We start from the raw sequence: 144,179 nt of genomic DNA, 5'->3' as shown, positions 1-144,179 counted from the left end.
AACAATAAATAAATAAATAAATAAGGAATGGAAGGATTAAATTAATATTCTACTTTTAAGCTTCAGATCTGTTCAGAGTCAACAATAGCAACATTGACAAAATCACCATCTGTCAATTATAAAAGACAGTTTTACTTGGAACAGTTTACGTTCTGTGATGATACATTTAACACCATAACAACATTTGCCTATCCCAGGTCCTTGGGAAGAACTTGATAGGTGGGTAAAAATGCCAAATCCAGTCACAACATCTGATTATGTGATCAACCACAATAATAATAATAGCATCCTATCTATATCTTGTATAATTCACGGTGGCAGACATATCATTCTTCCCTAGAAGCAATAAAACTGTGAAGTGAGTTGGGCTGAGAGTGACTGGCCCAAGTTACCAGCTTACAAATCTATGTGCCTGTTTGCATCTCTCTCTTCCCCCCCCTTTCCCTCCCTCCCTCTCTTCTATTACTGTAGCCGTTTTATTTTATAATAATTTTATTACTTAAATTATAATTAAAAATGAAACTAAAATACCAAAACTTGTGAATGCAATTCAAAACAAGATATTAAAATCTAACTAAGCCAAGCTATGACATATTGTACTTTTCTATAATATAGCTAAAATAAACTAACATCATAACATGTCAAATGTTTAAACTGAAGGTGCTATTTTGTCCAAGAAATTCTCACCAACTCTCACTTTCCTGTGTAGGAAGTTAGCACCCACCCCTCTCCTAGAAGAATGAAATATTTTAGGAAATATTTAAAAAGGCGGAATATTATATTTCCTCTAAAAGAGAAATGGAAATCTTAAGGGAGACAGAAACTCCCTGCCCCCAGCAGATATTTGGTACCCATTAAGAAAGACTGGGCCAGCCTATCTACAAAACAAAAGACCTTCAGTTCCAGGATGATGGGATTATCCTTCAGGGAAAAGCCATCCAGCCACAATAGGAACTGCACAACAAGCCCCTTCATTGCATCAGTCCAAGCTTCAACCAAGCTTGACTCAGAAAACCTACAAGGTTAGCTATGACCCCTAGAGCAGCCAATAGCTTGTACAGGAACAGGAAGCTCAATGGCAAGGCCCAAGAGAGAGTATAAATAACTTTCACTCTCCACTCCATGTGTTCAGGTACTCAGAATCACCCTTGCTTGGTGGTTCTGCTTCACCATTAAACCATCTTTCCAATCAGCCTCCATGTTTCCAGTGTCCTTCTCCCCAGTAGGAACTGAACCAGATGGATATTTCTTCCAATACTTGGAAACTGCCAAATATAATTATCCATGCAGTAATAAACATGATAGGATTAATTTACCTGCCATAGGCATCAACCTTCTCTTTCATTTGAATCACGTGCAATATAAGAATCATTCCATCCTGACCACCTGTACAGCTCTGGGATTTTGTCCAATGGTGGGGACTAGATCCCCCAAATTCTATTCAGGCAGCAAAGCTATTCCCACAGCCAACCATTGCAACATGCATGGCTGAGCTCCTTCCCTGCATTTCAATATTCTTTCATAGGAAAAGGGTTTGGTTGGGTCAAATAATTTGGGTTTTTGTTCCAAATTGCCTGCTGTTACTTTCTAAGGTATCATTTTATGGGGCAGAGTATACAACTCTTTTAAAAAAATAATACTAACTTTATTATTCAAACTGGCATCATCCAAGAAAAGTAAAGTTTTTGCATGAACTGATAGTGGAATGCTGTTGAGCTGTGTTTTCTGAAAATCAGTTGTCTTCAAAGTCAGATAACTGATCCTTCCCTGATTGGAACAATGTCCCATTTGCAGGAAAATAGATAGAAGCAAGCTCCTATTCTGCTAATAAGTAGAGTTGTGTGTGTGTGTGTGGGGGGGGTATTATCCTTTTTTTATAGCTACCCTCAGGGACTCCAAAGGCCAGATGAGGTAGCCACATTCAGCTTCAAGTCCTCTGTCAGCCATGCCTGGCCTAGACAAGGTTCTGCCTGAAATAATGATGAACAAATCTCTATTGTTTGGCCACCCCACACAACATGAAAATGAGTATGATCCAGGCATGTTGGGGCCTCCACAGCAGCTACAAGCCATGATTATGGGACATGCGGTTAGCACAGTCTGCAACATCAAACAGCTTGTTTACAATAGGTCTAATCCATAATGATATAACAGGTGTATAACAGTCAATACCAGCATTGTAGTGATCAAATAACTTTGTAGCACATTTGCATTGATCCTGTATTAATCCAACCACCTGAGGCTTCTTGGGCTATGATTTATGTGACTAACTGGGAGGCTGAGGCGCTTTTTGACAAGAAGCCAAATTTTAGGCAAAGATCAGGGTATAATTTATCTTTGCAGTTAAGAGCTTTTAAAATCCAGGCTCAGATTGTCAGTGGCACTGTTCAAAAGGGAAACTTGTTGGAGCATGTAAAGAGAGAGCTGAATTCATCAGCCACTGTAAGTCTCCTTAAGTGCTTAAAAATGATGAATTACATTTATGTGAAATCTCTGTGTGTGTGTGTGTGTGTGTGTGTGTGCGCGCGTGTGCGCGCATATACCTATCTATATTCCTTCACAATCATTCCAACTCTTCACTATACTGAAAGCTATGTCATCGCCATTAATTGATATATTATTTGCCCATCAAGCGTTTCTGAAAGCCTGTCTGAGAAGCCGCAAAATCAATAATAAAATGATAATCCTTATTTTGGACAAGATCATTTCATCAAGAATCTTTACTTTGATCCAAGACCAGCATAAAATGAAACAATTCTAGAGGTGTAAGTAAAGTTTAGTGTTAGTATTATTTTATCTAACTAATAAAACACAATCCATAAAATATAATGATATAAAGGGCTTAGTAATAATAGGAATAAAACTTAATAACTATCTCTAAGAGTTGTTAAACTCTATATTTAAAATTAATAAAAATTCTATATTAGTTGGAATCTAATTTATTATTTAATCATGCTTGAGGTGAATCCTAATTTCCAGAATGTACGGGTTCTCAGCTAGTGGAATAGGATGCGACAGGAACCAGGTACATCTCCTTCACTGGAAATCTTCAAGAAAGCTAGATGATCATCTGCTTGGCGGTTCCTATGCTGGGCAAGTAGTTGGACTGTTTCTTCAACTGTTTGATTCTGCACTTATATAAAAGATATGTCTATATCACTGTACTGTAGTTTCAGTTGGAAATACAGAAACTGTTAAACATCTTACTATATTTGGAAACTGTTGGAATTCTGAAAATATAATTAGAAGCTGTGAACATCCAATACTGCGCATAACATGTATAACATATAACCGTACCTGTTGTAACTTCTTCTGAGTGTTCCTCAGGGTAGTCTTATATAAAACACATTGCAGTACTCTAAATAGGAAATGAGTAAGGAGTGACGGTGAGAAAGACCTCCCAACCCAGACAACTGTGCAATTGGTGTAAAAGGACCCCCCACCCAGCCACAGCTGCCACCTGCTTATTAAACAGAAGCAGTAAGTCCAGGTAGACCTCCAAACTGCACACCAGCTCTTTTCTGGGAGACTACAGTCCCAAAGATAAAAAGTCACCAAAATTGGTGGTCAGAAATCCAGAGTCACTCCCTCTTGTCAGGGTTGAGCTGAAGCCAGTTAATCATCATCCAGAACTTTACAGCCATTTGACCCTTGGACAGTGCCACAACAGCATCTTTTGTCCAGTATATACAGGTGGCTATCAGCATACTGATGATATCCTATCTCATACCATCAGATGACTTCATCCAGCAGTTTCATGTAGATGAAGAGGAAGAGAGGAGAAACCCAAGCCCTGAGATATTCAAGTCTGCAGGGGACTAGGGCTAGATATCTTGTCCACCAGCACCAACTGGAACCGGCCATAGAGAAACGAGAGCTGCCATAAAATTTGCCTCACATTCCCAATTCCTGGAGCTGGTTCAGAAGCATATCATGGTTAGTAGCATTAAGACATTTGCACCACCCCTGTCCTGAGCCCTCCAAAGGTCAACCATCTACACCACAACTTGAACCCAGACTGAAAAGGACAATAGACAACAGCCCAATCAAGGAACACCAAGACCATTTCACCAACACTAGTATACAAAATGAGCACATCATCAGTGCTAATGATTAGCACTGATGATGTATCTAGTTGGTAATGAAATACTTGCAAAAAACCAGTCAAATTCAGAGAGCACCAAGGATCCCAAAGTTGAACCCTGAGCTACAAATATTATAATAGATTAACAGAGTTGGAAGGCATCTTGGAGTCTTCTAATCCAGGAGACTGTATACCATTTCAGACAAATGACTATCCAGTCTCTTCTTAAAAGCCTCCAGTGATGGAAAGCCACAACTTCTGAAGGCAAGCTGTTCCACTGGTTAATTGTTCTTCCTGTTAGGAAATTTCTTCTTAGTTCTAGGTTCATTATTTAGTTTTCATCCATTGTTTTTTGTCTTGCCTTATGATGATTTGGAAAATAAGTTGACCTTCTCTTTTTTGTGGCAGATATTGGAACACTGCTATCATGTCACCCCTAGTTCTGCAACCATTCTTCATATATTTTAACTTCTAGCCCCCTAATCATCTTTGTTGCTCTTCTCTGCACTCTTTCAGAGACACAACATCTTTTTTATATCATGGTGACCAAAACTGGATGCAGTATTCCAAGCATGATCTAACTAAGGCTTTATAAAGTGGTACTAATATTTCACATGATCTTGATTCTATCCCTCTAATAATGCCGTCTAGGATTGTATGGCTTTTTTGGCTGCTGCCACATACTGTTGATTCATATTTAAGTGATTGTCTGTTAGGATTCTGAGATCCCCCTCATAGTTCCTGCTATTGAACCAAGTTTCCCCCAATTTGTACCTGTAATTTTGGTGGGTTTTGCCTAAATTTTCTTTCCATTACATTTAATTTTATTAGATAGGGCCCTGTAATCCATCTGGATCTTGAGCCTATCTTCTGGGGTGTTGGCTATCTCTGCCATCTTAGTGTCATCTGCAAATTTGATGAGTTCCTCTTCTATTCCCTCATTTACATTGTTTATAAAGATGTTGAAGAGTACTGGTCCTAAAACAGAACCTTGGGGTACTCCACTACTTATTTCCCTCCATGTGGATGTAGTTCCATTAAGGATTACATGTTGAGTGCAGTGTGTCAGCCAGTTAGGTTGCATGACAACCACCCTCTGAATGACATTCCCCCAAAAAAGAAGGTTCAAGACTAGACAAAAGTTGTTTAATACAACTGAATCCAAGACTAGCCATTTGACAAAGGTGGGTGCCCTCCTCTCCTTCAAAATAGGCAATAAAACCCATTCCCACAAAGAGAGATTAGCCACCACTTAGAAGCCAACCAGGAGGGGCCAGAACTCAGGTGGCCAAGCTCACAGCCACAAGTACCCTATCTACTTCCTCAGGTCAACCAGTTGGCTCAAACTCCTCCCAGATAACAGGACTCAATTTTGTCTCAGACACCTTCAAAGGATCTGATCAGCCAGAGAACAACTCCAAGTGAACTTGAGTGATTTTATTTGACAGATGCTGAGAATACTACTCACAACAGCCCTTCAAGAACTTCCCTGGCTAAGTGTAGAACCTTACTCAAGAGGGATCCAGTCACCCAGAACAGGGCTGCTTGGATGGCAGCAAGGATGGAGATGTAAGTACACTTTGCTGCCCTTATCACTGCAAGTCCTAATATAAGCTGTCACTTGTGCTTGATTGGCTTCTCTCTTTTTGCTTTCCTCTAGTAATACTTTAGCTGTCTCTTGTGTTACTTCATGTCTCAAAGCTGTTCAGCAACCTCGGTGCTATATGAGATTTGTGTACATAAATAGCAACTTGGATCAATAATCCCAGCACTTTCTCATTCCAAGCAGTAAGGTGGGCTACAGCTTCAGGAAAATCCTGAAACCACATTAGGTCCATCAAGCGTCTGGGACAGGCCAATCTAAATGGCCAACCTCTCTATAGCCCAGTGAATCATCTGCACTTAACTTGGCAGGATTAAGCGCATGCTCAGTCCATCACTGATTCAGCAACTCTGTGTTGCCATCCAGTTCAGTTCTTAGGGTGAAAGAAAGCTATATCTGTTTAATGGCTTTATAGAGTTTTATAGAAATAATGAATTGGTCACAGAATTCTCCAGTTCTCTTAACCCAAAATAATACATTCGGCAATGGTCTTCCATGGTACCTTCTTGACTGATCCTGCCATTGCTCAGTGAAATGTTAATGTCACCTTGGTCTTAACTCACTGTTCATCTAGTTAACCGAGGGACACATCATAGCTAATACCAACAAAGACAATGAAACTTCAAGGAGCAGTATCATCTCTCTCTTCCAGCAGACATCATTCCTAAGGTGATCAAGTTGATGTCTGTATTAAATCCAGGTTTGTATTTCCATCGTGAAAGACTTCTATAATTTGAAAAATAATTATAGAAAAGTAGCTATGTAGAGGGTACTTAGGTGGCTACATTGTGATGTCGTCAACATCTCACACCACCAACTCCTAAATAGTTGTACAGCTTAAAAATGCTTTCAAATTGTTTTAAGGGAATGAACACAACCAATAATAATAGTAATAACTTTATTTTTAAAAATCTATATAGAAAAATGGAAGGCGGAACTCACATTGTAAATCAAGAACTTTCTGTGTATACTCTGTAAATTCTGTAGCTCTTTCCATAAGTCAGGTTGCCTGGATCTCTATAATTCTAGATAAGATGTACATAGGTAGATGAGCAACTAATGGGCTTCTTAATTTCCCTTGAATTCTGCTATCATTTAGTTCTCAGAAATCTGAGCTAAAACTGCTAAACCTCAATGAATACAGTAATTGCAACTGAAGTTCATTTGATCAGAAACTGCTTGGTGGACTGTTGGAAGGAAGAACTAGTCTGCACAGTTTGGGGTCTAACTGGGAGAAACACAAATGTGGCCTCCTCTGAATTCAGATATAATGTTCCTATAAGAGACAGCAGGCAAACTCATATTATTGGCCACTTTGTTTACCACATTAGCTGTATTTCCACAGAACATAGGAAACTGCAAGGGAGCTCCAATGTACTTGCTGGTGTTTTCTGAAACTATGGAAGTTATTAAGCAAATTGGATGGATGAAATAACATTCCAAAGCTATGACATCAGTGAAATGTGCCTGTATCATTTGATGGTGGGAGACATCAGATCTCTTGTGGTTTTCCATTTTTGATCATATAATCCTAGCTTAAAAGGGAAATGCTATGTGTATGGAATTTCCCTGTACTCTTCTCCAAATTTTAACTAGATTAGGTTAATTAATATGGGGGGAGGGAGGCTTACCATTGCCTGTCTTTACAATAAATTGCATTCTGCTTGCCTCAGGCAAATAAAAGCAAAAGAAATGAAGATACATTGATGTAGGTGCATCATAAATGGGCTGCAACAATCTGCACGGCCACTAGAAGGCAGCAAAGAGTACAGAAAAACCTGCTTTGCTACCTTCAAGTGGGCATATAGATTATGAAGTCCAGGTATGGTGATTATTGCAATTAATTAAGTAATTCATTAATTCCAAGACTAGCTCTAAATTTATATGGTGGTAGGAGTTACTCTCAGTCTCAGATTTTAGTCTTTATTTCTTCATAAGTGTGCATGTTTTATTTTAGAATTTAAGATAGAAAAGAGTGGACAATGTTTAGGCTTGCTAGTTATACCTTATTTTTTTCATCAAAACTCCCAAAATCATCAACCAGAGCCTTTTGTTAAAAAGCACACTAGGTAGTATATTGGATTCTTGAAAATAAGATACCAGGTTCATATTACAGTAGAATAGTAGAGGTCAGTGTCTGGTATTCTTTATATGCAGGCATAGACAAGCTGGCCATTGCCTTGTCTACCCCTTATAGATATTGAATCTGACTTTCTGAAGCCTTGCTCTTGTTGAGTAACAGATTGGCTACAAACTTTCCTCCTCAGAATTGTGTTCCAACTCATAATTATTTTGCACTACAGTCTGCAGAATCTCTATATTAAAACCCATTTAATGTAATTTTGGATATGTGTATTGGGCTACATGTTATTGTCTGCTTTTGTTAGCTGGGAATCAGCCAACTTTCCTGATCCTTCAAATTAAATATTAGATCTTTGTACAACACCATTAATCATGACAACCATAATTTACTCGATCTAATTTTCTAGTTTTGCACAACAGAGAAAAAATACCTCCACTCAACCACCTCTAAACCATCACAAATTAGTTCATAACTTCTATGATTCTCTTCAATGTTGTTGCTTTTTCAATATTATGGACTGCGCATGTGCTGACATAGATATCAGAGGCAGCGTAAGGGGACATGTGAGATGACACTGGTATGGTCACCACTATTCCTCCATCTGACCAAAAGAAGAAAGAACACCACAGTGCTATAAACATCGCGTGAGCACCCACAAAATAGACTGGACAACCATTTATATAGGATGATATAAGGATTCCTGCCTTGAATAAGGGGTTGTAGTAGAAGATCCCCAAGGCCCTTCCAGTTCTATGATGCTATGAATATCTCCCAGATTGAAGGTTCTGTTCCCACCAGCTCCAGTTTCAGTAAATGAAAAACAATTGTGGAAGTTATGGCCAAGAACTTCTGGAAGACATGAAGTTGCCTGTCCCTATTCAATGGCCTTGAAATATTGAATGATTTGGGAAAGGGTGGAATGGAACAGGGGAGTTGGAATCCCAAAGCATCACATGCCATTTGTACTTCATGGGAGGCCTTTATTGAATTAATTCAAAACTCTAACACTTTGCAGTGTGAGATTACCACCAGGCACAAGACTGCATGCCAGGGTCTCTGCAGTCACCTGTAAAATAAATGATAGATCCTGGATTGTGGCTTGAAAACAATAGAAGATGAATTCAAAAGGTTTGAGAAACAATTGGAGCCTGAGTAGAATAGCTGCCCCATATCGCTATGATCTTTGAATTGGGCTAATGGATGAAACTAGGTAACTAACTAGGGTACAACTACAGGAAGTAAGCCACCCTGAATTTAGAGGAATATATATTTTTAAGGAAATATACACTGGGTTATGTAAGAGGATGAAAATTGAAGGCCATAAAATTCATAATTCAGGAAGGAATCTGACAGTTTCTTTTTTCTAGATCTTGATTTCCTCTAAATATTATTCTAAAACCAAGTTGAATTGTTATAATTTCTCTTTGATATACATTAATTTTTAAAAAACCAGACCAGTCGGCCAATGATAACTGGTGTTAAATAAGGTTCTAATACTCACAAAGCTGCAAGCAGTAACAGTATGATGGAGAAAAAAGCTCCATTCACCAAAGAACAGTGAGCTATATTTACTAATAAACATAGCCACATTGCCTGCTTGGATTTATGTCAATTGCAACAGAAAGAGGGAGAAAACTAAGTATGTTTTGAGATCAGCACCAACATGCCAGCTCCATGACAGCTGAAGAAGCCAGGGGTCATGTTTACTGCAAGCAAAGACACACGTTACAGCCATATTATATGTGTAGTACGCAGATTGTATTTGTTTTTATTTCAGTTTGGAATAATTGGACATATGCTGCTTCATTTTCTATGATAATAGGCATATTCTACCGGAAAGACATGCAAGTTCCACTGGAATCCTTGTATTACACCGTTTGTACACTGTGAAATATCATACAGAAATATGTTATCCCACCATTTTATAATAAAAAAACAATTTCTTTATTTGCATGAATATGGAAGCTTTTTTGATACGCTTTTTTTCTGGCATGCATTATCAATGATTCAACTCAGAGCAAACTGAATCAGTCCTAAAAATTTCTTTTTCCCTTTCTTCTTTCTTTTCTTTTCTTTTCTTCTCTTCTCTCTTTTTTTTTGAACAAGTTTTATTTAAAAAAATTCTTTCACATACATATTTTATGAACAGAGTATTGACCAGGTCACATCTTATACAACTTATAACATAGTTATATATTGATTTTTATAATCTATTCCAATCTTCTTTTTTGTTTTTTCCAAATACAATTTACATATTTCAATTTCTGCCATAATATTCTTTTCCCCTACTTTTTTTTATCTTATCTTAATCTCTTCTTAATACATAATATATGAACAATATCACCACCCGCTCTTCAAATCCTAATTTCTTAGCATCACTTTAATTAATTATTTTATTCCTCCATTTGTAAAGCATGCTGCTCAAAATCCCCATCACGCTTTTTGACTATAAACAATGTACTTCATCTTATTCAATTCTTACTTAACTTAATTGAACTTCCACATCTTATCTTAATCTCTTCTTAGTACATAATAAGCAATATCACTATCTGCCCTTAATTCCTGATTTCTTATTATAGCATCAATTAATTATTTTATCTCATCATTTACAACATATTATTCTTCTCTTTTCTTTCCCTTTCTTTCCCTTTCTTTTCCTCTCCTCTCCTCTCCTCTCTTTCTTTTTTGTACCCCGTCAAGTCAGTCTTGACTCCTGGCAACTGCCTGGACAAGTCCCTGCAGTTTTCTTGGCAAGGTTTTTTGGAAGGGATTTGCCCTTGCCTTTTTCTAGGGCTGAGAGTGAGTGAGTGAGTGACCAAAGGTAGCTTTATGCTTAAGGTAGCACTAGAACTCACTGTCTCCTGGTTTCTAGCCTAGTGCCTTGACCAGTACACCAAAGTGGCTCTTTTAAAAGTCTTATATTCCCTAATTTCCAGGCTCTTTGTATGTAATGGCAGCACTAATAATACAAATTTCTATGGCTTGTGTGTTTTCCTATTTATTTGACAGGGTGGCAAAGACAAAACCTATTTATCTTCCCTACCTTACAGCACATGTTCTGGCATTAAGAACATTGGAAAATTTAATCTGCCTCAGTTTTTTCCCCCCTACAGGTATTGAATCTCTTTACCCACTACTCCAGAGAGAAAAGCTACTTGAGGCTAAGTTACTCTGCTGTTCTTGCTTATGAATGTTCCTGCTGTTCTTTAGGAGATTTGGACCAATAGGAAGAAGACAGATTACCAATGTAAAGCATAAATGCCAACCATTGCATTCATATTCTGACTCCTGACAACGTGGACAGGATTCTGGGTAGACTGAACGTGACTACATGTTTGTTGGACCCGTGTCCCTCCTGGTTAGTGCTGGCTTCTCGGGAGGTGATGTGAGGCTGGCTCCAGGGGATTATAAATGCTTCATTGAGTGAGGGTGACTTCCCCGCCACCTTGAAAGAGGTGGTGGTGAGGTCTCTCCTCAAGAAGCCTTCCCTGGACCTGGCAGTGTTGTCTAATTATCGTCCGGTCTCCAACCTTTGCTTTGTGGCGAAGGTTGTTGAGAGTGTGGTTGCACGACAGCTCCCCCAGCACCTGGATGAAACAGTGTATCTGGATCCATTCCAGTCGGGCTTCAGGCCTGGGTACAGCATGGAAACGGCATTGGTCGCATTGGTGGATGATCTCTGGAGGGCTCGGGACAGAGGTTGTTCCTCTGTCCTGGTCCTATTAGATCTCTCAGCGGCTTTTGATACCATCGACCATGGTATCATGCTGCACTGGTTGGAAGAGTTAGGGGTGGGGGGCACTGTGTTGCAGTGGTTCTCCTCCTTTCTCTCCGACCAGATGCAGTCTGTGTTGGCAGGGGAGCAGAGGTCGAACCCGAGGTGCCTCATATGTGGGGTGCCACAAAGGCCGGTCCTCTTACCCCTTCTGTTCAACATTTATGTAAAGCCGCTGGGTGAGATCATCCATGGTTTTGGGGTGAAGTACCATCAGTACGCTGATGATACTCAGCTGTACATCTCCACCCTGGACCACCCCAACAATGCCCTTGAAGTGATGTCCTGGTGCCTGGAGGCCGTGCGGATCTGGATGGGGAGAAACAGGCTCAGGCTCAACCCATCCAAGACCGAGTGGCTGTGGTTTCTGACATCCCGATATAGTCAGTTGGTGCCATCACTAACTATTGGGGGCGAATCGCTGGCCCCCACAGAGAGGGCTTGCAACTTGGGCGTCCTCCTGGATTCACGGCTGTCTTTAGAAGAGCATTTGACAGCCGTGACTGGGAGGATTTTTCATCAGGTTTGCCTGATTCGCCAGTTGTGTCCCTTTCTGGATCGGGACTCCTTACGCATGATCACTCATGTCCTCATCACTTCCCACCTGGATTACTGCAATGCTCTCTACATGGGGCTCCCCTTGAGGAGAACCCGGAGGCTCCAACTGGCGCAGAGTGCGGCCGTGCCGGTGGTTATGGGAGCGACATGGCGTTCCCATGTAACACCTCTCCTGCGTGAGCTGCACTGGCTCCCAGTGGTCTTCCGTGTGCGCTTCAAGGTCTTGGTTACCACCTTAGAGCGCTCCATGGCTTAGGACCTGGTTATCTACGGGACCGCCTGCTGCCACCAGTAGCCTCCCACCGGACAGTACGCTCTCATAGAGAGGGGCTCCTCCGGGTGCCGTCGGCCAAACAATGTCGACTGGTGGCCCCCAGGGGGAGAGCCTTCTCTGTAGGGGCACCTACTATCTGGAATGAGCTCCCCCCGGAGATATGGAGGATCCCGGATCTATGCCCTTTCCACCGCGCTCTCAAGACCTTTTTATTCCATCAGGCTGGCCTGGCCTAATTTTTTTCCCTTTTCCCTTTTTAAAATGCAAATTTTAATTCGTTCTTAATTTATTGGGGTGTTTTAAATCTGTCTTCGGCCAAATTGTTAAATTCGGTTTTATTCAGTTTTAAATTTTGTATTTATGTGTTTTTATCCTGTGGCTGTTCACCGCCCTGAGTCCTTTGGGAGGAGGGCAATATACAAATCAAATAAACTAAACTAAACTAAACTTATGAGTTCCAGACAAGTTTGAGTTACCACCAGAGAAATAGAAGATAAGATTTTGGGCTGATCAACAGTTGCTCTTCTCTTCTAATTTTCTTATTTTTTTACACAATTGACCAGTAATCAAATTTGCCAAGATTAGTAGTTTAATCCTCCCTGAGCTTTAATGGTGGACAGATCATTACAAATTTTACAAATCATTACAAATCATTACATCTTGACCAGCGTAAAGCAATTGACACAATTTACATAGATTTTTGTAAAGCCTTTGATTCAGTGGTGCACCACAAACTACTGTTGAAATTAAGTTCTTATGGCATCTCCAGGTCCCTGCACAAATGGATAGCCGTGTTCCTGTCAAAGAGGCAACAAATAGTCAAAATAGGGAAGGCCCTATCAAATCTGGCACCAGTTAATAGCGGAGTCCCCCAAGGCAGTGTTTTAGGACCCACACTAGGGGTGAAATCCAGCAGGTTCTGACAGGTTCTGAAGAACCGGTAATGGAAATTTTGAGCACTTCAGAGAACCAATAGCAGAAATTTTGAGTTCGGAGAACCTGCAAATACCACCTCTGGCTGGCCCCAGAGTGGGGTGAGAATGGATATTTTGCAGTATCCTTCCCTTGGAATGGGGTGGGAATGGAGATTTTAGTGTATCCTTCCCCTGTCATGCCCACCAAGCCATGCCCACTAAGCCACGCCCACAGAACCAGTAGCAAAAAAAATTGGATTTCACCACTCACCCACACTCTTTCTGCTTTACATCAACGACCTATGCGATCATGTTATAAGCAGCTGCGTCCTTTTCGCTGATGATGTAAAATTATTTAACACCACTTTGTAGGTGCTGCTGCCCTACAAAGAGACCTTGACTATGTGTCAGAATGGTCATGTAATTGGCAACTCCAAATTTCAACTAATAAATCTTCTGTCCTACACATTGGCAATAAAAATCAGAACACCAAATACAAATTGGGCAGAAACAATCTCGTAGACGACCCTCACTTTGTCAACGATTTAGGAGTAATCATCTCAAACTATCTAAGCCCCAGAGCTCACTGTAACCGCATTGCCAAAAAGTTTTGCAAAGTTTCTTCTCTGGTAATATTGTATGTAATAACTAAGGCATACAAAACCTTTGCCAGACCAATTCTGGAATACAGCTTGTCCACCTGGAACCCACACTGTATTTCGGACATTAACATGATTGAGCAGGTTCAGAGGTATTTCACGAGAAGAATACTCCACTCCTCTGCTCACAATAGAATCCCTTATGCCACCAGGCTCGAAATCTTGGACTTGGACAACCTGGAATTGCTCAGCCTGCAGTCTGATTTAAGCATAGTATACAAAATTGTCTGCTACATTGTCTTGCCTGGCAACAACTTCTTCAGTTTTAACCACAATAGTACGTGGGCAAACAATTGATACAAACTCAAGGTAAACTGCTTCAAACTCAATTGCAGGAAATACAATTTCAGCAACAGAGTGGTCGATGCCTGGAATGCTCAACCCATCTCCGTTGTTACAGCCTCAAACCCACACAGTTTCAACTTCAAACTGTTTACCGTGGATCTCACTCCCTTCTTAAGAGGTCCGTAAAGGGGGCATGCATAAATGCACTAGCGTGCCTACCGTCCCTGTCTTACTGTCCCCATTTATGTTTATGTTTATGTTCATACCTATACTTGTTATCTTGTACATGTTTGACAAACAAACAAATAAAATAAATAAATAAATAATGCATAATATTGCTTCCTGGTTTTTACTTCAAAATACGTAGCAATGTGGTGAAAATTCAGATGAGTGGACTCAGAAGAATCTCAGAGATAAGAGACTGGACAAAGATGACTATTTTATAAAAATATAAAAATGTTCACAAGCGGGACCTGTATTATGAACAATCATGCATAAATATGCCCTATTTGCAACCCTTTAGACAATTATATATAGAAGTTTTCTTGGCATTATTGTAAAATGCAAGCTTTAATTTTCTGGTCCTAGCTTCCTTCTTGATTTTTTTGACACCTCCCTAAGGACAGGTATGACTTCTGAGTGCTGTGCCAGACACTATAGTACAGTTTAAAAAAACTGTACACTTTAGATTAACTGTGACATTCAAGATCACCTTTGCCAGGACTATTTTATAGAGGTAAAACTTCCTCTGTCCTAAAACTTCTTTTTGATTTCTGTTTGTTTGTTTGTTTAAACAAATCATTACATTAAGATTATTGGGAAGCATGAGATACCCATTTTGCTTGATATTTTATTTTTAAATTTTAAAATGTCAGTGTCTGCTATTGAATTTCTATGGCCATCTTGGGAGCTCCGAGTCGTACAAAAAAAGTGGGTGTGGAAGTAAATGTATCCTTGAAAATATGGAGCATGTAGTTTAAAAAGCAACATAATTGACACCTCAGCTAGTGCATCAAAATCAACACTGTAGCTGAGATCCCAACTTTCCCAATCCTGCAAAAAGAAAAGAAAAAGCACATTAAATACTTTTAATATAAGCCAAACTGTAGGATTCGTTTTGTGCCCTAGAACTTCCTTTTCTCACCATTTGAATGAATCTGAGTGAACAATCTGCCAGCCTGGATTTCTGCCCAATAAAATTAATTTGATGTCAGGACAAGCATTCCACTCTATAGGAGGAGCTACTCTGTGTGCATTGGGATAGGTGTGTGTGTGTGTGTGTGTGTGTGTGTGTGTGTGTGTGTGTGAATAAGGGACTGTATTTTTTTTTAAATGAACAGTTCCCAGTGGAACAGCACTTTAGTGTTTGGGACAATCCACAGATTGATGTTGGCACTTCTCAAGGCTTAGCTGGCAAGAAGATCTTACCCGAGACAGATTCCCTGCTGGGATGATGTTTAGGGAATGTAAATGGAATAATGAAGTCTTTCCAGCTTGGGGGATATCAGGTCAGGGTTTGGAATTTGGTTTCTGTGGAAAATTTATTTTCTCTACCTTTCTTTTTCAGTTCAACCTAGCACTTATTTGGCTTATTTCCATGCAATGTGTTTACACTATTTGAAACTCTATGAGCAGTTTCCTATTACTGTATAATGTCCAAGGAAAAAGTTTGTGACTGTTTGCAATGTTCAGTTAATGATAACAATACACATTATCTGCTGGTCTGAACTTGAACTTATCCATGCAGTCATAGTTACCATCTTAATTGTTAGCATTCAGTTTTGATGTTCAATGTTTTATATCAGTGTAACATCAATGTGGAGGAGTGCAAACTTCTAAGGTAACCTTCCCCAGTATGCTGCCGTTGCCTAGAAGTAGAACTTCCCAAATTTCTAATGAATATAATAACAAATTTTAAAAGTGCCAATTCGGGGAAAGCTACTTCAGACTTCCAATACAACCCTATGTTTTATATACAGTATATTATATTGTTTATTTTTGTCCTATTTATTACTTGCTAAAAAGCCTTGCCTTTTGTGGAGTGAGGCTCATAACCTTTACAGTCTGAGTGAATAACTATAGCCATTGTCAGCTCCTGAATGCATATATGCTTTACTCTGTTCTGAATTATCCCAGATTTCTGGATTCACAAAATAATTTGACGCATATGTTAACTAAATGAATGGATCTGCATCTGTAGCTACAGATGCATAAAAAGAAATTAAGGTTTAAATAGTGAAACTGTTTGAGTTGTACAAATGCTATCCTTATCTGTAACTGACCTACTTAAATGTGTTGTGTTAAAACAATGTAATTCTGCAGTAATTTACACATAGTTTAGATCAATAATTTTCAATTTATGATCTTAAGACAACTGTAGGAAATTTGGACAGCTTGCAGTGCAAGATCCACATGTAAAAATCACACAGAAAGACCTAAAATCTTACTGTGTTACTGTAACTCTCAAAATCTCATGCATCTTTATCTTTTTATACTGCTTATTTATTTATGTTGTTATGAATTGAATACAAAAAAAATGAACAAAAATACACGAAGTTAGAAAAGAAAACTGAAACGTACAAGACATATATTCTTCCATACATATACAAGCTTCTATATCAGCACTTTAATAGCCATGTTTCATTTTATACTGTGTGTAGTTGGGGCCATGAATTTATCCTTTAAAGGATAAAGGATAAGTCTTTTAACTAAATAGAGCATAGAGAATCCATTCTCTCTGTTTTGATGTCAGTTTCTATGCAGTAGGAATACAGTTCAAAAGAATATGAGCATCCAAGAATATTAAATTTGGGATCCCAAAGATGTCATGTGCCAGTGTGCCTGCAGATGCATGCCTGCAGATGCCACTCTAATCCATGGAAAATCAGAGAGGCTTACAAAATTCTCCCGGTAAGAGGATCAAAAAGTTGCTTCATAGTAATAAAAAAGGCAAAAAAACCCAAACCCCAAAGTGCAATTGCAATAAAATTTGTAGCAAAGGATTAAATGTGTATCAACATATAATAACAGAAGTTTCTTGTCACATTTCCTCCCTCCAAGTCCTGGAAGGGCCTAGTATTAATGGCTTTCTGGAATGTTAGCAGGAAAATGTCTGGAACACTCTATCCTGTTGTTAGTTTCTCTAACCCCCATACCTTTTACCTTAAACTGTCTACCGTGGACCTTACACGTTTTTTAAGAGGTCCCTAAGGGGGCATGCATAAGCGCACCAGTGTGCCTACCGTCCCTTTCATACTGTCCCCATTTATATGTACTCATTTTATGCATTTATGGCTATGTTTTGCTTATTTATATCCATTTATTTGTTCCAATTTTCATTTGTCTATGTTGATGTCTATACTGATACTTCTTTCCTTGTACTTGTTGACAAATAATTAATTCATTCATAAAATAATAAAATAAAATAAAATAAAATAAAATAAAATAAAATAAAATAAAATAAAATAAAATAAAATAAAATGGGGAACGTGTCGGCTATTCCAAAGAAGCGAGGTTATGACAGAAAAGACCTGTCCCAGGATCCCTATGGGTAATGTTGTGGGAGGGGAGGAAAAAGAGAGCCCAAGCAAAAAACAGTAGAGCTAGGCAGTCTTGAAGAAGTCCATGTCCCATGTCATGTAGGGCTTTATAGATGACAATCAGTCTCTTGAATAGTACCAAGTAATCCTGGGCAAGTCCCAAAACAGAAGTGTTATGTAGGAATATCTAGTGGCACCCATCGCTATTTGGGCTGCTGAATGCAGTCCAGTTGAAATTTCTGAGTGACCAGAGTCATCATTTTAAGACTTCTGCATATATTTGACTGTGATTAACTGATGTATTCATTAAACTTAAGCTGATTTTTAAAATAATATGCATCCCACTCCTGAAACCTTGAAAATGGGATAATATATGCATTTCATGATTAAATGACTCCAAGGAATAGTAGAAAGTTAAAACTTTTTTTTTTTTTTTTTTAGAAATTTAAGGGAATAAGTCCTTCCCCAAATTATTTTAAGGTTTATGTTTCTATATTTAAAAAATCTTTTGTGAGGAGATGGGCAAACTAATATTCTGTTGTAAACAAGGCCATAAGACTCAACTGGATGAAGGTTTAGATTCAGATTCCTCCTCAACTGTGTTTTGGGTCTAATTTGTGAAATTGCTTTTATGCCACTTTGAGCAACTTACAGTCACTTCTACCGCAGGGCTGCCACCTTGATCCTACCTCTTACAAACCACTGCTAGCAGTTACCAGTCATGTGTGGATCCAATTCATTCATTCAATTGTACGGAGAAGCCTAGCAGCAAAAGCTGGGCCGACGTTCCATTCCCACCTCTGTGCAGATTACTTTGTGATGGTGGAGGAAGGATTGGGGGGGGGGAACCATAGGTTTGTGCTTCAAACTGGCAGGTTCGTATTTTAAACAGACATCAAAGGCCAGTCTGGAATGTGTGTGGCTTTTCAAAGGAGGGAGCAATGCACACCGAATGATCATTATAAAGATATTGTGATTGTTATCAAGGCATAAAAAACAGGGGAAAGAGAGCATCATGCCTGCCAACAATACTTTTTATTGTTTTCTCTCGAAAGCATTTCATTAAGCAGTATAATCATTTTAATATTCATACTGCTTTGCAGCCATATTTTCTTTCTCTCTCGGGACTTTTCAGTTTGTTCCATGTTCTCCTTGGATCTCGAGGAAACTTTCTTACCCCTCAGGGCAACAGGTGCCTAGTCCACACAGCACAGAATTAGCACAGAACAGCCAATCCCACTGACACAAAGAGAAAAGGGGATTTTTTATATATATAAAAAGAGGGCTAATTAATGTAGCTAAATCAAAACAATTATATTTGCCCAATTTATCACAGGGACTTCAATGGTGAGTTGTTTGCCACCCAAGAATTTCACTTGGCTGTTCTTCCCTGGTTTACTCAACCAGGGAAGAGATACCAGAATAACTTCAACCTCCATGACTGACACCTGGAAGCTAGAAACTGCCAATCTGGGATCAAAACCTGATCCCAACCCCCAGGTGTCTATAAGACCGATGTTCATTTTGGCAGATCATTGAAAGAGACCCTTGTAAAATACCATGTAACATGGGAATTTTCTCTCCATAGCTGCCACAAACAGTAGATATGAGATTATTCCATGTTCAGTTTTGATTAGAACTAGTACTATGTAAATAAAATGAGAAAGGAACTTTTAATCTGTGTTAATATTTCACATACAAAAGTTCGCAGATGTGTGTATGAAAGAGAGAGAGAGGATAACATATATGATATTCATGTATGTAATTAGCTTTTATTGATTTTAAAAAAACAAATGCAGTTGTGAAGGTGGAAAAAAATGAAAGTCTGAATGGCATGATGGAAAAGCACATCTGATGCAGAGGTGGTATTCAGCACCTGGAGAACCGGTAGTAGAAATTTTGAGTAGTTCAGAGAACCGGCAAATACCACCCCTGAATGGCCTCGTCTCCATTTATTCACTGCCTCCTGAGTCCCAGCTGATTGGCTGGGTCTTCTTTTGTTGCCCTGCACAGAGAGCTGCAAAGCAGGTTAGTGGGATGGGTAAGGAATGGAGATTTTACAGTATCCTTCCCCCTGGAGTGGGCTGGAAATGGAGATTTTACAGTATCCATCCCCTGGAGTAGGGTGGAAATGAAGATTTTACAGTATCCTTCCCCTGGAGTAGGATGGAAATGGAGATTTTACAATATCCTTTCCCTGGAGTGGGGTGGAAATAGAGATTTTACAGTATCCTTCCCCTGGAGTAGGGTGGAAATGGAGATTTTACAGTATCTTTTCCCTGGAGTAGGATGGAAATGGAGATTTTATAATATCCTTTCCCTGGAGTGGGGTGGAAATAGAGATTTTACAGTATCCTTCCCCTGGAGTAGGGTGGAAATGGAGATTTTACAGTATCTTTTCCCTGGAGTAGGATGGAAATGGAGATTTTACAATATCCTTCCCCTGGAGTGGGGTGGAAACAGAGATTTTATAATATCCTTTCCCTGGATTGGGGTGAGAATGGAGATTTTGCAATATCCTTCCCCTGCCATGCCTACCAAGCCACGGCCACCAAGCCACCCACAGAACCGGTAGTAAACAAATTTGAATCCCACCATTGATCTGATGTTCCTTCCACTGAAAATGGCTCCATACAGGAAGAAAGGTACAAGACAATCTACTTTGGTTTCTTTCAGTTTTATATTTTCCATTCATCCTAAGAGGCAGAAACAATATTACATTATGTGATGACCTAACTTTCTGGGAAAGGTTCTAATGCTGGGAAAGGTGGAAGGAAAGAGAAGAAGGGGATGACCAGCAACACGAATAGATTCAATTACAGTGACAATGAGTACATCATAAGAAGATCTGAAAAACCAGATTAAGGACAGATTCTCTTGGAGAAAATCTATCTGCTAAGTGTCAGCACTGATTTGATGGTACATTATGTAACAAATTTCAATTCAGTATTTGTTACTGGGTACGAAGTATGTTTTCCTAATCCTTTATGCCTAAAATAAATAGAAAATACTTGTTCTACAAAACCTTTGCTTCTGTGACCAGGAAAATGATATTTTGAAATGTATCTACATGGGGCTCCCCTTGGGGTGCACCCAGAGGCTGCAGTTAATCCAGAATGCGGCCGCGCGGGGGATTATGGGAGCGACGGGGCGCTCACATATGACACCTCTCCTGCGCAAGCTGCACTGGCTTCCTGTGGTCTTCCGGGTGCGCTTCAAGGTGTTGGTGACCACCTTTAAAGCACTCCATGGCTTAGGGCCGGGGTATCTGTGAGACCGCCTTCTGCCGCCAATAGCCTCCCATCGACCGGTTCGCTCGCACAGAGAGGGCCTCCTCAGGGTGCCGTCGGCCAGACAGTGCTGGCTGGCGACCCCCAGGGGGAGAGCCTTCTCTGTGGTAGCACCTGTCCTCTGGAATGACCTACCCCCTGAGATACACACGATATCAGACCTCCGGACTTTTCATCAGGCTCTGAAAACACACCTATTCCATCTAGCCGGGCTGGCTTGATCCCATCCTCTCAGTTTTAATTGAATTCAGTTTTAATTGGGTTGTTTTAAATCTTGGGCCGAAATTATTTAATTGTTTTTTAAACTGTTTTTAAATTTTATATGCAATGTTTTATCTTGACTGTACACCGCCCTGAGTCCCGCAGGAGAAGGGCGGTATAGAAATAAAATAAAATAAATAAAGTATCTGTTTCTGGAAACATTCGCGATTCACATTCAATGCTGAATATACTTCCAGAATATTTTGAAACTCTGAAAACTCTCCAGAAGTTTCTAGAGTTGGCCAGAATTTTCTAGAACTTTCTGGAATCTTTTAGAGCTTTCTAGCACTTTCTGAGACTATCCAGTAGTATCCATAGAAGTATAAAAGTACAGCTACCCTTAAATCAACATTTTAGTTTGTCTAATTGCTGAGTAAGATTTGATTTAGATGGCATCAAGTGGTTGTTTGCACCCAGCACTTGTATTTTGCTAGTATGTGGACAGTTTATCCGAGTGAAAAGGACTCGGTGAAAGTGTCTGTTAAGATATGCAAGGCCTACAAAGCATACTTCGGCATGCCTGTCAGGGATCAAGACAAGCATCTCATTTCACATGCAAACATTGCAACAAAACTCTTGAAGATAAAGTGAACAATTGCTCTTGCTAAATGGAATTTCAGTGATTTATTACAATTAATTTTATTCTACTATTTTCTAGGAAAATACAACTATCTATCATCTATCTATCTATCTATCTATCTATCTATCTATCTATCTATCTATCTAACTATCTATCTATCTATCTATCTATCTATCTATCTATCTATCTACCTATCTGTCATCTGTCTGTCTATCTATCTATCTATCTATCTATCTATCTATCTATCTATCTATCACCTACCTATATTATTTCATATGATGCACAAAATTAGATAATGTGTGAAATATCATTTTTCACGTTTGTTTAATTCTGCTATGTTTACAGGCTGGTACAGGGGAAAAAAAGAAAGCCACGAAGTTTGCTATCCCAAGAATTTGGCGAGAACTGACTGACCACTCAAGCAACTGCTATTTCTGCATGGTGGACCCTTCCAAACATTGTACTGGCAACGATAGCATGCCTCCTATCATGTATCCATTTCTTTGTCAATCACCCTGGTACCACACTGCCCAAGCTCCCCATTCCCACCCCTCTAGAGAGGGATCAGCCACCTCCAGGAGAGAGAAGCAAGGCAGACTCCCGGAAGGATATTGCAGTTAAAGATTACAATTTCACAGAGATGATTGAGGAGAGAAAGCCATACTTCCCTAACCAGAAAGACGAGTGTTTCCACCAGGATATACTGGACTTTGTATGTCATTACCAAGGACAATATAATGAAAACATGATGGGGGACTCTATGTTTGGGGGCTTCTCAGAGAAAGCGATTTGCAGTATAGTTGCAAATCTAGAAATTTACTCATTTCTGAAAACTTTTGAGTAGTTTTGACTGCCTTTGTGTATTTGCTATGCAAATATATATTGTTCTTTCTCTAACTGCTTAAAAACATTAAAATTTGCCTGTTTTTGTCTCTATAAATATATGTTGTAGGCCATGGACACAAAAATCAAAGTTTGTGATGAATGTGGATATTTTTGCATAGGCTTTAGACATAAGCAGTGGAAATGTAGAAGCCAGGAACAAAAATTGTGTTACATATAATTATATCATAATCAAACCTTAAAATGGCTGGGTCAACAGCAACATCTTTTTTGCATGTGTCATTTGCAATGAACATTAAAAAAAAAAAAGCTGCATTTCTGTGCAGTTGCAGTTCCAAGCTTGATTTTTGTAACACGTCCTCTGAATTTGTATGTATTGCATCTTCTAAAATTGCCTAGCTATTTTTGTGCCTGAATAATAGCACTGAGCACAGACTTTATATCAGTGGTGGGATTCAGCTGGTTCAGGCCAGTTCAGGTGAACCAGTTGTTAAAATTCTGTGCCGCCCCGCCCATCCCACCCCACCTCACCCAGTCACTCCTCATTTTGCCCATTCATCCGGCATAGCTGCTGCTGCTCTCTGTCTCATTCTCTCACTTGCGTCAACCAAATGGTCTCTGCGGGCCAGCCAGCTTGCCTGCCTTAACCGCTGCGCCACGCAGTGCCTTCCACACAGCCCAGCTGAACGGCCCTGGTCTGACTGGGTGAATCTGCAAGCAAGCCCTGAATCCTGGCCTAGCTGCCTCCCATGTGGCCCAGCCAGCTTGCCTGCCTTCCGCCATGGCCTACCATGTGGCAGCTGCGCCACAGCTCTCCCTCAGCCTCCTACCACTTTTCTCAGCCTCAATCCGTTTCTCTCCGCTTCAATATGTTCCTCTCCCTCAGCCTCCTATCACTTCTCTCAGGCTCAGTCTGTTTCTCTCTGCCTCAATCCATTCCTTTCCCTCAGCCTCATATTGCTTCTCTCACCTCAATCCGTTCCTCTCCCTCAGCCTCCTACTGCTTCTCAAGGCCTCAATCCATTTCTCTCCCTCAGCCTCCTACCACTTCTCAAGGCCCGAGAAGCCCCGAGAACAGCCCTCCATGATGGACAATCTTATCTGTCCCAAAGGCCTCCAGGAGCTGCAGACTTTCCATGCATCAGGTGCCCTTCCCTTCAGATCCCAATGGAGCCAGCGTCCACTGCCGCCGGCGCTCCAGGAGGGCATGCAGATGTCCCAGGGCTGCACACACGTGCACCACAGCAGATCAGCAGTCTCGGCCCCAGAGTGGCGTCTCCCCTGAGGGGCGCCTGCCATCAGCCTTACCTTCACAGGCAGCCATGCACTGGCCCCGTTGGGATCTGAAGGGCATGGTATTCAGGTCAGCGGAGGTGCATGGAAGATCTAGAAGGTAAAGCTGGGCAAAGCATGTGAGCTATTTCCTCCTTTCAGTGGTCCATGAAAGTACATCTATAGTATGTTGATAATAAAATTGAAAAAAGGTGAACAACATTTTTACAGAACTATAGATACGTTGAGGCTGGGTGTGACAAGGAATGGCTGGGAGGGGAGGGGCCAGGGGAGGCACCCCTTGACGTGAGTGACATTGAATTGGCCATGCCCACCCAGCCACACCCACCCAGTCACATGACCACCTAGCCACACCCACCTAGCCACACCCACAGAGCCATTAAATTATTTGAATCCCACCACTGTTTTATATGTCCTCCACAGGGACTGAGTGAATATATTAGAATATAGAAAACAGAATCATAGGGCTGGAAGGTACTTCAGAAGTCTTCTAGTCTAACCTCCTGCCTATGGCAGGAGATGCTATACCATTCTAGACAAATAGCTCTCCAGTCTTTTTTGTGAAAACCCCCATTAATGGAGCATCCACAATTTCCAAAAGTAAGCCATTCCACTGATTAATTATTCTTACTATCATGAATTTTGTCCTTTTTTTAGGTTGGATCTCTCTTTAATGAACTTCCACCCCCTTACCTCTTGTCCTGCACTCTGCTGCTTTGAGAATAAGTTATGTTCCTCTTCTCTTTAAGAGCCTCTCAAGTACTGCTATCGTATCACTGAGTCATTCTCTTCTTTAGACTAGATATACCTTTAGGTTCCAGATCCTTATCATTTTTGTTGCTCTACTCTGCACTTTTTCTAAGGTCTCAAAATCTTTTTTTGTACCATGATGACCAGAATTGGACACAGGGATTATTAAGGGGGAACTAGACATAATTTCAGCAAGTCCTAATAGAAATGAAATCACTAAACTCCTTGGATTCCTATAAATGGTAAAGGATAGTAAATCAAGAAATAAAGCTTGGTTAGACATCTGTTAGGGAAACAACAGTTTAACAGTCATGTGACCCTAGAAATTAGAGATGACAATCATATAAAGAAACTTGACTGTCTTGCATGGCCTCACTTTTTCAGCAATGCCTTTACATCTGACAGCCTTAACACAGTAAATGTAATGCAAACTGGATTAAAGAGGAAGGATGCTTCCTTGAAGATTAAGGAATGACTGTCTGCTGAGATTAATTTTTCACCAGCTCTAGTGGACTGCTCTACGTTTTATCAGGAATAAGATTTCATGTAACTGCCTTTCCAATTATGTACTTGGGTAAAAAAAAAAACCAGCCCCAAATAAATTTGCCACTTCTCATCATTTGCACTCAATCTCCATTTCATTCATTTGTTAGGATGTCTTTTGTATTAAAAAGAAAAAATAAAGCTCTCTCATCGATCTGTTCACTGTCGTTCCTCCTCCTTCTTGAAACTGTCGCAGCCTCAGCAGCACAATGGCTGCTACACCGCCGCTGGAAAAAGGGCTTTTCTGGATCAACCAGGGACTTTGCGGTGTCCCTTGGCTCCACAGGATGTGCCCTTCACTACCACAGTCAAAATGAGACTGTGGGGTCCTGAATGGACCGTCCAGCAGCGGGGCTATCGGCAGAATTTCTGGAGCCCCAGAAATTCTTGCTCGTATCGGCTGACATCAGCTTCCGGTCTTCTCCCTCAGGAAGCTACTTTAATATGAAGTTAAACCAATTGAAATATTGTGCCCATATCGCTTGTTTAGGGGACAGTTTAGGAGGGGTTCAGTGTCCCCAGATTCTTATGATCAGTCCAGATCTCAAAAGATTTATTGCCCCCTTTCAGGAAATGTTGCCATGCAGGGATGGGTTTTACTTACCTTTACTACCGGTTCGCAATGGGAGTGCGTGCACACACGTGCTTCACTCACTCTCTCTCTCTCACACACACACACACTTCTGTGCATGCGCAGATCATCAATTATGACATCTGGCCGGGTGGGCAGAGCTTCTTGCCATTTTTACTACCAGTTCTAAAGAACCAGACAGAACTAGGAGCAACCCACCACTGTTGCCATGTGAATAATTCCCATCTCACTGCATAAGCCTCTTTTTCCCCAAACCAAATCTATGTTCTGCCTCAGACAGTTTCTTGGAAGTGTAAGCGCATGGTTGTAAGTGTCCCTTGGGATCCTTCTGTAGAAGGACTACTGTGACTGCTACACCACTTGCATCTGCTTGAACGATGAAAGAGATATCGGGGTATGAGTGTTTCAGAATGAGCTCAGTGGCGAATAGTCTCAAGTTTCTCAAAAGCCATCCAGCATTCCATGGACCATTTGAGGTGATTTCCAGACTTAGGTTTTCCCTCCCCTTTAGTTTTTACCAAGCTGGTTAATGGCAGAGCAATTTGAGCGAAAGTAGGAATTGTCTATAGAAGTTCACGAAGCCTAGGAAGCTCTGCAACTGCTTTCAGGCACATGGTGCCTCCCATTCTAATACCATTTCTGGATGCATTTCCACTCCTTCACGGGAGACCCGTAGCCTTGTTAGTCCAATCTGAGTTGGTGAAATTCGCATTTGGAAAGTTTCACATACAATTGGGCTGCCAATAGCTTTTGCAGGAACACCTCTACCAGCATAACATGCTCATCCATGATTTTGATATAAATTAAAATGTCATCTAAATAAATCAAGACTCCCTAGAATAAATATTCATGCAGAATTTCATTAATGAGTTGCATGAACATGGTGCGTGCCCCCTGTAGGCTGAAAAGAAGAATCTGAAACTGAAACCTAATGGGCAATTGAATACAATTTTCTATTTGCCCTCCAACAATGCTACTGGCACTTTAAGTTTACAAAGTTGCATTTCAACACCCTCTGCTATGGATGGGCTTATAAGACATTGGGTATACCCAGAGTCCAGTAAAACTGCTAATTCCACTTTCCATCCCAAGGAGGTTACTTTTAATTTCACCCTCACTGCCATTGGTTTTGAGTAAACACTCACCAGTGGATCATCATCATCACTACTACCATGCTCTCTGACCAACTTCTGACTTTTCACTGGGATATCCTCCTCCTTGTTGGAGGGTGGGGAGAATCCTTTGACTTCATCCCCTTCACTGACAGTGGTCTTGGGTTTGACCGTAGCTTCCTCTTTTTGGTGGGGCACACCTCATTGCTGGCCCCTGTTGTGAGTTTGAACAATAGGCTGCCCAGTGACCCTCTATGCTGCAGTGGAAACAGACTCCTGAGAAATACTTGGGATTGGACCCTCCCTTGCCAATCTTTGGTTGGGCCTTCTTTTCCAGCGCTTTGCTCATCCACTGCCCTCACTCTTTGGTTTCACAGATAATGGCGAGGTCTACCTCCACCTCACCAGCCAGGATATAACACTCCCATAGGATCCTGGTGAGCCCAGGACAGGATAAGCAAGTGGTCAGGACTTCCGAGTTGAGGCCTTCTTGGAAATATTCCAGGTGTATACAATCTTGTGGCCAGTTTGGGAGATTGCTAACCAATATCGGAATTCTTGGATGTAGGCTGTAATTGATTGTCTGCCTTGCAGATGGCCTTGATCCTTCCTTCTACTTTTTGGTCTGCCAGGGGATTTTTGAAGCATTGCCTCAGGGAGATCATGAATTGGTTGAAATCATGCAGCTCCTCGGTGTCAGCATCATGGAGCGAAATCACCCAGTCAGCCTCTTCTCCGTCCAGAATCACAGTGATGCAATTCACCTTGGCTTCGTCATTTGAGTAGTTTGGTCCATGGTGCACCATGAAATTCAAAACCTGGGTAAGGAAGTACCCTAACTTTTTTGCTTAACTTCAGCCTGCTGAACTCTGCTGAACTTCACTTTCAACTCTGGGATTGAATGGCCATCTTGCCTCACTGGCCATGCTGGGATCAGAGGTGCAGGGACAGCAGGCTAAACTGCTGTGCCAGATGCTGGAGTGGGCTGCTCCAGGGGGGAATCGACCAAGAATTCATCAAGCATTTCTTCAATGAGTTCAAGCCTCTGGCCCATGGTCCTGTTGGGAGTCTCCTTTCAGGTTTGCCATAGATTGTGCCATCCCCCTGGGCAGTATGGCGTGACTCTAGATCCTTGGGTGATGGTCACCCTTGCCAATGGTTGCTCTCATTTCCCAATGACAAGAGACCATTGTGCCCATTTCCTCACCCTTGATATGCAGCTGGTATGATTGGTGGATCTCGAGGCGATTCAGCCCTTACTTTTGTTTCCCCCAAGCCTTCCCCATTACATTTTCCCCTTCCCCAGTGTTCATAGCAGTCTTGACCAAATAGTAACAACAAGTATGAGGTGGCAGCTGACAATTAATTGGGGAATGATATTAATTTCACTCCCTTACTGGTCAGTTGTTGGACACTTTTACTAGAAATGGGTTGGGAATTATTCCTGTGCACAAGCATTGTATACATTCTCAAATTCTTCAGATCTCTCTGCTGACCACTTTTCCTTAGGAGAGTTATTGGATGAAGGGAGAAGCCAGGCTTGGAGGAAAATGATGATAACCTCTGCTATCCACTGGTCTTTGTTCTAGAAAACTGGAGCATCATAGATGCTTGACCATCATAGGTCCATTATAGCTTGATGAGAAGTGGCAAGAACTTAAGCAAACATATTCCACTTTCATCTCTACTAATTTATGGCTGGGCTGTACACTACCACTTTTGAAGCAACCATGTAACATACATTTATTTGTTTGTTTGATTGTTTGATTGATTGATTCCTGCCTAATTGTTCACAAATAACTCAATGCAGCAAACATTTCCAACTTACCTTTCTCCTCCCATTTTCCTGACAAAAACAACCCTCTAGGATGAGTTGGGCTGAGAAAGAGAGACTGGCCCAAAATCACCCAGCTGGCCTGTCATGGCTGAGGTGGGACTACAACTCATAGTCTCCTGCTTTCTAGTCTGGTGCTTTAACCACTAGACCAAAGCGAATCTCAAACACATACGGTGATTCTGTAACAATTTTTCATGTTGGTTAAGGACTTGTATTTTCCATATTAACCATAGCATTTTCCTTTAGCAGGAGAAAGAATCATATGATTCAGTATCATATGTAGTTTGGCAGTAAGTAGAAAATTTTAGGCTTTTTAAAATTTTATTTTATGTTGCAGAAAGCGATAATTAAGCCTTACTTAGACTTTCAAATAAAGACTTGCCATGCAAAACTGTTCAAGACCACACATGTATTTTAAAAAATCCAGGGCTGGAGGTGGGCTTGGGACATTTCTCTGCTTGAAAGTGGAGATCTGTGTGGTCTCTTTGGCTCCCTTAATATAAATCTATAAGCTTAATAGAAGAAAGTACCACTTTTATCTTTTGATCTTTGCCTTTTAAGCTATTTAGCAGCTCTGAGTAACACTGAGTGGAATGGGGGATTGGCTTCATTTTCTGCAAACATATGTACATAGATGCAACTCTCCATGACACAATATGTATGGTTATGTATTGCAAAGATGGCACACATCAAAGAAATATTAACTGACCAGAAGGCCTGGCAATGTAAATTTAGACAACTGCAAGCTTCACGAAGTGCCATTTTCATTCCCAAACTCAGGTAGCAAATTTGGGAAGCTATTAAGAAACCCATGATACGGAAAAATGACATCTATCAAATACAATTTACAATCAGCTCTCCTTTATAGACCTCAATTCATTGGATAGCTCTTACATAATTCATACCTATTGCAATAAGGCCTTTACAAAAGTCTTTTAACGTAGATGGATCTTGATGAACACTACTAAGAATATTTAAGTTTCAGAAACAGTTAAGTTTCTATTCTGTGGTTTCATTATATGAGTTTCACCTAATGAGTAAAGATGTTATCTTATATAAAAATTGATGAATGTAAGTTAATTGAATATTCTTTCAGCATCTCAAAATTTTATTGTATGAAATCACTCAGTAGTTTTCTCGATTGTGTTTTTTGAAAAATTATTACATGACTGAACCAAGATCAAGAGGCAGTTAAATGAGTGTGTGTTAATATACTAGAGTATGTATAATTCCTAGTTGGTAGGATGTGGGCAACAGTATATTGGCTTGCAAGGTGAATCCCTAGTTTAGAAATTCTATGTAATACAGAAAGTCTGGGTATGCTTGTGATAAAATTGGGCTTTGAGATGCTTGTGACATACTGGACAAAATATGGCAAAATTGGCCGATAATGAGGTTAGCATTAGCAGGGAACACTGCATATAAAATGACTACAACTAAAACAACAACCTACCATATAGTTTTCTTAACTAAACAGCATTATGTAAAACCTTGATTGTCCAAAGTCATGATGGATGGCAGAGATCACAGTAAGATAGGGAAGTCTGGCTTTATGCTGGCAGGGAGTGGGCAGTCCAAATTTATAGTGAGTATATGGTTGAAAATAAATATATCAAATATATATTTAGTAGGGAAAACTGAATGAATAGTTGCAAGTTATATAAACTGTTGCACTGTTATATAAACACCAAGTGGCTAAGGTGAAGGAAGTACAATATTTTGAGCAAATATGGCAAGTTAATAAAATAGGAATTCAATAGAGACCTCAATTTATGAGGTCCTGAAAAAGACAGAAGTGAAAAATCAAAAATGCAGAAGCAAAAAATATGATATATTGCCCTGACATGGTGTATATAAGGATAATAGAAGTGAGCTAATTTTAGTATGTTTTCATTGCTTTTCGTCTCTAATGCATTCCGTTTGGTTTATTTACTATTTAATATTTATGACTCCTTTTCTATGTTCTGCATAAGATTGCTTATTTTAAAAGAGAAGAATGTGATGGGCATATATGTACATATAGTATGAAATTAAATGCTCTTGCCAAACTTCAGAGTGCATCTTAAAAAATAGAATATTCTGGTATTCAATTAATTAAGGGAAGGATGCTATTCACATTTCTTTTTTGTCTGAATGATGGCAATGTCTTGGACCAGCCTGCTTCTTTTTTAGCTATTCCCTTTTAGCATATCCTGTTTTAAGTCCTTGCAGGAAGAGGACTGCTGAGTTTAGGTTCCACCAAGAGCTCAACCACATAGCCATTTCTCCCTATCTTCAGGGGGGATAAGTAATTATTGTCTTCATAGTTCCGCATTTAGAAGAAGGCTGTTCTCACAAGAAGGTGCAAGTTTCTACTATTCCTGCTGGCCAGACACTACCAAGTGCAGAGGGGAAGGAAGGAAGGAAAGAAGGGAGGGAGGGAGAGAGGGAGGGAGGAGGGAGGGAGGGAGGGAGGGAGGGAGGGAGGAAGGAAGGAAGGAAGGAAGGAAGGAAGGAAGGAAGGAAGGAAGGAAGGAAGGAAGGAAGGAAAATGTCTCACACTTAACACTGAAAGTGCAGAAAGATGAGAATGCTATAGCATTTACTCCAACAGTAAATGGCCATTCTGGTAACTCAACATGAACAAATATGAACACTTGGAAAGATTCAAGTTGTAATTCTTGACATACAACTACATAGGCCAGGAGTCACCAACCTTTTGGACAACAGGGACCACTAAATTCATAATTTTAAATCCTGCAGACCACTAATAAGATTTTTTTTAACAGATGCTATATAAAAAATGCAAATAATTTTTCTGCTGACCACCAAAATTTTCTTGTGGACCAGCAGAGGTCCATGGACCAGCAGTTGGTGACCGCTGACATAGGCTATATTTTGACATGTTAATAGCTGTTCTCTTAACTATTCTGAAATGTTCATTCAAAGTTTCTTCTTTTTCTGAGGCTATTATATCACACAAAAGAATCCTGGGAAGCAGCTTCCATATGATTTCATGTTAAGACCAGCAACAGAGTTCCTAGGCACAATCTTGTTCAAAGATTTTCCTTTGTTTTCCCCTGTGTCTATTTATTTCTTCACTTACTAAATTTGTATACCACTGAATGCAAGAAATTGACCCACTGTCATTCACAGCAAAAACGTAACATTCTTTTTTCTCTCTTCTTCCTCCCTTTTGCTCCCAGAGAAAAGCCTACAGTCTCTCCTTTTGCATTCCCATTCTCCACTCTATCTCTACAGTTGTTAGAGACATAGGTCTTTTTTATAATTATCCTTTAGGAAAATATTTCCCTGTATGAGCAGCTTCTCAGGGCAATTTCAATAAACTGATACATGGTTCTGATGTTTAACTCTAAGCAATGAAGGAATAATCTGACAAGTAAAAAGTATTGGGAGCCGTAACCATTGAAATTCGCAGTTCTTTCAGCTTTTGCCCACTGCCAAGCATTACCTATTAACTCTGAATGTGCCTCTAGTCCATACTAAGAGACCAAGTGGTTTGCTTTTTTTTTTAAAGCAAAAATACAGACTCAGAAAGCACAAGAAAGAATACAAATTGCCTTGATAGGCACAGAGATAACAAATCTGGCAAAGTCAGTTTACCTGACTAACTTCTTGCTAACCATGATATTCCCTGTTGTCATTTCAGCCTGACTCATCTTCTGTATTAAGATGAAGAAGGAAAATAGATGCAGTCCTTTAAACCAGTTGGGAAGAGGGTCCACTAATAAAGACTTGCTGCCTTTTACAAAGAATCTCTCCAAAGCAGTATCATTTAAAAAAAAGAAAGGGATGGAATGGCTAATGCAAGTTCTGGATTTTGGAAAAGCTAGGAGATTATGAACAGTTTTATTACTTTGTTTTGGCCTGGAAAATTAAAGGTGCACAGCAAAGCATGACATTCATACATGGATTATCAAGGAACAGTAAACAATGGGCAGGACTCTAGCCAGGAACTGGGTGATTTACAGCTGATACTCTTGACAAAAGGCAGCTAAGCACAAAGCAGGAAAGCATCAAACATCACAGAAACCTAGAAGGCATGCAGCAGGGATGATCCCAGCAGATGGAGTAGGCTCAGCTCTCTTTGAAAAACAGAAAAGGAAAGATAAATATTGGATTCCTCACACATTTCCATTCTGTTTTGGAGATTAGATTCAAAAGTGGAGGGCAAGAGATCAAGATCATGATGAGAAAGTATTGAGAATGTGTCACTATATGCAATCTGCTTAACTGATGTTCAAAATAGTACATCTTAATGTGCAGAATATTAAAACAACAGGCACAATGATATTGACGGAAGAACAATTTTTTTATGAGCAAAGTGTATTGTTTCTCCCTTCCCTTCCTTTCCCATCTCTCTTTCTCTTTTTGCTTGTAAACAGATAAGTTCCTATGCAGAAGTATAGATTTTCTCAAAATTTAGAGGGATAGGTGCAGAAGCTAAGGAATTTGTAATGATTTTTTTAAGCAAAGGGGTTTTAAGGTAGGATGAACATTGGAAGTGAAACATAGAGCAACCAAAGCAGTATTTTTTTTCTAAATGAGTACCAAGACAGAAAAATCACAAACTATATTTAATGGTAGAAAATTCTGCAACTTCTCTTCCTAAAGAATTATGATGGGGGATAAAATCTTTCACTGTGATTAAACTCTTAGAAGCATCAGTTTGAAAACCAGGTTGACATTCCTTCCTTTTCTTTCCCCCTCTCAAATTTTTCTCTTATGAAGAATAAGCAAAAAAGATATTTAATTTCTAGAGGCATACTACCTATGGTCATTTCCCTACTCATGGTCCTCAACTTATGACCACAATTGAGGCCAGAATTTTTCTTGCTAAAGAAGGCAGTTGTTAAATGAGTCATGCCAAATTTTAAAACATTTTTGACCATGTTGTTAAACAAAACCACTGCAGTTGCTTTCCTCATTGTTTTCTTATCAGAAGCTAACTGGGAAGGTCACAAATAATAACCACATTACCCCAGGATATTGTAACCATCACAAATACATGCCCGTTGCAAAGTGGCCAAATTTTGATCACACGATCATGGGATACATACAGCAATTGTTGTAAATACGAGGAACTAAATCACTTTTTTCAGTAACTTTGTATTGTTAACTGAATGGTTGCTAAGTTGAGGAGTATCTTAGTAATTTATAGTATGTTCTGAAGGTATCCAAGTCAAAATAGTAATGAGTACATCACTTCAGCATTGCAAAAATGATGCTATGCATTGTCTCGGTAATTGGGAAATGGCCAAAGCCTGAATATCTGAATCCCAAGTGTCTAGTAAAGCTTCAGTGGGGCGGGATTCATCTCCTGTATTCAATTCGGGATCCAGATGGATTCAGTCTGTGTCCTTCATTTATATCAAAAGGTGGTTATTGGTGAGTAGTTTGGTATGATCCTTTTTGATCACTAACAGAAAAACAACAACCAGGAAATAAATCTGGAACTGTTTGAATGAACCATTCGAATGAATATCCCCTACAATTGCCTTCCATATATATTTTGAGTGTTTTCTGCTTACTAGGCAGCCAATAATACATATTTTGTTTTAAGTACCAAGGTCTGTTTACACAATCAGCAGAACCAACTGAAATACTTTAAAATATATGCAACTATGTGTTTTATGTCTACATGAATATATTTAATTTCCTATCTCAGATATTTCATATCCAAATATTTCCAGCTCCCCACTCACTTAAAGATGGCACTCTCCAGATGGCTTGGATTGCAATTCCCAGAATACCTAGTCACAATAGCATTTGTTCTCATCCCTTAACAGCAAACTCTAAAGGTAGTATAGGTAGCTTTTTTGTTCGTTTGGATTGTGTTTTAACCAACTGTTAATCAATTTAACTTCTGACCTGAAGTAGTTTTGGAGACTGGTAAAGTTATAAACCATATAATTAGTATTCGCCCACAACTTGTTTTGCTGAAATCCATTTTAGGATCCATTGCAAATATTTGTACTAAAGGTTGATGTGGTGTGAATAGTCCACATTTAGTATAGTCCTCATAATTGAGACCAACAACTTGGTTGGTAAGTGAAGCAGTTGCTAGGTGAAACTTGAACTGTGCTTATGATCTTACTTTAGTTTTCTTTTGCTTTACATTTAGGTGGTAAATGTGAAGGTTGGTCAAAAAGTTATTTTTTTAACACCATCATAACTGTGAGTGGTCACTAAAAAGGCTATTGCTCAAAGGGGACTGCCTGTGTTTTTGTTGGCTGCTACTAGAATGTGCATCATTAAACACAGGAAAGTTACATCTGTGGCACTGCAGTTCTGGTGCCAAAATGTTTGCCATGTTGCTACAGCTGAGAAATTAAGCTCTTTATCTGTGTTGTGGTCAAGTTAAAGTTATAGTTTTCTGAAAAATATGGTCTGATTTCATATCTTGCTCAGATGAGGGAATCATAATTGTCTTGTGCCAGATAAATATGTTACCGTGTGGAAAAAATACTAAAATATTGTGTAATTTTACTATTTTTTTCTTGTCTCCCTTTTTAACTTTTATATATGAATGTTATTGCCCTTATGGATGTTGGAACCTTTTAGACATAAAAATTACAAAAAATACTAATCAGTTTATTTGGATGATTATGCCATTCCTCCATAGTACTCCTTGTATGTCCTATCGCTTTCATATCTTCACAACAGATAAGATATGTCCATGTTTGGGGAGAATGATTCCAAGCTAAGCTTGCAAATATTGAGAATGAGCAGTGAATTCAACTTGTTCCTTCCTCGCCAAAATTCAATTATCTCCCTAAAGTTTTATTCTGGTTTACAGTATATGTTTCAGTGGCATTAACTGTTGTACAAATCTTGACAGAAAGGGGATCCCTCCATGTAAACCAAAGGCAAGCTGGAGAGTTCTGATCCAAGCTTGCTGCAATATCTTATTTTAGCTGTCTTCTTCCTTTCTCTTTCCCATCATTTGGATACAGAACAAAGCAGGAGAGATTTAGCAGAGTGTCAGGAAGTAGCTTCAGGCTAATCCTTTTGCTGACACTCCCCAGCACCAGAGGGAAGTAACAGAGATCAGCCAATCTGGCATATCAAAAGCCTTCTAATTATGTCACTGAAGAGACTTGAGCCAATTCCAATTTTTGTATTCATGGAGTTTCCAGCAAAAGAAACTTTTTTATTTAGAAAAAAAAAAAAACCAGGTAATTTTGAAATCCTAGTTTGAAGGAAAAGAAAAAAGGAAACAAATGTACTAAGCTAAATGCGTTTTAGCTCAATGCAATATCAGCACGTAACCATGAATTCTGCAACCTGGTGACCTTCAGATATGCTTGTTTGCAACTCTCATAATTCTTGGCCACTATGGCCACTCAACCTGGAATTAATTAATTGCAGATCTGCAATCTGCAATCCCATTGCATCTGAAAGTTGGGGAAAATAACAACTTTGTACAATATTCTCATTCTCCCTTCTTTCTACAATTCTCACCTTACAATGAGTTATGAATAAAACTTCACTCTGTGAACCCAGGGAATATTTCTCCAGCTTGGCCTAGAATTTAAATGATCCAGGGACTCACTGTTACTTAGAGCATAATATCCTAATCATGTTTTCATAGAAAGGGACTCAAACTACTATATGATATATCTTTCAGAAACATCCACTATAAAGAAAGGTATACAGACTAGGTCATAGACAGTATGGGAGACTATGTTCTATATATTATCTGGTTAGAACCACTTGTGTTCTTGATGGTGTGTGTGTGTGTGTTTATGTGTATGATAGTTCACAGGTAATTCTTCTTACCAAAAGAAGAGAATATTTGTAGCTCAGAGTTGAACTGTGAGATCCTTGGTGCTCTCTGATCTTTGTTGTTTTCTTAGACATTTCATTACCAAACTAGATAATCTTATTCCTGTATTTTTCTTAATTCACCACTTTTATGTCCTGAGTGGCCTGGGAAGTTCTGCTAAATTTATTGGCTTTCCATTCAAGAAGCATGGGTACAGAGTAAGTTATAAAGTTAAGTCTCCATCAAGTGGAGCTACTGATTCAAAGATGCATCTATGAAGTTTTCTTGGCAACACTATGGAAGAAGTGTGCTATTGCTTTCTTTGGGGGTATTTTTTAACTTCACAGTCTGGCTAACTATTTCCCTAGTTCTCCCTGGCAGTTTCCTCTCCCAATAGCAACCAAATCCAATACTGCCAGTGGCGGGATTCATCTGCTTCACACTGGTTCGGGAGAACCATTAGCTAACTTTCTGAGCAGTTCAGCAAACCGGCTGTTGGAAGAAACAGCCTTTTGTTTTTCCCACCTTACAGAATTAATCCTGTCAGAAAGGCAGGAAAGAGACATTCTGGTGTACCTCTGTGCATTAGGCTTCTAGCCTAATCCTTATCTTTATTGCCTTGCTTAAGTGTTTTCAGAAACTGCCTCTGCAGTTAAGCCTTGTTACATTGTAACAGCTAATGGTTCTTGGCAGTACACCCTACTTTCTCTAGCCTGAAAACTTCTCCGGAGGGTTTTGTTGTTGTTTTTTACTTTGCTGGTATTTTGCTTTTCTTTGCTTTATTAGGGGATTGACTTTCTTAAAGGGGAAGGGTTGTTTGAAGCTTTTTACACAGTTTTATTGGTTCCTGGCACTGTCCAGGATGCAAGCTTGGCACTTGTCTGATTTTTTTAACTGCCTTTCTGGGGGCATGTGATCTTTCCTTAAATCTGGATGATTTCCTTAGGATATCTTATGAGGTGAGTGAGACCAGCCGGTATCTTTAAATGGTGCAAATGGATCTAAGGATTGCTTTGCCCTGGGTGGGAAAGGGTGCTTTGTCAATTCACTGAGCACAGGAGTCTCTTGTCTATGAGATTCTTCAGTTATCCAGATCATGGTTGTCTCAAAGGTGCTTTTTTCAAGAGGCAACTTTCTTGGTTTCCAGAAAGTCCAGTTTTCTCTTGAAAAAGCACCTTTGGGACAGGAGTTTCTTTCATTGTTTTGGAGTGGCCAAGGCACATGATTGCTCATTGATAGGAAGATTTAAAAAAATAGGAGGTAAGGGTGTGGATGCTCCCTCCAATTCATTTTAGTTTTCTCTCATGATAATAAGGCTTAGTAACATGGCACCAGGCTTGAAGTTTATTTAAATATCTGAGGCATGTACTAATTTTGTGATCCTAACAAGCTTGGGAGGGCAGAGACTTGAATCTGGGTCCCCTAAATATTTTGTTAATTTGTCTTTTTAGCTTGGCATTTTGTAGCCCAAATATGCCCACCCACTTTTTGAAGAGCTTAAATGACCTCTCTACTAAAGGGTTTCACTTTATGAGCAAGAGTAACTTGGCTGCTGATAGTTATCATTGCATTTAATTCCTCAAGGTGCTCTGGCATCCTGCCTGATTTGTAACTCTAGGTTGCAGGTATTGCTGATGAAAAGGAAGGTATTCGGACAAAATGGTTTAGGTTTCCATGATGGCTATGACTGTCATTGATCTTCAGTGTGTATTTCCCACATTTCTAATCTAATGATTGGAATCATATTTAGGGCAGCTTTTTGCAAGCAAAGAAGCTTTTTGTAGTTTTTGTACAGGTAATCCTTGATTTACAACAGTCCATTTAGTTAACAAGTTACAATGGCACTGAAAAAAGTGACTTATGACAATTTTTCACACTTATGACTGTTGCAGCATCCCCACAGTCACAAGAGGCTGGGCAAGGGGAAGTGCCCCTCAATGTGAGTGATGTTGAGTTGGCCACACCCACCCAGTCACATGACCACTCAGCCATGCCTACCAAGCCGGTCATTAGTGCAGAGAACTGGTTGTTAAATTTTTTGAATCCCACTACTGAATACTGCTTAGCCTTGAAGTCCCAAAAAGATCAGCCAGTTGCTATCATTTCAATGGACACTGAACTAAGAATTTGCTTTCATCATTCAAACATGAGTATATACCTTATACTCATTCCACCTGACCTACCCTTGTTATTCTAGTTTGACCGCATATCCTGTGGAGTATTAAGACCTTGATATTTTCATTCCTTCTTGATAATTATATCAGAATTAACACAAATCAAGCAAATTCTCATATCTGTTTGTAAAAGCAAAGTAATTCATTCCAGAAACTTATCAAATCAGCTCATTTTATTATTTAACTAGACAGGCAGGGTGCACAAGTAAGTGTGCTAATGAAGGTTAACAATTCTTCTGTTTTTGCATGTTTTACTGAGGCCTACACAGAATATAAATGGAAAGAAAGCAGCATTATAAAAATAAGGATCTTGCAGCAAGTTTTTAGTCACAACCTGCTTCAAGGTTTAGTCAATGTTCTTTAGTTATAACTCAATTTTCACCTACACAAAGATAATGTATGTCTCCTTTTTGTTATAGATAACAAAATGATAACAGACAATACCATTTTTCCAGCAAGGTAGCATTCTGACACGTAGCACTATATTTTTTGTTAAACTAAGACTGTAATAAAGCTTATTGATACACATATATATCTTTTTCATTTAAAGATAGATATAGATAGATGAGGGTGGACAGAGAGATGATAGATGGAAAGATAGAAAGATAGATAGAAAAATAGATATGTTACTCTTAATTAAAATAATAGTAAAAACAGAATAATACTCCCCCCCAATATCATAGAGAGCATATATTGACTTTATAGGTAACTCTTAGTTTAACAACCACAATTGGGTCCAGTAACTCCATCAGAAGGGCTGCAATTGTTAAGCAGAAAATTACATGATTGCAACTGGTTTAATGACATCACTTCCAATTCAGTTGTTAAGCAAATCACCATAATTGTTAAGCAAGACATCATATGACTGCAAATTGTGATTTTACTTTCATATTGTCCATTAGGTCTGTCAGGAGCTGGTTGTGAAGCACACCAATGGTGATCATGTGACTGTGGAATGCATATATTGTAATAGAGAAAAAAATTAATACCTGTATAAAAAACAATTGATTTTCACATTTTATTTACACTGAGAGCATATGCACCAAAGACAAATTCCTTGTGTGTCCAATCTCACTTGGCCAATAAGGAATTCTATTCTATTCTATTCTATTCTATTCTATTCTATTCTATTCTATTCTATTCTATTCTATTCTATTCTATTCTATTCTATTCTATTCTATTCTATCCTATCCTATCCTATCCTATCCTATCCTATCCTAATACTCCAGATCCAGCAATGACTTCTTATAGGTTATTGGATAATTTGTTGAGGGAATTGACCAGATTTTCTCTCACTCATGAACCTGAAGGTAGATATGGCTTTGTAACATTTTCTCAGTTTAACCAATCTCATAAATTCAATGTGATTGTATTAACTGAACTACTTTGAAGAAATATTTAATAATACCCATGTGTTTGGTTGACAAGTGAATGCATGACAGTGCCATCTGAAAGCATTTGCCTAAACAATTTCTAAAATGATGATGCCAGAATAAAATAACTTCAAGGGTTTGGAGGATTGTTCTGTAAATGAACAATCAGTTGAGTCATACTTATTGTGATACCTAAGACAAATAAACAGCCTGTTCCCAAATTATTAAATGTTGCCAACTTGTGACTTCGTTGACATAAGAAAGGCCTTCTCACCAACTCATTTCTAGCTGATTATGAGATTCTTCCAGAGAATTGGAATATTCTTCAATATTCTTAATTCATCAGTGGGAAAATACTCTTTGAACCAACCAATAGAGGAAGATTAGATCCTCCGTACCAGTGGCGGGTTTCAAAACTCTTTACTACCAGTTCTGTGGGTATGGCTTGGTGGGCGTGGCAGGGGAAGGATACTGTAAAAACTCCATTTCCACCCCACTCCAGGGGAAGGTTACTGTAAAATCCCAATTTCCTCCCAATCAGCTGGGACTTGGGAGGCAGAGAATAGATGGGGACGGGGCCAGTCAGAATTTTTACTATGGGTTCTCTGAACTACTCAAAATTTCTACTACCAGTTCTCTAGAACTGGTCAGAACCTGCTGAAACCCACCTCTGCTCCATACCCTGTGTCATTAAAGAAAAGGTGGGGCTTAGCAGGTCTAAATCCTTCCTGCTAGTCAAGTTAATATCTAATTTCCCCTCCCACCATATTCTTGTCTATCCTTTGATGTCCATGAGCGCAACAGATCTAAAGCAACCACGGCTCTTGATTCAGTCTAATCAGTTTCTAATACATGTCTTAAACCCCCAGTTATAAGAGTTGCCATCCAATACTTCCTAACAGAGTAGAAACCTGGCCTTAAAAATATTCAGGATTCTAGGATGAAAGAGGTAATTTAATATAGCATGAGGCACCCAATATATGAACACAAAATAAGTTCCCTCTCTGAAATGCATAGTCCGCTGACAAGGATAAATATTATCCACAATCTGGGTTTGACAGTGGTAGCATTTTCTTTCCCAAAGGAATGATTAGGAGAGAACTTTAACCTCTACTATATAAATATAGGTAGTTGATTTCTTGGAATGAAAATGCTACATTCAAAGTGAAATGAATTGTTCTCTATTAGCTAGTTCTTCATGATTTCAGGAGCAGGATGTAGATTAATCTTGTTACAAGGCAGGAATTTCTGTTGGAAAGTTAGGGGAAACTCTCTTTAAGAAATCTTTTTAGTTTGCTTTAAAAACTAAAAAAGAGAAAGGTAAAACCGAAAAATAATCTTCCCCAAAAACCACAAACAAAGGGAAAAGGAAGCAAAAGCATGTAAATCATTCAGCCCAATTTTTAAGCATGTTATTAAAACTGATAAATCTTTTAATTACATTGATAGAGCTAAATATAGAGAAAACAAACATATATTGCTGATCCAAGCTTGTAAATCTGAGAGGTCACACTATCTTTTTGACACCGAAGATGAATCTTTATTCCAAGCTCAGCAGATCTACAATCTTCATACAATGATAAATTACATTTTTTCCATATGCAATTCAGAAGCATATTTTGATTTTTACTTTGTAACAATATATTAACAAATGTATGGATATTAAATTAAACCAGGACAACGTGTTTCTACAAACATTACTGTTATTGATATTATTATGGTTTGTTACACAGTCAGCCAGATGTTTAGACGGGCTTTGGTATTTTTATCACCTATTGAGTCCTTCCCATGGACTTGGGATAGGCAAATGTTGATTGATGGTGTTAAAAGTATTGTCCCAATATGTAACTGTGCCAAGATGCCGTTTGCAATTGACTAATGATGATTTTGTCAATGTCAGTAGAGCACTAAATGTTTTGGGATTGGACCCAAGCACATGTTACTATTGTTACAACAAACTCTGTTGTTATTATTATTGCCTCCAAGTCGTTCGCGATTCCTTGCATATGCCCGGACAACTCTGCGTTTTTCTTGGCAAGATTATCAGAAGTGATTGCCATTGCCTTCTTCCCAGGGCTGACAGAAAGTGACTGGCCAAAGGTCACCCTGTTGGCTTAATATTATTTAAGTTCCTTAGCCAAGTATTAATGAAACAGAATATTTGAACTTTGAATTCCAGAGTTCTTGCAAACACAGGCATTGGTGGCAGAGCAGGGAGGAAGAATTATCAAAAGCACACATCAAGATACAAGCCAATTACATATAAATTGCATTTAAGCATGTGATCAACTGTGAAATACAAATAGCTGGGATTTCCATTGTGAAACATATTTCATCCTTTTTTTGATCATCACAACTCATATATTTGCAAATATACACCTAAAGGAAAACTACCTAATGGTAAGAACATTTGACAGTGGAACCAATTACCTGAGGAGCTGACAGTGTCCCTTCCCTAAAAGTCTTCCAATAGAGGCTGCTTAGGTATTTGTCAAGGGACCTTTAATTTGGATTTCTTCAATGAAGAAAGATTCCATTCATTTAACTCTGTAAGTCTACAAGCAGGAAAGAATATGCAGCTACCAGCTGTAATTCCTATTACAGTCTCAGCTTTAGGCTGTAATGACCTTAGCTGATCTTGAAAAGATCAGGCCTGGTTATTCAGGAACTACCAGTCTGTAGGCAAGACTGGAACTGAAATCCCAGATTGGCTTCACATTCTAACAAGGCACCCAAAGGAAGAAGATTTAGCTGGCATCTAGTCAAAACTCTTTTCAACTGATAGATTTGAAAAATCTATCATAGATAAAAGTACCTTGGGATCTGATTAAACTAGATGGGCAAATTCTTATTAAGGACAAATTGCAGCTCCATCCAACACCTTCCTTTCTATAATTCCAAAATTAATGCATTTATCATTTGGGATGGTGGAAAAAGCTCAGGATTCCACTGTTTTTTTAAACTGAGAATTCAGCCACAGTTTGCACAGTTTACACTTACACTCCTGACTTTTAAACACAATCCCAGATAACTGCCATGTCATAATCCCTGTAGTAGGGATGTAGATGTAGCAAAGCTTTAGGAATCTGATAGTCTAGGCTGGCAGAGAAAGAAAAATCAGAATCTTCTCAACAGGCCCCTCAGAACTTGGTTCCTCTTCCAGATGTGTATGATGATGCCCCAACAAACCTAATTCAGATGTTCAATGGGGTCTATGATCAGAGAGTCTGTTTAGAAAGAACTGGGCTAAGAAAGCCCTATTTCAGGACAGTTCTTGTGGCCATTGAATAAAATCTGTAATTTGTGGCAAAATTTACGCTTTAAAAAGAGCTGTGATCCTCTGCTCTTTGTGTCTGAACTTCTGGTGACTCTAGCTCTGCCTCTCAAATTGTCTTCATCTTAGACTGAGGCTTGAATAAGTTTTGGACAGTCCTTAAACCTCATTATATTGAACTGTAATTTACTGCTATCCAGAAAGCAGAACATGTTCAAGCTTTTGCCAATCATAATCTCAACTGTACTGCTTCCTATTAATGTCATATCACAAGATTGGTTCTGCAATAGTTTGCCTAGAATTATTCATCAAAATGGCTTTTGAGTAATATTCTCGGGGGGGGGGGACAGCAATTTTTTTTCTTATATGGTGATAGGCCATATAAAAAAAATCCATTAAGGGTAAACAATAAAGATGACAACAAAAATCCTGCTTTGTTTATCAGCTTTTGGCCTAGCAAAAAACCATCAGGATTCCGATACAACTTTTTAGGAATTTCTGTAATACAGATTTTTAATCTGCCTAGCCAGAGAGATCAGATATACCATACAGGATATAAAAAGGAATAGGTAGGATCATAAAGTGGATCCTATTGATGTTTTACTATCTCTATGGATGTTCTTAATCCTTTTTGGCAATACTATTGGTTGAAGATTATATTAAACAAATAAGATCAATTTATTTTTATTTATTTTAATCTTGATTAAACAAATAGATACAAACTCATAGTAAACCAATCCAAACTAAACTGCAGAAAATACGGCTTCAGAAACAGAGTTGTCAATGTCTGGAATACACTACCTGACTCTGGGGTTTCTTCTCCAAATCCCCAAAACTTTAACCTTAGACTGTCTACCGTAGACCTCACTCCATTCCTAAGAGGTCTGTAAGGGGCGTGCATAAGCACACCAGCGTCCCTACCATCCCTGTCCTAATGTTTTCTTTTATCCGTATCCTTTTCATGTATTTATAATTATGTTTACATTTATATCTGTCATAAAATATATGCTTGACAAAATAAATAAATAAAAATAAATAAATATTCTTTCTTCTTCCTCCCTACAATCTTTAGATCCTTCAAACAAAGTTCTAACAACTGCTTCCCCGTATTTTCTTTGTTTCTTCTCTCAAAATCCTTGGTATCTTTATAAAGCCCTTTTCATAATTCCAATAGAAAGAAATATCCATGTCGCTGTTCATATTCTTACTGTCTCTTCCCACTGAAATTTTTGCAGCTTCAGCAAATTCCTTTTGTAAATGTAGAGAAATTATCCACATTACTTGTCTAGTTTAATGTTTATGTGTACTTTTTAAATGATCCTATCATGATCCAGATTCATTTGTAAATCCATTATCATTTTATCATAGGCTTTTTAATTCACCTTTAAATCAATTTCAGTTTTATTCAGTATGGCTTGATTGTCTTCAGTGATACCTTCTAATTTATCTATAATAGTAAATAACTTTAAAATTTGCTAAACCTATTCTTCATAAATCTCTCTTAAAATAGCCAATTCTTAAATCTGTTTAAAACTTTCTAAAGTCAAAATAAACCATCCTTATACACTCTGCTCTGAAATTATTTGCAAATCTTTAAACTTGTAGTTAAAAATTTTTTAGAGCATTGAAGCAAACTTGGTGATTTCAATCACTGAAATTGAAGTGACCGAACAGAGATTTGGCAATCTGAAAATTCCCAATGTTTAAGAAGCAAGAAAAAAGAAAAAGAAAAGAATCCAAGATGATTAAGAAGTGAGCCTAGGTCAATATAAGCTTGATGAAATCCCATGGTTTCCAGTTGATTGCAAACCAATTACCAAGAATACACTTCCTGCCAAAAACAGTTGTCTGGAGTTTATGTGAGTAATCTTGAGATCTCTCCTTTAGATTTTGATGGTCTGAATCCAGCATTCAGATATTGTTTTTAGCCACAATGTTGTCCCTCTATTCCCAAGGCATCATTTTGCCATGGTGCATACTAGAAGTGAATATCTAAGATCCTAATTAAATTTTAATAGTGCAGTATTCCTAAAATTTATGGAATAAAATGCCTAAATATTCTATCACTAGAGTTTCTGGACAATACATTTTTCATCAATATATGTTTTATCTACCTATTCAGAGACTCTAAAAGTGCAGTCTCTGAGAAGATATCATTATTTTCATACACACAGTATATCAATAAGTGTAAAAGCACACACACAAAATTGATAACTGTTAAAATGATAAAATACTCTGGGCGGTTTTTTAAGGGGAGGATGGGAGAAAACCTGCTATTTAGGAGAATAAAAATGTATGTATATTTTTTAAAAATCCTGTTGGGATTCAATCAACCACCTTAGTTAGTCTAAACAAAGTTCATAACCACTATGATACTTCAGCAATGCTGGTAAGGAAGTTATAATACCTATTATAGTATATGATTAAAATATACATAAATTTTATGTACAATTTATGTACAATTTATGGCTAAATTGAAGATGGGGCCATACTTTGCCATGGAACTGGTAGAGGTAGCCATGGAACTGGTAGAGGTAGCCCACAGTGAACAGAACTCACTATTCCAAATGGTCAGGAGCATTCAAGATAATGTAATATGGAAAATGTACTTCTGAAACCTTGCAGGAAAATGTGCCTTCAAGTTGCTTTGACAATGAGTGAGGAATTAATAGAAGACACCATCCATTTCTGCCATTCAGAATAAAATAAAATAAAGGGATATAGTTATGCTAAATAGACCAAATTATAGTATATTTTCATTTATTTATTTAACATAGTCCTATGACTTCTTGAAAGTGGCATACAATTGTGTGAAGCATTTTTAATGACTAAAGACAGTGTTCCTTTTTAAAATAATGAAGTCTGCTTGCAAATATTGTAGAATACACTGTGAGAGAACAAATATTTTTAGCAATACAGACTGTGATCCTTTTCATGGATTATATCAGAAGCTTATTCTAATTTTATCTCTAAAACATTAATGGTACCTAATTTATTTTCTTAGGAATAAAATGAGATTCTAATTCTCTGAATGGATATCTGATTTTGATAGTAATTTCATTTTTCTACAAAACTAGTTTTCTAATAGCAAATATTTTAGATTTAGATTTATGAAATTGCTAAACTGGATGTAAAAGTTCTAATCAGTGATCTGATAAATGCGCTATGTTTTCCAAAACCTATTTTTTTTCTCATTAGAGTTAGTTTATCTGAATGCTATACGTTGTTCCATAAGCAACTTTGAATCTCCCTGTTATTATTGGTGCAGATATTTCTATGCGGAATAGAAAGCAGTAGAATGACATGAGAAGATATGAAAAAATCTCTCTCCTCCAATCAGCCTTAAACTGTGTTCAGATGTGTTACACTTCTGCTCTCATAACTTCCACCCTAACCCCCCCCCACCCTCAAGAGTTTAAGAAAGTAAAAATACTCATCTTTGAAGTTTGTCCTTCTAGGGACTAGTCCTACAGGTGATGTCATGCAAAATTTCAAGCAATGTATATTAATTCAATAGACAAGTTCTCTTGTTTATTTGTGTTAATAACTTTTTAAAAAATGTTATGACTGCAATGATATTTGTAATTATTTAGATTGCTTAGTAATTAAGTCTTTGGGAAACTGATTGTACATAAAAATATAAAATGTAAATCCTAGAATCCCATCATATTTTACTACAAAAAAACAATATTTTTTTTTTAAAAATAGCACTTAACTATATTGTTGCTTTCCACTGTAATTTTTCTGAAGTACTTGCCTTCAACATTTTACATCTTTGGTGTATCAAAAAACATTATTAACCCAAACTGTATATATTTAATTGTTTAAAATATGGGCAACACTGGATATTAATTAGGGAGAGGAAGAAGGAGAGGGATAGGGAGAGAGTAAAGGACATTAAATATTTCCTTGCATGTTAGAGAAACCTGCAAAACATTTGAAGCTTTACTAAATGCAATTGAGCACACATTTATCTTTCTCTTAAATAAAATCTATTCCTCCCCTCTTTAAATATAGTTGGTTAGCTATGGATAAGTCCTACTTATGATGCACATCTGGAAGTCAGGAAATCAAGTTTGAAGCTTACTGTTATGAAGATGACAGTGGGGGGGTTCGGGGTGGAAATCCAAAGGTTTAATGAAGCTGCCTGGGATTGGGTGTCTAAGGTGGCGCAGTGAAGCAGAAATGCAAACACATTATCACCTGAGAACTTGCTCCAATTTCACACCAATTAAGAAGGAATGAGAGGGGAGGGCTGCTGCTGCTGCTGCCCCACTAAAGAGATGATGGCTGATAAATGTCAGAGTGGGCTCAGGGACACATCTCCGGAGGCTGAAATGTGACTTTGAGATAACTTCGCCCCAAAGCTGGTTGTTGTTTAAAAAAAAACAACTTTGGAGATGGGATGTCATTACCTGGAGCCTTCCCTTCCCCCATGGGTGATATTAAAAGAGGTTTCACAGTTCCAGACACATCCTGGAAAGGAAGCAGAAGACAATGGTTTTGAGTTAGCTTTTGATGTACATAGGAGGATTCATGCAAAGGTTTTTTACGGAGCCTGATCCTGACATACCCTTTAGTCTCCTCAACATGTGGGACTCAACATTAGGCGTGGATATGGGAATTAGGGGGGTTATAACTATAAGAGTTAAAAGTTTCTCCCTCACTTAAAAGCTCGGGACACAAAGAAATTTAATAACATTGTTTCTAAACAAAGAATATTGAACATTGTGTGCCGTGTAAATGACTTTATCTATTGTTTCCCTGTAGTTTGATGCCTTACAGAATTTATAGGCGAAGAGGCTTAACAATAGGATATCCCTTCTATCAGAAAGATCTTGATCCCTCATTATCTGTTTTTTCAATGTACAAACTTCCGTTCTTCACTTGCCCGTTAGGTAACCATTTATCAATTTCTCCCTCTATTTTAGCCAACATTGCCATATAATTGGTAGCACTGTAGCCTTCCCTATTTTTTTTTTCTCTTGAGAACAGCTGAAAATTAATTAAAATTTTAGCAACTGGCATTTAAGAAATTCAAAGCAAGCAGGATTTTTTTTTCCTGAGGAAAACCAAGACCATGGTATTATTTTTAGAGTTACAAATTAAAAGTGTCAAATAAATGCTTTTGACAATATTAAAAAATTAGAGCTGCTGTCCTTTTTTCTTGGCAGAATATTCCAAATTCAAGAGATAAGAGGAAAAACTCAAACTTCTGTACTCAATTTTTAGAATTTTTGCCTGTTGCAAAGAGATGTATTGTATGATAAACTACTGCATTTATGTTACACACAGCCTTGGTGATTATATGAAAGACAAACTACACCAGTGGTGGGTTTCAAATTTTTTACTACTTAATTTTTTTTTTATTACTACTACTTATTTAATAATTAAAAATAAATGACTGGGGTTGTAGGAGTAAGTAGTCTTCACTGGAACATTAAAGTAGTTGAGACTGGAACATTCTTAAAGATAAAATGTGGACAGAAAGTATCCACATTTGACCCATGAAAGGTGAATGTTGGCTGCAAAGTTAGCTGCTTCCCATATACACACATTTCATTCATCTGATATCTCTCCCTATCGCCGATGAAGGGGAGGAATTACACTTGTGTTGCTTTGCATTTTTTATATTTGTGCATCTGAGTAAACCCCTTGGGCTGTTTATTTCGTGTGTAATGATAATCACAGTCACACATAATTCTTTCCGGTTATTTCATGTCCCTTGGAGAAGCCTGAGATCCCAACTACAATTTTCTAACAGCAGGACATAGTGTAGAAAACTAACCTAATTGTACCAATTTTGGAAGCAAAGACTAAGAAACATAGCCTATCTACTAAGAAAAGAAAGCAAGAATTTAGTTTGTGGCACCAATTATAATAGAATCACCATTCAAATTAGATTAGTCCTGCCTAAACAGAATTTACAAAGTGGATATATTGTCCCTATGTTTTGGATATCTGACTTGCTCATATGTAAGAATCTTTAGCTGGATGAGTCATGGATACTGGGCAATATTAGTTTTATATTCTGGAGTTCATCATACTGTGGAAGGCCAGCTCCTTAGGGAAAATGCCACTGAATTCTATGAGGCCTACAGCAAAATATATGTTCAAAGAGCAAGGGCTGTAGTTAACTAAGATTATTTTTCAGAATTGAAGAAAGGGTGGTAATGTTGGCAACAAATAAGCTCCTTATACTAATTTGTGATAATAAGCTGATAGAACAAGAGAACTACCAAAGCCCATAGGTTATGCAGTTCAAGCCAGTCAGGGTGCAGATAAATGTGACTTGCCCAATCAACATGGGATTGGCAGGGAGGCTGTACAGAGAAATCATTCATTGGAGAAGTAAATTAACTGAAAAGATCCATGTTGCAACAGAGAAAGACTCTAGTTTTGTTTTTGTTTTTTTTACAGTGAATAATCACTTGGATAAACTGAGCACAAACTTTTTATTTCCTTAATAATAATGATAAAAAAAATACAAACCTCTCCTGCATTTAAAAAATGGAGGGAATAAATAAAATAGCCAAGCTTTGTAGTTGTAATTTGCTGGAAGGCATTCCTAAATGTATTAATGATAATGAAATGTCTTGTGTTTCTCTTTTAAATGGTGCTCTTTCAGGCTGTAATTAAATACAGACACCCAGCCCTCCCTGTCTGCAGAGGGGGGGAAAAGAACGGCAGAGGGGGATCCCCTAAAGGGCTCAATTGCATGATGAGGGTAGCTGGAGGGGCATCAGGGTGCTAACTAAGCCCAGCATGCAGTGTGGCCATAGCCAGCCAGCCAAAACTCTTGTCCTTCAAAAGAGCAGCCATTGGTTAGAAATACCAGCCCTGGCCAGAATACTCTGACTGGGGTGTGCAATCTGTGCATCCCTAGGAAGGTTAGGAGGAAATTTGATAGGATGGGGGTAGAAATATTTTTCTTCCATTGGGGGAAGCCCAACACCATTCCTATAGGTGCCAAACCATTTGAAGTTTATGGCTTTAAAGGCTGATTCTCCAACTCCCTAAATGAAAAGCAGCAGCTTTCTTTTTTCAAATTATTTTTTAAAGCAAAACTTATTTCCTTGGATCGGAGTGAAAGAAACACAAACACCATCTCAGGAGACAATTTAGTGTCTGAGCATCTTTATAATATATTGGGAGCGCTGGGATTTTCTTTCTGTCCCAGGACTGGAAGAATAATGTATCTGCCCCATTAAAATACGGCAGATGGCTTAAAGCTTTCTTTAGAGTCATTCAACAATTGCAGCCTTAAGATTATGTCTGCAAGATGCAATGCTTTCATGCAAAACAATTAAATGAGCATTATGAAGTTGTAATATAAGCATTTTACTTCAATAATAATAATAATAATAATAATAATAATAATAATAATAATATACAAACATCTCCTTCATTTAAAAAAATAGAGGGCAGAGGGAATAAATAAAATGACCAGGCTTTGTAGTTGCAATTTGCTGGAAGGCATTCCTAAATGTATTAATGATAATGACATGCCTTAATGGCATTAAATAGTGCTAGCAAAAATGAACTAAATAAACTAATGAAAAGGAACGTAGTCATGGAAAAAAGGATTGACACTGTTGGATTTGCAAAATATGTTCCTTGCATGTGTTTATGCCCAAGGATGACCCAAATTACACATGTACCAAAATTTGGTAATTCATACCAAACAAATTACTGGAAGAAAAACTAAAGGGTCTTAAGGCAACTCTAGCCAATCTGAGGTTCAACCTACAAAATAAGAAATTCCAACCCAAGCAAGAAGATTATATCTAAGATGAATATTAAAAGGAACAAACAACTACTGGATGAAATGAACCTGTACATGAATCTTTAGAGATAGATCGAGTGAAACATGTCGCTCATAGAAAAACAAAACTCCAGGAGCAATGCCCCTGCTATCTAGTTCAGCCGAGTCCAGGGCAGCCCCACTGGAACTGAGCAACCAATTTCATAGCATTCCTCTGGAAGAAAGTATGCAGACACCTGGAAAAAGGGCAAAAGGAAAAAGTGTTCCTGTGATAGGAACAAAAGTAGCTCAGACTTCCCCAGGAAAAAAAGGCAAGTGTTGGTGATAGAAGATTCATTTCTCAGGAGAACAGTATCATCCATCTATAGACTGGACATTCATTCTAGGAAGGCAAGCTGTCTCCCTGGAACAAAAATCAAAGATGTGGCTGAAAACTTTACCAAAATAGCCAAGCCCATAGATTACTATCCCTTTCTTTTCCTTCATATAGGGACAAATGACACAACAATGAACCTAAAAACAAAATCAAGTCATTATGAGCAGCTTGGCCAAAAATTTAAGTAGCTAGGAGCACAGATGTTTTCATCTATACTTCCAACAAAAGATCAACATCCAATGAGGGAACAAAAAAATAAACCATTGGTTTAAGGGTTGGTGCCATTTAGAAAATTTTGGATTCTGAGACCATGGTCTGCATTACCTATGCATTATATGTAAGAAATCATTACATCTCCACAAAAATGCATAAAACCAAGAATGAAAGCCTTCTAGAATGCATATGGGTTAATATAAAAAAGAATGACATTGCAATAGGTGTATACTACAGGCCATCCAACTAAGCAGAAGAAATAGATGAACTTTTTGCTAACCAGCTAACAAATGCATATAGGAAACACACCACAGTAGTAATAGTGTATTTTAGCTATTCTGACATTAAGTGGGAGACAAATTCCACATCAGATGGGAAACAAACCTAACAGACAAAAAAGAGAGAGTTTGGGAAGGATTGCATAGATGAAAATCTTAAAGGGAAAAACAACTCAATCTTGGGAAACTCTGAAAAATATGATTATAAAAGCCCAGTCCAGCACAATACCACTGAAAAGGAAAAATAAAAAATCCAAAAAAAAATCAGATAGTTGCACAAAAACTGAAAGACAAAAAAAAAAGTACAAAAAGAGGGATACATAACTAAGGCAGAATACCAGCATATAACCCGAATCTGCAAAAATAGTCAGGAAAACTAAGCTCAGAATGAACTAGGTCTTGCAACTTGTCAAAAATAATAAGAAATGTTTCTTTCAACATATTAAAAAAAATAGAAAAAAGTCAAAGAAACAATCAGTCCACTAATAGGGAAAGATGGCAAGAAAGTGACAGGCAGCAGGGAGAAAGCAGAGCTGCTTAATGTTTTCTTTGCATCTATCTTTACAGATAAAGAAAAAATATGAGATGAGTTCAAATCACCAGGAGCTGATGGATTATATCCCAGAGTTCTGAAGAAGCTGGCAGACGTGATCTCAGAACCATTGAGCCATATCTTTCAAAGATCCTGGAGCACTAGGGAACTACCAGAGGATTGGAAAAGAGTTGGTGCTATTTCCATTTTCAAAAAACAAAAACCCAGATTCAAGAAACTACAGACCAGTCAGCCTGATATCAATACCTGAGAAAATTCTGAAAAAGATAATCAAGCAGCAGATCTGCAAATAGTAAAAGCAAGCAAAATTATAACCAGAAGTCAACATGGATTTGTCAAAAACAGATCATGTCCAACAAATCTTATTTCATTCTTTGACAAAGGGACTACATTAGTGGACCAGTGAAATGCAGTGGACATAGTATACTTGGCATTTGACAAAATAGACCACAACCTACTTCTTGGTAAGCTAGAAAAATGGGGGTTAGACAGCATCACCCCAGATGGATTCATAACTGGCTGACTAACATACTCAACATGCAGTCCTTAATATCTATATGGAAGGAAGGAAGCAGTGGGGTACTCCAAGGTTTTGTCTTAGGCCCAGTATGCTTCAATAATTTCATGAACGATTTAGATGAGGGAATAGCTAACATCCTAGAAGATAGGTTCAAGTTCTAGATGGATCTTGATAGATTTGGACACTAGGCCCTATCTAACAAAATGAAATTCAATGTAGAGAAAACTTAAATATGAGCCAGTAGTGTGCTGTAGCCACCCAAAAAGACAATGCAATCCTAGGCGGCATTAACAGAAGTATAAAATCAAAATCCCATGAAGTATTAGTAGCTTCCTTATAAGGCCTTTGTAAGACCATACTTGGAATATTGCTTTCAGTTTTGGTCACGACAATATAAAAAAGCTATTGAAACTCTGGAAAGGGTATAGAGAAAAGCAACAAAGATGATTACCATGTTTCCTCAAAAATAAGATCCTATCTTATATTTTTTTGAACCCTGAAATAAGTACTTGGCCTTACTGCCATGAGCTCAAAAACCCAATTGTGCTTATTATCAGGGGATGTCTTATTTTGGGGAAAACAGGGTAGGAGGCTAGAGGCTAAAACATATGAAGAAAAGTTGCTGAAATTGGGTATGTCTAATCTACTGAAAAGAGGACTAGGAGCAACATGATAGCAGTGTTTCAATATTTGAGGGGCTGCCACAAAGAAGAGGGGTCAAATTATTTCCCATAGCAAAGGCGGCCAGACAAGAAGCAATGACTGGAAATTAATCAAGGATAAAAGCAACCTAGAACTAAGGAGCAATTTCCTGATAGTGAGAATAATAAACCAATGGAACAGCTTGCATTCAGAAGTTGTGGGTGCTTCATCACTGGAGGCTTTTAAAAAGAGACCGAGTAGCCATTTGTCTAAAATGGTACAGGGTCCTGCTTAAACAAGAGATTGGACTAATAGGCCTCTGAACTCCTGTCCAACTCTATTATTCCATATTCTACCTCCAAGGTCCCTTCCAATTCTGTTATTCTGTTATTCCATCTGTTCTGGAGATGCCGATTGTGCATGTACAATGTCACTAAGCATGTAAAATGGGCAGAGCATGCCACAAGATGCTCTTTTCATCATTTGCCCCACCTGCCCTATCCACTGGAACCTCTGCAGAATGCCAGCTATTATAACAACAATGTGATTAATGTGAGGCTTGCTCAGTTAAGCTAGAAGATGATATAGGTCATTATAGTTGCTTACCAATATGGTGAATATAGGCTATATTTAATTACATTCTGCGCTAGTGTATTGCATTTTATTTTAGGGCTGACTCAAGTTTAGAGTCATTTTAATTACCCTTCATTCCAAAAGCCTTCTGAATTCTTAATAATTGTATATATTTTACATATTAATATATAAAGAATTACTTATATAAAGTTAGTTAAAATTAGGAAGAGGAGTATATTACTTTACATTATTTAGTGTATCATTTGTGCTTGATTTTTCATTGACATAATATGACATAATAACCCACAGTATTGGACTGTGGCCTGTTAGGAAACAGGCAACACAGCTGGAGGGGAGCGAGGTTGAGTGCGTGAAACTAAAACCATTCCCACTACCCAAATCAGTGGGAAATATTGTCTCCTGCAAATATTTGATGTCTGGTGACAAAAAAGGTTAGGGACCGCTGCTCTAGATCTTGCAGGACCTCCCTGCCTCATTATTTCCAATCAATTTAGGGGGGGAGGGAATTATGTCAATCATTTATTTATATAAATAAATTATGGCTTTATTTATATACCCATCTCAAAGCAGTGACTCTGAGCAGCGTTAAAACACTGTAGCATCTAAGGTTATTATGACCTGAATGGGAGACCATGTGCCATTTGTTAGGCAGGGAGGTTGAAAAAACATCAGTATTACAGGAGTATTCAACTCAAGGCGGTCTTTCCCTTTTCCAACAGTTAGAAGACTACAGAATTATCCAGTTGCATAGAATGGGGGTGGGTGGGTGTTAAATAAGCTACTGATATTAAAATAATATCAATGCAAAACATACCGTTTCCCCGAAAATAAGACATCCCCTGATAATAAGCCCAATTTGACTTTTAAGCACATTCTCTAAAATACGCCTCCCCCGAAAATAAGCCTTCCCCAACAATATTTAAACGCAGAGCTGGAAATCAGGTAAGATGTCAAGAGGATCCCCATCTTGCTCCATGCGCCCCAAAAATAATAAGACCTCCCCGAAAATAAGGCCAAGCGCTTGTTTTGGGGTTCAAAAAATATATGACGGGATCTTATTTTCAAGGAAACACGGCATTTGGGCAAGTGTTTATGATTGTTTGAGGGAAACTCCAGAAAATATGCTGAGGTTAGGCTTACGTGGACATGCTCATACGCCATTTTAGACACCAATGCCAGATATAGGCATAAGCTAAGCAAGCTGCAGCTTTGGGTGTCATAATCTGCACAGACTTTCAGAACAAAAACAATCCTGATTACTTATTTTGTCAAAATTGTGTATGTGTATATATTATATTTAAGTATTGTTTCCAGGTTATATTATATTATAATTTATGAGAGAAATCAAACAGGCCAAAATCAGTATTTTTTTAGCATCTTTTGGAGCCTCTAAGCTGTATATAGTTTAAGGCTTCTTCAAATCTACATTGGTCACTAAATGGAATCCGCCAGACTTCATCAGCCTTCATCAGAGGGAAAGGAGAAGCAAAATATCCCTCTCCTCTCCCCCACTCGTATTAGAGGAAAGAAAGACTGCAAAGCACACAGGGGGGGAAAAAGCACTTCAGTTCAAGGGATCATCTTTCTTCTTCCTCTCTATCCTAAAATCCCACGTTATTTACTTCACAGCTCTTTCTTCTAACCTGCCAAATACTGATAGTGCTTACAATTAATCCCCCAATCATGGAATGCTTTTGATGTGAAGGGGATTTTTAGAAATATAATTATTCCTTACATTTTTACACGAGGGTGTAAGAGTTCTTTTTACAAATGTACAACTTGTAGAGGCACCAGATTTATTGACAATTTGTATTGCTACACAATGAGATACAGGCAAGGATTACTGAAATCTGGAAATCCTGTCTTTTGGCAAGGAAAATTTCCAGATTTTATTGGGAGTTTCCCTTTAAAGATATGAGTGCAGGATCTAAACAAAAAAGAGGGGGGATCCCAACACACACACCCTTTCATGCTCATTTTGTTTAGTAGTGGTTCTTCAGTGAAGGAGCACACCCTTCTCTGGGAATCTGCTGCTGCTGCTTATTCAACCTCTTTCTATTTCCTCAACTGAGGACGAACTTTGTGTTAATTAAGTCATGCACATATTTGTTTTGCGCAATACTGCAACCACAAAATAGCTCTTTCGTATGTTTCTAAGAAACAGAAGAGGGTTGCTGTTCATGGAGTACATATATCAATGAAGCTGAACTGCGCAGACCGTCGTATGCATTCAAAATGTGCTCTGCATACTCCGCTTATAAAGGAAATAGAGTGCAACTTAGTGGTCATTCCACAAGGGCATGATGCAGTTTGAAAAAAGTCCAAAAGGTAGGACTTTTCCATATTTGAGTCCAGGGGGCCCCAGAGTTCCCCAGAACAGCAGCCCCAACCTTTTGGGAACCAGAAACTAGTTCCGTAGTTTCACATACTTCCTTGATCCTGTGCATGCACAGATTAAATTTCGCTTGCATGTGTGGACCAATTCCTAATGGGTCACAGACTGGTGCTGGTTTGTGGCCCAGCCTCTGGGGATCCCTGCCCTAGAGAGCTTTAAAAACATGCATACAACTCCATACTCCATAATATCAAATATGTTATGGAACAAATAAGACTATGAAATTAAAAAGGGAGACAGCTAAGTATAGTATTAAGTCAGAACTTGTGGGTGCTTCATCACTGAAGGTTTTTAAGAAGACACTGGACAGTCACTTGTCTGAAATGGTATAGAGTCTCCTGCTTAAGCAGGGGGTTGGACTAGAAGACCTCCAAGGTCCCTTCCAGCTCTATTCTGATTGATTGATTGATTGATTGATTGATTGATTGATTCATTCATTCATTCATTCATTGAAACACACATGGGATCTTGCTGATGCTTTGTTGTAGTTCCTGGAACTCTTCCTGCTTCTTCCAGCATTGCCATATGGCATCAAGACATTTTGAAAGTCCTTTTAAAGTATTAATTGTATAAACAAATTACAGAGAAAAGCACTAAACATTAACAATATAAAATTTATCCATAAATCTTAAATTCATACAATTTTTAAGAATTAAGATTTGTGTATTTAAAAAGTGTTAAATGGTGATTTTTTTCCCACATTTTCCCAGAATTATTGATGATTGTATACTTTTCCTGTATCTAGTGTAGGAAATAGGATGTTAAGAGATTTTTAAAAATTATTCAACTATTTCTCTTCAGAGTTTTATATATGTAGACATACGAATTTTTAAGTTATCAGTTAAATCTCAAACTTCACCTTTAGTCTTCTTGTTACAATTACCAAAATATTCTTCCTGACAGAAGCAATTCAGCTGCAGTCGTGTAGTCTACATTCTGAACACTAATAATTGATTCCTCTGCAGACTCCTGATCTTTCAGGGGTAATTCATTCCTTTTATCATCAAAAATTATAATCAGCTTCTTGGTTGATTTGTTCTTTTAACAGAGTCAAAATATATCCTTTTTTGTGACAGTATTCTTGATATTTTCTGTTTCTTGCTTTCTGTTTATTAGTTAGCAATGTTAGAGTATCTTTACTGATATAAGTAATCCTCAAATTACAGCCATTCATTCAGTGATGTTCGAAGTTACAGTGGCACTGAAAAACATGTCACTTTTTCAGTGCCATTGTAACTTTGAATGGTCATTAAACAAATGGTTGTAAGTCATGGTCTACATGTATATAGGCAAACGTCCACTATCCCATCCAAATGCAATAATACTTATTTAGGAACAGTTTTAAAATAGAATATGGGATAAATGTTAATTACATTTGAATTCTAGTACTCTGGTAGAAGCTAGGTAGGACTGCCCTAAGTGGTCAGTGAACTCTGAGTTTTGAAAATTAAAATCCAGCTATTTTTCTGATAAATATCCTTTCCATTCTTTTCATTAACAAAACCAGTGATTGATTATAATTCATTATAGTCACTTAATAAATATAATTTTGTTGTAATTATACTCTTTAATAAAATTATTATGAAATGCAAACCAAGCCTCTTAATTTAGTAGATTTGAGATAAATGGATGAATCTCCTTATGGTCAAGTAAGTGGCTAGAGAAGGAAAAGTAGAAAGTCATAAAGCTGAACAAAGGGGAGCATGAGCCTTCAGTGATCTTCATTAGAGCTTGGGCTTTTTTAAATAATTGATTCATATTTGGAACCAAAAGTAAATGGTACTAAGAAGCTTTCACAAGCTTCAAAACTGAGGCAGATTGTATGAATATATTAACTTTAGGGATGGAACAAGTCTAATAAAAACATGAATAGTGGGTGCCACCTACTGGTTACTGTATGCTTGTTTGTATGAATAAATGCGGTAGATCCTGCAGGTTTACAAGGATACTGATTCTCTGGCAATTACACAACAGCTTCGAATAATATTACTAATAAATAAGGCAGTGTTACCATTTGTCTGCTGAAAGATGGCAGAGAAAATCATAAAGAAAAAAGGGGACATAAAGAGGGAGGAATGAAGATGGAAACAAGCAAACACAATCATTAATCTTTCAAGATGTGGAAGGCAGAAGTTGGACTAAGAGGCAACTGCTTCCTGCAAACTTTCTCCTTGGTGCTTCTACACAGAGCAGCATTGTCCTCTGCCTCCTGCTTTGCCAGGAGGAGGCACTGGACAGGGAAATGGCAACTATGTCTGGGATAGGGAAAATAACATCTCCTTTAGCGTGCTGTGCACACGCATGCGCACACACACACACACACACACACACACACACCATTCCAAGCTTGGAGACTTTTATCCATATCTGAGTTTGCAACCTGCCAATCATCCCTGGGCTTGGGGAGAAGGCCCTCTCCTTCCTCTGTAGATAAAAGTCCCCAAACTCAGAATGCAGTGTGTGTGTGCGCATGCACGTGCACACACTTGGCTGCCAGCAGTTTGGGGAGGCAAGGAGTTGCGGGATTGTCCCCATGTCGAGTTAGCCAGTGCAACTAATTCCGTCCTGACCCATTCTTCCAAGTCAGCTGTGACCAGTGAGGGGCATTGTGCTGGCCATGCCCACCCAGCCATGCCTAGTCACAGCAACTCGCCTGTAACAACACAGCCACACCCACCTGGCCGCTGTAAATCGTCTTACATGCAACCAGTCCTTTGAAGGCAACCATAATACTGATGTGGCCATCAATGACACCCAATTTATGGTAAAGATTCACTAAACTTAAATATTTCTGTGCCTAAAAATATATTTTCAGAACTTCCTCAAAATTCTATATTTGTACAATCCTCCTGAAACAGTAAGGCAGGCACTAAAACTCACTCTTTAATGTAGTTTGGCTCGATATTTTCTCATGGACCTAACACAACTATTATTGGTTTTTTTAAAAAATTGCCCTTGAAGAATTATCACTTTTCTAAGATTAAGTAAAAACCCTAACCCTTTTTTCAAATTAAAAATTAAAATTAACAAATTTAAAACCAAAACCCATTTTTTTTCAAACACGAGCATGAGTTTTGTTACAACTGAACTCAGATGAAGCTTGTTCCAAAAACCAATATACTCAAGAGTTAAGGAAGACAGGAATTATTCTGAATACCAGATCTGAGCTGATCTTAATCCTTTTGCAAGAAAAGTCTCCTTGGTTATCCAAATATGCATAATTTATCCAAGAATTTAGGAAGAATATTGTTGTTAAGTAATTAAGAGCTAGACATTCTACCAATAGATCAAGATTAATCTTCTGAATTTCAACAACTGTTGGATCAGGCTGCAGCATAACAAAACTGAAAAAAGTGAAGGGGGGTCTGAATACGTTCTGAATGCACTGTATATTCCTTAGATCTTTCCTTCCTTTAACCATACACCATTCCTTCCCCATAACACCTAATATGTTGTGAAGTTTTATTTTCATTCCATTTTTATACTAAGACATGCCTCTGTCTAAATTTTCCTGGGTATGTGCAGAAGGAAGCAAAAAATAGTCATGAAAAAATTTATTCCCGAATGCTTGTATGACACTGCTACATGAAGCAGTTCATAACTTCTCCCAAACCTTTGCTCTTTAGAGATATTTCTTTAGAGAGATTTCTTTTAGAAATTAACTCCCTTAGATCATTTCATTATTAAAGTTTTATTGCTGCTACCAGCTTCATTCGTTATTACAAAGAAACCCAAATACCCATATTGTGATTGGAAGGGTTCTTCAAAAGAATGCCAACCTTATGTCTTTGAAGTCATGCCAGAATTCCAACATGTGTGTGTGTGTGTTGACATACCTGTTGCACATGCCTGCTGATAAAATGAGTTGAAATAATTATATTATGCTATTGTTTTCGTATTTGCCAAAGCAGTACATACAGTATGTACAGTGCACATTTTGCCTATTAAGATCAAAACATTTAATAATTTGATCATAATTTCATGTATACGAAGCTCTTATCTCAATCTAAAATATGGAATGGAAAGCACTGTGGTTCAAACTGAGTTAGGAGCAAAAACCGTATTGTAATTATAGGAACTCTAAATTTAAGCATTATTACTTGTGTCATTCCAATGAAAGTACAGTCATCAATTGCTATCTATAATTTTAACACTTTGAGCTGTGATGAAGATGTCGAACTCATTTTGCCACTGTGCAAAATCCTCTCCCACATGAATTGTCATTATTCATCTTCTGTTTCCTTCTTTGATTGCCATTTTTTATTTGTTTAAATCTCTAAACTGATTTGTAATCAATTAAACCTGACATCCTTAATTCCTTCTCTCTGTTTTTGTTCCCCCAAATTCCATACTACTGATTTTTTTTTTAATGATAGTATTTGTTCTTCTCATTCTATGTAATGGAGTGTAGTATTTCCTGATTCATGATCTAAAATTGGAAAGAAATTATGATTTCCCTCATACTGAGGGAAGAAAAATCAGTCTCCTTCTGATTATTTTGCCTTTAGATTGAGGCACTATCCTGAGCTGAGGATCAGTTTCCAATTTTTGCATGCTCTTAATCCTAATCATTTAAGTCTTACTTAGGAAGGAAGGATCACTAAGAACAGTATGAAAAGCTAATAATAAAACTCTGTCAGCTAAAACCTGGTCTATAGGAAGTTTTCAACTAATTTATGGAGGGAACAGTGTACCTCTAACTTTCACTATGCAATTTTTTCTTTACCACATTATTTCAACAACTTTACTTTCAAAAGAAATACATGAAGCGGGACAAAATAACATTTTTGTATGTACGTACCAACCTTAACTGAATTAAGTGTGTTAAAGATACATATTACTGCAACAGTTTTATTAATAATTGTGAAGATGCACTGTGTGCATCTAAATCAATATGATAAAATATATGATATTTTTCCAACTACATTTGTCCTTTGGAAGCCAACATTCAGGATCAAATACTTTTTCCCTTGACATTTCACAGACTTTCTCTTAGCACAAGAAATGCTGATAGTGCAGTAGCTGCAAGAATATGGGGATGCAAAGGAGCTTATTATTGCTTCTTCTGAAAGAGGCCAACTGAAGGCTCATTGGTGGGCTCAGGCATCATCTGGATCTTTTGGTTCTTCAGAGCTGCCTCTCTCATCTGGTAATACATAAATTCATTCTGCTGGAACATGCGTAGCTCCATCTCAGACTGAACACGCATGGCCTACATGAATGCAAAGAAATTGCAAGTTACAGAAAATTCAATTTTTTAATGTACCATTCTGATTGTAGTCTGTGGAAAAAATCCTTACTTTCAATGTTAAGTCTTTATCACAGGCAGCTAATATCACGGTACTCTGCAAATTGATAAACAATTCACCACATTCTTTTTTTAATTATTATTATTTATTTATTTATTTTTATATGCCGCCCTTCTCCAGAGACTCAGGGTGGCTTACAATGCGTTAAGCAATAGCCTTCATACTTTTGTATATTTTATACAAAGTCAGCTTATTGCCCCCACAAACCAGGTCCTCATTTTACCCACCTTAGAAAGGATGGAAGGCTGAGTCGGCCTTGAGCCTGGTGAGAATTGAACTCGCAGTAATTGCAGGCAGCTGGATGTTAAATCCTGCCTTAGTAGGAGGCATTAGCCTCCTACGCCACTCAGGTTCCTATCTTCTATTGCTATTAATTATGTCTTTATATTATTTCAACAACTGCTAGTGATGGAGAACAGCAGGAAATTTGCTAATTCTTCATGTAGACAAATAGCTACCTAGATCCAATTCCAACAAATTCAACAGTTTGTATCACAAATAAAATTTTATTAATGACACTATAATTTCTGAATCCAAAAGATATTTTATCACACTTGAAAATCACTTACTTCCAGATCTTTGGTAATTGGATGAGTGGGTCCATGTGTCACCAAAAGAATAGCATAAGCTTTGCAAAGCATCCCATGGCCTGCTTCAATAAGTCCAGCATGCCAGTGGGTGACCCCAGCTCTCATGAGTGCCATCCCAAGCTGGGCATTTTTGGGATGATAAAGCTTTCTGAGGGAAAAAGAGAAGAAGCATGTTGTACAAGTTTTTTAAGAAAATAACTTTTATTTAAAACTTCTCATAGAATAAAAGACAAATCAAAAGAAGGAAGGAAGGAAGGAAGGAAGGAAGGAAGGAAGGAAGGAAGGAGGAAGGAAGGAAGGAAGGAAGGAAGGAAGGAAGGAAGGAAGGAAGGAAGGAAGGAAGGAAGGAAGGAAGGAAGGTTAGTTAGTTAGTTAGTTAAGAAATACAACAACTTCCATCCATCTTTTCAACCAGGAGTTGCAATTTTATAATCCAGCCCTTCAGGTAATCTCCTATATGTGCACGTTTTAAATGTGCCTGCATCTCCAAGGAACAGGTCAAAGAGTGAGGAAGTGGTAAAAAAGGGAGGGTTCCACAGTTCTTTGCTGAATGAAGTTTTACTGATTTAAAAATGATATTGTGGATAGATAGTAATATACAGAATATAAATATGCAAAGAAGAAAACAGCAACTTGCTAACGCATTTGCAGCCAGCCAGAAGTGGAATCCAAGATTTGTATCACAATTCCAAATTTATCTGGGATTAGGTAAGAATTCTATTTTGGTTACATATATACAGGGGGAGAAAAAACACAATACACTTCACTCAGTGGTGGGTTTCAAAAATTTTTACTACCCGTTCTGTGGGTGTGGCATGGTGAGCGTGGCATGGCTTGGTGAGCGTGGCATGGCTTGGTGGGCATGGCAGGAGAAGGGTACTGTAAAATCTCCATTCCCTCCCCACTCCAAGGGAAGGTTACTGCAAAATCCCCATTTCCTCCCAATCAGCTGGGACTTGGGAGGCAGAGACTAGATGGGGGCAGGGCCAGTCAGAATTTTTATTACCGGTTCTCTGAACTACTCAAAATTTCCACTACCGGTTCTCCGGAACTGGTCAGAACCTGCTGAAACCCACCTCTGACTTCACTTACTTAAAATATTTATATGAATCTTTCCTCTTGAAAACATAATTGATATATTAAGCCATTATACAGTACTGTTACGACCCTAACTTGGTTATATTAATTTCTAAAAATCCTAAATACTTGCCCTCATTTCTTTCAATTATGGGTATTTTTGTGATTAAGTAAAAGAGGGTAACCAAATCTGCTTATTTTATCATTTCTATAAATAGGTTACTGAAGAAGAGAGAAGAAAGGGGACTCTGGTCACATACAGGTAACCATCCACCATCTGTTTTGAGTAGCCAGAAGCCTCATTGAAGAGCTGGAGGTAAGAGAGAACTTCGGATAAGATGCTAAGAATTCGCAGCAGATAAATATTGGTTTCTCCCAGCACTGGTTCCTGCCTTGTTAGACACTCTCGGCACAATTTCACCACCTGTCACAATCACAAGAACAAAATAATCAAAAAAGGGGGACTGAACAGAACAAAGAGGTCTCCCTCTAGAGAGGGCATATCTCTATTTGCAGGTCAGTTTTGAGTGTGGATGAGTTGTTTCTGTAACCAATCCCCCCATAATTTAGAAAAAAATGTATGTTTTATAATTCATCTGGAATAAATGTAGAGAAATAGTTCTATGTTGGTGCAATAATAATGCAATAGCATTGGGTACAGTTCTATACTTTTATATATTTTAAGTGTGACTCCAAGTTATTGTTGTTAGAAAAGCCATTAAAACAGAGCTCTTTCAGGATATGGGATGTTCAGGTTGCACTGATATTGAGATTTTATTTTTTTGTTTGTGTACGAATAGTTAAATTAAACTATTATTAAGATACTCACTTGTATTGCTTGGAGGTTGATATAGGTTTTTCTTTTTCTGGTTTTGTTTTTACTATTGCTAATCTTACTAATTACCTAACACCAAATAAAATTGAAGCCAATGTCTTCTGCTACTATAAAACTATAAAATAGCAAATTTGACCCAGGACATTTTATGAGATGGTGACATGAGCATCAGAATTGTCTTTTTCTTTATTTCATCTGCCTTCCTTTTACACTTTGAAGGGAAGAGGTAGTCACCCCAACTGTCTTTACAGGCTATGCATCCTGGACCTCTCTGGGGGCTTGGACTCCATCCCTTGGATTCTTCCAATTGTGCATTATATGGGGGGAATGGCTATTATAGTCAAGTTTTTTCATGTCACTAGTTTTTATGCACACAAACACTTAACTAAATATTCCCTATAATTATTAAATTCAATTAAACTGAATTAGATCTTGTTGAAATGTTATCAGTATTTTGTCAGTTTCTGTGGGCTCAAAACAGGTAAAATTCTGCAAGCAGAAACTCACCAATCTTCAACTTCGCAGTTAATATTGGAGTAGGTAGAAAATTAGATTATATAGGAAAGATAATTCCATATAAAAGTCCGTAAGATGTATTTTAGGGCTTATTTAAGTAAATATAACTATGGTGCTGGAGAAGACTCCTGCGAGTCCCTTGGACTGCAAGGCAATCAAACCAGTCAGTCCTAGAGGAGACGAACCCTGACTGCTCTTTAGAAGGCCAGATCCCGAAGATGAAACTCAAATACTTTGGCCACCTAATGAAAAGGAAGGACTCGCTGGAGAAGAGCCTAATGCTGGGAAAGATTGAGGGCAAAATAAGAAAGGGACAACAGAGAATGAGGTGGCTGGGTGGAGTCATTGAAGCAGCAGGCGTGGACTTAAATGGACTCCAGAGGATGGTAGAGGACAGGAAGGGCTGGAGGAAAATTGTCCATGGGGTTGTGATGGGTCGGACATGACTTCGCAACTAACAACAACAACAACAATAAATAAATAAATGTTGTGTATTATATACTTTGTGAATGATTCCTTAAAATACAATAAATCTAATCATATGAATTTTAAATCAATCCTTTATTTATACTCTCATTTTCACGTTCAAAATAATATGAAATACTTCAGCTTGCAACATTTTGCTATTTTGCTTATAATGAGGAATACAATAAGATGATAGCATTTAAATCTGTATTTATTGTTACATATTATGTATGTGTTCATACATAATATGCCGCAAGGGTCGGTCCTCTCGCCGCTCCTGTTCAACATTTATGTGAAGCCGCTGGGTGAGATCATCCGTGGTTTTGGGGTGCAATGCCATCTGTACGCTGATGACACTCAGTTGTACATCTCCACCCCAGACCACCCCAATGATGCCCTCGAAGTGATGTCCCAGTGTCTGGAGGCCGTGCGGGTCTGGATGGGGAGGAACAGGCTTCGACTCAACCCTTCCAAGACCGAGTGGCTGTGGATGCCGGCGTCCCGGTATAGCCAGCTGGTGCCATCGCTGGCTATTGGGGGCGAGTCACTGACCCCCACAGAGGGGGCTCGCAACTTGGGCGTCCTCCTGGACACACGGCTATCTTTAGAAGAACATATGACGGCCGTGGCCTGGGGGGCTTTTTATCAGGTTCGCCTGATACGCCAGTTGCGCCCCTTTCTGGATCGGGACTCCTTGTGCACAGTCACTCATGCCTTGGTCACGTCACACCTGGACTACTGCAACGCTCCCTACATGGGGCTCCCCCTGAGGAGCACCCGGAGGCTCCAGCTGGTGCAGAATGCGGCCGCGCGGGTGATTATGGGAGCGACATGGCGCTCCCACGTAACACCTCTCCTGCGCGAGCTGCATTGGCTCCCGGTGGTCTTCCGGGTGCGCTTTAAGGTGTTGGTTCTCATCTTTAAAGCGCTCCATGGCTTAGGGCCAGGGTATTTGCGAGGAGGCCTGCTACCGATAACCTCCCACCGGCCAATATGCTCTCACAGAGAGGGCCTCCTCAGGGTGCCGTCGGTCAGGCAATGTCGGCTGGCAGCCCCCAGGGAGAGAGCCTTCTCTGTGGGGGCACCCGCCCTGTGGAATGAACTGCCTCCTGGAATACGATTGATCCCGGACCTCCGGACCTTCCGTAAAGCCCTGAAGATGTTTTTATTCCATCAAGCCGGCCTAGCCTAAATGGTTTTTAAATTGGGATTTTAAATTTTATGGATTTGGTGGTTTTAAATTGGAAGCTAGTGATTTAATTCTTTTTAATTATCTTAACTTTTGTATTTGTATGTTTTTTTAATTTTGGCTATTCACAGCCCTGAGTCCCTTCTGGGAGAAGGGCGGTATATAAATTAATTAATTAATTAATTAATTAAATAAATAAATAAATAAATAAATAAATTAGTTTTTTGTACTGAATTGTAGCATTTTTTACTATCTTTGGCTGCAATAAATTGAAATACTTGTTATAAATGTGCATAGATTTAAACCAATAACGGGACAGAACCAAAAAAACCCTGCATGCTTTATAGTTTAGGTTATCTGGAGGTTAATTCCATGAACAAAAGTTATATTTGTTTTGTCTAGATTAGTATCATCCTTTCAACCAGCATTTCCACAAAAAGCAACTCCACATTTTAAATCTCAACTAAAAATGTAATAGTTGGAAAAACAAAACCATATAAATGATCTATTTTACATTTTGGTCAAAATGTCTATTGAGACAGTCAGTCTTACTTGACCTTCTGTACCAATTAATTTAAGAGGATAGTGTATTTTAGATTACCTTTCCTGCTGAGATGGAGCAAAATGGGAATTTCATTCATATATTTATATGAAATACTGTATGTGTATTTATTTATTTATATGTTTATAAATTTAAATTTATCTGTCTGTCTGTCTGTCTGTCTGTATCTATCTATCTATCTATCTATCTATCATTTGAAGTAATTATGATACAATAATACAAAGAGACATTCATGAGGGATGATCTTGTGGATTGCTAAAATCCAAATACAAAATAAAAAGCAAAACGACTGGCACCAAAAAAACCTCAGAAAATGCTGGGCTATCATAATGACCTCCATATGAGGGACATCCTAATGGGTAGGGGTGCTTAACAGCAGAATATATAATGCACTTTTCTCAAACATGGGGTGCCATCACACATGCAATCCTCTTGGGAGGGAAGATACATAATGACAGATATATCTGAAGATAATGTGTAGAAAATATTGTATTTTGAACAAGTTTCCCTTGGTTGTCAAAAAGTCCCATACTATAATAATAACAGTAACAGAGTTGGAAGGGACCTTCGAGGTCATCTAGTCCAACCCCCTGATCACACAGGAGACCTATACTAAGGATTCGAACTGCCGACCTTTCTGATCAACAAGCTCAGCGTCTTAGCCACTGAGCCACCTGCAGGAACTGGCAAATTTTTGGCAGGGTGAGGATACACTTTTAAAATTTCTCTCCTTTTTGACAATAAGCAGGACATGATCCCTAGAAGTAACAAGGGTCAGCTTTTAGTTCCATTTTTAACTATTATGGAAAGGTGATTTTCCTTAACACTTTTGTTTCCTTATTTTAAAAAATGAGTGACCGTTGCCATTATTTGGCTGTTTATTGAATTTTGAGGTCCACTGAAAAGGGGTTCAGATGGCCTTCATTGCTATGAGTCCTAGGGAGATGGAAAAAGATTGCCCTGTACGACTTAAATTATTGTGAAGGAAGTCATTGCAGAAAATCCGATGTTCAATAACTTACTTCATGGTATACCCCATCCGAACGAGCTTTATCAACTTTTTTCATGGTTTCCTTGGAAAACTGAATGACCTCTTTCACTACTTCTTGAGATGGCTGTGAAAAATAAGAGGAACATATTAGCATGTGCTTCCTCATTTTTCTTGTCAAAGGGCATCATAAAATAAATCCAATTTTCTTTTTATTATCACGATGATAATGTCTTGGAACAAACCTTGCAAGATTCACTTTAGCTCATTTTTTCTCTTGGAACAGATTCAAAGAATCTGTAATGAAATTGAACAGGGTTCTAAGAAGATTGAAGGAGGAGGATGTGTTCAGTTTTGAGAAAAGACACTGAGAGTTTAAGATGGCATCCTTCAAACAAATGAAGGGATGTCACATAGAGGAAAATTAACATTTACTCTCTTTTCCCAGACAGTAGAGACAAAAACATATGAATATTAGAAAAAACTTCCAAACAGTAAGAGAAATTTCACAGTACCACCTAGGGAGATTGTAACATTCTTTTTACTGGTATATTAAAGCAGTGGTCCCCAACCTTTTTATCGCCGCGGCCCGCTGAGCGCGCGCAGGGGTGGGGGCACGGCCCAGGAGCTTTTGCGCACGGCCCAGTGCGCAAAAGCGGCCGGGGGACATGAATGCTGCAGCGCAAAGGCTCCTGGGCCGTACGCTGCAGCTTTCATGTCCCCCGGCCACTGCGCGGCCCGGTGCCAGGTACTCCACGGCCCGGCACCGGTCCGCGGACCGGGGGTTGGGGACCACTGTATTAAAGTGCAGACTAAACAATAATCTATCCAAGATATTTTAATCTGGATAAGAAAAAATTAAATTAAATCCTGAGCAGAGAATTGGATTTAGTGGTCAAAATGCTCCTTGTTATACTATGAAAAGTCAGACAGCTGAAATAAAATCAGCATTAGTAGGAACTATGCTTACTCCCATCATCTATATGGGCCACAGCTTTCTCCAGCTTTCTATGACTCAATGCCGTCAGTTCGGTGCGGCCAGCTGGGGGCAGCCTTCTTGCCACCACTCCCAATTCACTGCCTCCACTTCTTCACAAGACATCTCAACACCGGAAATTTGCTGTGGGTATAACTCGCTGCAGGCGCTGGATGGAGAGTGAGTGGGTTGTCAGAGCGGAGTGGCAATGGGCGAGGCGAGAGCCGTGTGGGTGGGCGAGTGAGGAGGGTGTCAGAGGGTGGCGGTGGTAGGTTGGCTGTGTCTCGAACACAGAACAGGCAGTTCGGTTACAGCGGGGGATGGGCAGAGGGCGGGCAGCCAGCGGCAGGTGGGGGCTTCCTATTTTGACCCCCTCACTGTTGCGGTTACTTCTGAACCTTGGCTCTGGCTGATGGAGCAGTTTGGCTGCAGCGATGTGCAGGGCAAGTTTTTCTAAAGCAACGCCGCCAAGTTTTGTTTCTTAAAGTGCCGCCACTCCGCAACATTTTTTTAAAAGCTGGGCGGCTCTGAAGTTTGCTTTTAAAATGCCGCTGCACAGCAAGCAAAAGAAACCTTGCAAAATAGCAGCAGCTCTTGAAACAAAAACTTGCAGAACCGCGGCGCTGTAAAAAAAAAAACCAAACTGGCAGAGTGGCAGAAACCCTGCCCATCGCCCCACCTATTGCCACAGCCAAACTGCCCATTCAGGCCGGAGCAAAGGCACAGAGACAACGGCGGTGATGAGAGGGTCAAAACGGGAAGCGCCCCACCCGGCGTCTCTGATAGCCTGCTCGCTTACTTCCCATCTGGCGCAGCCCACGGCACGGAGGTAATGGTGTGGGAGCTAGCAGCATCACGTCGTATCATTCTTTTCTCCGGGATGGTTCTGTATGTTGTCAAAATAGCAATATATTTTCAGTGCCCAACAAAAATTTGCCATATAGTGATACATCTAGACAAAATGCCACATGCAAACTGCTACTTGCAAAAAAAAAAAAAAAAATCCTTGAAAATCCATATTTGCAAGTCAGTGCTATCAATTTGTCCAGTCAAGCACTACAAAGCTGGCAAATTAAGTGAGCAAACTACATGAATTTCAATAAGGTATCTCTAATGCTAGTCTGAGTAGAAACAGCATTTTGAAAAGTGTAAAAGTACATTCTTAGCCAGACTTAACAGTGAGTAATTAAAGCAGTAGTGGGATTCAGCCAGTTCGCACCACTGGTTGTAAACTTTCTGAGCAGTTTGGCACACTGGTTGTTGGAAGAAATAATTAGGGCAGAGAACCAGTTGTTAAATTACTTGAACCCCACCATTGAATTAAAGATAGAAAAGTTCATTTGGTGTAATGGTTTAAGACTAGATAGCAGGAGACTATGAATTCTAGTCCTGTTTCAGGCAAGAAGCCAGCTGGGTGACTTTGAGTCAGGGACTTGTCTAGACAGTCACTGGAGTCTCTTTGAAATATTTTCTTTCCGTGGTTCTCATACCTGATCCATGTTGTCTCTTCTCCACCTAAACTGTACTCCTTCACTTCCATTACCATAGTTTCTCACATGGAGCCCAGTACTTGCAAAGTTTTAATGAAACTGACTAGTAGTGATATACACATAAATAATTACCTTGGATGATAACGTTTCATGCTTTAATGAGAGCCAGAGTCAGAGCAGTTTAAGAAACATCTGGCAATTTATTTCTGGACAAATAAGAAATTCAGCAAGTTATCAGTGAAGATACAGAAGAGAGCAGAACCCTTGTACTTGTTGAATACCAAGGACACTGAAGATTTTTCAACAAAATGAAAATAGAACATATACCGGTACTTCACAGTAAAACTTACTTGATTATACTGATTTTCTTCCACACATTCAACTATCCATATATTCACCTTCCTGAGATGTCCTTGGTGCCCCCCAAGAGATAGGTGAACCAACAGGCCTAAACTGGCTGCCTGGATCAACTGATACTACCCATAGTATACTCTATCTGCTAATCTTCTGCAACATGCAAACATTTATCTATAGGTAAATCAACCTGTTAAATAATTCAGTAAGGGTAGATACATTGTGTTTCACCAAAGATTGAAGCCCAGAATTGCAGAACTTCCAGAATTGCAAAAAACAAAACAAAACTGCATTTTAGGATTTCTTTGTAAGGTTCTTGACTGAAAGAAGATATATAATACTGATTACATGTATTTATTAATTTGTCAGTTTTGTGTGCCAACTTTATCCTCACACCAAAAACTTTATAAACTAAGTTGGGATGGGAGGCAGTAATAAGCATGAAGTTATTCAGCAAGCTTCCATAACTGAAGGCATATTTGAACCCAAATCTTTCGGTTTCCAATTCAATACTTATCCATCTATATTCCTGGAAATATTTTGAAATTTGTCAAAGTCATACCTTTTCATTCCCCTCTTTCAAAGCCAACATCAAGTCATCTTTGATTCCTTTCTGGCAATGCTCACAGGTACAGTCAAAATAATACTGTTTTTTCAGTTGCTGCTTTCTGTCTTCACTGACATTGAGAAAGTCTATATAGGAAACAGTCAGCTCTTCTCCTACAGAGATCTTACTCAATACACGTAGCTCTATCCTAGTTTTAAATAAGGCAAGAGGCATTAGATCAGTTGCAATAATTATCTGATTCTATAGTCAAGGTTCTTAGGAAAGAAATTCTTTAAGGATGTATCTTCCCAAGCAAAGACAGGAATTATTTTGTGTGGAATTTTCTGTCTTCTGAACTAAATTCTGTACAAGGGTAAACAAAATTCTGTAATAAGAAAAGATCAAATGAATGCCTACATGCATTTATGGAAATCAAAGTCATTTTAATTTTCTTTTATTTTCCATAATTTATTGAGGAGTATTATTCTCAATGTTCTGGAATTTTCCCGGCTTTTGTTAAAAATTGATAGGACAAAGTGGCCTTGTTTTCTGACTAAAGAGAAATTCTCATTCAACAACCTCTATAATTTCACCATGCAGTGTCCAGTTTTGAACAAATTCTAAAAAATTCAAAAGTTAGATACATAGTGTTCACTGTCCTTTAATTAAAATTACAAATTTTAATTTTAAAAAATTTTAAACAATTGAATTTTTAGAAAATTAGAGTCTATAGTATACTCAAGTGTAGCCTAGAGTATAATTCTAAAAGCACCATTATGAAATTCTGGATAAGTGTCTTCTCATTTTATTTTGTTATACAAATTACCTTTTAATTGACATTTTCCTTCTTACTTTCAGCACACTCACTTAATATTCCACTTCGTGGCTGCTATTGAAAATTACATATACTGTAGTTACTGCTTCACACAGCCACAGTTAACCTATAGATAATCTTCAATAAGTGAGTCAGCCAGAATGCATGCTAAAGAGGTGGGCCTGTGTGCACTTATTTATGAGGTGGAGGAAGAGGGTCACCTGTGGATACTTTTCATCTATTATTATTATTGCTACCAACAGAAAGCTTTTGGGTGGCATCATCCAGGTATTTGGGTAGAGTGGATTTTCTTAGCTTTAGAATTTGAACCTGAGGGATTCAGCATAGTCTCTAGACCAGGGGTGTCAAACTGGCAGCCCGCGGGCCAGATGCATCCTGTACAGGCCACGCCCACCCCAGCTCAGCAAATGGGAAAAATGTCACAAAACATTATTTGATGGCAATGTGACATGAGTTTGACACCCGTGCTCTAGACCAACTGAATCACATCTGAAATCATGTACATGAAGTGCATTGGTTAGAAATAGAGCTGTTATGAAAAATAAGCAAAAGCAGACTTACGTGCACATGTACAGATACATTAACTGTGCCATTCCTAAACATTCAGCTTTTGAGCACATGAATATGTTCTTGCCATGCATCCTCATCACTCCTACTTTCTTCCCTTCTGACAGTAGTGTCACTACTGTGCCTTGGTAGCGAAGGTAGTGAAGGCAATTAAATTATGTCTATCCAAATATAAAAAGCAATGCTTCCAAATGTGTAAGATAAAGAATTAGTTTCTCTCACATTCTCAATTTTTCTCTTGTTTTTCTTCCTTAAAAAATTGGTATAGTCTACATAAACCTAACATACTGGAATTGATTTGATTCATTCCAGTTTCATTTTCAATACTAGCCCAGAAGCATTGAGAAATATATGGTGATTACCTTTAAGTAATACATCTGTTAGCACACGAGTTTAACCACAACTTCCCAGTACAAGTTTTCACTTTTTTTAATAGAAATAATGTTTCTTTACGTAGCACATTAACTACAATTACACTCACACACATACAGAGACAATCACACTTTCTTACATCAGCTGTGAAGATACTTGGTTTCAAAACGTGCAGCAACTTCCACTAAGGGGTTTATTTATAATCAGCTGAATCAAGGAATGGATTTCTATAATTTACACCACAGATATGCAAATAACTCCTTTTTTTAAAAAAAACAAAACCTTAAAATATTATTTTGAGTATTCCTGGAAAGTACACAGAATAAATTTCCTAGGATTGTACAAAGATTTGCCAAGAATGCTCAAAAAACAATTGAAGGTTTTCAGAGGCCCAGTGGTCTTCTTTTCTCCTGCCAGGCCCTCCTGAAATTACAATCAAAAACTTGTCATAGGGTGGAAAATGGGATGGAAGGGATGGAATGCCCAATCCCTCTCCCCAACTGAAATTAGTAATCAACGCAACCAGAATTAGAGAAAGGGATCTCAGGCAATCTGCAAATAAGATGAAAGATTGATATGATTTATTACCACCAATACAGACTCTCATGCTGTCACTGCTATGGAAAGGAAAGAGGGAAAAAGAAGGTAGTACCAATGTTAAGAAGGGTGGAAAAGTTGATCTGATAAAACCAGAGGTGACAATCACAATATAATAGTACTTATTATTATTATTATTATTATTATTATTATTATTATTATTATACACTACAAAATGCAGGAAGTATTAAATTAAGGGCTGGATTTAGTGGAATTTAACTGAGGGATTACAGAAACGATGGAATTATGCACCGACAGACGTTTCCAAAGTTGGGTTATTACTGTCTGTGATTCCTCTATACTGATGCAGGATGATAGAGAAGTAGTGAGAGAAGGGAGTATATTATGCTTTCAAGACTGACCCACCTCATCTGGGTGTGGAACATTGATCTTACAGCCTCATGACTGGAAAAAAAAATAGACACCTGCAGTTTTACAAAGGTAGAAACACTGGAAAAGCAGTCTGAGCCCAGATATTTAGTTGATTGAATGCTTGGGGGCAGCTATAGATTGACATGCATGTACCAAAGACAACATTAAAGGTGCATCTGAAATTATAAGATAGAAGCTTAAGACCATACAGTTTATAAAGGCTAGACAATTTCCCCTCTCAAACAGGCTTTGGAATACTTGTATTTCACCACGATTGATTGATTGATTGATTGATTGATTGATTGACTGACTGACTAGTTTTTCTCGCAGTGGGGGAACCAGAGTTGAAGGCAATCACAGAGTTTGGATTTTTCTTCTCCTGGTCCTCTTGGGCTCTCTCCTCCCCATCCAAGAGAAGTTTAGTTTTATAAATAAGAATTTGGTGAAACTAAGCTCCAAGGTTTAATAGAACCTTCCTTTGGCATAGATAAGTCTTACTTAGCAGATCAGCTTCAGCATTATAGCATTAGTAGCAGCAAGCAGAACTCCTTTATAGTGAGTCTATCTCTATAATTAAAATATATACCACATGTACTACCTTACTGAGTTCACTGCAATTATACTACAAAGCATCAGTATAAAAAGTAATGCCAGACACAATAAAATGTTTTGTCTTTAGCTATTTCAACTATCTGATTTCAGGTTTTCCTCAAGCACATAATGTATGCTCCAGGCCTTCTAATAGCATTCATAACCACTAAATGTTACTAGAAAGGATGGATAATAGATATTGGACCAGAATAATTTACGGTAGTTGTTTATGTTTAACTTTTATGTTTTGATCCATCCCAAAAACCTTACAATGGGGGTTATTTTCAGGCAACTAAGATTAAACACTACAAGTCTACAAGCAAGTTTCATTTATTCTTATTCTCCTTTTGAAAGGAGAAGAGTGACAAGTAGTAACATAGCAGTCTAAAAGGCAGTCCTTACAACTGAACCAGAGAAAGATGGATCTTTCCACTCAGTAGCTTCTTTGTATTGCTGGGAATGATTTCCAACTGGGCTTTCTCTCCTAGTATCAGTCAATACATCTCAAAATCTGTATGGGATTTTTTTCCCCTGGTAGTAGCAGAAGACATAGCTAGCTAGGTAAGAACCTTCCCTTGCTGCTTTCTTTAAGTCCTCTTATGAATTGACCTATTTCATATAGCCCTGATCAAAAGGAATGGCAAAATGCTGGCTTTAACCAGAGCAGCTGCAGTGCAGTGCAAATGCCCCTCAATCAAATAGCAAGGAAAACAGTCCCCAGCAATAGAAAAAGAACTGCTAGAGCATAACAGCATCCTGGCTTTAGTTTTGGACACTTCACGTCTTGAATTCCCTCCTTGCCCGAAGTTCCATTTAGACATGCTCAGAAATAACACCCCATCCAATCAAATATGACCAATACATCACTCTCCCACCATAGCAGAGAAGTTCTACATGATCCTTTCCCCATTCAATTACAGTGGGAGTCAAAGCCACCAGTGATATTAAAAATACCAGACTGATATTCTGATATTCTGACTCATGCTATAGTCTGGCCTTTCTGCACTGTGGTGGTATTTGTTTTTAATCAGCTTCCAAAGACTGCAGAGACATGTAATAATGCATTGAGATCACCCAAGTAGTAGTTCCTGGGGGAGCCTTGGAAGTAGGCAGGTGTTGTGGCAGGTTTTAATAAAGTAAATTTCTTAAGCCTACTAAAGTTTAACATATCTATTTAGTTTCTAATTTCTGAAAAAAAGACATCAGAAGTTGATCCATGAATGCTGGTATTTTGCTACTCAACACTGCATTTGTGACTTAGGAATTCCAGGAGTTGCAAGCAAGGATCTGAGAGCCATAAAAAAAAAATATGGATTGTGAGCTGCTCATCCCTGAGCAATAGTAACATTAATTTAAGTTTTGGTTCTTATTCAGAATTCACATGCTTCTCCTGCTATTCAAAGTTTATTTTATGAGGTAGTCAGAATATATGTACAGCAACATTCCAGAGGGATCACATTTGGTCTTCCAATTCTTATCCTCTGATCATTTGCAGTAGATTTTTTACATTTATTGCAATCAAACAGATAGTATCAATGGAGCATATTTTAAGGGAGAATATAGCTGTCACTATCCTTTCTCTAAGAAGATGACTGGATGCTTGTCTTTTCATACAGACCTGGAGGAGCCTTCCCTGTTTGATTGTTCGATAGTACAGGTTTAAGAAAGATTGATTCTGTCTATTTTTAGAAATATCATTATGACCCTTAGTGACTTCCATCAACAGATTGATCACCATCTTAGTGAATCAGAATTTCATTACTAAGTCTTGCTAGGAATTTATTCAATGAAAAAAACATGTTCTTGACAATACACCTTGAGTACAAGCCATTGAACCATTTAGCATAGTCTTTACTGAATAATTTCCAGCTTGCTAAGAACATTGTAAAAGTCTCCTACATTTCCCACTCATTGAAATGGGACTTGTACAAAATAATGTTCCAACGGGTTCCCCATTTTTCTAGATGAGTTCAGAAGTGGCCATATTATATATTTTATGGAAGTGGAAGTCAATGCATTAGAGTTAAGCTATCATTCCTCTGAAAAGCAGATTGTTTTCTGAAAGACTTTGTTTTAATCTCTGAACAGAAAAGAGTGTTGCAGAGAAGAATACTTACTTGCCATTGTTAAAGATGACAGTGCAATTGGGCCAACAATCATGATTCACCAAGCAAAGATTAGGGAAAATGCCTACGCCAACTGCCTGAAGTCCCCTTTGGTCACTCAGGGTGAAACCATTGCAATTGATCTGCTCCCACAAAAACAAAAAAATAAGATGGATCAGGAAAACAAATATTTTTTAGATGAGAGACAGCCAGTTTCTGTACCTACAGAGGGATCTATTTCTCAGACAGAATTTGGGAACAGAAATATAAATTGATGCATAGGTCAACTCATTCCATCTACTATATTACGATGTATATTAAAACCATCACAAGTTACTAGCCAGATTATGTAGTATATATAAATCTCCAAAACATGTTCAGCAATCATCTCTCCCTCTTTCTTTTTTCTTATCTCTCTCACTACATTTCTTGCATATTTTAGAAATGCATTTTCCTAATTCATAAAATCCTGCAATAGACACATACACGAAAGAGTCAGGATTTGGTCATGTGGTTGCAACTTCTATCTTTTTTTTTTTTTTTTTTTTTTTACAAACTAGGTATCAGGGGAGAGTGTGACTGATTATCTTCCAATCTACAAAATTTTGTGAAGGATTCAAATGTGTTTATCCCCCCTCCCCCCTCCATTGCTTGGAGGTGGGGCGGAACAGCATCATTTGGACTAAGTAGTCCCAAAGGTGTTTTTATCAGGAGGCAACTGGACTTTCTTGGTTTTTTTCTTTTAATTCGCTTCTCACCCAAGAAGCTTCTTCAGTTCTGACAGGATAAGAAAAAGGACAACCTTCGGGACAAACATGACCTGGATGACTGAGAATCTCTACAGACCTTTGGGCTAAGTAGTTTAAAAACTTAGTGAAGGTGCTGACCAATCAGTGGATTCCTGATGTGTAATTTTAAATACCTCAGATATGTTCCATAATCCTCCAGTATTTCATCTTTAGACACTCAGTTAATTACAGTACCATCTTCCTGCTGTAAAGGATACCCACACTGATGTGTCAGAGGACCAAGAGCTCCAGTAAATAACCAGGTAGTAAGGAAAAGGGCTGGGAGAAAAAACTCATCTTTTAAAAATAAACAGCCACAGGTATTCCCGGGAGCAAAAAAAAAAACAGTAACGTAATGGCAACCTAGCATGTATGTTATCATTTTGTCATCACCTTGGTTTGTTACAAACATCAAAAATAACCCAAACCCCACTGTTTACCTGAAAGAATGGAGCTCTTTATCAGAGTTTAATGAAATGCAACAAACATTGTTCCAATGCTCTATAATTGCATTCTCACAGTGTGCTAAGTAATGAATTATAACTTTATTGAATATAATTGAGGCCATTCGCATAGTATGCCCATTAATCAGGTAGTCCTCGACTTACAACCATAATTGAGACTGGCAATTACAGTTGAAAGTTGTAGTGGTTATAAAGCAGGCGTGAGCAGAGTCAATTTTGACTTTCAAAAATTTTTGAACACAATGATTATTAATTTGCTTGTTAAGCGAATACCACAGTTGTTAAGCAAAACCATTGTTTGTTATAGAGCTTTTCTTCCAAAAAACAGAAGTAAAACTCTGGTTTCAGGAAAAAAAACTTATAATCATTCAAATTGTTGTGGTCACATGACCATGGGCATTGCGAACCACCATAAATGCGGGCTGGTTGCAGGATACATTTGCTTTAGTTGTCCAAGTTCCCTCCCACAATTCCTTCCAGACTTCAACAATATATACATACCACACCCAATATGTGGGAGATGTATTGCATGCCAAACTGTTTGCTCTCAGGTGGCCAGAACTCCAGGAAACTCTCCAGATCCATCCGCAGCTCCTTCTTTTCCTCCTCCCCAAAATGTTCTACATGGTTTTGCAGGCTGTCAATGGAAACCAGACACCCCTCAGTAAGGCCCCCTCCTTCTCTTTCAATTCTCCACAGGATTCGGGCAGCCAACCTAGTAGGAGAAGAGTATATAACAGTGTATAAATATATGAAACCTTTGTTTTTTTCCTTTTGTTCAAGATTCTGGGAGCCTGCCTTGAAAACCCCTGCAGTTTTCTAGGCAAGATTTTTCAGAATTGGTTTGCTATTGCTTCCTTTCTAGGACTGAGAAAAAGTGACCAGTCCAAGGTCCAAGCTGGCTTTGTGCTTAAGGCAGAATTAAAATTCATGGCTTCTGGTTTCTAACCTGGTGCCTTCATCTATATACCAAACTGTCTGTCAGAAACTATACAATGAATTGCAAAACTTGGTTATTTTTCTTAATATTTTGTGAAATGGAATTGTGATACCCTCAGCATAAGTAGACTGTAATCAAAATTAAACAGGTTATTCCTGCATACACAAAGGGCAGTAGAGGATTCTGGCTTATGTCTCAGAATGCTTGGTATTATTTACATAATCAAGCAGACTCTTCTTTCTAAACTGAGATTCGTGTTTAGGTACCCCCAAATAATCTGCAACATCTTTTTTCTGTTGGTCAGATAAATTTATAGGTTGTTTGGCTCTTTTAAGGAGCAACATCCATTTGGGCTATGTACAGATTTTTATTTTTATTTTATAAACCCTTCTCCTTTAAAGAGACATGGAAAAGAATTCAAAGATTAGGAATTATGCAAGAACTTTGAACTGTAAGCCATTATGTCTGGCTAACTATTCATTAGTTACCAGTATCATTCAGTTCTCTTGCACATGTCTGACTTGGAGCTACCAGATATAGGCTGCATCAGCCATCCTGGATAGCAAATATAAAAGGATACCACTGGTTGAAAGGTTATGTGTTTGCGAAGAAGAAAATCATTCTTCGCTGCTCTTTTTACAGAGACATTTGAACAAAATTTATCTTCCCAATAATTTATAGGTATCCTGGCCATTCTGGCACCATTCATCTTCAATGACTGCTTAACGACAAATGGATGGTAGTCACAGTAGAGGTAGCTAGATTCTGCACAGCAGTACTAACGTTTCATTGGAACCTAATGGATAATCCATTAATAGGTATTTTACACAATTAATACACTGAATCTTTTTGTATTATTATTTGGTTACATTTTAGTTGCTAATGACTTTATAGGCCTTTACAATTTAAGGACTAATATTATATTATAGCCTAGATCATGTTCTTATTTATGTGCAATTGACAGATAAGATGCCAAATTATGATTTTAACATAAATTTTGTTATTTGTTACTATTTTATTCTAGAATTTTTAACTAGAGGCTCCTTGAGTATTTTTGAATTCTACTGATCTCTGTAATAAGCATTTGAGTTGAGATATGAGCTGTAAAAAAATCTGGATGACCATCAGAGAGCAAAAAATAAATTGAAATTGAATAAATTGACTGAAATTCAACTATACTAAGATGATCAAATCTGCAGAAAAAATATGAAGAGGCAACACCAATATTGTGCAGTAGCTGAGGTTGTTGAGGGTTGTACAGCAAAGCTACATAACTATAAGGGTATCTCCCCTGCCAGGCAAGTAAGCCTTATGGATGATAGAAGTTCTGTGCCATGCCTGTGGACAATAGTTTGTAAAATAATGGAAGAAGCAATCTTAGTTTTTCTACAAATATACTCACAGTTGGAAGCCTTTCAGGAGAACTAACTCTCTAGCTAGAAGCATAGTTTCCATTGAAGTTCACAATGCCTTCCTGTCTCATATATCACAATGGTGTATTTTTATCCAGCTCCTATAAATAGGATAAGTGTAGAGTTCCATACCGGTAGTAGTTAAAATTGAGAGATTGCGCAAATAGCCATTTCAAACATTCCCTCAAGCTGTCTTCCTTTAATAGAATAATAACATGCTCATATAATATTTGGAGTGCCTACCTGTCTTTTTAAAAATAACTTTCTCAGTTTTTGTGATGAACAATGTAAAAGGCAGAGATATCCTCCAAATAATTTGCCTTGAATACTGACTAACCAATCCCCTAATGAGCAACTGCCACAGAATTGAGAATCAAATCCAACACGCATTATACAGGTGGCACTTATTATTTGTGGTGATTCTGTTGTAGTGTGAAAGCATGGAAATAAAAAGGCCAAGTCAATGGAAACTGGAGATTAAGTTCTGGAGTTTATGGTTGCCCTTTTTTCAAGAGCCCCCCTTTCTTTTTTTCCTACTGAAATCATAGATGTCATATATTTGCTCCTCCTTCTCCTTACTTAATCCCAACAGATCCTATTGAATCAGTTCAGGTGTGTGGGGTGAATGGTCCAGGGTGCTCTCTGAGCTTGGTTGTTTTCTTGCAGATATTTCATTACCCAAACAAGCTAAAATAATCAGGATTAGTGCTGATGAAGTTACCTAGTTTGCATAATGAAACATCTACAAGAAAACAACCAAGGTCAGGGAGCACCAAGGATCCCTCATTTCAACTCTGAGCTACAAATATTCTCCTTTATTGGTTCCATATGAGTGGTCAATTGACTGCAGAAACTGGTCAATATCTTGGTAATGGAAGAAGTTACCTTGTTCATACCACTTGGTTCATAATGATCTCTCTGCTCTGCATGGTTTTTCCAAATCTCAACACAGAGGCCTCTTGATCATGCTGCAGATATCAGTGACATTCATGACCCCTAGATCCACATAGCTCATAGTAACAACTATGAGGTGGTTGGTATAGTCCTCTGTCCTCTGAAACCTGCAGCCACAATGCTGATGTTTCCTACCATTCTCCAAAAGCAGTAGCTGCAATCACCAGCATTCTGGGGAGGGACTTCAGAGGGCAAAGTCATTGAGCCATAAGCATCCTGTGGATAGAAGTAACATCCAAACAGTCTCACATGAATCTCTCTCAATTTCATCTTCCAGAAGACCTTTTCCTGATCCTTCCAACTTCAGAATGTTGCTGGACTAGAAAAAAGCCCTTTGGAATGTTTATGTCCACTCCCATCCATCAATCACTGAAATCAACTCAATTTTTGCAGATATTTATTGTTTCAGAAGGAGAGAAGATATATATACACCGTGTTTCCCCGAAAATAAGACCAGGTCTTATTTTCTTTTGGGCCCCAAAATAAGCACTAGGGCTTATTTTCAGGGGATGTCTTATTTGTTTCCATGTACAGGAGGCCCACTTCTTCTGCTTGCTCACGGGGGGGAGGGGTAGGAGGCCACGTGGTGCATTAGTGCTACTGCCACGTGGCAGGGGGTGGAGCTGCCTTACGCGCCCCGTACCATCTTACCTCAGGGCCCCTGCAGCCAGGCTATCCATGCCCCGACACCTGCCTTGCCTTGCAGAGGCTGCTCCAGCAGCCCCATCCTGCAAGACCCTGCATGGCCACCGGTCCACTTCTTCTGCTTGCTCGCAGCCACAACGGAGCAGGAAGTTAAGCAACACATCGTTGCCGTGACCACAAGGCGAGGCAGGTGGTGGAGCTGCTCCACACACCACACACTGGCTTACATCAGGGCCCCCATAGGCAGGCCATCCACACCCTGACACATGCCTTATCTTGTGGCCGCAGCACCAACACCAGCACACCACTCTGCCTCCAGGCCCTGAGGTAAGCCGGTGCAAGGTGTGTGAGGCGGCTCCACACACACACACACACACACACACACCACCTTGTGGCCACAGCACTGCAAGCAACCAGATGGAGTGGGCAGTTGGTCAGCTGCACAGGCTCTTAAATAGGGCTTATTTTGGGAGTGGGGGTTATATTATGCGCACAAACATGCTAGGGCTTATTTTTCTGGATAGATCTTATTTTGGGAGGAAACGGTACAACTGAACCTATGTTGGCTTCTATGTGAACCAAGAGTCTTTTTAAAAGGAGAAAAAAACTAATCATATATTATTGTGAGGATGCAATGTTGAACTTGATGTGGGGACTTCATTTTTTATGTCAGAATGGAAGTAATGATGAGACACTATATGTGTGACATTTTCATTAAACTCCCTGAGGAGTTTGTGGGGTTTTTTTAATCTGCTTTATAATTTACCTGCTAAATGTATTTTTTCAGTTTTAACTTGATTTATTTCTCTTTGTTATTTTAAATGAATCCTTTAACATTAAAATAACTTTAAAAATTGAAGTTGTAAACTGAAATGGGACCAAGAAATATTCCAGGCAAAATAAGTTGAACAAATAAAAATGTGACAGCAATAAAAGCATTCACGAACATCAGCAGGGGAGCAAATGACAGTATAATTTTGATGCTCTATTTCAAAATCTTGAGACTCATTTGTGTTGTACTGCAAATATGTAATTGTAATGTTTCTATGATAATTTCACTGGGAATATATTGTCAGTTTCACATCATAATACTTTGATTTGGATAAAAGCATAGGTTTCATCATTTCATCACCATCATTTGGACCATAATATTCTAGAGAAGTGAGTCTTCTCTGTGAGCACTATAATGAGTAAAATTGTGAGGGGAAAATTGCAGATAAGCAATCACTACAACTAGAAAAATATTAAAACACTGTCTTCCATTTTAATAGGCAAATCTTATTCAATGCCTCCTTTCAGTGATCCATTTCATGTACACAGAAAAAATAAGCAAATTAGAGAATAAATGGTAATTTATATCATATAGACTTTCCTTCCAGAGGAAAGGGATTAAAAATTGCCCCGCATTTCAGCTTGCCTGAACATTGAACAAAGCTGTTTTTTAAGCCATGGAGTATTTCATTACAAACTCATTAGTTCTATCTCTCAGTACTGATCCTTTCACCTGATGTTTTCATTTGGAGCTACCCCACGCTTTTTGATTGCAGAACATTCAGTCTTGTGATTCATCCAGGCATCCTTCTGGCAGGTGCGATCACAGTAGTGGGCAAATTTGCACTGGCCACAACGATGGAGTTTCTCATGCCTCTTGAAGCAAGTGTGGCAGACAAGGTGAGTGAGGCTGAAAGAAGGAAAACACCATCACTTGAAAATTGCCGTTCAGTTCTTAATAAGATATGCTCCCAGATTTTCTAAAGCCCTTTCCCAAAGACTATATATAATTTACACACACATATACATATATGTATACAAAGACTACACACACACACACACAAATTTCATCTGTTTTATTTATTCCCTACCTCTCTCAAGAGTTCAAGGCAATCTCCTCTAATTTTATTCTCCTTATTTAAAAAAGGCAAAATGGTGGATACTCCTGCTTACAACTGTGAGCAGGAGAACTGTGAATCGGTTGGGCTGAAACACAATAACTGGCCCAAAGTCACCCATTGTTGAGGGCAGACTTGAACCTTGGTAAACCTAATCTTAGTGTGAAATCACATCTACTTCACTGACAAAATATTTGCTTTCGGCAGAGAGGTCCTATCAAAGATAATTTTAAAATTATTTCATCATCAAATGCAGCCTTGGACTACATTGGCTTTTTAGGCAGCTGCTGACTCATACTTACCACATTGGCTTTTTAGGCAGCCACTGACTCATACCACTAGGACACCTAGATCCTTCTTACAGTTACTACTGTTGTGACAGATACCATCTATTCTATTCTTATGCATTTGGGTTTCCTGCCTAAGTGCAGAAACTTACTTTTCTCAACACTGAACTGCATCTTATTGGATAAGGCCCAATGCTGTAAAGATCCTTCTGAATCTTGAGTCTATCTTCTAAAGTGTTAGCAATTACTCCAGCTTGGTATCATCTGCAAATTTGATGATTTCCTCTTCTATCCCCATATCTAAGTCATTTATGAAGGTCTCGAAGAATACTGAGCCCAAGATCAAACACTGAGGTTCCCCTTTACATGCTTCCCTCTATGTAGGTGTAGTTCCAAATATTCCCTCCAAGTATATTTTATCCACATATATACCTTATTTCTCTGAACCACTCATTTAGTTACTTTCTCAAAAAAAGTCAATAAGATTTGTTTGGCATGATCTGTTTTTAACAAACCCATGCTACCTTCTACTAATCACCTTGTTTGTTTCTAGAAATGTTTCTCACAAATCCTCCATTTGATTTTCCCAGGTAGTGATGTGAAGCTGATTGGCTTCTAATTTCCTGGATCCATTATTTCCCCTTTTTGTAAATTGCTATCATATCAACTTTTTTCCAGTATTTTAGAATTTCCCGTGTGCTACCTGAGTTTTGAAATATTACATTCAGTGGCTCTGAGATTACATCTCCCAGATCCTTCAAAACCCTAGGATGTAAATCATCTGTCCCAGTTGATTTGTACTCATTGAGAGTGGATAGGTATCATCTTACTAATTTCTTACCTATTTTGACTGTATACCTGCTCTATCTCCCTCTAATAGCTTAGACTGTTTCTCCCTTTTACATAAAAAACAGATGTAAAGAATGGGCAGGGCTCCACAAATGCCTGGCTGTGAGACTCTTTTTCTTAGGTTAGGCTCAAGGAATCAAGTGGGGCTGCTGCTGCTGTACCAGCCTCCATGCTGCATGGTAGCTTCCCTACCCAGGTTCCTGGACCTCACCACAGGGCTGGCAGCGGAGTTCCCCTGGCTTATAGTTCTGGGGGACTGTTAGATCGGGTGATGGAAGAGGCAGGACTCAGTGCTTACAGTAACAACAGTTCTTTATTAGTAGATCAATGCAACCCAGCAGCCAGCTCATCTGACTGCTTGCCCTTTTATAGGGAGCTGTCAGAGAGATTGGCCAATTGGGTTTGAGTATTTTCCTGCTGGATTGACGGACCTGAGTGAAGCCTATGCTCACTCTAATTCAATATGCAACACCCCTCCCCTCCTGGACAAAACACAGTCCAATCAAAACACAGTACATTATTTACAAATGTAGTCACGTAGGTAGGCGGGGCTTTGACGAGGCCTAGATGACCTGCGCGGTTCAGTTGTTCCTTGGGCGTCAGCCTGAGTGGGTGGATTTATTGTTGGTTCAGTACTCGCCAATGGAATCTTCAGGATTTCGTCGTGAGGCATGGTTGGAGTCTCTAGGCCCAGCCCTTCCGGAAATCTGCGCTGGAGTCTTGGTTCCTCAGGTGGGTCTTTCTGCTGTACAATTGGGTTTGAGTTATTGTAAGACATTTGTTTATTTTGTGGGCTAGTGTCTGTAGGGATCAGTCTCTGGTGGGTTGAACAGTCTCTGGTGGTCGTAGCAGTTCTCAAGATGGCCTTGGAGTTGGTCCAAGTGCCATTGCCACAATCTATTGTCCTCCAGCTCAACTTTGTGTGAGCGAGGCCCAGATATTTCTACCACAGTGGCTGGAATCTAGAGGGCACCCCCAGCATAGTTCCGGGCGTATACTCACAGCCCCATATTAAATGACTGGATTTTTCGCGTTGAATCAGGAAGTGTTTCTGCAATATAATTTGGGTGCAATCGGTCTAATTGTGAACAGATTCTCCTTCCCATGAGGAGTTCCAAAGGGCTCCTGTTAGTTGTTGCGCTGGGGTGATATGTTGCACTAGGAGAAATTTATCGATTTGTGTTTGCCAATCCCCTGGGCCCATTCTGGACAGAGCCTCTTTAGTGGATCTTACTATCCATTCAGCCTGCCCATTACTGGCCAGATGAAAGTGGACTAGCACACTGTCTGAAAACAAAAGTTTTTTTACTGCTTCAAAAGCAGCAGCCTCAGCATGACCCCAACTCCAGGAAGTCTTTTTTCCTAACAGCCTATGCAGAGGTTCCACCACAGTTGCCTTTTGAGCCAGGAACATGCTATAAAACTTAAGCAACCTCATTGCTTAACCTCATTGGCGGAAACACTGAATCAAGAGAACAACGTGAGATACGATCGACTAGAGCAATAAAACCTAATTATAAAGTATGAAGATGGAAGAGAGGAAATTAATCTCAATAAATATAAATGGACTTAATTCGGCCACCAAAAGAAAGACAGTATTTCATAAATTAGAGAAATTAAAAGCAGATATAATATGCCTGCAAGAAGTACATATTAAAAAACAACATGAATACCTATTGACACAACCAAAATTAGGAAAAATCTTTTCATCACTAGCCCAAAACAAAAAAAGAGGAGTTGTAATATATATTAAAAAAACAATTTTGGCAGAATGTAAGTACTCAGATTTGGATGGAAGAATTTTGATGGTGGAAATACTCGATAATAACAGAAAAATTCTTTTAATAGCAATTTATACTCCAAATGAAAACCAAAGTGACTTTTATAGAAGACTACATAATAAAGCAACTGAAATAGATTATGACAACATATGCATGATGGGAGATTTTAATGGAATTGTGGAGGAAAATTGGGACTATAAAACGAATAAAGCAACAAAGCACAGCAGGAAAATATTGCCAAAGTCCTTTTTTAAGATGATCGAAGAAATGAATATGAAAGATATACGGAGAGAAAGAAATAAAGGAAAGAAACAATATACATTTTATTCAGACAGACATTTATCGTGGTCTAGGTTAGACATGATATGGTCAACAATGGGATTGTTGTTGAATATAGAATATGTAGAAATAGAAACTAATTTAGGCGGATCATAACCCGGTGATGATAACTTGGAAAGGACAAAAAAGAAGAGCCAGATGGACTTTAAATAATACAATATTAAAACAGCAAGAGTTTGTACAGAAAATGGAAAAAGAACTGGCCTTCTTCTTTAAAGAAAACAAGAAAGATGAGATATCTATACAAATCCGTTGGGATACAATGAAGGCATTTGCCAGAGGATTAATTATAGATTATACAAGAAAAAAGAATGTTAAAAAAAAGATTAACACTGAAAACACTGAGTGATGATTATAGAAAACTTGAGAAGGAACTCCAGAATGACCCATATAAGGAGAATGTTAAAATTAAAATGAATACAGTAAAACATAAAATGGATTTATTGGAGAAGAAAGAACTGGCTCAGAAGATAAGAAGTGCTAAACAAAACTATTTTGAAAATGCGAATAAACAACTTCCGATGGCACCACCGATGTTGCTGGACGCTCTCTCTCGGAGCGCCAGCACTGCAATCTTGTAAAGCCGCCCTGACAGTGTAAATCAGCTGTCCAGCGGCTGGAAAACCTTTCCCCCGGGAGAAGAGGGAAAGGAGAGTAATCGGATGGGGGTAGAAATCCCAGAAATCCCCTGAAATAGTTTTGGGGACTTGGAGGGTGAGAGCTCCCCAGGAAGTCCGGTGAAACTCCGAGATCCAGGGCGCTCCTGCTTTAAGCAGAAAAAAAGTCACGACCACTTCTGCAATCTTTACTGAGATTTAAGTTGATTATCTATGCAGACGGAGTGAAGACAGGAGAGCAGACAATCGCAAGTAACAAACTCTTAATTCCACGCTTAAATTGCTACTTTTTGAAGTTGCTTAAAGGAGTGAAGAAAATGGCGCTTGTGCTTAATAGGGTGTGAAAGTGAAAGTTAACTCTCGATAAAGCTGTTAACACCCAGCATTGTCCAAAGTGGTTGGATAAAAAAAAAAATGGCTGGCTTTTTTGAAAGTGATGAAGGCTCACTGTTACAAACATCAGTAAATACACAAATAGTGATTGCGGATCTCTTTAAAGAGATTTTAGAATCATTTATCTCCGTGTTAGTGGAAAGAATGGAAGGGTTTTTCAAGAAGGATTTTATTCAAGTTCGAAACAAAGATACAAGTGAAGATACTGTATCGGTATTTCAATTGCCAAATAATAGTGAGTTGCTGAATGAAGAGGTGGAAGAAACAATCCAGTTTAATGTGCCTTTGGAAAATGGAATGGATGTTTTTCAAATTAAGAAGGAAAGGCTGAGAGGTTTGAAGGAGTGTAACCAGGAAATATTGAGAGAGATTTCTCCAGAGGCTTTGATAGAGTCAGTTGGAAAATTGTCAGGAGGCGTTGGGATTTCTAATATAAGAAGGATTCGAAGTGGAATTTTACAACTCTTTTACAAAAATGGACTCTCAATCGCAGTTAAAGAGGTGTGTTTACTGAAAGGAACTACTTTGCGAAGAGAACAAGATTGTAAGATACAGCAACTTCAGCTGAAAATTCAAGAACTTATAAAAATAAAAGAAGGCGGAGGAATAAGACTGAAGAAGAAGGTTCGCAAAAAAGTCAGGAAAAAATGGAGATGGAAAAATTACAATCCTTTTGCCTGGGGAGGATAGTAATAGTGAAAATGAATGACTATACCTGTATTTAGGGATATGATTTGTTTTGAAAAGTTATGTTATAGTGAAAATGAATGATTTACTTATATTTAGGGACATGATTTGTCTTGAAAAGTTATATTAAGTAATGTTATGTTTGAATTGTTATGGGCCACTGACCAAACTTTCACTTTTGTCCTGAAGTATATTAACACTAAAGTTATATTTCAAGGAATGCTTTGTTGAAAAATTTATATAAGCTTATGGGTTAAAAAAGAAAAGAAAATTATTGGGGATGTAAAAGTTATGGACAGTGCAGATCATTTAATATAAGTTTAGGGGTTAGAAGAAGGATATTACTTAAACTTTTATACTTTGTTTTAAATTACATTAATATTATATTAAAGAATGTTTTGTTGAAGAATAAATATAAACTTGTGGGTTATAAGGAAAATATAAGTGGTGCAAGGGTTGAGGGAAGGTTTTTACAATATTTTTTATAGATATCAAAAAGTGAAGATGTTATTTGATTATACGCAGTGGATTTGTAGAGAATAAGATGAATAAGTTTATGTAAAGCTATTAAGTAAGGAATGTTTCCAGGAAGAATCAATATAAGTTTATGAGGTAAAAAGTAAAAATAAGGTTTTTACAATATAATTTATTTGAGATTGGTTAAAATATTTTGTTAATGTGTTAATATATGTAAGGGTTAGAGATGTGATGGTTAATTGTAATTGGGCTCTGATTGTGTAATGCTGGAAGGAAGAAGACTTGCTTATTATTGAAGAATGGACAAAAACGAAGTTGGATTGATTACTTTCAAACAATAATTGGTTTAAATAGTTATATTCAGATATTATAGATAGTTAGCTTATGTTTTTTTTATGTTTGTTAAATGCTATATCCTGTATTTGCTCTGGGAAGTCCAGGGGGGAGGGTTGGGGAGAAGGGGGGAGGAGGGAAGGGAAAATATGTGTAAATTTTTAAAAAACTTTTCAATAAAAAAAAGAAAAGAAAATGCAAATAAACCAGGCAGATGGCTAGCATATAAATTGAAAAAGGAAAGAGAATCGAGGAATATAACACATCTTATTGATGAACAAGGGGAAAGCAAATTTGGACATAAAGAGATGGGAAAGATTATACATGCGTTTTACAGAAAACTTTATAAAAGAGAGACAATAGAGGAGGAGGAAGTGTCTAAGTATTTACAAGATGCAAATTTACCTCATGTTAATAAAGACATTGAGGAGATGTTGGAAAGAAACATAACGATGATGGAGTTAACAGAAGCAATTAAGAAACAAAAAAATGGCAAAGCACCAGGGCCTGATGGCCTGCCAGCTGAATATTATAAGACATTACAAGAACCCTTGACCATCCCATTATTGGAGGTAATGAACGAAGTGATGACAAAGAAGGAAATACCCAAATCTTGGACAGAGGCATATATTACTTTGATTCATAAGGAGGATACAGACCCACAACAAATCAAAAACTATAGACCTATATCTTTGTTAAACTCGGATTACAAAATTTTTGCTTCAATATTGGCGGAGAGATTTAAGAGATACTTAAGCAATTTCATACATTCGGATCAAAATGGATTTCTACCAAAAAGACAAATTAGGGACAACATAAGAATAATCTTGGACACTTTAGAGTATTATGAAGCACACCCTGAAAAGCAGATGGCTTTGAGTTTTTTAGATGTGCAAAAAGCCTTTGACAACATTAACTGGAAGTTTATGACTCTTCAAATAGAAAGAATGGGCTTTGGGAGGAAATTTGTACAGGCCATTGAAACCATCTATTCTAAACAAACAGCAAAAATAATGATAAATGGAGAATTGACGGATCCGATTGAAATAGAAAAAGGCACGAGACAAGGATGTCCTTTATCCCCATTGTTGTTTATATTGACATTAGAAGTTTTAAATAGACATGTCAGAGGAGAAAAAGAGATAAAGGGCATGAAGATTAGGAATACAAACTCCAAGCTTTTGCAGATGATCTGGTTTTTATTATTGAAGAACATTAACAACAATAAGTAAATTAATAGAAATTATTGGAGATTTTGGAAAAGTAGCTGGTTTGAAAATTAACAAGGACAAAACGAAAGTAATGACTAAAAATATGTTGAAAAAACAGAAAGAAGAGTTGATGGAGATCTCGAAAATGCAGATTACAAATATTTGTGAACAGTGAATAACAGTGAAATATTTGGGGATACATTTAACACCAAGATGTAGTGCTTTGAAAGAAAACAATTATAACAAGCTTAAACAACGGATAGGGCAAGATTTGTTAAAATGGGGCAATTTACAATTGTCTTTGATTGGTAGGATTGCAACCATTAAGATGAACGTCTTGCCTAGAATTCTGTATTTATTTCAGACAATTCCAATTAAGCTAGATAAAGAACTTTTTATTGACTTAGATAAAATGATAATGAGATATATATGGCAAAGGAAAAAGGTGAGAATAAAGTTAAAGCTATTACAAGATGCTAAATCAAGGGGTGGCTTCGGTCTGCCCAATTTTGAATGGTACTATCAAGCCTCAAGGAGCCTGTAGTACAGTGGACTAAAGCACTGTTATTAACAGATTAACATATGCTGCTTGCAATTACTGCAAATTCAAATCTCACCAGGTTCAAGGTTGACTCAGCCTTCCATCCTTTCAAAGGTAGGTGAAATGAGGACCCAGATTGTGGGGGCAATAAACTGACTTTGTAGCCCCTTCCAGGATGTGACGCCACGTAAGTAGAGCCCAACGGACACGAGAGAAAGTTAGTGCTTCATACAAAAGTATGAAGGCTATTGCTTAACGCATTGTAAGCCGCCCTGAGTCTCCGGAGAAGAGTGGCATATAAATTAAAGCCAAAAAAAAAAAAAAAAAGTTTAATGTGGGTGAAAGAATGGATAACTCTGAGGAATATTAGACTATTAAATTTGGAGGGACATGATTTGTTGATGGGTTGGCATGCTTTCTTATGGTATAAAGGAACAAAAATACAAGGGTATTTCAGAAGACATCAAATACGTGAAGCTTTATGGCTGAATTGGGAGAAGGTTAAGAAGCTTTATTACTTGAAAATACCTGTTTGGATATCTAGAGCAAAGGCTTTTTCTTATCCTGTAATATTTAGAAAGGAACAAACTATTAGGTATAATGAACTATTGGATAAAAGGGTGAACTCAAATTAAAACAGGAATTAGAGGAACAGGGATTTAAGATGGATTGGTTTTCATATATGCAAATATTTTCTAGATATCGAGAAGATTGTAAGCAAGAGGGTTTTTACAAGGCTTTGACCAATTTGGATAAGATTTTAATGGGGGTAGATGATCATATTATTAAAAAGCTGTATGTGTTTTTGTTAGAGTTAAAACTGGAAGAAGAACAAGTTAAAGAATCGATGGTAGCATGGGGGGGAAATTTTGGTTATGGGATAGATTTAGAAAAATGGCAAAAATTGTGGTCCCATAACTATAAAATGACAATGTCTACAGCATATAAAGAAAAATTGTATAAGATGTTTTACAGGTGGCATTTATCCCCATCGAGAATCGCCAGAATGTTCCAGAACAAATCGGACAAGTGTTGGAAATGCTATCAGACCCCAGGATCCTATTACCACATGTGGTGGACATGTCTAGAAGCAAGGAGATATTGGACTAAGATACACATGTGGCTGGAAAAAATGACCAAGAGACACATAGACTTTAAACCAGAGATATTTTTATTAGGAATTTTACCAGAAATATATAACAAAGAACTACAATATTTAATTGTGAATCTTCTAACAGCTGCTAGAATTGTATTTGCTAAAAATTGGAAAGCAGAAATGATACCTACAGATGAAGAAATTATTAGGAAAATGTTGGACTGTGCCGAAATGAGTAAACTGACATTAGAAATAAGAGAGCAGGAAGAAAAACAATATTATTTGATATGGGATTTATTTTATCATTGACTAGATAATAAAAAATGGTGATATATAAGTAAATGTTGAAATATTTTAAATGATGATACAACCGATATATTTTATATAAAAATAAGTTGTGGATATGTAGTGATATTGTGAAGAGAGGAGAGGGCACTAGGAATGCAAACCGACCGATGTACTGTCTGTACTTGATTGAACGAATGATGTTTGTATATTATTTTTCTTTTTTGTTTTAAAATAAAAAATGATTTGGCAAAAAAAAAATTAAGCAACCTCAGGAATGCTTGCAATTCCTTTTTATTCTTGGGAGTGGGCGCCTCTTCGATTGCCGTTACTTTGCTTTTAATTGGGTGTATCCCAGACCTGTCAATCATGTATCCCAGGAATTCTACCCTAGACACAGCAATCTGACATTTTTCGCACTTGACCTTAAGCCTGACTTCCCTGAATTTAGTGAGAATGGTTTTCAAACAGTTGAATAGAATTTTTTTGTTGGCAGCAGACACCGGGACATCATCAAAATAGGGTACTATCCTAGGAATACCCTGTAATAGTTGTTCCATGATGCTCTGGGACAGTCCTGATGCCACGCTCACACCGAATTGCAGCGGTGCACCGAACGCACCCCTGTGCGTGACAATTGTTTGTGCTTCGGTTGTGCTATCATTGACTGGCAACTGCTGGTAAATCTGTGCCAGATCGAACTTAGCGAATGTTTTTCCATTCCCCAATGAATGAAGTAAGTGTTCAACAATAAGAACCGGATAGGTGCTCTGTTGTAAGGCCTTATTGATGGTACATTTATAGCCTGCCCAAGTGCAGACTGAGCCGTCTATAGGGGTTTCCCATCGGGCATGATCGATGGGTTTGAGGATTCCCTGGACAATTAGCTTATCCAATTCTTTGTCGATTTTAGGTTTTAGAGCAAGGGGGACCCTTCGCGATTTAAGCCTAATTGGGGCAATTTTGGGGTCAAGGCTGAAAGAAATAGGTGTTCCTTAATACTTGCCCAGGCCATTGCTGAACACATATTGTGGCGGTGTTGGGCTGCTGTCTCGTGTGGAATATGATGGGTTGGCTAGCACAGCAGACTCCAGCGAGATGCCCCTTGCGGTCGCATCTCCGGCACACTGTCTCTTTATATCTGCATGCTGCCCTGGCATGCTTGCCCCCACATCCTGCACACAGTGGCTGTCTTTCTTCTGTGTCTGAATATCGCTTCTTTTTCTCTCTCTCTGATTGTAGCTGGCAAATGTCATTTTCATCTTCCAATGACTCGATTAACTTGGCACTCTCCTGGTGGACTGCAGATGACTGGTACGAAGCCATGGCGTTTCCCGCCTTTTGCAGTACTGCCACAGATTTGTGCGAGGATTCTGTTGCTCTGGCTTCATTGAGCGCTATCTGTAAAATGAAGTTAGGCTTTGCTAACAGCCGCCATTGCAAGCTTATGTCCCTCATTCTGCTGATCAGCTGCTCTAGCAACACGTCCTCCAGCTCTCTAAACTTATAGTAGGCTGTGGCCTTCCTCAGTGCCACCACATAATGGTTGATGGATTTGGCTTCTTCCTGCATTCTGCTATGGAATTTGTACTGATGAACGTACTTGGATTGCACTGGAGCGTAGTGTGCTTGTAGTGCATTCTGGAGATTGGCCCAGGGCACTGTCTGCACAGCAGCTGGTGCAACAAGTGCCTTAGCTGTGTCAAACACCTCGTTTCCACAATAGCTGAGAAACAACACTCTTTTCCGGTTATCTGATAGTCCCAAGTGGTCGTTTGCTTCCATAAAACACTCGAACCTGGTCATGTATGAGTCCCAATTGTCCGTGGCTGGGTTGAATGGAATTGGCAGGGCATAAGCAGTCATCATGATGGCTGATCAGTTCAGTTACTGCAGTTTTAGCCTGTTGATGCCTGCTGGTAGTTCCCTCTTCTGTTGGGACTGCAATCTACCGTATTTTTTGGCGTATAAGACGCACCTTTTTACCCCAAAAAGGGGGTGAAAATCTGGGTGCGTCTTATACTCTGAATGTAGACCCACCCACCCACTGGCCCCCACCCTTGGGAGGTTGCCGGCCTCTGTGTGTCGCATTATCCGGTGGTTTCAAGCAGTGGGGATCCTCACATGACCAAAAATGAGCATCGCATTTTTGATCTCCACATGCTGGGAGATAGGTGGCGGAAAGAGTTAGGGTGCTGCTTGGAACCAGCTGAAAACTGCCGCTGCTGCATTTTCATGAGGGTGCGCAGCTGTGTGAATTGCATCGGGGAATCAGGGAGGAAAACGCGATGCATGGAGGCTATGGACTTCTATCTGAACCCATTTCCTGGGGTGGGTTCAGGGGTAGTTCGAGATTCATGGAAACCATGATTTCCATGGGCCTGTCCCAGGTTATCCAGGGCCCAACTAGGAATAGTGGTCATACAGCCAATTTGGTGTTCTTGTGGGAGCAGTGCCTATGGAATTGATGGACTTGTTCTTGGTCTCCCATCATGGTCAGATCACAGCCTGGTGGCAATGACTTTCTCAAGAGCTGTACCCTGCACAGGATGGCAGGACTTATTAGATTGGTCTGCTCCCCGTGACTACTGGACCCAAATGGGTTCCAGAAGGAACTGGGGTTATAACTGCAGATCTGCTATGCAGCCCAGCCAAGCTATTAGTCACTTTTTGAATAGAAAGGTGACTGAGGTTTTAGATAGGATTGTACCATGTGACCTCCTCAACCATAGATTTCCCTGTCCTCCATGGTATACAGAGGAATTGAGAGGGATGAAACAGATGAAGAGATGTCTAGAGTGCCGCTGGCAGAAGACAAGGGATAAACTTGATCAAATATGGGTAAGAACTGCTATTAAGGCCTACCTCATGGCAATTCATTGTGCAAAGTGTAAATACTTCTCTGCACTATTGCATTTGCAGATAATCGACCAGCAACCCTCTTTAAGGTGAGCCATCTCCTCCTGGGGAAGGAGGAGACTGAGTCCACCTGAAGGGATGTGCTGTGGAATTTGCAGATTTTCTGGAAGACAAAATCACTCAACTTCATACCCAGTTAGATGCTGGTTGGTTGCTGATCTGGTGGAGCCCCTGAGTCAGGTTCTTGTCCTGTTATCTGGAAACAGTTTGACCCTGTTTCTCCTGAGAAGTGGACAGGATCCTAGGGAGTATATGTCCAAGCATCTGTGTTTTAGACCCATGTCTCTCCCGGCTTTCCCGGCTGGTGGGAAAGCTTCCCAAGAGGTGACAGGTGGGTGGACTCTAGTGATGATTAATGCTTCTCTACAGGAGGGGATAGTTCCTCAGCACTTTAAGAAGGCTGCAGTCCACATTCTTTCTCAATAAGCCATTGCTGGATTCCACCCTGTTGGATAGATAATTTTTGACCTGTCTTCAATCTTCCCTTTTGGGAGAAGTTAGTTGAGAAGGTGGTTGTGTGGCAACTCCAGAGGTTTCTGGATGAAATGGATTATCTGGGCCCTACTAGTCAGGATTCTGGCCTGGATATGGGACAGAAATGGCATTGGTCATGCGTTTTGATGATCTCTAGTGGGAGCAGGATGAGGGTAGTGCATCCATCCTTGCTCTACTTGACTTCTTGGTGGTTTTCAATACCATCAACCATAGTATCCTTCTGAAGTGGCTTTGGGGGTTGGAAGGGAGGGGACTCTGTGCTATCCTGGTTCACTTCCTTCCTCTGTGGCTGCTCTCAGTCAGTGTTAATAGGAGACGAGAGATCCAACCTTCAATCACTGCTTTGCAGATTCCCACAAGGCTCAGTACTCTCTCTGCTCCTGTTCAACATCCAGATGAAGTCATTAGGGGAGATCATCCATTATCATGGACTGAGATATCATCAATATGCTGATGAAAGTCAACTTTATATCTCAGCCCATAGTGAGTTAAGCAAAGCCATGACCTCCCTCTCGCAGTGCCTGGAGGCTGTTAGGTACAGGATGGGGAGCAACGGGTTGAAACTGAAATCTGGCAAAACTGAGTGGCTCAGGTTTGGGGTTCTGTGGCCCATGGAGAATTGCCACCTTTGGTCTTGGATTGGGTGACAAACAAACCCTGTGTGTGTAATCTGGGGGTTCTCCTGTACTCACGACTCCTGCTCAGTTCCTTTGTTCAAGTGCGGCTTGTGTCCTTTCCTGGACCAACAATCCCTTCTCATGGTCACTCATGCTCTAGTCACTTCCTGACTTGACCATTGCAATGCGCTTTAAATGGGGCTGCCCCTGAAAAGCATCTGGAAGCGCCAGTCGATGCACAATGCAGGGGCTCGCACACTTTTGTGCAGACCTTGCTGTGCACATGCATCACCTCTCCTGGGGGAGCTGCATTGGTTGCTGATTTGCTTCCAGATACAATTCAAGGTGCTGGTTGTCACCTTTAAAGCGGTGGTAAAATCCAAATTTTTTTACTACTGGTTCTGTGGGCGTGGTTTTGTGGGCATGGTGGGCGTGGCTTGGTGAGCATGGCAGGGGAAGGATACTGCAAACTCTCCATTCCCACCCTACTCCCGGGGAAGGATATTGCAAAATCTCCATTCCCACCCCACTCTGGAGCCAGCCAGAGGTAGTATTTGCCTATTCTCTGAACTACTCAAAATTTCCACTACTGGTTCTCCGAACTGTTCAATATTTCCACTACCGGTTCTCCAGAACCTGTCAGAACCTGCTGGATTTCACCCCTGCTTTAAAGCCCTTCATGGCTTGGGACCAGGTTATCTGAGGGATCATCTCTTGCCAGTTACATCTACCCAACCCACTAGAGTGGGAAGGCAAGGAAGGTTGCGGGTCCCATCTCCTAAGGAGATACATCTGGCAGGGCCTGGAAGAAGGGCCCTCACCATGGTGACTTCCTCCCTCTGGGACAGCATCCCTCCAAAAATTAGACTGGCCCCCCATTAATACTCTTTGAAAGGCCCTGAAGACATGGGGGAAACGCAGAGTGGGACAGAGCTCATTAAATGGCTGGTATGAATGTGTGTTGCCGCCGGGGAGAGTTGGGGGGCTATTTTATTATTTTTATTATTTATTATTTTTATTTCTTTTATATTGTGCTTTTATATTGTGCTTTTGAGTGCGAGTAGGATGTGCGAGTAGGCAGCAATATAAAATTTCTAAACAAACAAACAAACAGATTGTGCTTTCACCCTACTGCCTATCACTTTCTTCCATTTGCCCCCATTAGTGGACTTATTATTTCCTTGATTTTCTTCTTGTTTCTTACATATAGAAAGAAACTTTTTTTTATTGTTTTTGGCATTAGTTAGTAATTTTAGCTCATTCTAGGCCTAAGCTTTCTTCGCTCCCTGCTTGCAGTTTTGGGCTGTTTGTTGGTATTCTGGAGGTGGTTAATAGATTGAGACAAGAGTCCATCACTATCCCATGTGCATTCTTTGTTAATTTTAGGTAAATATTTGATATTTATTATTTTAATATTTAATGTTTTATTTGGTTGTAAGCCACCTGGAGTTGCCTCTTGACAAGATGGGCAGTATATAAATGTAATAAATCAATAAATCAAGCTCCTTTCAGAATAGAGAGAGAGAAAGAGAGAGAGAGAGAGAGAGAGAGATGGATGGATGGATGGATGGATGGATGGATGGATGGATGGATGGATGGTACAGTGTTTGTTAGTTTGATCCAAATCACCTTTTGCTGTGGTGAGAAAGTTGAGACGCTATTGTCATGATCTTACTTTGTGGTGAAGTAATCTCCAGCCCACTTTCTGAAAGTCTGCTGTGGCAGCCTTAGATTTAGAATCAAATAAAAAAACACCTCATAGAATTGCTTTCCATAAGCACAATGCAGGATTGTTAATAGTGGGGTTCCCACAGCATTCCTAGAGCAGAGGTAGTGATCTCACTCATCAATCTCTAACGGTCCATTTCATGGGCATTCTGCCATCTCTTCTTGAATTTGGTTATCTCTCTTAACAGCTCTCTGTAGGAATCTAGCATATTTAATGAAAGGCAGAACATATACAGAAGAATAAAAGACACTTTCTCCATGCTTTTCTTCCTATGGTTAAAATATAATAAGGTCATTGAGTTAAGACAAGGCCAAGTCTGATGACAACTGTAAGTAAGCCAGACTGTCAGTTTTAAAATGGCTTTTCTAATTGTTCTGGAGAAACCACACAAACCAGGAAGAATCCGTATGGCATGCACTATGCAAGGCTGACATCAGTCTGAAGTACCTGACTGGTTTCTATCATCTGTCAAGTCAGTGCAGTGAAAGGATGCTGCAGACTTTGTTCTCCTTATTAGGAAACAAGGAGACAGAAGTCTGGTTAAAAACAGTTATAGCTTCTTTGTGTTCAAAATAGGGGGACAAATGAAACTTTGATTTTAGGTTTTAATGATTAGATTAGATTAGATCATGTTGTTATTGAAACGGCTTGTATTTACTAGAAATGTAAATCAAAAGGTTGAGTCTGTATTCTATTGTAGTGAAAAGACTCAGAAGTCACTGCTTTTCTTTTTCTCTTTTGTACCATACACACTTTCTCCTTTCCCTTCTGAACTCTATTTCCATTTGTATTTTATAGTGTATTAAACTCTAATAAAAAAATCAGTTATAGCTCAATTAATCTGTCATAGGGATGTGAGGAAGCCATAAAGGATGGCAAGTAGCAACATTTCCCAGGAAATAAATCCCATTGGGCTCATAGAAACTGCAAATCTTTCTACCTGAGGATAAATCCCATTGAACTCACTGAGTGGCTACAGTCCTGTGAAAAAGAAAATACACCCTTATTGAGTCCTATGCAGTGGTGGGTTGCCCCCAGTTCGCACTAGTTCTATAGAACTGGTAGTAAAACCAGTGGGAGGCTCCGCCCACCGATCCCAACATCATCAAAATGCTTCTGCACTTGCGCACGCGGCCTCATTGCAAACCGGTAGTAAAGGTAAGTAGAACCCACCCCTGGTCCTATAGTTTTGCAGTACATATTGGGACATAGTAAAAATCATCTGGTCCTTAAGTAGTTCTTAAAAATAGGTAAATTTAACCTCAGATGAACAACAACACATATTACAGCATGTCATCATTTATTTTATAAAATAAAACCAAGTTATATTTACCTACCTTTAAGAACTGCTAAGGACCAGATGATTTTTAATATGTCCTAATATGTAAAACCATAGAACTCAAAAAAGGTGTACTCTCCTTTTTTTACATGAGTGTTTATGAGCTGTGGTCGCAGTGTGGTTAGAATGCAGTATTACAAGCAAACTCTGCCTACAGCCAGCGGTTTGATCCTGACTGGCACAAGATTGACTCAGCCTTCCATCCTTCTGAGGTTAGTAAAATGAGGACCCAGATTGTTGGGGCAATATGCTGACATTTCTAAACTGCTCAGAGAGTGCTGTAAAGCACTATGGGTAGTATATAAGTGTAAGTACCATTGCTATTGGTAAGTTTTGTATATGGGTTACTAAAAGAAAAATACGAATAATCCAAATATGAACAAGCCGTTCCCCCAAGCCTTAGCCTATTCATTGTACCCTTTGCATGAGACACCAACAAGACAATTTCAGTAGTTATATCCTCCAATGTAATCTGAAAGGGAATCAGTTATGATATTAAACAATGATTCACATTTAAATAGTTTAGTTTGTTCTGAAAATTTAAGACCATAATTTTCTGGCAGGGCCAAATGAGAAAATATGGTAAATTAAGTAAAAAAGTAAGGCCAAGCTTGGTATAGACTAATATAATATTCTGGGTCCCATAGCGCCCGACCAATCAACTTTCAGAAAACAGGACAAAACAGTTATAGCCATAATGATGCATAATATACTGCCACTGTGGCCATTGCTAGACTGAACTACCATGAATTTGTCTATAGGTCTGTGTATGCCTCAAAAGTGATTCAGAAAGATGTTTTGGGACATGGAGGAGTGCAAGGGCAGCATCTCTTTAAAGCAGTATCTTTTCAAAGTCTTCTTCAAGAACTTGAAGAATACAGCCTTTGTTTGTTGGAGGTTTTTTTGTTTGTTTGGGTTTTTTAGAGCTCTAAATTGGTGACTATCATTCCATCTGCTAATCATAGTTAAGGTATGCATTGTATAGGTAGTCCTTGACTTATAACTATCAGTTTAGTCACAATTCAAAATTACAATAGCACTGAAAAAAGTGACTTACAACTGATCCTCACACTTACATCCATTGCAAAGTCTCCATTATCACATGATCAGAATATAAGTGCTTGGCAACCGGCATGTATTTACGATGGTTGCAGCATCCCAGGGTCATGTGATCACCATTTGGGACCATTTCCAGCAGGCTTTTGACAAGCAAAGTCTATGGGGAAAGCCAGATGTACTTAATGACCATGCGATCCACTTAACAATTGCAGCGATTCCCTTAACAACCATGGTAAAAAAAGGACATAAAATTGACTGTGACTTATTTAACAAGCACCGTGCTTAACAATATAATTTTTTGTCTCAGTTATAAGTTGAGTAAGTTATTTATCTGTGTAAGGATATGCTTTTTTATTGGTCCTAAGCTTCTCTGACCATGCCCTGTTACATTTTTATAAGAGGAATAAAACCTCTTTATCTACATTTTTACACATGGTAGTATTTTATACTACCATATATTTTCACACATGATAGTATTTTATACACTGCAAAACAAATACTGTAAAGTTTTTCAGCATAGGTTTTCTTTTTTCTATTCCTTTTTTCCCCAGCTCCTTGCCCAAAACTGTCTCTAATAATTTATACTTTCCAATAATTTATACTTTCACTCCACCACCAGTCTGGCTTGGAAAGGGTGTTGACAAAAGCAGAAGCAGACCCTGTGAGAAGAAAAGAGGAAAGGACGCATTTTCTCTTTTTCTTCCTCCTATTTACTGCCCTGGGAAAAACAGAGATCTGGGCATGCTGTGATTGTTTTCCAGGTTCTTCCAGGCTTGCTAGAATTATTATTGCTGCAGAGCAGTGACAAGGAAATAGGAAAGCAAAGGCCTCTTTTTCTTCTCACCATTCATTGCTGGGCCAAAATAACATTAATGAGGACTGTCTTTATAGCATTTCAGTGATCGCTGGATATTACTAAGCAGATGCTGTAATATAAAAAGGGCCTAGCACTTTAAATGACAGAGGGAATGGTGAGGGTGACCTTGCTTTTCCTTCTATTTCTTAGATGCATACACATATTAGATGAACACTTTTTTCTGTCATGTACATAAACATGACTCTACTGTGGTTCTTGCACAAGAACATTGTTAATCTTCACTATATTATTTCAATGTTCATAAATGCATTGCCAAATTGACCCATAAACAGTTCCCAATACAGCTAAACTGAGATGGAATTTGCTTTTGAGAATTGAGATATGATACAGGGGGGAGGGGCGAATGTTGAATTCCATCAATCATCTAAGAGTGTACTGGGCTAATTTCCCCAATTTATTGTTCTCCAGCTGTGTTGGCATGAAAGAATCAGTGTTCTCACAACTCCAGAAGGTTGCTATTGGAACCTCTGGGACCTGTATTTCCAACATACCTGGAAATACAAAATTTATAACATTTGCTTTCTCCAACTGGGAAAAAGCTGCTATGACTGCGTATATTTTTCCCAATGAGAAAACTGCAGATCTATCTACTAGCTCAATTGTTTAAACACTTCTTAAATGTCTGAAATGAAATCCACCATAATTATGCATGCCCTTTTCCAAGACTTAGTTGCAAGGACTTAGGAGGAATAAAAATAACAATAAACTGCAAAAATGCATCAGTTGTACTGGCAAGTCCTGGAAGTGAAATATGGTTACTTATCAAAGTATTTTTAATAAAGCTAAAGATAATTGTTTTGAAGACACGTGAATAGCGACCAGAAAATTGATGTTACACAACAGTAATGACTTTCAATCAACAATATCCTAGCAGCTGCAGTTACAAAGTTATTTATAAAGATTTTTGCCATATATAATGCATTATAATAGTCTAGATGTGTGATAATGAAAACCTGAGACACTGTAATCAGGCTCCAGGTATGTCTGCAACTGATGCAGCAGTCTAGCTGGGTGAAGGGCCCCTGGTTTCCACTTACTCTTCAAGTCATTGCCTTGAATTCTGGAAAACTTCCAAGTTGTGGACATTTCTTTCAGATGGGAGATGTCCCCTTCAGAACAATCATTTAATAAGCCAAGATATTTCTGCATAAACACAAATCCATTCCTACTGGTTTTCAAACATAGCTTCTTTTTGCCCTAATCTACAGACACTAGATTTCTACATATTATTTTGCAAGACTTCAGATATCCATTTTGTCAATTAAACTGTTTTCTGTTGCCTTCCTCAAAACAGTAATACTAGAATTCGGGCCCTCTCCACTCAAGCAATTTGGTGGCATTACTTATGCAGTTCCTCTGAAGTCTGTAGACTAAATAATTATTGGTATTTCACAAAAAAAGTGAGTTTAACTTCTGGTAATTAAAAACTCATAGATTCATAGGGGTAGAAGGGACCTCAGAGGTCTTCTAATCCAATTCCTTGTAGAAGTTTTATACCATCCCAGTCAAATGGTTGTCCAGTCTATTCCTGAAAACTTCCAGAGATGGAGCACCCACAACTAGGAGGCAAGTAATTCCATTGATTAATTGCTCTCACTGTCAGAAAATTTATCCTTATAGGATAGATCTCTCTTTAACAAGATTCCACCCATTACTTCTTGTCCTGCCCTTAGTGCCCCATAGAATAAATCAAACCCCTCTTCTTTGTGATAGCCCCTCAAGTACTGGAAGATAGCTACCATGTCCCCCCTATAATCCTTCTCTCCAATAGGCTAGAAACGCTTAGCAACCTCAACTATTCATTGTATGATTTAGTCTTCAGACCCTCTGTCATTTTTATTGCTCCTTTCTGCACCTTTTTGAGGTCTCAATAACTTTTTTCCTATTGTGATGACCAGAACTGGATGTAGTCTTTCAGGTGTGGTCTCACCAGTGCAGTGTAAAGCACTACTATTGTTTCTTGTTGTCTTGACTCTATCCCTCACTGCATTCCTTCACTGGGCTATATATCTGAAGAAAATGTTCCAATGAACATCCAAAGGTTTCATGTCTGGGGAAAATAGCAACATTGGATAGCGATGATGGTGGACGAAGCTAGCTTACCTACAAGCAGTGATTCCAAAGCTGAGGAATTCATATACACTGCTCCCTTTCCTCCCAGCCAAAGTGGAAAGGCTCAAAGAGATTTGGGAGGCTGAACTAAAGAGGCAAAATAGCATGTCTAAATATAGCACCAGGGCTCGAGGAGAGCACTAATAAAGCCTCTATTACTATTCACACTTGGAGAAAAGGGGTTAAAGAAAAACTTACTGCTTTACTATATAGTGTGCTGAGTTGATGGCAAAGCCAGTGTTGTTGGTCCTACATCATTTTTTTCAGTTCAACATATGTTCCCTATGAAAATTCAGTCACCCTCTTTTAGATATTGTTAGTAAGAAGACGCAATATGGGTATACAAAGAGTGGCATCCCTACTCCTGCTTCAGGGAGATATGGCTTGTCCAACACTGGCCACATCCAAAAGCAGATAAGGCAAGGCTAGCATATTCCTCCAGAGTGTGATTATGCAGGGCTCCAGGACCTACAGAAAACCGTGAACAAAGTAATCTAGCTAAACAGGCTTCCCTATTTCATAGATCCATATTCACTTATGGATTATAAAACAGGGGAACCAAAAGAGGTACAGTCCTACAACTAAGGCATTTTCCACCCACATTGCCTTTGCATTAATGATAAATTAAGAAGTGACAGTCATCCAGTAATTCTGGGAGATTCCATCTGGGATCTTCTGCAAATCTAAATTTATATTCTGAATTTTTAAAAAAAGGCCAGGAATTTAAACCATCCTTTAAATTGTAGAGAAGAAGGGATCTGGAAGGAAGCCAATAGAGAAAATATTTTATGATATCTTATTTTTATCATTTTGTATTAATAACATCTGAGTAATAGTTATTATCAATGAAACTGCCAGTATGAGCTTCTGGATATACCAGACTGCACAATCACAATTGATGGTTGATAATATCTAATACATGTACTTATATAGCACCATTAAGGTGTTAAATGTTCTATATACACTGTGAGCATATTAGGCTGACATTGCATGGTTGTGGAGAGAGGATATTTGAGCCCAAAAGGCAGTGGTTTTTTTAAAGGTACACTACAGCTTCAAGGTAGAGATTAAAAGAGGAATCTTCTATCTCATCACTGTTACAGAAAACTAACTCTGTCTGAGAAGTCTCTTAACTCCTATTTTCTCATCTGTGAGTTGGACAAGGAGTCTTAACTTTCTACCTGATTAGGAGATAATGATAACATCTCTCTTGTACCATCTCCCTCTTGCATTTCCCACTTGCTTCCTAACAATGCACACGTTAATTTTTCCTGCTTACCTGTCAAATACCACCGCAGCATAGGCTCGCTCTGCAAAAATTACATCTCCAGCCCAAAATTCTTTTGTTGCTTTCAGCCCCCTGCCTTTCCCTTCTGGATTGAACACTTCAACTGTTTCCATGCCTCCCCTTTCTATATCAGGACATCTAAGCCTTTTACACAGGAAGGTTCCAAATGACTCAGATTTTGTATCACTCCTGCTCTTTAAAGACTTCCCAACTTTCAGAGAACCAATCCTATAAATGGGCAGTCTTAGGACCTCCCAAATAGTACCCTTCCTCCATAAGGAACAGGAAAGCCTTTTTTAAGTTCATCAAATGCCTTTGCAGAGAGGAAAGAAAGGTTGGCAACACACTATCGGGGTTATCTTCGTGAAACCATGAGTAAAATTCTATTACTCTTGGAAAAAATGGTCATGCAATAGTTACAAGAGGACTGTGTCCGATTGGGAAATTAATGCGTGTTCTGGAAAGTATTTTTAGAAACCAGATGCTTCTGCCTGTCAGAGATCAACAGCTGAAAATCTGTTAAATGGAATGACTGGTATGCAGTGTCTATTAACATTTAATACCATCTGCTCTCCTTTTTTAAAAAAAATAAACAATGATGCATTTGTTTCATATGCAATCAGAGCTATGCTAGGTTGAAATTGAAGTCTAGGGACTCAAAATATTCTATGGTAGGCAAAGTAGTTGATGATAAGTTCCTATCTAAGAAATGTGTAAAAGTACATTATACAGAAGGCAGAAAACCTTGCAGGAATCACTTTCCAAAAAGGTAAGTAACTGCTTATCACTTAGGAGAAACATTTTAAAAATGTTACTTATGTTGTATTAAATACTACACTACACTAAATATAATACTATTCTCTACTAAATATAAGTAATACTGTGTGCTCTGTACTAAATGAAGTCAAATTTAATCACACTACTATGTGAATTCCATTGCCTCAGAATATAAATTAAAGTTACTGTTGATACATGTATTGTAAATATATTTTACACCAAATAATAAAGAGAGGATGGGAATAATAAAAATATGTCTTAATAAAAATCTTATTTTTGTAATTCCTGTTGTTTTGATTATTTCACTGGGCATTTTTGCAATTGTAAGAACTGGAAATTTTCATTAATTTATACAATGGTCATTTCTTACAAAGCAAGCTTCTTGAGACATGTTTTAAATTAGAACACATACAGTATGTAATTAATCTCTAAATTAATTTTATCTCTGGTAAGGAAGAGTCAGTTAGGTAATTTCCTTCCACTTAAAAGGATTTACCATCCAAGAGAGGATTGGAGATTTTTATTCTTTGAATTTTCAGATGGTTGAAGGAAGGGAAATAATGTAGACATTCCCCAGGTTGTAAGGTGAAATTTTTTAGGACTCATTAATGAATCCAGTGTATCCAGATTTCTAAAGGCAGTAAGTAATTATTAGAGAACTGCAGTGCTCCAAAAAAGATGGTTCAAAGAGAATAGGGAGCTAACATAGCACTTATTACTAACTCTTGTAATGCAGTTATGTTTTTTCCTAGTCTGCAGCAATTATATAGCACCTATTAGTAACTCTTTAAAGTAGCTGCATCTTCTATCAGGATTGCACAACTGTCTCTACATAAACCTGGGAAAATGTGTTTGTTTTAAGGAGATGCCAGCAGTTGTTATTTATATCCATATATATAATTTTAATTTTAATATAATTAATATAAACACATTTTTAATATAATTAATATAAACACAATAGGGAGCAAACAGCTTCTAAAAAAAGACCCCATATATGAACAAAAAGAAGAAAACCAATACACCCAAACTGAACGCAATAGGGAACAAACAGCTTCTGAAAAATTGATCCTATATGAGCCGGAAGAGGAAGACTGGTGGAAACATGTCACTTTTAGAAGAAAACAGCAACCAAGAGCCAAGTCCCTACTATCTACCGTAGTCCACTCTGGAACTGAACAATTGCTTTCAGAGCCTCCCCCTGAAAGAAAATATGCAGACACCTGTAAAAGAGCAGTCATCTATAGTTTCTAAAAATGAGACACAACCCAACATTTATGACAGAAAGAACAATATCTCAAACTTCCCTAGGGGGAAAAAAGGGTGAATATTGGTGATAGGAGATTTGATTCTTTGGGGAATAGAAACTATAATCTGCAGGTCGAACAGTCAATCTAGGGAGGTATTTTGTCTCTCTGGAGCAAACATCCAAGATGTAACTGAGAATCTTATCAACCCCATAGATTACTACCTGCTAAAAAACTGGTGTCAAGAGAACTTCTGTTTCCTAGACCATGGTTTGCATTACCTACATGAAGGACTACTGGCAAGGGATGGAGTGAACCTCACAAGAACTGGAAAGAATATATTTGGAAAATGATGGGTTCATCTTATCAAAAGGGCTTTAAACTAAAATTGGGGGGGCAATCTTTAAGACTTTTAAAACCTAATTCCAAGCAAAAACCACTAAATAACTAATCATATAAGGAGGTTACAATGAAGTTTGGAGTGATGGATAGGATGGAAAACCTAGATACAAAATAGAAGATACAAGAAACATACCCAAGATCCATAAAGCATTCAAATTCCTATACATGAACACTCAAGTTTAAGGAACAAACGGGGTGAACTTGAAGTAGTAGTGCATGAAGATAGAAATATATTGTTCTTATTACTGAAACATGGTAGGATGAAACTCATGACTGGAATGTATTGATAGGTAGGATACAAACTGATCAAAAGAAACAGAGCTAACAAAAGAGGGGATGGAGTTGCTTGCATTATATATAAAAGATCATTACATCTCTATAGAAATCCACAAAACCAAGGATGAAAACCTTCTAGAGTCCATATGGATCAATATAAAAGGAAAAAAGAATAGCATTGCTATAGGTGTATACTACAGGCCACCCAACCAAGCAGAAGACGTAGATGAACTTTTTGCTAAACAACAAACAAATGTATGTAGGAAATATGCTACAGCAGTAATGGGAGACTTTAACTACCTTGATATCAACTGGGAGACTCTCCAGCAAGTGGGAGATCAAATAGATTCCTAACTAACCTAGCTGACAACTTTGTCATTTAAAAGGTAAAGGAGGGAAGTGGAGGAAAAGTTTTACTGGACCAAATTCTTACTAATAGAGAAATAGTGACAGAGGGAGTTGAAGTTGCCAGAACTTTGGGCAAGAGTGAGCACGTCATATTGGAATTCAACGTAATGCAAACACAAACAATAGAATATAATCCAGCCAGTGTCTTAAACTTCAAAACAGCTGATTTTAACAAACTCAGAGAGAGCCTAAGAAAAATTCCATGGATGAAAATCCTAAAAGGGAAAACAACCAGGCAGATTTTTTCTTGGATTTCTTGTTTTTCTTTTTCATTGGTATTTCACTGGTATTGTGCTGGACTGGGCTTTTATGATCATATTTTTCAGTTACCCATGCTTTTTGACTTAAGATCTCTCTGATGAATTGAAAGACAAAAAGGATAAGTACAAAAAAATGGAAGGAGGGACACATAACTAAGGCAGAGTATCAGCAGATAGCCCAAATCTGCAAAGATGAAGTCAAGATAGTGAAGGCTCAAAATGAACAAAGACATACAACAAAAGTCAAAAATAATTTTTAAAAAGATTCTTTCAACATATAAATAATAAGAAAAAACTCAAGTAAAACTTGAGAGAGTCCACTTAAGAGAGAAGATAGCAAGGAAGTAACAGGCAGCAATGAGAAAGCAGAACTGCTTAACTCATTCTTTGCATCAGTCTTCACACAAAAAGAAATTATAATCCAACCTACCAAAAACATAACTATAAAAGACAGACTAGAAATAAAAATTAAAATAAGCAAGAAATTTGTTAGAAAAGACTTATCTGATCTTGATGAATATAAATCATTGGGACCTATTGAATTACATCCCAGAGTTCTGAAGGACCTGAAGAATCATTGTACCATATCTTTCGAAAATCCTGGAATACTGAGGATTGGAAAAGAGCTGATGTGGTTCCCCTCTTCAAAAAAGAGGGGGGAAACAGACCCAGGAAACTACAGACCAATCAGCTTAACATTAATACCTGGGAAGATACAGGTATTAATACTGGATCAATACCTGAAAAGATAATAAAAAAACAGATCTGTGAACATCTACAAACAATAAAGTTATAACTAAAAGATAGCATGGGTTTGTTAAAACCAGATCATGCTAAACCAATTTTATTTCATTCTTTGACAAAGAGACTAAATTAGTATATCAGCAAAATACTGTGGACATAATAAATTTAAACTTCAGCAAGGCATTCAACAAAGTAGACTACAAACTACTTTTTGGTAAGCTAGAAAAATGTGGGATAGACACCAGATGGATTTGCAACTGTCTGACAAACCGTACTCAACGAGTCATCCTTAAAGATTCTACATCTGTTGTTGTTGTTAGTTGCGAAGTCATGTCCGACTCATTGTGAACCCATGGACAATGTTCCTCCAGGCCTTCCTGTCCTCTACCATCCTCTGAAGTCCATTTAAGCTCACGCCGACTGCTTCAGTGACTCCATCCGGCCACCTCATTCTCTGTTGTCCTTTTCTTCTTTTGCCTTCAATCTTTCCCAGCATTAGGTTCTTCTCCAATGAGTCCTTCTTTCTCATTAGATGGCCAAACTATTTGAGTTTTAGCTTCAGGATCTGGCCTTCTATAGAGCAGTCAGGGTTGATCTCCTCTAGGACTGACTGGTTTGATCGCCTTGCAGTCCAAGGGACTTGCAGGAGTCTTCTCCAGCACCACAGTTCAAAGGCCTTAATTCTTTGGCGCTCAGCCTTTCTTATGGTCCAACTTTCACAGCCATACATTGCAACTGGGAAAACCATAGCCGTGTCTATACGCACTTTTGTTGGCAGGGTGATGTCTCTGCTTTTTAGTATGTTTTCTAGGTTTGCCATAGCTTTCCTCCCCAGGAGCAAACGTCTTTTAATGTTTTGGCTGCAATCCCCATCTGCGGTGATCATGGAGCACAGGAAAATAAAATCTGTCACTACCTCCATTTCTTCCTCATCTATTTGCCAGGAATTGAGAGGGCCGGATGCCATGATCTTAGTTTTCTTAATATTGAGTTTCAAGTCAACTTTTGTACTCTCCTTCTTCACCCACATCAAGAGGCTCTTTAGTTCCTCTTCACTTTCTGCCATTAGAGTGGTATCATCTGCATATCTGAGGTTGATATTTCTTCCGGCAATCTTAATTCCAATTTTTGATTCATCTAGCCCCACCTTTCTCATGAGGTGCTCTGCATATAAATTAAATAGGCAGGGTGACAGTGTACAGCCTTGCTGGACTCCATTCCCAATTTTGAATCAATCAGTGGTTCCATGTCCACTTCTCACTGTTGCTTCTTGACCCGGATATAGGTCTCTCAAGAGACAAATAAGATGGTCTGGTACTCCCATTTCTTTAAGAACTTGCCACAATTTGTTGTGATCCACACAATCAAAGCAGTGGTGGGTTCCAACTGGTGTTACCATCGGTTCTCTTTGCACATGTGCTTTATCATCCCAGGAAGCTTTTTTAAGAAAAGAAATGGTGGCAAAGCCAGACTGGTTGACATATGGTAAAATTTTATCTTTTAATTCTGTTGACCCAATATTAAATCTGAGGGAAGAACTTGAATCAGAAGGTTGCGTTTGCCATTGGTTTACTTATCAGCAATTGAAAGAAAGGTTCAAATTGGATAAAAAGTGTTATGGATTTGACTTTGTTAAAAATGAATTAAAAATTTCATAATGTGGCAACAATGAACATATTATTACTAAGATCTATAAAATGTTATTGAAATTGAATTTGGAAAATGAACATGTAAAACATTGTATGATTCAGTGGGCAAGGAATTTTGGATATAATGTGATGTTTGAACAATGGGAAAATATGTGGACGAAGAGTTTAAAATTTACATTAAATTATTATTTTAAAGAAAATTTCTATAACATGATGTATCGTTGGTATTTAACACCAGATAAATTATCCAGGATGTATAAAGGTATGTCAAATGAATCTTGGAAGTGTAAAAGTAAAAAAGGGACTTTCTATCATCTGTGATAAAGCAAAAACATTTTGGAGTATGATTCATATTTTAAACAAGAAAATTCTGAAAATGGAGATAAAAATGAAACCAGAACTTTTCCTCTTGGGCCTAATGGAAAAAGAACTGGAGAAAAAAAAATGGAACTTTGTTACTATATATGTTGACAGCAGCAAGACTATTGTGTGCACAAAAATGTAACAACACTTCGATTCCTACCATGGAAAAATGGTTGCAGAAGTTGATGGAGTTGACTGAAATGACAAAACTGACTATTTTGATTAAAGAAAAGAACATAAGTACACATGGAAACTGCTTCTGAACTTCGTGCTTGATGTGGAAAAGAATGAAACTCTGACGTTGGGTTTTACAGATTAGACTGATAGATCTTTATAGAAATGACTTGTTCACAACAATTATGGAAAAGCAAAAAGTTGTGATTTGATGTTAATGCCTTATTTTACTGTATCAGAGAGAGTCGGAAGTCAATCCTTTTTTTTTCTTTTTTCCCGCCCCTCCCCCTATCTTTCCTCACTTCTCTTCCCCCTTCCCCTCCCCCCTCCCTGCTCTTCTATTTACTTTTGTATTTTATAACGCTCTATAACTCAATAAAAATGGTTTTAAAAAAAAGAATGTAGGTTGGTTAAAGGAGGTGGAAAAAATAAAAAAGAAGATGAAATGAAAGATCTTGTAATAGTAATTGCAAGTAAAAGATCTTGTAATCTTGTAAAACATCTGACTGGTCTACATCCACTAATTGCCAAACAGTTTAATAACTTACTGCAAGGGAGTGAAATTGAAGAGTGCCTAATACTTGGCAAAACCTACTTAATAATTGAAGATTTAGAAAAAGGGACAGCACCACCTAAACAGAAGAAGAACAAAAGATCAAGTCTTAATTGACAAGATTATTCTGGAAAAGTGGAAAAAGATAAGAAAGACCAATCTGAATGTAACATGGATTGATTACAGGAAGGCATTTGACTCGTTGCCACATGATTGGATAATCAAGTGCCTAGAAATAACAGGAATCAATAGAAACATCAGAAGCTTTGTGCAAAGGTCTGGAACATCTTTCCCCCTGATGTGAGGTTGACCCCAAACCTCCTATCTTTTCATAAGGGGCTAAAGATGTGGCTCTGCCAGTCAGCTTGGGGCCCCAGTGAGGGAACAGAGCAAAGGAGGTGGTTGATTGAGTAATAACAGATCCCACTTCCTCTGCCCCCTGTCCTCACCTCGCCCCCCCCATATGTCCTTGCTTTTAATGTCTGTTTTTAACTTTTTATATTTTAATTGTATATGTAACTGTAAGCCCAAATGGAAAAACTGTAGATTTTCTTATGTCTTTCTTGTTCTGCATTATTTTATATCATGCTAATATCCTGACATTCAAAAGTTTTTGCAAGCATAGAATGTGTATCTAGATTATTTTCTTTCTAATTACATTACTGGTTTCCTAATGACATTACTCTAACATTAAACTATCTGCTCTGCTCTGCAAATCCAGTTTCCATTGGACTACATTTAAAAAGATCAGCACATAGACCACTGCAATCTGGTTTTATAAAGCAGTGGCAACTGATTACTTATGAAATCTATAGAATTTTGTATAGATAATCAAGTGTCAACTCTTGCAAGGATTTTGTTATAAAAAGTTAGAATTTCCAAGAAGCAAATAAATGTTTAGGAGTTTTAAAGAACATTATATGCTTCATACAATTTTTAAAATAAGATTATTTCAACACTTTTTCATTTTTATTGGACATCTCAGAAAAATGTTGAAATGAAACTGTCAATTTCATTATGCTGGAAGTGTGAAATGATGGACCAGATCATAATGCAAGGGACGGCCTTGTTGGTAACTTCCATTTATGGAATTCCAATCCTACAGAGGTTCAATAGGCTTCCTCTCAATTGAGCTCCAACATATTAAGACATGTTAATTTTATTGACTGAGTTTTATTCGTGTTTCACCATATTTGGTCAAATATTTGACCATGTTCTTCCTTTATTACATTAAATTAGATTCTGTAATGGTGCTTTATGTATATTTGATAAGTTATTTTGAGTTTTTAAATGAGGAAAATAAATAAAATCATCACTATCCTGAATTTTTATAAAAATTATTACAAAGGTGTCACCTGAGCCTTAAAGGTGTTACTCATCATGCTGCCAATGTAAAATGTAAACAAATTTCACGCTGTGACAACTATATGCTGTAACCTACATTGCCTAGGATCTACACTAAAAGAAGGGACATCATCAACTAAGTCACATCTTATTTCAATGGTTTCTTCTCTGATTTTACCCATTGCCAAGTAAAATTCTCCATTTCCTGCTGGAATTCAATAAAACAGCCTGTTCTGCTTTGTAATTAAGCTTGCCCTCTACATTTTCTGATAGATCTCTCTAATTAATTGTATTGGATAAAACAGCAGGAAATTGGTAAATGAGGCAACTGGTTGCAAGTTCAGCATTGAAAGCAGATCTGAAATTCAGCATGCATGTCTTGGTAACCAAATATTACACTAACGTTGCAGATATACTGATAAAAGCTCTTGCTATTTTTTTTTTAAAATTTGATTTATATGCCGCCCTTCTCCGGAGACTCAGGGCAGCTTACAATGTGCTAAGCAATAGCCTTCATCCTTTTGTATATTTATACAAAGTCAGCTTATTGCCCTCACAACTGGGTCCTCAATTTACCTACCTTAGAAAGGATGGAAGGCTGAGTCAACCTTGAACCTTGGCGAGATTCGAACCTGCAGTAATTGCAGGCATCTGGTCTTAATAACCAGCTTAATAACAGGGTGCCTTAGACCACTGTACTACCAAGGCTCTTCCCCATTGGTTAAAGAAATGTCTTCCAATCCCATTCCTAAATTTACTGTTTTTGGCAATGGTATAGATATCTGCTATTGTCTTCTGGGTTTAATGCCATAAGAGGTCCACCTGATGTTAGCCATGCTGTGGATTAATTTGAAAATTTCTAACTTCAATTTCAACCTTGAATGCAAGAAAACCTGTCCAGAAGAATTGCTATAAGGTTTGCTATAAGAATTAAAATAATATCAGAATGGGCATAGGAAAGTAAACCTGCCTTGAAATGGAAGAAAAATTCCATCTGTTTCCCAGTAATGAGCGTTTATTAATCTAATAAAAGATGCCAGGATTACATGGAGACAACTCAAACAAGCCCTAAAAATTTGATAATATAGCCCCACCATGTGGCACAACATCAACCATTGCTGTGTTTTAAATCTGATTAAGTCATTGAAACTCACATTTTTAATAATATTAGTTGGGAAAGGAACTACAGGACTCCTGATTTTTTATTTTTTATTTTATTTTTTTGCTATCGTAGACTAACATGACTTTTTTCCTATAATGTATTTTAAAATAAATCTTAATAAGGATTATTTGATTTTACTGCAGTCAAAAATATGGAATTGTAACAATGACCACAATAATAACAAAGTAATTGCTAGTGCCAGTTGTGATTACTAAAACAAGAAAATTAAATTAATTTAATTCAAATCTCACTGTATTCAGCTATTAACTACACTTCTGTAAAATTTTCCCTAAAAAGGAAACAAGATTGTTCAAAGATTGATTTTTTTGGCACACTAATTTCATGATGTTCTGTTTCCTCAGATATGTGAAATGTATAGTTCCATTGTTTGCATGTCTGTGGTAAATGCGGGTAATCCTTGATTTACAACAATTCATTTAGCGACCTTTCAAAGTTATAACGGCACTGAAAAAATGGCTTATATTGGTTTTTTACATTTACATCACAGCGAAGCAGACTAGGGAAACAGGGCTCCTTTGTTCCCGCCCAATTTCATCTGTCGGGAGACCTTTAATAATCAAAATTAACCCTGGAGAGGTTGACGAAGACAGAGGGGAAGCCCCGAAGACTACGTAGAGAAAGGCAATCTCTCATATTTTGTATTTATGACTATTGTGTCGTAGGGTCATGTGATCTATTTTGTGACCTTCTGTCAAGCAAAGTCAATGGGGAAACCAGATTCACTTAACAATTGTGCTACTAACTTAACAACTGCAGTGATTCACTTCACAACTGTGGCAAGAAAGGTCATAAAATGGGGCAAAATTCACTTAACAGACTTGCTTAGCAACAGCAATTTTGGGCTCAATTGTGGTCATAATTTGAGAACTATCTGTAATGGCTGAATTTGACAATTTGCTTTGACTATTTTATTTATTTAATTACATTGAACCAGCTAACAAAATAAAGTTAAAAATATAAAGCAGAGATGACAATATAACTTTAAATTTAATCATAACAATTATTTTAACACACTAATGACAGACAAATTATAAATGTAGAAATGGTTATTAAAAGAACCATGAACTCAAGAAGAATCAATAAAGAATGACATAACAAATCCAAAGCAATGTCACCCAAGACCAAGCAAGACAAAATATTCTGGGAATTCACGGAAAACCAAACCAACAATTGTGGTCACGGAATAATCAATTATACTTTTTAAATACATCCATAAATAGGATGTATTTATCTGGAATTGGATTTGTTTGTCAATCTTTGAGGAGAGGAGAGAGGATGGTCCTTCCAAAAGATACAGTTTTTGGCAAACACAAATCCAGCATAAAGTGCTTGGTAGAGATCGTTTAGCCACTCAGCAGAATTCCTGAAATGAAAATCTTGGAGGAAAGCAGCTAACTTGTGAAGTGAGTACATCATAAGGAACATAGTTGAGAGTAAAACATGATGGCTGTCATTTTTTCCATTTAAGAAACACTGAAGTAGAAGATAATGCCCTCTAGACAAGCTTTAGAAGGCCAAGGCTAGACAATATTCCAAACAAAATGGGTTGCACTGTCCAGGTGATAAGTAAGAGTATGAAAGTCATGTTTCCAACTATTTAGGAAGAAAAATCAGGAAATATAAATAAAGGAGTACTTTGCCCCTATAAACAATAAAGGCAAGCATTTATGCAGTTGCCAACTTAATAAGATGACAGAAAATAGGAGTAAATTTGGGTGTGCCACATTTTAGTTTCAATAATCCTATCAAATGGGTAAGAGATTAACAAGAAGGCAGCCTCAGAAGCAGAACCTATGTGGCAATGATTCTGAGCAATCAACCAGCCCCATCATTCCTGACCTGGAGCCAGCAAATGCAGAAGCCTCCTCCACCCAGCCCTTGGGAAATTTGGTAAGTTGTCTCAAGAAAGAGTAGCGATGCATAGATGCAGAGGCAGGTCTAGCCACACCTGATCAAGATCAGCTGTGTTTGGGCAGGGTTGGAAACTGCTGGTATTTAAGGAGGAACTTTGGCTTAGCAAAGCTATTAGAATAGCAAGTCCTGATTATCAAATCCTTTTCCTGAAAGGATTACTGTCAGGGTTCCCCAACAAAGAAAATAGCAAACAAAACTGTGAGGCAGGTAAATTCCTCAAAGAATAAGTTTATTGGATAGGTCATATTGGCACAGCTGGTGAAAACCAACTCTGACTCTTCCTGTGGTTTTCACCTAATTAAAAGTAAAAGTTTTTCACTTTCTCAAAACATTCAGTCATATGGTCCAATCAGGATACTGTCCAGTTGCTAGGTGATTCCATTCCCCTCCTTCTGAGCACTTGCAGGAATGTCCTTGGTTCCCAAGAGAAAGTATTTTGTTTTGACTACAACACCCCAATTATCTCTATTCCTCTGTCCCTGTCCATCTTCTCCAGTGTGTCAGTGCTGAAGTCTCAAAACAGCCTCAGTCAGGCCAGCTTCAGGACTGACAATTACTTTATCATCTGATTGTTTCTCTTGCTGGTCTTTTAGAAGCTTTTTGTTTTGGTGAGTTATAATTTTATACATATGCAAAACCTTGATTGAATTTATCATTTGAGTAACATGAAATGTTTATTGCACCATTAAATCAAATAAGAACCACCATTTGTGAGTCCAAAGAGACAGCAGTCATGGGCTTGAATGGTTTTGCCGTTAATATAGATGAAAAAAGAGAAGTTTCAGACGAAAAGTGGAAGCGATATTGGAAGACAGAGATATATTACACTTTTACTGAAATGCTTTATCACTGAGCTAGAGAAAAAAGAAGTATCTTCTTTTTTCAAGAGAAAAGGAAGAGATGACTGCAGAGTATACCTTTATAAAAGTGAGCTCCAAGCTCAATCCAGGAGGAAGCCCAAAATATGAAGAACCTAATATTGCAAAGGATTGAAGTGTTTTTGAATTATGTTATCTAAGGATTTCGACTTCTGAGAAACCAATTTAACCTTCTTTAATTTGTTCCAGAGGGATTATGGAATCGAAATCTGAGCAATAACGCAGAAGAAATTATGCTCTGTATTAAACTCTCTCAGTGGCTCAGACTAGGATGTAACTATCAGGCTACTTGATAGGGCTTATTAGAATGAATATCATAGTATTTTGATTCACATATACCAAAAAACAATACATGACCAGTTTCGCCACATATTCAGATTTATAACATGTACATGGCCAAAGTTTATTCTATGATGTTTCAAGCCTTAACTTGGAATTAAGGTCATAAATCATTGGAATATATTCAGTGCATTAGCATTAGAAGCTATCCAAGTCATGATGCTTAAGTGTTTCAGAAAGGATGTATAAAATCCATCAGTATCTATCTTTCTTGATGGAGGACTTGGCTATATATAACTGACAAGTCCCTATACAGGATGAAACCAATCACATATTGTCTTCTGGTGGTTTATATAAATGAAAATACCACATAAGATAATACAATATTTAAAAATAAAGACATTTCCTCTTTGCCAGTCACATCTACCAGACCCACTAGAGCGGGAAGGCAATGAATGTTGCGGGACCCATCCCCTAAGGAGATACATCTGGCGGGACCCAGAAGAAAAGCCTTCTCCATGGTGGCTCCTTTTCTCTGGAACATCATCTCCCCCCGAGATTAGATTGGCTCCCACTCTAACACTCTTTCAGAAGGCCCTGAAGACATGGTTCTGCCTGGGGGCCTGAGGAACCCAAAGCGGGATGGATCCCATTAAATGGCTAGTATGAATGTGTGTTGTAGGGGGTTATTATGGTATTATTTTTCTTTTTATTATTTTCTTTTTATTTCTTTTACATGGTGTTTTTATATCTTTGTAAGCCGTCTTGAGTTGCCACATGCAAGAAGGTGGAAATATAAATTTTCTAAATAAAGAAACAAAACCTTGCACACAAGGATTTGGCATAAGCCATTTCTCTGAACATTTAAGGGAAAGTGGAGCATATATATCTTTCTGATACCTCAGTACCCAACTGCTTCAAAAAAAACCCTGTTGAATTTGGTACTTGACACGTTTTGACACAAAATTTTGTCTCATTTGTTTGGTACTTGATGCGCTGCAATAAGAACAGGGGACAGCCTGTGGAGAATGGACAGGAAGATTATCATGCCAGGAAGATTGCTGCAAAAGGTTGGCCGCAGAGGTTGGACAGAGAGGTTGGACAGAGAATCTATTATTGTTGCTAAATATGAGGAATTGGTTGTTGTCCCATAATAAGAATAAACTAACCTTCGGGTTGTCTCTATATGATTTATTGCCTTCGTCAACACATGCAGTTTCTATTCATGGTGTCTTTTCTGCTATGGCTGGCTGAGCTGGTTGGCAAGAATGTTATCACCTCCAGGCATGTGGATTGCCGAGATAAAGATAAAGTTGATGGAAAATCAATGCTAAATCTGTAATGTACAGTGCAAAAGAGGGCTCCATTGGATCTCCTTCTTTAGTTATACCAAGGATTTCTCCAATTAGAATTGAATATGTTGGTCACAGACACAGCTCTTTGAAGGCCCAGGGTTCCTTCTAAATTATGAAGAGCTTAAGTCTACCATATTTTTAAAGAAAAAAGTTATTAAAGATTATACAGATTACTGAGAAATCCAGAAAAAAATAAATTATCTAAATTTATCTAATTATCTAAAAGGTTATCTAGTAGTTTTTAAGAATACTAGGTAAACTACATTACATTTTTACTACTTTATCATGAATTTGTAACAAGGAACAATTGTTTTTTCAGTTTGCTGAATGGTATTTGAATGTAAAATTTAAAGAAGTTTATCCTCCCAGAGGGCCACTTTTTATCATATAAGTATGAACATATTCTTATCATGCCAACACTGATTTTTGAACATTTTCTTGACATATTGTTTTTCTTCTGTTTAATCATGTGCAGTTCTCAGAAAGACAAATACCTGCAGTTTTCTTGGCGAGGTTTTTCATAATTAGTTTGCCATTGTCTTCTTCCTAGGGCTGAGAGAAAGTGATGGCTCAGGGTAACCCAGATGGCTTTGTGTCTAAAAACTAGAACTCATGGTCTCCCAGTTTCTAGCCTGGTGCCTTCACCAGTAACCAAACCAGTTCTCATAATATATATATAATATGTTATATTGTGCTATGCTTTATTGCCTTTATATATTCTTTTAAATGTGTTTACTTCATTCACTTTATTTTGGAGAAGACTGATTTAAACTGAGTCAAACAGAAGCTCAAATCTTTTCCATAAACTTGGTGGTGATATTAAAGAAGCAAATGGAAATACCTCCGATGATTTGAAATAGCCAATGGCAGAAAAATTCTGTAATAAAAACCAGAAACAAGGAGAGCTTGGCTCTCACCTGTAAATTTACAGGAAGTATATTGGTATATAACTGGTTCCCTACAAACTTCATTTCATAGTAGAATATAGATATTAATCAATTGCATGTCTTATTATTTCATTTCTCCACAGCCCCAAGAGTTTTTTACTTCATTTCTCTGCCTCCAATATATCATTTCCCCGTTGTGATTTATAAATATGATAAATTTCTATATTTATCATATTTATAGATCACCCATGCTGAACTATCTGGCCATTTAGCAAGTTCTGCTTCTATAATGCCCCATCCTCTAAATGAATGGTGTGAATTCTTCTCTTATAGTGTATATAAAAATGGCTGATACTTTTCTGCCATTACCAGACTATGATGCAGAAGTTATATGCCCAATTTCCTCCTTTCCAACATCAAAATTCACATAATTCTCCCAACTGCTGGGCCATGGGATGGCAATGATCTTCAGAAGAGCACTTTACATGCATAGTATCTCTGCTCTTCTGGATGTAGACACCATACACTTCTTTTTTTAAGAACTTTATAGTTTATTATAACATAAAATGCAATTGGAAAATAAAAATTAAGGGAAAAAAGGGGGCATGCAAACTGTAAGCAAAAGAAAATAAAAAATAAAAAATAAAGCCTGACTCTGGCTCTTTCCAACACAGTAAAATACTAACAGTTATAGATAATGTAAGGTTGAAATTATAATTATTACAAGCCAATTCTATAATTTACACAATTCTAAATTTAGTAAATTTTTACTAAAATTCTAAATATCATTTTTCCCTATATAAAGCATAAAAAACCAGAAGCAACATCTCAATAGAAACAGGGCCAAATAAATTTTCTGTGTTTAGAACAATTACATTGCAATCTTAACCAATCCATTTTTCTTTCTTTCTTTTCCATTATTGTGAAAAGTAATATATATTTCTATTTAGGCTTATTAAATTTTGTAGATGATCTTCATTCATATTAACAAAATTCACTATACTCTTTCAATTTCTTTAACCTTACAGGGAAAACTTATTTTATATCCATTTTAAAATTCCAAATGTTTATTTAAGTTTTTTTCTAAAGTTAACAAATTCTATGCATCTTTTCTTTAACTTCCTCTTAACATACCTATCTTCAAATTCTATTTCAATAAAATGCAACTAACTTTATGAATTATTCAAGCACTACATATAAGAAAAAGAAAAAAAATTCAAATCCACTTTATAAACATGAAACCATACATTGGAACTTTCTTTCAGCTACATGTATCAGACCAGTAAAAAATCCATCTTAACTCAAATTAGCTCATTAAGTCACTCCTTCCGACCTGTCCTCATAAATTAAAATATTTTTTTATCTGGAATGTCTATCAAACAAATATAAACTTTTTTTTGCTCAGGAGATTCTTAACCTTGTTGGTATCCATAAAGAAAAAGTCCCAAACTTCTCTTGAGGATTGTTGATTTACTTGAAAGAATTTTCTTTCATTTGCACTGGAAAACTTACATTTAAACCATCTCATAATAGGTATAATTGGTTGGTGTCAGATTTGTATTCCAAAATTACAGTTATCTCCTTTGCATTGTTAAATACTTGTGGAATATCATTTGTGGTTTGGTTAACTTTCTGCAAATAATTGCATCTCTACATTATTCAACTTTTTTCCAATAGCTTAAGTAATTTGTTTCTCTTGCTCCTCTTTCATATATCTTTAGAACATACTGGTAATTGACCTATAAACTGATTTTTTTATTTAAATATTTCTTGAATATAATTTTGGCATCTGATGCATTCAATATTTCTTCATCCTCTATTCTTTAGCTCCCTTTTATAATAAAGAATAGACTTTTACAAATCAATTGATATTTCCTGGCCAATCAGAATTCATTAAAATTGGAAGATTTTAACCACCCGCAACAAAAGTCCAAAGTTACAGATTTTAACTCCCAACATCAAATAAGAGTGGCAGATTCATATAAATGACAAAATAAAACCACAACTTTTTAGATCCTTATGTTTCTCCATCAAAGTTAATATAATAGTACTCCACACTTCCTTATTTTAGCTCCTCTCCAGCAGCCCTCTTCCTTGTCATTCAGCAATAAGAATGGTGAATGGTGCAGATTTTCAGAAAGGAGTAAGAGGCTGTGACTGAAAAGAGCCTCTTTTACCTTATTAAAGATAATAATCTAATGAAGTGTTTAAGAAATGAAAGGCATGACTTATTTCCCATTTGAAAAATAAATTCCAAAACAGCTGTTTTTTCAACAACAAAGTGATTGAAGACCTGCCCCCAGCTGAATGGCTCACTGACTGCTCTGAAGCACAGCTCCCCAAATCTTCTGCAGACAGCTATTGTATGGAGGATCTTGTGGGATGATTCTAGGACTCTTCCTAATCCAGGAGAGTCCTGTAAACTGAGGGAACACACAGTTTCCTTGTTAGTAAAGTGAAAAAGCTTTATCCAGAGAAAACTCCCTTTCATGGAACTTTCCCCTAGATTGGTTAGTCGGCCCCCTTCACCAGAAGCCACCGACACAATACAATTCTATAAGTTCTAGGAAGTTCTAAATATGGCTCTGCAAAGGCTGATAATCTATATGTGTGAATCATAGAGGTCATGATGAAGAACACTAGCAACATTTAGGATTTTGATGTCTCTCATTATTGTCTACACATAAACTATACAAATATATCTTCTTAACATTGTAAGACAACCATCCCTAATTTGGTAGACATTAAGCTATCATTACAACGCATAGTTTACATATACAATTACAGTCAAGGCAAAACGCTTTCTTAACAGCTTATAAGATTTATCATTCTTTTCATATTGCTGAACACAATCTAAGTTTCTCCTCTCAAGTGGTATGGAAGAGTAATATGCTTCATAAAAAATAATAAAGACTCCCTTCCCTCCATATATTGAAAGATGTGACACATAGTGAAGCATTATATACACCAAGATGCCATAATATATATATTATATAAATATAATATTTATATTTGTAATAAGACTTGCACCATGTACATGAACACTTAATTTAAGAGGCATGTAGAAATCACATTGTGCAACTCCAGAACATCAGATCGTATCTTAACACCAGGTTTGACATCAGGATCCAGAACAATTAGTTGACAGTAGCCTCACCTCCAAGGAGGTCATATTGCATATGGTGTCAGTGACCCCAATGCAAAGTCTGGCATGCTCTTGAATACTGTAGAGCAGGGGTGTCAAACTCAAGGCCCAGCCCAGCCCGGCCTGGCCCGGATCCAGCCCACGGGGTACTTAGATCTGGCCCGTGGGTCAGCCCTGGAAACAGCGAAGAACTGGTCCACAGTGCCTCTGCCAGTGAAAATGGAGCTGCATGCGGTCCTTCAGAGCTCCATTTTCATTGGCAGAGGGTTGCAGAAGGCCATCGCACCTGAAAACGGAGCTTGGGAACCTGTTTTCTCTGGCAGAGCTCTCAGGGCGCCACAGGCGCCCCTGGCACAAATGACATCAAGCTGGCCACGCCCACCCTGGCCATGCCCACTCCACCACCGCCGAGGTCAAACACAACCCTGATGCGGCCCTCAATGAAATTGAGTTTGACACCCCTGCTGTAGAGTGTAGGCCCAATGATTGTGGTTAAAACAAACCATAAAATATTATTTCAAAATTGAAATAGTATGGAAACTCTAGAGGGCCATCCTGCAAAATATCATTTGCACATGTCTTACTTAGAACCTTTCAGGTACAAAAATGTGAAGCTGTACAAACATGTTTATACTTTTTACTGCATACAAATCTGCATACAAGTATATTTTATACAGATTTATTTATACTTTGTACCATTTAAACTAATACTTATAAGATCACACATGGAATACTGTATCTAGTTTTTGTCACCACGATACAAAAACGATATTGAGACCAGGGGTGGTATTCATTTACCTTCGCTACCGATTTGCAAATGTGAGCACACGCATGTGCACTAGCTTCGCTCACACTTGCTACCTCCACACATGCGCAGAGTGTCAAAAACGGGATGTGATGATGTCTGGGCAAGTGGACGGAGCCTCCTGCAGCCACCGCTACCGGTTCGCCCAAACCGAATAGAACCAGCTGAATACCACCACTGATTGAGACTCTAAAACAGGTCTGTCAAACTCCCAGTCAGCGGGCCGGATGCGTCACGTGCTGGCCACGCCCACACCCAGTTTAGCAAAGGTGGGGAAGTCCTGATATGTCATGTGACACCGCCGTGATGATATGAGTTTGACACTCCTGCTCTAGAAAGAGTGCAGAAAGAGAAGAGCAACAAAGATGACTAGGGGACTGGAGGCTAAAACGTATGAAGAATAGTTGCAGGAATAGGATATGTCTAGTTTAAAGAAAATAAAAATTAGGGATGACATGATAGCAGTGTTCCAATATTTGAGGGGATGTCACAGAAGGACAGGGGTCAAACTATTCTCTAAAATACCTAAGGGCAGAACAAGAAACTTATTAAAGGGAAATCCAACCTAGAACTAATTAGAAATTGTGCATCAGTGAGAACAATTAATCAATGGACAATCTTGCCTTCAGAAATTGTGGCTGTCACTGAGCAGCTGAGAGCCAAAAGGAAAACTGCAGCCCAGCTGAGCCAGCCTAAAGCTCCTGTTATAAGAATAAGCCCTGTCAAGGCTAGAGAGAATCCTACTTGCAGTTCAGCAGGGATCCTATGACTGAGAAGGATCCCTTCTGATCAGAGGTGAAATCTATTTACCTTCCTTACCGGATCGGAAGTGCATGCACCACAGACCCTCTGCACATGTGCAGAGTGTAAAAAACACATAACTTCCTGGTTAAAACCAGGAAGTAATGACACTCGGGCGGGTGGGCGGAGCCTCGCACTGCCATCACTACCGGTTCTCCGAACCACCTGCCACAATCGCTACTGGATCACCCGATCTAGTTCGAACCGGGAGCATTTCACCCCTGCTTCTGATTAAAATGACTCTAGAGTCCTTGCGTATAGTGCAGCCGTCAAGGTGCAAGAAAGAGGCTAGTGACAGGCCAATGAGGAAGTCATGGTCTACTGCACAGGCCTTATTTAGTAAGCTTTTAGCCTACTGAAGTCTAAATCCTAGAGTTCATAGAGGGGCTACAAAGATACTCCCTCCCTCAGTTAATTGGGGAAGAAAAAGTAGGCACCTAGATCTTTACAATGCAATATGGGGAGTAAATGACATTATGTACAACCAATTTACCAACAAGCTATGTATCACCTCACATGCATGACACCATCCTAAATCCAATCTAAAGCATAGACTCAAAACAGTGAAATTTTACAAAGCCACATTAATATGCTTATATTCCACTTCTCAGTAAAGATGACAACAAAACTAAATGTAAAAGAAAATAGGTAGTTCCAAAGGGCCACATAAAGCATGAAATAACCAGTTAAAATTACAGTTGTGGAATTCTTGGTGCTCCCTGAGCTTGTTTGCAGACATTTTATCATCTGAATATGTAACATCTTCATTGTTACAAGGGAATAGAATTTGCTCTCTGTGTATATACATACAGTAACCTGCCTCCACCAAGGGCAAATTACTGGATATAAACAGAAAGCAAAGCCCATTCTCTTCTAGTACTGAAAATATTACCTGCAAGCAAACAACCAAGCTCAACCAAGCTCAGAGAGCACCAGAGACTCCACGGTTCAACTCTGAGTTATTGATATTCTCTTCTATTGATAAAATTACAGCTATTACCGTGTTTCTCTGAAAATAAGACCCTGTATTATATTTTTTTGAACCCTGAAATAAGTGCTTGGCCTTATTGCCATGCGCTCAAAAGCCCGATTGGGCTTATTATCAGGAGATGTCTTATTTTGGGGGAAACAGGGTAGTGAAACTATAAATAAACATAACTGCCCAAGTGCCCATTTTAGTTACTCTAAAATATACTACCAGACATTTTATCTGTTTTGACTGCGGATAAAACACCAAGTTCCTTTTCAGGTTGACAAATTGAAGAGAGTTAAACGTTAAATACTACACTTCTAACATCTTTCAGACATATAAGAAAATTCCTGGATTCCCAATATTATCACTATTATTCCCATAATAATAATAATAGATTTTGTCAGATATCACACAAGTGACTGAAGTTATATACCCATGTTTATTTTTCCTTATTTATTTTCATATCACTAGTCCTCAGTAAAGTCATCAAAAGGAAAAGGGCACAAATCTTTGGAATCTGCCAGCAAGCACTTTTGTTTACCTGTAGAGTTAAGAAAGAAAGCAGTTGTTAGAATTATTATTGTGTAGTACATCTCTCTGATCTTTGCAGTTGCTTATTATGGGTTAAGTATACAGAGAACTACAGATTTATTTCTCATCACTCTGGTGCAATATAATGTATGATAAGATGAAAAGATTTCTGAAAATTATCCTATCACAAAAAAGTGAAAGCACAATAATGTAGTTTTTCAGCAAATCATTGGGCTCATAAGAACTACTCTTTTTTTCAGCCTCTGATGAAGAAAAAGTCAAAAATTTATGGCAAGGTGAATTCAGGTGAATTCAGGGTGTGAACATGATACTATCATCCACATATTTAGTTTTTTTAAGTGTCTGTCATAAGCTAAAAGGGGGGGGGGAGAATCTGCTTGTTTGTTTTTAACATCCTCTTTGACTACTCACTTTTCCAAAATGTATTGGATGCATGTATTGGAAGAATAACTTGTCAGTTGCTTTCATTTACAAATCAAGCTGAGCAGAGGGCGCATGTGCAAAATCCCTTGCTATGGTTCACAAAAAGGAGAGGCAGAGCAGGCCAGGCAGGTTTCTCTTTATATGCCTGAATACTGAAATTGAAATGACTCTGCTGCACTCTTTCTGAAGGGCCTTTTTTCTGCCATCATAATAAAAAAAAATTCCTCATTTTCTCATTTAATTTCACTGTGTACTTTCTCAATGGAACATATGTATGCAATGTAAATAAACATAATCCATTTGGTGTGTGATTATTTGCTTTCTCCTATGTGAAAAAAAAATAATATTTAGGAAGAAAAGAAACCCTCAATCTAGAAAAATATCTTAAGAAATAAAATGAAGTCATGTCCTAATTACATCTCCGTCAATATTGGCTAGTAAAAAAGGAGATTATAGCCACTATGTCAATATGTCTTAATTTATAGTTAATAGCTGGGAAAACTATTAGTTAACTATGAATGACTTGCCTGTTCACATAGAGAAATATTGCTTTCTCATTACATGACCATAAAACATTCATTTGGGTACTATCATTCAGTATAGTAATCCATTAAACTAAAACAAACTTACATTAAAAAAAATATTATGAATTCAAATTAAAATAATATAATTAATTTTGGAAATAAAATAAATTATCCCTCATTTTCACATTTCCAGGATGTAAAATTTCAGAACCATCTTTACCTTCATTCAATATCCATCTCAAATGTATCATCAGTTTTCATTGGTTGCGCATTATCACAAGTCCCACATTCCTCCTGTTTCCTCTTTCTACGTTTTTTCCGACAATAACTTTGAAAAGAAGTAAAAAATTATGTTATGAGTTACAAATATACATACATATATATATATATATATTTCATATATTCAAAAACACAAGAGTAATAATAAAAAAATAGTCTTGTATTTTTACTTGTTAATTTTCAGCTCACAGAACCAGTATCTCCAGTGAATGTTCATTAACTGTTTTAACTGGAGAGGTTTCTTAAATGGAGTTTGTTTATTTGTTTGTTTGTTTTGTTTATTTGATTTGTATACCGCCCTACTCCCGAAGGACTCAGGGCGGTGAACAGCCAACAATAAAATACATAAATACACAAAATTTAAAAAACCCGATAAAATCAAATTAAACTTTTTGGCCCAGACAAATTAAAATACCCCAATAATTTAAAAACAGATTAAAATTTACATATTTAAAAAGGGAAGAGATCAGACCAAGCCCGAGTGCCACAGGTGTTATGTCTAAATTTTCTGCTCTTCAATAATTTTATAAATGGCTTGGATGAGAACTTAGAATGAGCTGGGGAATCTCTTCCCCTTTATATATTGCTGATCCATAATTTCTAGTTGCCCCAGCCAATATGACCAGTACTCAGGATTATTAGAGATGTCATGAAAATTATTAGAGATGTGATTATATACCATCACAGATTGTCTATCACAGGTTCAGAAAAAAGGCTACCAAATTTGCAGCTGATAAGAAGCTGGGAGGAATAATTAAAACCAAAAAGCAGGAATCAATATATATTGATAAGTTGTAAGGCTAAGTCCAAATCAATAATATAAAAAGGATAATCTGTAACATGATTTAGCTATAAAAATTATATACATATATGCATACGTACATACATGCATACATGCATACATACATGCATGCATGCATGCATACATACGCTTATCCTAGGCAAGATCAAAGGCTTCTGGTCCAAAATTCTACATGGGCCAATCCAGATATTATGGATCATCCATAACAGAATGTAAGTCAGTAGTATAATGCAGCTATTAAAAAAGTTGAAGCTCAGATACTTTGGCACCAAATGAGAAGAGAGGACTCACTGAAAAGACCTTGATGCCGAGATCTTTGAAGGCAAAAGGAGAAGGGACAGCAGAGAATGAGATGGATAGATAATACCATTAACGCTGTGGGCACAAATTTGGGCAGACTCAGGGAGACAATGGAGAACCAGGGGACCTAGCATACTATGGCCCATGGGGTCAGGAACAGTCAGACAAGACTTAGCAACTGCACAACAGCAGTTTAAAAAGCTACAATAACAGAAAGTACATTACCTAGGTTGCACACAATTCTGTTCTATTTCTCTGTCCATTTATTATATTATATTAAAAAGAATTACATGGAGTTTACTATTTCTTTGGAGCAATAGTGTAACAAAAGTATTGTACTTATATCTAAAGGTACTAAACCCTTGTAAAAAATAGATGTGGAAATAAGTAAATTTATAATTTGATTCAAAAAATCTCTTTGAATTTCTTCTACTTAGCTTTATGTAAATGAACAATACTGAAGAACATAATTCTAACATAGCTAGAATTAAGGAAGAAATTTTACCTCAACCGGGAATAGTAAATTCAGTTTTATTTTCTTCATAGATATTGCGTGTGGGAACGCATGTACGTGTGCATGTTATACAGTATTGGAAGTTCTAAAAGTTATAATTGTTAAAGGCTGATTAACTTAACTACATTTGTAGTTTCATGAAAATACATATAGAAGCCAAATTTTCACTTGGGTGTACTCACTGAGTGCAAGTGCAGATACATGCAATCAGGATGATAAGCATTACCATAACAGCTATCAAAGAAACCACCACAATTTGACTTTGATCTCCTCTTAAATGAAATAAGTCCAATCGTTCGCATCTTTCCCCAGTGTAGCCTCTCTCACAGCTGTAAAAAATGTAGAAAAAATATTTTGCAAATCAGTTGCAGTCTATTTCTGCACTAGCACCTATCCCACATACAGTACCCACTTGTGACAATCTTTCCTAGCCTGGTCCCTTCTAAATGAGTTAGATCACAATTCCATCACCATTAGCCATGCCAACTGATGATTATGAGAACCATAATGTGACACAGCTGAAAGGTACAGATTGAGGAAACCTATGAGATCTGCAAACAAATTGCACATGCAGATGAATCTTAGGGTTTGAAAACTGCCATCCAATGGAATTCCTGATCTAGAAGAGCTTCAGCTGCATTCAGGGAAATATCACCTAAACAACCTAAACAACTTAATGTGTGGTCTTCAACTTCCAGAATTCCCTAGCCAGCATGCTCTGTCTCCCTTTATAATCAAGCATATATAAGATAACAGGTAAAAGTATAAACATAATTTGAATACATGAAAAGAGTAAGTAAAAAGGAATATTAGGACAGGGATGGTAGGCACGGGGTTTACTCTATTAGGAAAAGATTTGGAAATAAGCACACAGTGGAAGATTTGGTATATATACCTTTTTTCTACATGTGTTCAATTAAGGCATTTTGTGGCTGAGCACCGCGTCAGTTGGACTAAATCAGTATTTCCAGATCAGTATTTCTCAATCTTGGCAGTTTGAAGATAAGTGAACTTCAACTCCTAGAATTACCCACATAACATGCTGGCTGAGAATTTTTGGGAATTGAAGTCCATACATTTTCAAGCTGCCAAGGTTGAGTAACTCTGTACCAGAACAACTCATCACAGAAGAAAGAAGTTCCAGTTTATATCCTACCCAAATTGAGTAATTTCTGGTGGTGTTGAAATCTTAAACATAAAGATAAATGATAATAAAATAAATTAACAATGAAGACACCCAGAATTATGTTTCTTATAGAATGGTTGGCATATTAGGAAACTTCAGTTGTCTTTATTGAGTAACTAGTTGACATATCTTTACTTTCTGTCAGTCAACAATCCTTGAAGCCCTACTATGGCCACAACTAGTAAGTAATGGAGAAGGTATACCGTAATTATAAAATTAGGACAGTTTCAATCACCCCCATTATCCTCTAAGCAGATAGATAAAAATTCATAAAGTTATATTAACTTTAACTCTAAATCTTTTTTAAAAATCTTATGCATGGGATCATATTGCATGTTGAGGGTATGTATGAAATAAAGGTTGTAATATTGATATGATTAAGTCCAGAATTTTGTAATACCAAATCTAAGATATTGGCTTTTTTAATCTGAGAAGAAAAGTAATTTTAAAAATTATAGTTTTAAAAGGTTAAAAAAAATCAACCTGCTCTACCTCATCTTTAATCTCACAGATTTGTCATATGCAAAGTGGACAACTAAACTAGAGAGACTCCTTTTGGGCATTCTTTAGGCAATGTAAAGCAATAACTAAGACATTTTATGAATTTCTTAATAAATAAGGCTGTAACATTTTAGCAATCATCCTTGCACAGGTAAAATTTTGTTTACTCATCAACATTAAAGAGAACCTGGAGAGGAATCCATAATTGGAAGGCTGCATTAGTATTTTTGAAGAGTTTTTACAGTATTCATTCCAGAATTGAAAGAACAGCTGAAACAAACAGATTCAAATAAGTAAGACATTTGGCCATTAGTAGATAACAGAGGCAAATAAGTACATATTTGGCCCGAGCATGACATATTCTTTGGAGATATTTGGCCATTGAAGTCATGCTCAGGTTTAACACTTGGGAAAAGGTATGTTTGGTTTTGGAACCTACATGCAGGATGGCGTTTGTACTGCATCAACATAGCGGCATCTTCCCTTGACACAGAAGTACTTGTACTTCTCAGGACATTCAGAAAAATGTCCACTCAATCTCAAATCTAGAAATAAGAAAATAAAAATATAAATAAAATATATATATTAGGTTCTACTTAAATACTTGCTCACCTGGATTATTTGTGACTAACTTTTTCCTGCTGTGCTATCTTTAATAGTTTCCTCATTTTGAAAAATGTTTTCAGTAATTGTATACTTAATTCTTTTAATATCACTTTGAGTGGAAAATTCCACATGAGCACTCTGTCTTCATTCCAATTCTGTGTCCCATTCAAAGATAGCACATAAGGTTTTCAGGAGCAATAAATAAACTATTTACTGTTTATTATTAAGACTTTAACAGTACAATCTTATTCATATCTGCATAGAAATAAGTCAAAAGAACATTAAAAATGTGTTGAATCAAATGAAAGTCATATCAGGTCCAACAGTCTGTTTCTGCATTTTACCAGTAAGATAGGAATGTAATGCTAGCCTGTGTTCCCTACAATTTTGTGAAAAGGCTGATTTATAGCCACAAAAGGACTTAGTGTTCCTTTTTTCATTTGTTTAATTTTGCTTAACTGCAATACAACAGAATAACAGAATTGGAAGGGACCTTGAAGGTCTTCTAGTCCAACCCCCTGCTCAAGCAGGAGACCCTATACCTTTCCAGACAAATGGATGTCCAGTCTCTTTTTAAAAGCCTCCAGTGATGGCGCGCCAACAACTTTTGAAGGTAAAATGTTCCACTGGTTTATTATTCTCAGAGTCATTGTCATTATTCTCTTCTTGATTAGTTTCCAACCATTGCTTCTTGTCTTCCTTATGTTGCTTTGGAAAATTGGATGATCCTCTTTTCTTTGTGGCAGCCCCTCAAATATTGGAACACTGTTATCATATCACCCCCTAGACCTTTTTTCACTAGACTAGATATACCCAATTCTTGCAACTGTTCTTCCTATGTTTTAGTCTCCAGCCCCCTAATAATCTTTGCTGCTCTGTTACTCTTTCTAGTGTCAAAATCTTTTTTATATTGTGATGATCAAAACTGGATGCAGAATTCAGTGTGGTCTTACCAAGGCCTTATAAAGCAGTACTAACATTTCATTGATTTTTTGATTCTCTGTTAATGCAATTTGGGTTTGCATCATGTGATGTATTGTGAAGTATTGTGACTTTTTGCCTTTGCAGAGCTGGGGTGGGTGTGACTTGCATGTGATGCATCCGGCCCTCGGGCCACCAGTTTGACACCCCTGTTCTAGGTGTTCTCAGATTTGTTGCTTGATTATCTTTTCCAGAATCTTCCCGGGCATTGATGTCAGGCTTATTGGTTTGTAGTTTAACCACATCAGCTCTTTTCCAGTCCTCTGATAGTTCCCTGGTTCTCCAGAATCTTTGGTTCCGAGCTCCCGTCTGCCAATTTTTGCAGAACTCTAGGATGTATTCTCTCGGGTCCTGTTGATTTGAACTCATCTAGAGTGGACAAATGTTCTCTTATCATTTCTCTCTTTTTTCCCCTATTTTAATCTGAATTCCTAGACTGCCTTTTAAGGTTCTGTTTTTCTGTATGTTTTTCTATATGGTAGGTTGGGCTATTTTTGTGTGAAGATAGATGCAAAGAAAGAATTAAGCAGCTCTGCTTTCTGCCTTGTCACTTCCTTGCCATCTTTTCGCATTAGTGGCCTAATTGTTTATTTGACTTTTTTCTTATTTTTATATGTTAAAATAAACTTTTCTTATTATTTTTGACACGTTGCAATTCTTAGTTCATTCTGAGGTTAGCTTTCCTGGCTTCATTTTTGCAGATTGAGGTTATATGCTGATATTCTACCTTAGTTATTGGTTGTTACAGCAAAGACAGCTGATGAGTCTGAGCTGCAGAGAATGAAATATAAATAATTGGAAGAGAGAAAAGCAGGGCAGAAGAAGGGGAGAGAAATGGCTTTATATTCAATTAAGAAGATTGACAAGGTACAAGAGCAATTTAAAAACAACTGGTGGATGTAAAATAAAAGAGATTTATCAAGATGGGAAATAAGCCTAGTGAAACTCTGAACTTGGTGAGAGATTAGGCAAGGCAAAAATTGAGAGAGATTTAGATCTTGCAGAAAGTCTGATTTGGCTCTTAGAGGTCTCATCAGCAAGCGAATATACAGAACATGAACATATTTCTTTCTCTGTCAGTCTCTGCATGGCAATAATTACGTATCTTTGATCGTTTTGACTTTATATTTGTTTTTTGTTTTTTTCCCATGGGTTACATCTACCTTTGAAAATTCAAAAACATTTGCATCCTCAGACTCAAGGATAGTTCTTCCAAATCCAGATATTTTCCAATTCTTGACAACTGTCCCTGGGTTTGGATTAAAAACTGCACTATTATATTAATGTAATTTTAAGGGATTATTAATAATTGGACAGAAAATGGAAGGCAAATAAATTTCATAATGAATAAATTCAAAGTTACTAATGATCAGTAACAAAATGTATGCATCTATATTTCTTTAAAGAATCATTAAAATAGGATATATTTATAATTAACATATTACAAAATGAGCCTAATTGTGATTGTCAGTTTCCTAAAATGTTGTGCATTGTTACATATAATTACAATGAAAATATTTATTCATTAGATTTCTCTCCTGCCTTTATTTTCTATATAACTCAAAATGGCATAGATAATGCTAGCTCTGCTTATTTTCCCCATAACAAATCATAGTTACTCAACTACCCATACTCAAAGGACAATTAGAACTACTAGTCTCTTGGTTTCTAGTCTGTAACCATAATTAATATGTTAATTAATCAGTTGAGCAGTCTTCCTCCCCATTATTGAAAAACAATGCCATTGTCAGGAATTAAAATCCATCTGTTACCTATACATGTTCCATTCATGTAATCACAGGAAAGCTTCTTGGTTTCTGGGCCAGCTGTTGCATTTTCACTGCTAGTCACAGAGCTGAAAATGACTATGCCTTTAGTTGGGGAGGAGAAGAAGGCAAATTATTTCAAAAGTATATTTCAAGTAACTAGACTCAAATTACAATAATACTTCTACTAAGTGTACCGTTTGTCTCTTGTTTCTAAAGATACAATTCCTGTTTCATTATCTTAATCCTAACAATGTGGGTTTTGCTATGCCTTACTTACTTATTACTTACATTACCTATGTTCAATAACGCTTTAAAAAGTACCTCATAACATTTGCCCTCAACTGTTTGAAAGGTCTACATTTAATAGCACAGTGGCAGATTAACACATCTTTGCTAACAGAACTTCCCCAGACAAGGAAAAACTGAGAAACTGTCCATTTTTACTCCGCAGATTTGCTCTTTGAGAGAAGCTTGACAAGATTTGAAGGGGCTTTATCAGCTACACACGAATAGAGCACCAAGAGTCATGGAAATAAACAGTATGCTCAAAGAGTCTATAAATATAAATTTATTTATATTGTTTATTTATTTATGTTCATATTGTAGAAAATTAAATGCAAACATCTGAAGACAGTAGCAATTTTCCTTATTTATTTAAATTGATAAAAAATACTGAAAATTGTTCATACTTTAATACATTTTAGAAACAGAAAAAATATTGATAATTTATTTCACATAGGTTCTGTTAGGTTTCCATGTAGATTGTTCTAATTTATTAGTTCCATTTTTCACTCTGATAAGTCTGGCAGGGCAGTGGCTCAGTGGTTAAGATGCTGGGCTTGTTGGCTGGAAAGCCAGCAGTCCAGATTCGAGACCTGAGTGCCATGCAATGGGGTAAACTCCTACCCTTGACCCAGCTCCTGTGAACCTAGCAGTTAGAAAGTATGCAAATGCGAGTAATTAAATAGGGATAACAGCACTCCGTGGAGTCATGTTGGCCACACGACTACGGAAATGTCTTCGGACAGCATTGGTTCAATGGCCTTGAAACAGAGATCAGCACTGTCCCCTATAATCGGCAACGACTAACGGAGTTGAATCTGAAGGGTCTCCTTTACAAACTTTTTATGTCTAATTTAAAACTACTATAACTATGACTGATTTTTCAAAAACTATGAAACTGTCAGATACACTAGAATTTTATTTGCAACTGATTAAATTGATATTTACCAAACTTACCTTTCCCCACAGAAAATAGACTGTGTTACTATGTATAAATTTAGCTAATTTAGCTATGTATAACTTTAGCTATTTTCACTGCTGAAAGTTCCAACATAAGACAGCAAATCACATTGGATCACTTACATTAATTTCTAAACAAGCATGTCTAAAATTAATCTCAAATATATCTTTATTCCTTGATATCAATATAGCCTTCCAAGTCAGCCTACAATCACTATTACTAAATAATATTTTCCTCACAGGAGGCCTCAAACAAACATTTGTAAGAATTTCTTCAGTTGGTGACATGGAATTAATCCTCAATCCCCTTTATTAGCTCTTTCCAAAAGAGTTTTTTTTTTTAATCACTGTTAGGCCCAGATATATATCAACTGTACAAACCAAGTCCCTCTTACTAAAGCTTTCTTAGACTGGATAATGATATTTATAAATTATTTTTATAAATAAAGGGTAATAATTTTATTTTATTTTATTTTATTTTATTCTTGCCTACAGGATGCAACTTATTCAAATATTTCTAATTTTGCACAGCTGAACACTCTTTCACAAATTTGCATGTATGAAGAAGCCACAAGAAGTAAAAGAAAAAAGAAAACTGCTGCAGCAGTAAAGAAATTCCCTGGAAGCAGTGCTGTTCCCACTCCCATTGGGCAAATTGAAAAATTGATGGCAATTTCAGGAGTATCCTTCTGTCTCTGTTCAATGATCAGTCCTTCTATATTAGGACACCATATAAAATTCAGTAAATAAATAAGAACTGCCAAATATCAAGAATATTTATTATAATATAAATATTAAATGACAAGATTATGGGAAGTTTTATAATTCCAAGTTTGGTAACTGAAATGAGAATACCCTTAAGATAAGTACATACTTACAAAATGCTATAACTGAAATGTAAAATTTGTCCCAATTATTACAGATGTGCAGAAAAATAGTACAAGTAACTTGTTAAAGGTTAAAGTATCATTAAATTGCTTAAATTTCACTTATGTAAATGAAACAGTTTAATAAAATACTTATTTACTGGAAAAGCCAATGAGTTACACAAGTATTTAACTAAGCAAGGACTGCAACCTTCAGAAAGAAGCATAATTCTGCTCAGTCACCTGACATATTAAATATGAAAGGTTTTTGATTTTTAAAACATAGAGTAAGTAAGATAATAAGAGGGAAAAATATTGAACTAAATATGCTTGAAACACAAAGCCAGAGTATCTTTTTGAGATTTTGAAGGCTACAGCAATTAACAATGTAATGAATAAAGAAATAAACAAAGAAGCTACCACATGTAAGGTTCAAAACAAACACAAATATTGCTAACATTGCCATACCAGTATCTCAAAATTACCAATACAATTATTTTAAAAAATGTGCTGGACCCCATACCATAGCTGAAACTTTTGTAGACAGGATGCAAATTAAACAGTTGCATCTGTACAACAGTTCTGTAGAGCTTGCTTGCTTGCTCCCACGCTCCCCCCCTCCCACTCTCTCTGTGTTTTAATAAGAGACAAGTAGGAATTCCTAAGGAAAAAGTGTCTGAAATTCAACATATTTTGCAATTGCTGTTTTGAGATTAAAGAGAAATCTAGATTTTGGAAGATTAAGGTTGAATTTGGCAGTGAACTTCTGACTGCATGTTGCATTCACTTCTGTGAGTTAAATGTTATTATTTATAAATTGCAGAAAATATTAATATGTTTAAAATTTCAATCTGTTATAAGCATAATAGTATAATTACTGTAAGTTATAATTAAAATGGAATTATCCTTTTTCTCACACTTCCCTTTTTCCCTGGCTCAAGTCATAGCCCTGGAATGGAATAGTTAATTATTCCATTAATTGTCTTGTTGCCTCCTTTATGTTCCCAAGGTCTTTTAGGCATTTCATCACAGTACCTGAATGTGAGACCTCTGGATTGGTAGACTGGTAGAAATATTCTGGGGGAAAAATATTCTAGAATATAGCAAACCATTTCCACACTATTGTCAAAGAAGCAATATGAATGTCTCCATTTTGTCTCCAGGAGTTGAACTTAATTTGAGGGACACTTTATTTTGTAACACTTATATAATGGACATTATTCACCAGATATATGAACAGGACTTTGTCCCAAAAATAGACTTCATTTCCAGGGTAAGCAACAACATAACAGTGTCCCAACAAAGGAAGTAAGTAGGAACAGAAAAGCATGGATGTTTTTTAAAAGTGTGTTTCATCATTAAGCTTTGACTACTAGTATTAAAGCATTCCAGGAGTTCCAGAAAAACATGTAATCCAGTTAAACCACTTGCAATATCTCAGGGCAAGTGCCATAGAACTAGAAAATATTCCACTATTGAAATTGCTATCAATATAAATAATGTGATGTTTAGTAAAATTAATTGGCAGAAAGTATTTCCCAAAGACTATTACTAGCAGATGAACAAGATATATGTTCTGTAATGCCAATATTTTAAAATAACCCTAATTAATATGTTGTAGATTATAAATTACACTGATTCTCTTTTGCTGATACTATGATACTATGAATACTATGAAATGTCATGAGTTTATACTCATGAATACTATGAAATGTCATGAGTTTATAATGCAAAGTTATAATACAATGCAAATTAACACAGTAATTTTTTTCAATTCTCTATAATGTAATAGATTGTTAGTGATGTGTAGTGATATTATTGCAAAATTTAGTTAACAAACAATATAACTTAATAAACACACAAGCCCACATTATAACAAAAACATTTAAATGAGAAATGTTACAAAATATTTAGGCTGGTTTGTGATTAGACCAGAGCAGTCTTTCTTTACCTTTTAACTTGTTTCAAACTATCCTGGGTTCTAAGGCCCCTTAAAATAAACACACAGGATAAAAATAGACACGTAGGTACTCTATTTAATGGGTATCCTGCCAAGCAATGCTGTAACGAAGGCAGTCTAATCTAATTGATGATATACTTGGCACCTCAAAAAATCCTACGTCAGATTTCCCTAGCTATATAAAAGTGGGTACTTGGTTTCAATAGCAAGGCCTGAATGCAAAACTCGGAAGGAAAAGAAGAAGGAAAGGAAGGAAGGAAGTCTGATTTTATCATTAATGAGCAAGGCTTTTCAGTTGATGGAATAGATTTGACCATATTCCAAGAGGGCAGGGATAAAGTCTTGTCAACAGCAGCCTAAGCTATCTTTTTCCACAGAGCTTCCTATCTTAAAAAAATGATCTCTCTTTGTATTACAAAGTCACAAACAGTCATAATTGCAAGCACTTTGCTGTTCAAGTAGATTGAAGACATGGATAAGTTGATTTCTTTCTTTCTTTTTCTGGCAGCGTTCCTATCCAAGATAAGCAACAACACTCCAAGTGAAGGTGAACCTGCTGGGGGTTTGCTTATTAACTTACTTGCTTATTAAATTCATATGCTATTGATTGATTTAATGTATATGCCGCCCCTCTCACTTTTATAAGACGACTCTTATAAGCTTATAAATTGATTGGAAATCCCTGCCAGAGAAGAGAAATACTGACAGTAGGATTTAATTACAAATGTCATTCTCTTTTCCAGCAAGGGTCCCCGGGGCATATTAGTTGCATGACTTATGTCAGAAAAGGACGCACCTGTTGAACGTCTGCCTGTCGTGAAGCTATCGAAGGGTGTTCTATGCAAGAACAGCAGCAAGTAGCCAGGAACCCACCCGACAACCGTGGTAGGTAGAAAGGAAACGTCAATCCTCACCCAGGAGCAGCAGAGGGCCAGAACCCAGAAGCGCGTCTAGAGCCATCAAAGCCGAACTTCACCTCCACTAGCCACCGGACTGCAGCAACTTACACGAAACAGCCACCGCCCCACAACTTGGAAAAGTCAGGAGGCGCCGCTTAGACGGAAAGGCGCAGCCTCTCCGGCAACCTGAGACAGGGGTTCCCCCGCCTCCTGCTTCTCCTGAAGGCACAGGGCTGACTGTTCGCCGTCCGCCCTCTTTAACGCCTTACGTGAAAAGAAGTATCAGCCATCTCTGCCATCCGGAATCGGCCGAACACCTGGCGCCCTTGCTGCTCCTACTCCTCCTGGCACGGACGGGGCGGGGGTTGGCGTCACCGTCTTTCCTTCAGGTATATAGGGAAATTTTTCCCAGTCCTAGAAGAGGAGTATTACTCCTTGCTCTTGAAGTATTTACGCCACCAGTCAGAGGACTCCTGAAGACTTCCGTAGCAAACATATCAGGCGCAAAAAAAGGAGCGGGATAGGGTGTGATGAAAAGAACAGACGGAAGGATGCGCTCAGTTGGCAGGGGTAGGATCCAGACCTAACTGCAATGGCGGGAGACAAAAGCGATGGGATCCAAATATCATGTCAATACCGAGAGTAGCAACTCAATCCTTTGGCTGAATTCACTGCTCAGATTATTTAAACTGAGGAGCCTTAATGAAATCCATGTGCTGTGATTCCATCCTCCGGAAAACACCTTTGTGGATCTCAGCTCAAGAAGCATATTATAGAAAAGAAACAGCAAAGACAAATAGTTGATCTATAGGAAATTATTGGAAAGTCATCAAGGGGAATTTTTAATTATGTCAAGAGACCAGTTAAGGATATAGTTATCAATAGTTTCCCATTTGCAGTTATCAAAAAGATTCAAAGTGGACAAAAAGATTTTTGGCATAGAGAGACAATTTGAAGTACAATTGTGCATGATGATGAATAACTAATTCTTAAAAATTGCACACTTTTGTTGAAATTTGATACAGAGAAAGACCAGGTTAAAGAATGTAAGAAATTTTGATTATAATATACAGATTGATCAATGGGAAAATATGTGGTGAAAAAAATGAAATTTTTATTGTGTTATGAACGCAAAGAGAATTTTTATAAAATGATGTGTAATTGGTATATGTCACCATAGAAATTATCTAGAATGTACGAAGGCATTTCAAATCTATCATTTTATCATGCTTGGTGAATATGTAAGAAAGCTAAAAACTTTGGATTCAATTACATATATTTATATAGAGATTTTTAAATAATAATATTCAGTTGAAGCCAGAATTTTTACTTTTAGGACTAATGAATATACAGAAAAAAGCCCAGAAGATTATTTTAGTATATAATTACTATGGCAAGATTATTACATATCCACAAAGATGGAAAGATCAAATGCTACCCACTATGGAGAAATGGCTGACAAAATTGAAGATCTTGCTGAGAGGGATAAATTAATTTATTTGCTTACAGAAAAGACAATGTCTACATTTATTGATGACTAGAAACCCCCTATGGATTCTTTTTGCATAAAAGTGATTAGAAAGGACACATTGTAGAAAGAATGGAATAAATAAAGAGAAAGATTAAGATATAATTGTATTTACAATTGCCGTGAAGAATATTGGAAGTCTGTCTCTTATCTTTTTCTTTCCCTTCTATTCTTTTACTTCTTTTCCTTTCTTACACTGTGTCTTTAATTCTTTTCTCTTTTTTTCCTTTCTTTATATTTATATTAGATTGAATTTTTTATTTTTCTTTAAAAAGGTTTAATAAAAAACTTATGGTATGTATTTCATATACCAGTATTATATAAATTATATAGGTATAAATATTATAAATAAAATTGCTCATCTTTCAACTCTAGCCCTGGTGGCGCAGCAGACTAAAGCACTGTTATTAACATCAGCTGCCTGCAATTACTGCAAGTTCAAATCTCACCAGGCTCAAGGTTGACTCAGCCTTCCATCCTTTCTAAGGTAGGTAAAATGAGGACCCGGATTGTGGGGGCAATAAACTGACTTTGTATAAATACACAAAAGTATGAAGGCTATTGCTTAACGCCTTGTAAGCCGCCCTGACTCTCCAGAGAAGGGCGGCATATAAATTAAAAAAAAAAAAGTCTATTCTGACTAACTGCAGTTTGCTAAGGCTGCTGGTTGTAGATCTTATATCTAACAGCTTTTGGGGGGAAAATTGGGATAATAACATCCTGCATTCACAATACATGCAATCCCCACAGACCAGAATGAAAGACTTAATGCTTCATTTCTGGGTTTCTTTTAAGAGCAAAAGCCTGCCTTAGGCTTAACTCAAGAGAGCCAGAGCAAGTATGAAGAATTCTTGTTTATTTTAATAAGAGGTTTTGTTTTGTTATTTCTCAGGCTGATCTTGTCTAGGCTCCTAAATTAAGCATGTTTGGGCCTTATCAGTACTTTGATGGAAGACTACCAAGTATATCATGGCTGTAAACTGGTTTAGAAAAGCAAAAATCATCCTGGAAGAGCCAATGGAAAACCACTTCCTCTATTATTGCAAAATAAACTATATGCATGAAGTCATCAGGATTCAAGAATAATCCCAAGGATATTTCTTTTTTGTCCAAATACTTTATTTTTGTTCTGGTGAAAATGAGAGTACCTTAACTCTTCACACTAGAATTATAGGCAAGCTTTTCTAAAAGATCCTCTAGGACTAGGTGACTATTAGGATCTAACGGACAAGGACAGAGTTTGGGATATAAATAATAGATAGGTTGACTCTATGGCAGAGAAGGCCTATCTCCTGGGACCCACCAAGTTTAGGTCCTTAGCAAATGATATCCAGAGCATGCCTGCCAGATCTGATGGGATGGGGTGATGTAATCAGAGAGAGATGGTCCCTTAAATAACCTTGTTTGATTGTTTTCTTTATTCCTGCAGCTCATGGATCAGAGATGTGACACAGAGTACACATACTGTCATTGTCTGCAGCCCTCCATTCTGCATCATGGATGGAAATAATTTTTCACTCCCAATCTTTTATCTTTCCTATTTCTTGATGATTCTCCTTTGAAGGATAATATTTGGTTGGTCCCAGGAGATAGGCCTTCTCTGCCATGAGAATAAATATTACTGAATATGTTTTGCACAAAATCAACTTGTCTCTAAATATTTATTTAAACTTTTTTTCTTTTGGTAAAAGACTTTCATCTCCTCAGTTAAAATAATATCATTAACTAAGTACAGTAGTCTACATCTATTGCTTAATTATTTATATTTTTAGATTTGACTCCCATCTTTTCTCCAGGAGTTCAGAGTAATTTAGATAGATATTTCTCTTCATTTTATCTCTACAGCAACCCTGTGAGATAAGATGGGCTGAGGAAAAATGTCTAGGCAAAAGTCATTCAGAGAAGCTTGACTTGAATCATGATCCCTTGAATCTTTGTCCAATACCTTAAACATTACTATACACTACAAATGCTCCATCTTTTTAAACATGAGAGCACATACTTCATTTAATAGACCACAACACATTTAATAAATAATAAATGAGACTGCATAGTTCATTTAATAGAAATGGAATTGTACTATTGTTATATAAAATTCCAATATTAGGTATAGTTCTGAAAGAATTAGACATAGGGGAAATGATTTGGAATTTGGAACTGATCAATTATGTTTTATTTAATATTTTATAAAGTGAAAGAATCAGTACAAGGTGCTAGTAATTTCTCTAACAGTGAACTATATGCAGAACATGATCTTCTATGAGAGGAAAATGAAACAAGTGACATTATGTATTTCATGATGGACCCAGTCATCACGGCTAGTTAATGTGATTTATGGTTTATTACTATTTGTGGGCATTCAACTACATTTATTTGTATTTAATGTAGCTTATTCAATAACTTACAATTAACCAAACACATGTGACATAACATATAAACCAGATCATAGTGAGAACAATTTCAAATTCTGATTTCTTTAGAATCAAAATGGTGGCCATTTCAGATTCAGACAGAAATAAGCCACAGATGAATGGAACTCTGTTTAATGAGTAATTGAAGATCATTTCTTGTATCCATGCATGCTGGTTTTAAAAATTTAAGAAAATGAAATTCCTTATTCTTAATTGTTGCATATTTTCATCTAGAATCCTGAGGCATAGTATGTGTAAGCATTCCAGATCAACAAGTGCTCAGCTTCCTACTAAAAGTCTGTAGAAATTCTTAGTCATCCATGTCATGGTTGTCCCAAAGGTGCTTTTTCAGGAGGCAACTAGACTTTCTTGTTTTTTATTTTTGTTTTTCTTTTGAAGACGTTTTGCTTCTCATCCAAGAAACTTCTTCAGCTCTGACAGGATACTGGGGAATGGAAGGATTTATATTCCTTGCAGACAGCTGGTAAATTTGCATCCTTTTAGAGGGTCATTGAAGCAGTTGGAGGTCTATTTGTGTCTTCAGGGTCACTTGAGTAGTGCTCTTGATTCCTGCGGTCTGCAATTTGTTTTCCTCTAGAAGAAATCTATTCCTACTCCCACACTATTCAAACGGTGTTCATCCCAAATTGTATAGCTAAAAGTCTGTAGAGATTCTCAATCATTGAGGTCATGGTTATCCCAAAGATGATTTTTCAGGAGGCAACTGGACTTTCTTTCTTTTGAAGACATTTCGCTTCTCATCAAAGATTTTCAGCTGTCCGCAAGGAATATAAATCCTTCCATTCATCACTATCCTGTCAGACCTGAAAAAGCTGCTTGGATGAGAAATGAAACGTCTTCA

At 37.8% G+C, this 144,179-nt stretch overlaps 2 protein-coding genes and 2 long non-coding RNA genes across 11 annotated transcripts; 2 read left to right on the top strand and 2 right to left on the bottom strand.

Moving 5' to 3' along the window:
• The first annotated feature begins 26,313 nt into the window (after window positions 1-26,313).
• On the top strand, window positions 26,314-32,620 carry LOC117665047 (uncharacterized). Its single transcript, XR_004591230.2, has 3 exons — window positions 26,314-26,402; window positions 27,671-27,860; window positions 32,525-32,620. It is a non-coding gene; the product is annotated as an uncharacterized LOC117665047 (long non-coding RNA).
• A 29,017-nt stretch (window positions 32,621-61,637) lies between these two features.
• SMYD1 (SET and MYND domain containing 1) lies at window positions 61,638-105,933 on the bottom strand. Of its 5 annotated transcripts, none has more exons than XM_034416105.3 (10): window positions 105,552-105,933; window positions 83,845-84,021; window positions 78,891-79,104; window positions 77,150-77,280; window positions 74,436-74,474; window positions 71,714-71,906; window positions 68,366-68,458; window positions 64,037-64,200; window positions 62,679-62,847; window positions 61,638-62,012 (listed from the first exon to the last, which is right to left on the bottom strand). In XM_034416105.3, the coding sequence occupies exons 1-10, from the start codon at window positions 105,671-105,673 to the stop codon at window positions 61,854-61,856; spliced, it is 1,461 nt and encodes a 486-aa protein (XP_034271996.1). In that variant the 5' UTR covers window positions 105,674-105,933; the 3' UTR covers window positions 61,638-61,853. The 5 variants fall into 5 exon arrangements, with proteins under 5 accessions (XP_034271996.1, XP_060547708.1, XP_087748375.1 ...); XM_060691725.2 differs by lacking the exon at window positions 105,552-105,933 and adding an exon at window positions 101,301-101,426; XM_087892249.1 differs by lacking the exon at window positions 105,552-105,933 and adding an exon at window positions 85,938-86,056.
• Window positions 105,934-106,209: 276 nt separating this feature from the next.
• LOC117664786 (uncharacterized) lies at window positions 106,210-142,585 on the top strand. 2 transcript variants are annotated; one of them, XR_015733862.1, is made up of 7 exons: window positions 106,210-106,329; window positions 134,863-134,950; window positions 136,149-137,310; window positions 138,988-139,026; window positions 139,223-139,767; window positions 141,282-141,393; window positions 142,336-142,583. It is a non-coding gene; the product is annotated as an uncharacterized LOC117664786 (long non-coding RNA). The 2 variants fall into 2 exon arrangements; XR_004591174.3 differs by lacking the exon at window positions 106,210-106,329 and adding an exon at window positions 132,177-132,274 and having other exon boundaries at window positions 139,223-139,948; window positions 142,336-142,585.
• Window positions 120,778-139,571, bottom strand: BTC (betacellulin). Of its 3 annotated transcripts, XR_015733861.1 has the most exons (7): window positions 139,394-139,571; window positions 134,415-134,513; window positions 131,495-131,600; window positions 129,551-129,697; window positions 127,694-127,801; window positions 126,408-126,515; window positions 120,778-122,673 (listed from the first exon to the last, which is right to left on the bottom strand). XR_015733861.1 is itself a non-coding variant. In XM_034416102.2 (6 exons), the coding sequence occupies exons 1-5, from the start codon at window positions 139,437-139,439 to the stop codon at window positions 127,696-127,698; spliced, it is 504 nt and encodes a 167-aa protein (XP_034271993.1). In that variant the 5' UTR covers window positions 139,440-139,571; the 3' UTR covers window positions 120,778-126,515; window positions 127,694-127,695. The 3 variants fall into 3 exon arrangements, 2 of the variants coding, with proteins under 2 accessions (XP_034271993.1, XP_034271995.1); XM_034416102.2 differs by having other exon boundaries at window positions 120,778-126,515; XM_034416104.3 differs by lacking the exon at window positions 126,408-126,515.
• Window positions 142,586-144,179: the final 1,594 nt, after the last annotated feature.

The sequence above is a fragment of the Pantherophis guttatus genome, chromosome 4, assembly GCF_059756535.1.
Source record: "Pantherophis guttatus breed Tessera chromosome 4, ASM5975653v1, whole genome shotgun sequence".
Taxonomy (NCBI): Eukaryota; Metazoa; Chordata; class Lepidosauria; order Squamata; family Colubridae; genus Pantherophis; species Pantherophis guttatus.
Note: the sequence above shows the minus strand (reverse complement) of the source record. Positions and strands in the feature narration are given on the sequence as shown.

Excerpts from the sequence above, each read along its gene's own strand:
- BTC (XM_034416102.2), bottom strand. The coding sequence starts at position 139,439 with ATGGCTCTAGACGCGCTTCTGGGTTCTGGCCCTCTGCTGCTCCTGG. Across the intron at positions 134,514-139,393 it reads TGGCCCTCTGCTGCTCCTGG|GCATAGTCATTTTCAGCTCT; the intron begins GTGAGGATTGAC and ends CCCCAACTAAAG. Across the intron at positions 127,802-129,550 it reads TGTATCTGCACTTGCACTCA|TTATTGTCGGAAAAAACGTA; the intron begins GTGAGTACACCC and ends TTCTTTTCAAAG.
- SMYD1 (XM_034416105.3), bottom strand. The coding sequence starts at position 105,673 with ATGGAAACAGTTGAAGTGTTCAATCCAGAAGGGAAAGGCAGGGGGCTG. Across the intron at positions 84,022-105,551 it reads GCTGCGGTGGTATTTGACAG|CCTCACTCACCTTGTCTGCC; the intron begins GTAAGCAGGAAA and ends TCCTTCTTTCAG. Across the intron at positions 62,013-62,678 it reads CAATTACCAAAGATCTGGAA|GCCATGCGTGTTCAGTCTGA; the intron begins GTAAGTGATTTT and ends GCATTCATGTAG.